The sequence below is a fragment of the Phasianus colchicus genome, chromosome 1, assembly GCF_987193195.1.
Source record: "Phasianus colchicus chromosome 1, bPhaCol1.hap1.1, whole genome shotgun sequence".
In the NCBI taxonomy this organism is placed as follows: domain Eukaryota; kingdom Metazoa; phylum Chordata; class Aves; order Galliformes; family Phasianidae; genus Phasianus; species Phasianus colchicus.
The window spans coordinates 190,117,862-190,242,187 of NC_143436.1; the positions used below are offsets into that span (position 1 = coordinate 190,117,862).

At 43.6% G+C, this 124,326-nt stretch overlaps 1 protein-coding gene across 2 annotated transcripts; it reads left to right on the forward strand.

Moving 5' to 3' along the window:
* Nucleotides 1-727: 727 nt before the first annotated feature.
* ME3 (malic enzyme 3) lies at nucleotides 728-116,770 on the forward strand. Of its 2 annotated transcripts, none has more exons than XM_090134079.1 (14): nucleotides 728-882; nucleotides 1,049-1,246; nucleotides 67,095-67,244; nucleotides 81,258-81,333; nucleotides 86,200-86,361; nucleotides 89,295-89,398; nucleotides 102,491-102,600; nucleotides 111,807-111,904; nucleotides 112,570-112,683; nucleotides 113,234-113,339; nucleotides 113,846-113,988; nucleotides 114,853-115,026; nucleotides 115,635-115,733; nucleotides 116,501-116,770. In XM_090134079.1, the coding sequence occupies exons 1-14, from the start codon at nucleotides 743-745 to the stop codon at nucleotides 116,660-116,662; spliced, it is 1,836 nt and encodes a 611-aa protein (XP_089990205.1). In that variant the 5' UTR covers nucleotides 728-742; the 3' UTR covers nucleotides 116,663-116,770. The 2 variants fall into 2 exon arrangements, with proteins under 2 accessions (XP_089990205.1, XP_031468308.2); XM_031612448.2 differs by lacking the exon at nucleotides 728-882 and adding an exon at nucleotides 65,977-66,110 and having other exon boundaries at nucleotides 953-1,246.
* The last annotated feature ends 7,556 nt before the right edge of the window (nucleotides 116,771-124,326 follow it).

Sequence of the window (124,326 nt, forward strand, 5' to 3'; positions counted from 1 at the left end):
CATTGGCACAGGCTGCCCAAGGAGGTGGAGTCACCATATCTGGAGGTGTTCAAGAACCATGGAGATGTGGCACTGAGGGATGTGGTCAGCAGGCATGGTGGGGATGGGTTGATGGTTGAACCAGATGGTCTTTGTGGTCTTTTCCAATATTAACAGTTCTACGATTCTGTAAACACAAATGGAAAGAGAATATGGAGTGTCCTCCACCTAAAGCCAGCCTGAGATTCCCAATAGGGCCACAAATATGGGAGCAGCATCTACACGAAGACAGGATTGAGCAGTAGTGATTATGAGACTACCATTTTAAAAGATAAAAGAACTCATTTTTGGAAGAGCTGACACAGTTAAGTGTCTGCTTCATTTCTGCCTGTCTTAGCTACTAAGATCCATTTTTATCTTCTGCTTTTTCCTATGTTTTTGATGCTTCTGCCAACACAGTGATGCCTGGGTGTTTCAGGAATGCCCATACAGGAGGTTCTGGGAGCTGAAATAGGTTTGGGTATCTCAGCTCATGGCATAAGATGGGTGATATAAGGGAGCGAGGTCTGTGGGGCCTTCGCATGATGGGTCTGGGTTTTTTCTTATGATGCTCTTTATTAAGACTAATGGAGAATACGCAAACCCAAAAGGAGAGAGAACTTCATTCTTCAGCTTGGTGCGGGCGAGAGGTCTGTGAACTCCTCAGAAAACGCTGTTCTCAAAGGCCTGACTCGCAGGTACATCTGGGGATAACGTCAGAGAAATGAACGTGCGGGACGATGATGTCCTTCCACGCGTGCATTCTTTGGCGCCGGCCGGCCCCTGTTCCTCAGGCAGCCGGTGGAGGCGGGGCCCAGGCGGGCATCCCCGTTCCTCCCCCGCCGCCGGCCGAGCCCTTAACAGGTAACGGAGGAGGGGCGGCCGCCGAGGGGTCGGGCCGGGATCTGCTTCCTGGGTTTCCTTTCGCTTCAGCGGGGGCATCGCTGGGCCGGGCCGGGCCGGGCGTGGGGCCCGCCCTGTGGCCGCGCCCTCCTCCCCGTGCCCGCTGACGCCGCGTCCCCATCCGCAGGTCCGAGCCATGGGGCCGCTGTGCGGCGGGGCGGCGGGGCGGCTGCTGCGGGCGGCCGGGGCCGGCAGGAGGCTGCTGCTGCTCAGCGCCGCACGGAGCGGCGGCAGCCCGGCGGGAGGGAGTCCGGCTGTCCGCCGCGAGGCCTTGGCCGTCAAAAAGCGAGGCTACGACATCACCAGGAACCCCCACCTCAACAAGGTAGGTGCCGCTTCACGCCGCCCTGGATACGCTGGGTGATGGCGGCGGGGTGAGGGAAAGACTGCCGCAGGGCGGTGGGCACGGCGCCGAGCTGCCGGAGCTCGAGGGGTTTTGGACACTCTATCAGATGGAGGGGTGGATTTGGGGTGGTCCCAATCCCCGTCCCCATTGGATGGGCTCAGTGATGCCTGTGGGTCCTTTCCAACTTGAGATACTCCACGCGATGTGCTGGTGGCTATTTGTAGGGATGTCACGGTGGGCTGTGGGCAGAAGGTTTGTGTAGTGGATGCCCTGACCCATCCGTATTTCCATCTGCGTCCATCCCCAACGCCCAGCCCTTGGGAAATGCTCAAGGGAGGTGGGAGGACCTCTCTCTCGCAGCCTGACAAACTGGACAGAGCTCAAGGTGAGTTGCAAGGGGTTGCCTCCTGGTTTGGTGTTGACTTTGTCCTTTGTAGCTGATCGCCCCGCTTCCATCCACCCACTGCTGCTGTGGTGGTGGTTGTAGTGCTGGAAGAGCTTGGGTTGGCCAGAGGTGCCTTCAGTATTTGTTCCAGTCACTCAGTGAACGAAGGGAGAAAGGGTCAGAAGAGAGCACTTCTCCTAAAAACCCAATACCAGCATAGTATATTTCAGTATTTCAAATCTACAGATAGTTGATGGGGCTGTGACTACTGATCTGCCTCCTGTGTCATCCTCTGGGCTGTAGACTGGATTACAACTTCTATTTTGTGTAGTTGGCATCTCCAAGTGCCATTGCAGCATGCCCAGAGGACAGAGGTGCACAATGACACAGGATTTCATTGGATATGGAACTACTTTATAGGCAGTCTGTTTGAATTATTAGACAATAAATGTCTGCAAGGCTGAAGAGAAGAGGAATTGCCAACTGGCTCTTAATGTTGATGAATTATTGTTGCTTACATGGTTTGGAGAGCTTTTTCTTCAGCGTTTGCCTTCATCATACAATGGTAGTTGAGAATAACATAACTAATGTTTCTAGTGGCATTATATGTAACAGCTTGAACTGAAACATTAACACTTTGACTATTTCTCAATATAATAAAATGATAACATGTAACTATGGGGATCTATCACATTTCTTAAATTGATCTGACTTCCAAGGAAGAAAAAAATCTTTCATTTTGTGCCTTTCTAAGCATTCATCCCATCACTGAAAGGCAGTCTTTTTCTTTAACTGGAATTTTGGTCTGTGTGGAAGAAGGAAAGAAAACTACGTCAGTTGGAGGTAAAATAAATTCTGGTGCGCTCTGTTTCTCCCACCTGGACATTTGCTGTTTATGTTATGTTCCTCTGTCAGTACAGGCCAGATAGTCATCAATATGTCATCTTCAGAGCATTCTAGTGAGAAGGGATGTGGCTGACATCTATGGTAAGAGATCCAAGCTTTTCCTTGACTGCTATGTCAAAGCTGCTTTTGTTTAGACGTTGAAGTCACTGCTGCCAGGTCCTCTCTGGTACCCTCAATACCTGTAAAAGGAAGCTGTCTTCTGAGAAGCTCATCTGTTTTCCAAACCTACCTGAGAAGGAAAAAGGAAAAACTGCTGATGGACATAAGTTTGCAGTTATTTTTTTTCTTTGCTCATTGTTTACTCTGTAGTTAATTGGATTTGTGATGTAAGGGATACAAGCACTATAGTAAGCAGAGATAGCAAATGGCTTTCTCCTGTTCTTGGATTGTTTGGCCAATCTGTGCGTTCTGGATAAGATCTTTCATGACTAGGATGCTTTGGGGGAAATTTAGAATACAAAATTGACTTTCAGTTAAGGCATGACTGGGTTCCATCCCTGGGACTTGGTTCAATTATCGGTTATGTCTCAGACTTTCTTTGCAATACTTTGCAAGAAAGTCATGTAGCTTAAATCACGTGGTAGTAGGAAGATTCTGGGAAGACAGAAGCATCTATGCTTCCTCTGTGCTGATAAACATACTGCATGTTTCTGTATAACTCCAATACTGCTCTTCCTCTGTTTTGGACTATTACAGCCCACGTGATCCAAGGGCAGGTCTTGGGAGTTCTCAGTGTTCTTCTCAGGGTGACTGTGGTCCTAAGAGGCAATAGCAGTTGTTCTCAGCTGACAAAACAGCCACAGAAATAACAGAAGGAAGATCTTGTCACAGGTTTTAATCAAGTGTCTCATAAAGTAGTTCCTTTCCTGCCTTTGAACCCTGCAAAATTGGAAATGCTAAACATTTTTTAAAACGTCAGCCACAGAGAACTGGTGGGCCCATGCTGTGGGGATCCAAGTGCATGTTGGTTCCAGAGCATTTGCTGAAAGCTTTGGCTGTATCTATGTAAGAGACCTGCTGCCAGGGCAGCAGTACCCATTGTGACCTATTGGGACACAAGCCTGTCTACAGCATTGAGGAGAGTTAACTTAGCACTCAGATCCTAAGAGGAAAGATGAGACACATCTTATCCACTTTGCATTTTTTTATGCACTGTGCACTGTGAAGGCATCATAATGAATGATCGAAACAGAATTACCAGTCTGCAGCTGTAAGAATGAAACTTTCTGAAGAATTGCTGTGGGTTTCTGCAGCAGAGCTGAAATCTACTGTAGCACATCATTGAGATGCAGAAGGTTGGTTTGTCCTTCAGCTTTGCGAGGATCAGAATTATGCAAATCGAGGGTTCTTTGATGTGGTGTCAGTAATTTGCCATTGCAGCTGAGATGAGATGATACAGCCTTGCACATGGATGAAATCAACCTAAAATTAGCTGGATTAGTGAAATGATTGCAGTTAGACAAAATTAGCAACTGGTACAAGGGCAGCGCATCTGAAATGCCTGTTGGCAAGGTCAAATCAAGGCAGATTCTTCCTTCAAATATTTTCTCTAAACCCAGATAGTTATATTCTTACAACTAAAGTTTCCTGTTGGCTGGCTAGCAGTCTCAGTAGACATTTACCCACTGGATTTCGAGTGGCTGTGTGACTCCTGGCATTTGTCGACTTCCCATCTGCTCATGTTTTACAGTGTAAGAGTGTGAGATGGGCAGAGTTTAGAGACTGTCCTCTTTTTTCAGGAGTCTGTATTTCAGCAAAGTTTAGAGGAGACCAAACATTGATCGCTGTTTTCATTGTGGTCTTCTTATTTGTGGCTGGGTTTCTGTTTGGTTTCTGGGTTTTATTTGCTGTGGGTTCTTAAATACACTGAAGACACACTTGGCCTAGAGAGTCCCCACACAGAAAATAATGAAAGAGGGAGGATGCAGGGGAAGATGTCCTGCTTACCTGTGCTATTTACTCACAGAATCACATGATAGTAGAGGTTGGAAGGGACCTCTGGGTCGGTCTGGCCCAACCCCAGCTCAAGCAGGGGATCTGCAGCACGTTGCTCAGGTTCAATGTGTGGCTTCAAGTGAGTAGATTCAGTTCATTGTCTCATTTCCAGATCTGTCACTGTCCATGCTTACAAAATAGAGATGACATAAAATGTTTCAAGATCTATAGATGAAATATGCTAAGAAAAGGTAAAAGCATTACTGTAATGTAATGAACTTATTTTCCAAGTACTGTCCATCCTAAATAAAATCATAAGAGATGAACTTCTCTGCAAAGTCATTGTCCTGGACCTGACATGGCCCAAAGCTGCTGGAGTTCAAGGAGCATTTGGACAACACTCTTAATAATTTGGATTTTGGGTTGTCCTGTGTAGAGCCAGGAGTTGGACTCAGTAATTCTTGCATGTCCTTTCCAGTTTGGGATTGTGAGATAATAGCCTGGTCATCAAATCAAGCCCAGAGTAAGTCTGTTGGTGCTCCCAGTATTGGCACCAGCATGCAAAAGTCCCTTTGCTTCCCCAGCATGGAGCCCAACCCCTCTTACTATTGCAGCACCAGGCAACCATCTGCCTTCCTGTCCCCCTACATCATCTCCTGCCAACAGTTGCTCTCTTCTTTGGGATCCTGTCAGTGCTTTGAGAGTAGAGCTAACATGGAAAAGCTTGGAAGAGCAGAAGAAGCTTAATGCTGCTGAGTAGAGTGCCTCTGCCTGTTTGTTCATGGAATCACAACCCTGCAAACATCAGTGCTTGTTTTGCCTTTGGTGCCTGTAAATGTCATGAGGGGCTTGGAAGTATCTCTCAGGCAGATTTTATACGTGCTGGGTTTATGCTTGTGGCCACCATAAGATACTAACAGGAATAAAATGTGACTTGGACCGAAGTACTTGTTTGCTGAGCAGCTTATATCATAAAAAATGTCTTTAAAATTGCCTTTAAATTGTGGAATTTTGTGAGTTTGGCAACTGCCTATGCAGCTCCTTCTGTCTTGTGGTTTCTCTAAGAGAAGCCTTAATTCTTAACACCACGTGTGTTTTGATGGAAGGGCAGAGCCAAGGCTGCCCGTAGCTCTTGTTTCATTGGATGGACTGGGCTTTTTTTTGACACTTGGATAAGAATTACATTTAACTAATGAACTCTCCAGTCAATACTATGAAAATTGATATTGGTGCATTTCAAATAGATCCAAAGCTGAATGTTACAGCTCGTTCAGCATTCCCATTTATTACATCCAGTGAAATGCATGGCAAACCTCCAGCTGATTGCTTTGGATACTGAAGGTAAGAGTAAGTTCGTTACGTGTGGGCATGGTCCTGTAAGCATTCCTTACTCCACTGCCTCCAAGCCTTGCCTTGCATGAGTAGCAGGACACTATATGAGTTGGGTTCTAACAGAGATATATCCCAGCATCTTTGTAGTGTGGAGGATTGACCTGGAGCAAATTCAATTTGACTTGATTTTGAATAAATGGAACATAAACTGAATTCATCTTTGGCTTCTCTAATGGCCAACTCCAGAAGTACACTCATCCTGCTGTTACCAGCATTAATTCAGAGCTGAAAAGGAAAGAAGGAAAACACCAACTCAGCATTTTATCAGAATCAAGAAATGCAAACTGGTCAGCAACTTCTTTGCTTTGATTTGAAGCCTGCTGGCATGAGGAGCTGCGTGCCCAGGGTCTGGACTATTGGGTCTCAGTGCTCTTGTCTCTTCTTGTAGGGAGTTGGACTCTGATCTTTATGGGCTCCTTCCAACTCAGGATGTTCTGTGAAGTGTTCCCTAGCAGATGGGACCTAAATACCTGAAAAACCTACAGACCAATGTCACCTTTCTTACAGAGTTCTGCTTTAGTAAGAAGAGCAGTGAATTGTAATTCCTCTATTTTTAGGTATCATGTTGATAGAGTTTTATATAAAAATAACTGTGCTTTGCCTCAGCTTTGTCACTTGAATTGTACTGAAATTGGCAAGGGTCAAAAGTGGCTTTTTTTTAGGCTTGTGGTGAACTTAGATAGGGAAGCTCATTTTATGCATTCACAGAATGATCTGAGTTCCATAGTTTGACCTTTAATCTACTCTGTCTAGTTACATATACTTTGCTTCTGTTCTATTTCATCTGCTGACACAATCAAGCACAGCCCACAATTTCTATAAATGAGCTTGTGTGCAGCATGCCATGGGATGTAAGAATTACAGAAGGTACTGCATATTTTGAAATTTAGAGTGCAATACATGGGATTCAACACAATAAAAATAGTTTTTCATATTAATGCACAGCAGTAATACTTCTGCCATATTCTATTAATCTCTTCACACTCCCCTCCTCACATCCGTAAATAATTCTTAGGTCTCTGCAGAACCTTGAAGTAACCAATTAGTTTCCCCTTTAATAAGAAAATAAACTGGAACATAAGTCATGCTGCCATTCAGTAGGCACACTTGGCTGAGGGTCTGGTGCCCCAGTGCTATTCCACAATTAGGACTTATGCCTGAGAACATTTGGGCTCCATACATCTGTCTGAAAGCCCAGCCTGAGCTCAGTGTGAGTGATGGTAACTAATGAAACCAAGATTTAGTCCATGAACTTGTAACAAACCACTGCTCTCCATTGATGCCCCATTGGCACTGCTTTGTGTTACTTCGCTGGTTTCACTCCACTTCAAGAGAACGAAGAGACAAATGGCTGTTTTAATTGCCGTGGGGGTTTTGAGTCATAGAATCACAGAATCACCGAGGTTGGAAAAGACCTCCAAGATCATCCAGTCCAACTGGCCACCTACCACCACTATTTCCCATTGAACCACATCCTTCAGTGCAACATGAGCTTGCTTTTGATTTTTAACCTCCTCTTTGAGGCCCGGCCACTTGCTATCTCTCTCCCCAGACAACATGACATTTTGATGAATGACTTAGATATTTTCAGCTTAATAATATTTTCTCTTTTATTTTCTAACTGGCAAAGCTTTTTATAGTTCTGCAGCTACCAGACACAAAGCTTGGCTGTAAACTAAGCAGACTTGGTTCTGACAAAGAAAAGAACACCAACACCAAAGTTTTCTGTAAATCAGACCTTTCTGCTTTGCTTCCCTTTGCAGCTCTCGTTTGTACATGTTGAGAAAGAGTCGATGTTCTATGGAACCGACACAGATTTTCAATGAATTTCTGTATTCTGTATAAAAGGTCAGCATTTTTTTTTTTTTTCTGTGTCCAGTTTATTAAGTGATAAGTCTGTTTTGTAATATGTCCGTATGGATTAACTCTGTTCAGCCTCATAAAGCACGCAGTGAGGGTTGTACTGTGTTTTGCAACAGAAGTTGGTTATTTCACATACAGCAGTGTTCTGGACAAGGCATCCTGAACTTTAACTCTTTGGCTTAGCAAATGGATTTGTCATTTCCCCGAGTGGTTACATTCATTACAGAAGCTATTAAGCTCTGTTTAATCTTCATTTCTAGGGTTTGATGTTAAACCTGTAGGTAATTTTAACTATGGTTGGCTGCAAATGAAATGTACAAAATCTTGTCATTTTTGAAAGTGTCTGCTTTATTAGGGCTTCTGTTTTCAGGGTGGTCTAAGCAAGAACAGGGGCTGGAGGGAGGGACATGTTTGTCAGTAGGCCAGCTGATTCAGATGGAGGGGAGAAGAATGTGAGCAAAGGGATTTTGATGTTCATAACCCCTCTTTTAGCAACTCTTATTTTTTTCATATCCCCCAACCAGATCAGATCCGTTGGTTCAACTTAAAGACAAAAAACCTCAACCAAACAAGAAAAAATCCACTTTTTTTTCTGGTGAGCCATTTCCTACCCTAGAGGTAACAAGATGTGTTTATGTTGCCATTTGTGTCTATAGCTAATTGCTGACACAAAACCACAACTTCATATCACAGTTGTTGGAGAGACAAGGGCCCATTCTTTTCCTTTTCATGAAGGTTTCTAAACCTGGCCATAAAATGAGCCAAATGACAACAGTTGCTAGCTACAGAACTAAGTCTGAATCTTGTGAAAAGCTAAATATAATCTAACAGTGTATAAGCTCTTCCCTACAGGTATGAATTCAGCAGAGTTGTAGAACAGTTGCTGGAGAATTGCTTTTGACATTGGAAACGTTGACGTTGGTTGCCTCAGAGCTCGTAAGGAAGATGAGCTTGGACAGATGAAGCAAAGATAAAGAGTATCACAAAGTGAAATCTCCAACTATGAGAAGTACTCATAGTTCCACCAGAATAATTTGGCAGTTTCGGTGGTTTCTGGGTGAGAGGTGGGGTTTTTGCATAAGGACCTGAACATGAATGAAATGATCAGGACATGAAAAAGAATGGAAAATTCTTTGCTCTGCCTGTAGCAGAGAGCTTGGCTTGTTGGGTCAAAGCGATAGGAAGCAATGAATGGGAGATCAACCACGTGTTCCACATAGATGTGTCTACAGAAGTCTTCCAAAGCAGAAGTTAATGCTGATCCCGGTGCTGATGGCTTGCTTTCTGCAGTCTGCTACTTTATACTCACTAGGGATTTTGCTGACATTGGCATCTTACACACTTGTCAAGTACACCATGTTCAAACACAAACTCGGTTGCTCAAAGAATAATAAAAGTGGTGGGAGTATTTTTTGCCTTTAAGTTTGGAGCATTTTCAATGCACGTACCGGTGGGACTTGTTTTTCATTTCACATGTGCAACTCTTAAGTTTGGTACACTGCCTAGGTTGTGATGTGCAGTGGTATTTATTAGAGGGAGATGTGTGAGACATGCCTTTCACTTCGTGTGCTGATGCCAGCAGTTTTTAAAAGCTTATATCCAGGGAAAAAAAATGTTTGGTATGGCACATGGGTCTCCCTGAACGCTGCCGTTTGGCTTTCAAAAGGCAGTGTAGGTTTAACCCATTGAGGGGCTTTCCACTGCTTTGTCAGCTTTGCATTCAGCCTTGCTAAAATTGAGGAATGGGAGATTATTTGGTCACGGAAGGAAGAGATTAAAGATGGTGTGGTGTGAAATTCCGCTTTGTGACACTCTTTATCTTTGCTTCATCTGTCCAAGCTCATCTTCCTTTGAGCTCTGGGACAACCAACATGAAGTGTTTTGTTGACTTTCCTATGCCAAAAGCAATTCTCCAGCTCACAGGCAAGGAATGCTGGACTTCTTCTCAAGAGGTGCTGGACAAAAAACAAGTGCACTAAGTGAGGCACCATGGAGAGCTCGGGTTTGCCCTGCAGAGTCATTGTAGCATCTTCATAAAACTTACCCAAGTGCCTTTGAATTACGACCTTCCAAATGTCCATTGGTCAAGGGTAACTGGAATTCTGAAACCAGAATGAATGCATGGCTGATACTGGAGCTGGGCTGCACGCCCTAAAGGTAAATAGATGTTTTGGGTTTAATGTGTTATAACTTCAAATGCAGTTAACTAAATCGTTTGTCATATAAATAGAAAAGAAGTGATGCAGAGGTGCTGGAAAGGAGCAGCTAGAGTCTGGCTGCTGCTGGGAAATACCTCTGGTGTGTTGGCCACTTATTAAGAGCTAATTGCATTTTAAAGATAAGCCTTAATGGATTTGGCAGCGAGAGTGCAACTGTAATCAGATCTCGTTGTTTTGTACCAGTGCCTTTCAGGTTGCTGTGCAAGGTCAAATGTCCCATTGACTGGCAGCTGTACTGCACTGCTTGTAGGAGAGTAACTGGCATTTGGTGGAGTTGCAAAATGAGTTTCCCACTGAAGCCAAATATAAAAAGTATATGAGAATCCAATAGTTTCACTACCTGCAAAGCTGAAAACCCTCGTAGCATTTATTAGGATTTCCAGCAGGGAAAAAGGGATATTAATCTTGTTTGACTTACAAGACCGTAATATTTGCACTGCAATTTGTAATGCAGAGCAAAATTATTCAAGCAGTGTTTCCTGAAGAATAGCAATTTCAGTAAAGTGGGTGCTTTTAACCTTTTATTTTTGTCAGAGGAGTAAAGCAGTTCACAGGACCCTGATATTCAACAGTGCTGGTGAAGGGAAGAAGAGCAGTGAGTGTGGTTACAAATTGAAGAAGCAAGGAGTAGCTGAAACCTTTCGTGTCTTTCTCAGAGTCTTTGTTTGGCATCATTGTTCTTTAATCTCTGAGCTGTGCCATGGGATCGTGTGTGCTTGTGGGAGGCATAAACCTCAGTCTTGTTGATAAATCAGTCACTTGGTCAGTCCTCTGAAGGTTTTCATTTTCCTAGTATCACCAGACTGCACTGAGATCTGAGCTGATTGTAATGAATGCTGATGTGGGGCCCAAACCTGATCTACCTGAAGTCCTGTAAGCCTCTGCTCTTTCACCTTCTTGGTAATTTTGGGATCTCAGTAATTTCAGCCTAAAGGAAATTCTTCGTGCCTCTTAAATAAGGCTTAAAAATTAGACAGCATAATTTAGATGTTAGGATGAAATTCTTTACTTGGTGGTGAGGCCCAGGCACTGCTGCCCATAGAGCTGTGGTGCCCCATCCCTGGAGGTGCTCAAGGCCAGGTTGGATGGGGCAGCCTAAGCTGGTGGGGGGCAACCAGCCCGCAGCATGGAGTTAGAACTGGGTGGGCTTTAAGGCTCTTTCCAACATAAGCCACTCTATGTTTTCCACAAAAGCCCCCCCCTAACTGACATTCTCTAAAATCCCAGCTCTGCTTCATATCAAATATAAATATGTTTGATTCTGTTTATAGACAAATTATTGCTCTCGAAACTGGTCCTGAAGTTTTTGTTTGCATATTGAAGTGCTGAACTTCCTTGGGTCCAGAATGTACTGCTCTATCAAATACATGCCAAAGTCTCCATGTTTTTCATCCTTCTGAAGATTTGGAATTTGATGCAGGCTTCAGGTCAATGTGTGGTTTGGTTTGATGGCATGTGGATAGTGGTGTTGGCTGCCACAGCTGTTTGCCCAGAATTCAGGCTGTCCCAAGGAGGATCAGGGAACCAGCCTGGGCTCCTCGTAGTTTTTGACTGCAGCAAGGGTGTTTTCTGAAGCTAAGGGATATAAGTTGGACACTGTTTCAAATACCAGTTTATACCATTTGGGGGGGGGATGAATAGAACAAATTGCACCTTCTACAATCTTTGTCTTCTTCAGAGTTGAAATGCTGGATATAGAGATGTGTGTTTCCATGCATGATTATCACCCCTTCACGTGTAATTGATGCTGATGTGTCTTTCATAAATTGGCCCCCATATCCCAAAGATCTGATCAGCTGCACTCTGATTTGTAATAGTACAAACTGTCTCATATTTTTTTTTTTCTCACCTTTCTTTTCTCCTCTCCCTGCTGCATCAGAACTGCAGAGCAGAAGACTAGAGTTACTCAGGCTCCATCAGTGATAAGTAGTAGTTCTTCCATACAATAACTTGCTTACTTTAGCACAGAAGAACTAAAAGTTTGTGGCTGAGAATAACATTTAAATCTCTCTTCTTTTGTTTATGCAGGCTACACACTGAGAGCTCTATCACAGTGACTGAGAGGGAAGGACAGGACTTCATTCTTCAGTGCAAACCAACCCCTCCCCCTCCCTAAAAGGGCTGCAAAGAATTGAAATCGATCTGAAGAAAAGCTATTAATAATTCTTTTCATATAACCTTACCCTGAGGCAGTTGAGCTGCTAAGGCTGATCCTTAAGAATGTCACCATGTAGTGTCACCATCTCAATGCAGGTGATATTAGCACCTACCAGTGCTGGCTTCACATTCAGAGCAAGTTGAAAGATCTCCTATTTGCAATGCCATTCATTTCTGAGAGCACTATGTGTGCACTGTGGTGATAGGTACTGTGCAAACACAAAAGGGAGACGTCAGACACCTTTCTGAGACACTTTTAACTTTACTGTAAAATGTATAATATATGCTGGAAAGCAGTATCTAAAATATTCTGTATACCAAGAGCTTACGTTCTCCTATCAAGAGTTGGTGTTACTTTGCAAGGTTCTTATGTTTGCAAGCAGGGTTTCTCTGAGAGATGAAGTATCCCTTTGGTGAGACCTATGTGCTGAGCCTGTTCTTGGCTTGCTGTACCCTTGCAAGTTTCTGCAGCACACTGCTGCTGCTGCTGGGCTGTGCATGTGAGCAGGGTCTGACTTGAGTAGCTCTTGAGACTAACTTGTATCTGGAAACGATGGAGCTGATTCACGTGTGCACTATGTCCACATCTGGCATTGCCAGGCATCTTGCATCTGCTTTGCATATAATCTGTGCATATGCAGAGTTGCTGATCATCTTCTGGATGCATTGGATTTTACATCCACTCACAGATTAACTCAGCATGAAGTCTGTAGCTCTGAGGCAGTTTTTGGATGTTCATGGGGTAATGGGCAAAGCCCATACATTTTTATCCCCTAGAGAAAGGTCTGGGTGAAAATGATGAATGTGCCTTGAGATGCTGCTATATGGGAGAGTGGATCTGAAATTTCATCCTTTAGAGAGCAAATCTATGTGTTTGGTAATACACAAATGCTAGGTGAAAGAACAAGGTAATAGAATTTTTAAAGATATTATTGCTCCATAAATTAAAAAACATTGCTATTATGTAGAAATATCACTTACATCAATAATTTTCTGCAAGTTAAGCCTGAAGAGGAAATGGTACTTTTTCACTCCAGGTTAATTCCTTCACCATTCATCCTGCAGAGCCAGTTGGCCAGCTGCCATATCATAGCCCTTCTTATCTCTGCCAGCAGTGATCTCAACCATAGCATGTTAAAGCACATGTTACATACCAACTGCTGTGTCCCACACCTCCCATAAAACAGACAACATTTTATAAAATGAAATGCATTTGGTCAAGTATTTCCCAAAAGTGAAATACAAAACAAGCTGCTGGCAAGCAGATGTTCAGCCGAATAAAATTAAAAAATATTCCTAGAACTTGTATATCTTTTCTTTAAAATTAATCCGCTTAGTTAATCACTTATAATTTCTGTCTTTATTCTGGGACAACTTAAAACCTCCAGTCGCATCGTGTATATTACAAACCTGCATACATTTGAGGTAATTACTTTGTCTGCATTACTAATGTAATAATTCAAGGAGAAATAAGGTAAGGTGAATGCTCGTGCTTTAAGCTAGTGGGACAGAGAGCTGAGTGTAGTGTGCTCTCCCTGCTGCTTAGCCATCTTACTGGGCAGATGCTGCAGCCAGTGATTTCTTAGAAATCAAGAGACTATTGGCCTCATTTTCCTCTCATTTTATTTAATGACACCTTCCAGCAATTGTCTAGGACTAGATCCAAAGCAGATTGAATTTGATGGGAAACAAATGAGTAATTGCAGCCCTTTGCTGTAAAGTGTTCAGAGTTGTTGTCTTACTGGCTTCATAACATTTAAGAAAGTGCTTTGCTGAAGTGGGGCATACGTTTTTGATTTAGTATCCCTCTGCTGTAAGACTGTATATTTCAGTGTCTTCTGGCCAAAGTTTATCTGAGAAGTGGCAGTACAAGAGCACAGCTGGGTTGTAAAGTGAAGGTGATGCACTTCTGCTCTGCATTCAGAGAGAAGAGAAAAATGAAACAATGGTAACACTGCTGTATCGTTGAGTACCAGACAGAAGAAAAGCAACTGTAAAAACTAACTAAACTTATAGAATGAGGTTCAGGCAACTTACAGTGTCTCCAGTTGACGTTTGCTTTACTGAATAAATAACTGAAAAAACTTAACTGAAAAAAGACTAAAACCAAATAATAAATAGTCTACAAAGTGACAACGGTCTCTTCATGTGTTAAAGCTTTACGTGCTATAAATTTACTCTCAGCTTTGCAGTGTTGATGTGGATTTTTTTTTTTCATTGATTCACTTTCTTCTTTTAATTCAAAAGCATATTAGATGAAAGAAAAGACATAAGTAAGGCCCGAGATCCTTGTCAATCTCATCCTGCATTCTCTAATGCTAGCATAGGAGTTTGAGCTGTCCTTCCCACCTTTGATGTAACTGAATTTGATTGAAGTATGACTGATGAAAGAGACACGTTGAGGGTGTTTGGAGCTGGGGTCTACCCTAAGAAATGGAACTCAAACCTTTCTCCCTCCTGTAGATGCGCAGTAACCCAGAAATAGAGGTTAGGTTTTGATTCATCTTGTCTTGGTACAAAACTTAATATTTTGATAGTTTACCATTTTGGTTTCTACTTACCTTTGCCCAGCTCCCTTGCTCCTCAGTTTGGGAAGTTGGGGGAACCAATCCAAATGTAGCAGTAAGAAGGAACGTAGTCAGCGTTGTCTGCAAAATATAACAAAAGGAATGTAAACCCTGCAGCTATGGCAGACTCACTCTCTTTTCAAGATGCAAGGCCATTCAAAAGCAGAAAGCCTGTGCAGCCCTTGACAAAAAAATATGTTGAGATCGGCAACATTGTGTGATTGTTTTTTGATCCTTCAGGAATTTAAATGCAGTACTTAGAGTCAGGAACTGGGGTATAGGAAGGTGCATTCCTGACAGTGTGTTCAGAATGACATGCAGGGCCCACGAATTCTTCTGAGATCTGGTGGGAGAATTCACTGGTGAAGAGATCTGTGAACAATATGAATGCAGATGAGCTGGTTTGTGTGTAAATCCTCAGTGGATTTTCTGTGAGGAAAAATAAGCTCAGAATGTTTGCTTCATGCTGGGTCTTATGTTCTTCTAAGACAAATGTAGTTTAGAAACTGGTGGCTTCTGGAGGAAAAAGTAATTTTTAACTCAAGTTATTCAGGTAAACTTGGAATTTGCACAGCTGCTTCCTTCTACTGGGGGAAACACAAGAACCAGGGCAACTTGTATGCAGAATTTGTTATAGAGAACTGCATAAATGGGACAGAGGGGTAACTGATTCTATAATCTTGCATTTAATAGAAAGCTATTTTAAAACCACTTGCACTGGTGCACTGTAACTCATCACAACGTTGTAATCTGCAGTAAGATTTTGAAAAGTACAAATTACATTTCTCCAACGGGATTTGGACAGTTTTAGTATAACTTGGGTACTCATCAAAGTAGAACTTCATGTGATATTTCTCTGAAACTGCTTTGTTTCATAAGCAAGCACATGAGTGTGCCTAGACAGTGATTTCTGGCATATTCTGGCCTCTGTATGCTGAGTCCTAATTCACCCCTGCTGTTCTCTGAAATTAAAACCTTCTGATTCTCTTGCAGGAAGAGGTGTTCCTATTGCCATCTGCAAAACATCAGCATCTTCTGCATCTCGCTAAAATTCTTCTGACCGCTCTCTACTCATGATTTTTCAAGAACATTCAAAGGCAAATTCTTATCTTCCATTAAACCTAGAGGTTAAGAACTAGAATATGTCTTGTCATATAAGCAATCCCTTCAGCAGGCATCGGTTCGTTTATGGTATTTCTTATCAGCCATTAATCCACGTTCTTTTTATGGTATTGTGCTGGAGGAAAAACGATGTTTGTCCATTTGTGTATTAGCCCATCACTTCATGCACCTCTATGTAGAAACATCCCTGTAAAGCAATAGCTCAGCTTTCAAAGGCTGAGTTTCAAACAGTACATTGGATGCGTTTGCACATTTTCTTTTAGCGCTCTCCTTTTACAAATGTTGAATGTAGATCACGAGTGGAAAGGCTTAGGGAAATTCATTCATAGCTTTAAGCCTGAATATACCTTCTGTGTGTAATTTGCAATACTTCTGAGAAATCCAAAATATTTCATGTCATCAGTACAACCTTGTTTTGAATATGAGATGCTTGTCAGAAAAGGATTTGAAGATAACAGTAAGATAAAGAGGTGGGAATTAAAAATCTCTGTCTTCTAATAAAATGAAAAGAGTAATACCAAAAGCAATTTGGTGTAGTGCCTGTTTTTGTACTGTACTTGAGCTGGCTTTAAGCACTCATAGGACCTGGTTCTCTCTGTTCACTTATTCTGGTAAACAGCCCAACTTCAGATTATTCATGAAATTCCAATGTCCTTGAGCAGACCCTTTTGGGGAGAAACACGTTGCCTTGTCTGTAGGCATTAAGTGTGTGTCTATGGGAAAATGGTTGAGAGAAAAGAATCTGAACCTCACAGGGACCTGCTGCTTTACAGCATGTAAGAGTTTAGTGTGAAGCTCTGACTGTATTTGGTAGCTTTCTGCAGTCACAGCAGCCTGATCACCCTGGAAACCCTCCCTATAGGGCTTTAGGAGATAAACCTTTCCTAGGGGCTTTAGGACAGTCAGTAAAGCAAGCCTTGAACCTAGCTTTATGGCAGCACTTAGGAAAGTATTTCAGTTTCTGAAATCTTTATTTCATAACATTTTTATTCCAGTGACTTTACTGCTATACATCTTTAAACCAAATGGAACCTCTCAGAATGATGAAAAGCTACGCTGATGCTTTACATTGGAGATGGGAGTGAACTCTGCCTAGTTTTCAGGTATAAAATACCCTGTGGCTGCAGTGCAGCACGCTTTGTTGGCTCAGAGATGACCCATTTGTTCTGTGTCAATAGCCCTCTGCAGCAAATTCGTCCAGGTATCTTCTGCCAACTTGAAGTCAGGGTGAGGATCACACTCTTACACTTTACTGATATATTGCAGGAGAGCAGGATGAATAGACCTGGACTTGCTTGGGAATCTACTGTTAAAGTAATTGTTTTGTAAGAAATTATTCTTTATGAGTAATACATGAGAATATAATTATTTGGACAAACGCTTGCAAAAATGCATGAAGCTGGCCCACATGAGCCTAATGAGGAACAACAAGGCCAAATGCAAGCTGTTGCACAAGGGCTGGGACAATCCCAAATATGTGTACAGACTGGGAGAAGTACTCAGCGAGAGCAGTCCTGCAGAGAAGGACCTGGGGGTCCTGGTAGAAAAATTCAATGCAAGCTAGCAGTGCTCACTCACAGCCTGGAAGGCCAACAGTATCCTGGACTGCATCAACAGAAGGGTGCAGCAGTGCAAGGGAGGGGATTGTCCCACTCTCCTCTGCCCTCATGAGGTCCCATCTGGAGTACTTCATCCAGATCTGAAGCCCGCAGTACAGGAAGGATGTGAAGCTGTTGGAGAAAGTCCAGAGGAGAGCTTTGAAGATGATCAGAAGGATGGAGCACTTCTTCTGTGAATTAAGATTGAAGGAATTGGGATTGTTTAGATTGGAGAAGGCTCTGGTGATACCTCATTGCAGCTTTCCAATACATAAAGAGATCTTATAAGCAGGAGAGAGAGTGACTTTTTACGTGGTTTTGTGGTGATAGGGTGAAGAGGAATGGTTTTAAACTAAAGGAGAGGAGATTTAGATGGAATGTTAGGAAGAAATTATTTACTTAGAGGGCAGTGAGGCCCTGGCACAGCTGCCCAGAGAAGCTGTGGATGCCCCATCCCTGGAGGTGCTCAAGGCCAGCTTGGATGGGCCCTGGGCAGCCTGAGCTGCTGGGGGGCACCCAGCCCATGGCAGTGGGATTGGAATGAGAAGATCTATAAGAGATCTCCCAACCCAAGCTATTCTATGATCCTATAATATAATTTTCGTCATTTCTTAGGTGTATTTTTTCTCTCTGCCTTCAAATTCCTTGATCATTATCAAAATCTATTAGAAATGAGACGTCTTCACTACACATTCAGTGAGGCTATGCAGTCTGTGGAAGCTGCTGCGCAGCAGGGCCAAAGCCCTAAAAACTAAAATAGGGATATTCTCTATGTATATAAAAATAACAAAGGTTAAATTTTAGGTCATAACTCTTCATGTCTTTAGAAAATATTCTGGAGTCTAGCAAAACCGTGGGCAAATACATAATTACTGAGTGCTGCCCCTTGACATTTTCAAAAAGACAGGACTCCAGACTAATCATGGGATTACTTAAATATTTGGTCACTACATTAATGTGTGGTACCTGATGGATTTAACACAGCTATTTCTTTCATTTCAACATTAAAAAGGAGATTGTCTGCTAATGCTGACAGTGTTCTGGTTTCTATCCTCCTGGTTAAAATTAATTTATCTTGGATTAACGAGTGCTAAAGAATCACTTGAGAATAAATGGGTCTGTTGTTCCATGGGCTCCCTTACACAGATTTGGTTGGGTCCCATAGCAGAAGCTGGTTTGATAATGAACATGAAGAAGTGAAATCACAAATGAGATCCCAGCAGCACTGGCCTCTTCTTGCCCTCTGAGATCTTAAAATGGGGTGGGAATTTACAGTGAAGGTTAAGATTTTAGAGATTTTCCATTCATCTGGCAACCATTTCAGCTAACAAGAGAAGAAGAGGGAAAGAAGAGCTTTTTAATACAGACACTTCTTGCCACAATTCACTGGATCTCAACATAACTGTGATGTAATTATTCACAATTTGCCAAGCCTTCCAACACGTCTAGAAAAACATGAGGAACATGCTTGATTTGAGTTGAGGATTTTCCCTTGGAAATATTTGTTTGTCTTCACTGTGTTTTGTCAGACATCAAGTTTTGGTGGTGTGATGGTGATAGAAGGAGAGTTTGGAACCTTTTGAAAATTATTTAAGATTAATAACATAAAAGCTCTTGGGGAAGTGATGGCCATAAGCCATTTGAAAGTGGTTAGAGCTTTCTGGGTGTAATGCCTACAAGGGTTTTAGGCTTAATCTCTACAATCAAAATCAAATATGATGCATTATTTATCTCAACATGCAGGTTATCTGTCAGGTCTCAACTGTTTGGCTGCTGGCAGCCTTCCTTAGGATATTAATTGACAAACGCATCCCGACGTTCATTTAAAACCACAGCTGATGGACTGTTTTGCTGTGTGAGCTACTCTTGCTGACATAATTAAATGTTTGCATTCATAATCTGGTTACGGTCTCTTAAGCAGACTTTGTAGCAGGAGTTCACTCCTGTCTCATGGTAACACTTCAGTCAACACTTTCTGTGGATGGGGCTACTTGGAATTTTGTGTTGTACTGGTGAGTCTCACCTCCGTGCCTGGGAAGATTATGGAACAGATCCTCCTGGACAATATGCTTGATCACATAAAGAACGAGCACGTGATCCTAGATAGCCAGCATGGCTTCACCAGGGGAAGGTCATGCTTAACTAATCTTGTGGCCTTCTATGATGGAGTGACGGCATTGGTGGACGAAGGGAAGGCAACTGATGTCATTTACCTGGACCTGAGCAAGGCCTTTGACATGGTCCCCCATCACATCCTCATCTCCAAACTGGAGGGAAGTGGATTTGACGGGTGGACAACTAGATGGATAAGCAATTGGTTGAAAGGCCGCAGACAGAGGGTGGTGGTCAATGGCTCTATGTCCAGGTGGAGGCCGGTAACGAGCGGTGTCCCTCAAGGGTCTGTCTTGGGACCGGTGCTCTTTAACATCTTTATTAATGACATCGATGAGGGAATGGAGTGCACCCTCAGCAAGTTTGCTGATGACACCAAGCTGAGTGGTGCAGTCGATACGGTGGAGGGAATGGAGGCCATTCAGAGGGACCTTGACAGGCTGGAAAGCTGGGCTCGGGTGAACCTAATGAGGTTCAATAAGGCAAAGTGCAAGGTTTTGCACTTGGGCCGGAAGAACCCCAGGCACCTGTACAGGCTGGGGGGAGTTGTCCTTGAGAGCAGCTCGGCAGAGAAAGACCTAGGGGTCCTGATAGATGAGAAACTTAACATGAGCCAGCAGTGCGCTCTGGCAGCCCGGAAAGCAAATGGGATCCTGGGCTCCATCAGGAGAGGGGTGGTCAGCAGGGATAGGGAGGTGATTGTCCCTCTCTACTCTGCTCTTGTGAGGCCCCATCTGGAGTACTGTGTTCAGGTGTGGAGCCCTCAGTACAAAAAAGACATGGAGATTTTGGAAAGGGTCCAGAGGAGGGCCACGAAGATGATCAGGGGGCTGGAGCACCTCCCCTATGAGGACAGGCTGAGGGAGTTGGGTTTGTTCAGCCTGGAGAAGAGAAGGTTGCGGGGCGACCTCATTGCAGCCTTTCAATATCTGAAGGGAACTTACTCCCAGGAGGGGAGTAAACTCTTCATAAGGGCTGATAATAGCAGGACACGGGGAAATGGTTTTAAGTTAAAAGAGGGAAGATTTAGGTTGGATGTTAGGGGGAAGTTTTTTACTAGGAGGGTGGTTAGGTCCTGGAACAGGCTGCCCAGGGATGTTGTGGATGCCCCGTCCTTGGAGGTGTTCAAGACCAGGTTGGACGAGGCTCTGGGCAACCTGATCTAGTAAAGGTGTATGTTTGGTGGCCCTGCTAGGCAGGGGGGTTGGAACTACATGATCCTTGAGGTCCCCTCCAACCCAGGTCATTCTGTGATTCTGTGATTCTGTGATTCTGAAACCCAAGTGAAATACACATAAGCAGTATGTGTACTAACAAATCTATCCAAGACCATTCTTTGCCACAAAGCCAGGTAGCACAGTCTGCATCCATACTGCTAAATTCTTACCCTCTAAAGCAGCCTGTTGTAGTTCCCAAGTGGCCAATCCAAATGTCACCAATACAACAAGTGACTGCTGTAAAAGCTTTGGTTGTGTTTTTGGGAGGCATCATGGGTTTTCAATTAAAATGTAATATTGGTAGTTACCATGTTTGATAATCAGCAGCTGTTGTATATGTTTTTAATTATTTCCCTACAGCTGTCTTCAATATAATTTAGTATGAAAACTGCAATTCTACTTTCGATATCAACACAATTTTGTTCTCATTAACAAAGTTCTCTTTAGATCTCAAAATACAGACTGGGGTTTTAATTGTGTGAGTGATTTACCTCTTACCTGTAGTCTTTTGTTTCACATTACTATTTCAGTTTTCAGCCAGGAAACTTCATACTGTCTGTTTTGGTTTTTTACTTAGATGACCCTAGATGCTCATTTCTTCTGTTGGCGTGCTTCTTGGTTAGTGCCTGTTGTATGAATCTCAGCGTGAACTGCTTCAGGATAGAAGTAGAATTTCTTCAGAACCTATATCTAATTCTATTTTTAAAATCCAAAAATGCAAATGCATCTCAAATTGCTTCACTGTCCCTGATAATAATGTTCTGGGTCATGCTGGTATGTCTAATTCTGTTGCTTCGGAATAGGATGTACAAATTAAATTAAATTATTTGCTTCCTCTTTATTTTTTCTGTTATAGTGCCTTGCTGTAGTAAGGCTTACAAAACAGTGGCTGAAAGTTTAGAATATCAAAAAGTGTCGTGATCCATTGGAGTGTCAGTACAACTCTACTTCCCCAAGCCTGTATGTCTGCATCTTTTGTGTGGCCTGTATGACAGCTGCTTGCTGATTTTCACACCAGTCTAAAGCTGAGTCAGACTTGAAAAGCACGCATTCAGCAAATGGGGATTTCCCACTCACAAATTTGTAAGGAAATCTTTAAAAATTATATTTCTTGTGGGCTACCTCAGCACTGGTGAATCATAAGGAATTACAGCCACAAATTGCAGCTTGGTTGAATGGTCTAGAAACAACAAAAATTTCCAGTATTTGAAGAACAATTTGTGACTCTTGAAGCTTATTCATTTTTATTCTGACTGTAATGATTGGCATAGCAAAGCTCTACTGGAATGACTGACACATGGCAGGAGCTTGTAATTCTGATGCTTAGAACAGCAACGCATATGGGTGATGCAGAAATGGGTTAATGTGTTTGCTGAGCCCTTTGGACTGGTGTTTCTCAGCTTTCATAATAACCACTGAGGAGGTAATTGCAGATGACTTTATTCATGTGTATTGATCTTTTTCGTTTTCAAGCTTTATTATTTTAAGTATTTCACAGTATCACAGAATTCCAGGGGTTGGAATGGGCCTCTGGAGATCATCTAGTGTGGACTGGACCTAGTTCTGACCCCTGGGGAACATCACTAACAACAGGAAGAGGTGGAAGACATCCCAAATCCAAGGCAATTAATCTGATGGACCTCCAAAAAGTAGCCCCTTAATAAATTGTTGTTCAACTTCCTTCCAAAAAAAAATCCTTGTCAACGGAAATATCACAGGTTGTGTTCAGAAATAAGGTGATGGGTATCGTGAAGTTAATGACCCAAATTCAGAGGGAATTTGAAAATTAGCTCTATGTTGCTTCAAAACTTTCCCTTCATCAGTGGTTGGACCTTGCTGATTTGGGCTCTGAGTGAACACTGGAGAATTTTTGGCATCTGTGAGTCCTGGTCACTGTTATTTTGTTGAGTGCCATCAAGTCTCTTTTCTATAGGGAAGAAATGTTTCTCTATAAAAAGTGAATAGAAAGTTTTGGGCCATTTCTGGAGACACATCACATTCATTAAACCCCCAAGAAAAGCCAGCTGCCTCTTAGTGCTCAGCAAGACTCAGTTCAGAAGCATTGTCAGGAGTTTGGGGAGAGTTTAGGACGTCTCTGGCATGGGAATGAATGAAGCACACTTTTTCTGTATTTAACTTTAGCACTTCAGAAAGGCATTCAATTCTTAGATGCATTAAGCGTTCTTCAAGAGGTACTGCATTTTAGTTTCTACCTTGTAGGGTTTGTAAGACATCTGTTTTGACTGTTTATATGAGGGAAGCATGCATAAATCCAGTAAATGCTGTTAGCTGGCTGTATGTAAATGCATTGGAGTACCAGGTGTGATGGGTTTTATGCTGTTTTTTCCATAGGGTGCTTGTGCATTGCCAGTCTTCTCAGTGACAGCTCTCAGAGCCCCTTTTTGTAAAATGCTTCTCTGGTTGAAGTTCCCCCACTACCTGAACTTTCAGAGGCATGCTGATACATTTGAGTGTTCTCTGTGTACATCTCCAATAAAGTTCTGGAAGGTGGAGCTGCTGTTTCACCTTGTTTTCTATAGAGTAAAATTTCATTCTGGATAGCCTTGCAATAATAGCAGCATTATACCCAGCAGACTCATACCTCAAACACCCTCTCACCTATTCTATTGCCTTATAGTATTCTCATCTAAAGCCATTCATACATGCATCCCTGTGCTCAGGGATCCCATAGCACTACCTGCACCATGCTTAAGATGATTTCTTTGGCTATCTGTTGTGGCTGGAGCTATGTGCATCTCAGTTACAGAACATGCTCGAGTCAGTGCAGGGAATTTTGGCCAGTAACTGATGCTAGATGTTGCTTGGCTCCATCAGCAGGGCTTGGCTGGTCAAGCTGACTCTGTTATGTTCTCCCTCCACCCACCCTTGGATTTGTTTTCCCCCATTCCACAGCTTGGAAACAAAAAATCCAAAAATGAAGAAATCTCAGAGATTCCACTACTTCATTCCCAGTGCTCTGCCCTTAGGAAGTCCAATCCCCTCTGCATAATGAGCACTTCAGTGCAAAGTTTACTGTAGAGAAAGCGCAAGCTTGTTGGTTTTAGGAATCCATTCCATGATGTGCAGCTGCTTGAGTCATTCCCAATGCTGTTTCAATGCTTTATGAACTACCAGAACATACTTTTGCCTTTTTAGGGGATCTGGTTACAGGCTGCTGTTGGATAGTCACAGAATTCCAGTTACTGCACAAATTTTGTGGTAAGATCTCCTGGCACATGCCTTGGGTCTGCAGTGAATTGTCCTGGGAACATCAGCACCAAAGATGCCTGTGGAGAGCCCCACAGCAAGAAACAATATGAAAGAAACATGAGAAACCTGAACTGAACTGGGGCTTCTTTCTATTCTGCCAGCAAAGTGGCTGTTTGTATCCTGTGTCTCAGGTAGTTGGATATTGTTGCTGCTTGGATATGTCTGTGTTCTGAATTACTTCTAGCATCCTATTCTTACAGTAGCCTACAGCAGCTGCATACAGAAAACTGGGGACAGGCAAGCATGCATTGTTTGCTGTCTCCAGCAGCTCAGGGACCTCCTAGTTGGCATCATTGTACTTAAAAGAAAAAAGATTTCTTCCCCTTCCCTCTTCTTCCCGTCATAAGTTCATAGAATCATAGAATCATTACCATTGGGAAAGACCACATTTAGTCCAACCATCAGCCCATTCCCACCATGCAGACTGACCAGGTCCCTCAGTGCCACATCTACACAGTTCTTGGATACCTCCAAGGATGGTGACTCCACCATCTCCCTGAGCATTACCATTCCTTCTGAGAAGAAATGTTTCCAACCTAAGCCTTGTGCAACTTTAGATCATTCCCTCTTGACCTACTGCTGTTACCTGGGAGAAGAGGCCGACTTCCACCTCACCACAACCTCCTTTCAGGGAGTTACAGAGAGAAAGGATCAATTACTCGGTCTAGCTAAATAGGGTGGCAATCTCTTTTTTATTATCAAGTTTTGTGCTTTCTTCATTATATTAGTAATGCTTAAGCATTCATGATCCTCTGAATGGCAAAACCATTCCTTCCAGTGAGAGAACAATGCAATGAGGAGATGTGGATTCCCTTTGAACCTGATTAATTTTGAGTCACAAAATCACAGAATTGCAGGGGTTAGAGGGTACCTCAAGTCCATATAGTCCAACGTCCCCAGTCAAATTGAGTCAAACTGAAGTTAAAAATCAACAACAGAAAAACAGCTTCTCTTATAGCCACACAGGGTGATCACCTAAAATTAGTGCATCAGTGACTTCTTAAAAGTAATTGATTTTCAACCAGTTGCTCAAATTCTCGTGGTAAATGAATGAGAAGTTTATTAATAGAGAGAATGGAGAATTGATATTAAAAAGTCCTGGTGTGATGAAGTAGAGCTAGAAAATGAGTTTGTAATGTGCTACTCTGTGAAGTCAATTTTCTCACTTCATAAGAAAATAAGAATTCTAAAGTAATGTCTAGAGCACAACTCTGCATTGGAAATTACTTTTATATACCGAAGCTGTAACTTCAAGAGTACCACAATTTCAAAACATATCTAATAATTCGATATGATAGAATTTCCATACAAATAGCAATTTTAAAGAGTAAACAATACCCTGGTGGCAAAGCAGTCAGATAAGCCTTCAGGGTCTTTTCAGTAATCTTTGTACGTTTAAATTAAAAATATATAAATGAATCTGTGTAAGATTTTTTTTTTTTTTCTGAAGGAAACGGTGCATGTCTATTTTCTGTGAGCGTACATTTAATTTAATGTGAATAAATACTATGCAGTCACAGCCTGGGCTTGAAGTTTCCACGTATTTTGAAGGCCTTGCCTGCCCAGCAGGCTCTCAGAGCTCGTTATCAGCTGGTGAGAATGGATGTGAGGACAGCAGGTTCACCTTGCAGCCTCGGCTTATCTCTCCATGTGTTGCTATTACTGCATAGCTGTGGGAGTAAACCCACAGAACCACAGAATGGTTTGGGTTGGAAGGGGCCTTAAAGACCATCCAACTCCAACCCTTCCTGCCATGGGCTGGTTGCCCCCCAGCAGCTCAGGCTGCCCAGGGCCCATCCAAGCTGGCCTTGAGCTCCTCCAGGCATGGGGCAGCACAGCTCTCTGGGCAGCTGTGCCAGGGCCTCACTGCCCTCTGAGTAAAGAATTTCCTCCTAACATCTTATCTAAATTGCCCCTCATTTAGCTTAACATCTGTGTTCCCAGTCCCTGTGCTTAATCTTACTTTGCTGTCTGGCTTTGCTGAGGAGTATCTCTGAGCCCTTCCATACTGACTTTGGTTTTGCAGAGAATGTGAAAGAAAATAAAATGGAAAGCTAGAACCAAGGGGAAAAAAAACTTACTGGCTGGGGAAATACAGGGAAGGAAAGGTCTGTCCCTTCATTGAGCATTGTGAGATTTACACAATGTAAATGGTGGAGATGATATATGAGAGTGACCTGAGTGCTGTAGTGGAGTTGGGTTGGCTATGGCGATGGCTTTCAGCATTTTCCTCATAGTGACAGCATCCATGAAGACACCACTGAGGACCTGTATGACCAGCAGAGCTTGTCTGCAGTCTGGAGAGATGTAGCCCTGGTAAAGTGTCCTCCAGCTTTGACTCTAAAATACTTTTAAGGAATGTTTAGACTTGTTGAGGGACATGGTTTAGTGAGAACTATTTGTAATAGGTCAACAGTTGGACTGGATGAGCTTGTAGGTCTTTTCCAACCTTGATGATTCTATAATTCTATGATTCTACAATTTGTTTCCTCAGTATGTCAAGTTTCACATTCCAGATGACTCAGCAGCCCCCCAGTGTGTGCTTTCCAGCTTCTTCATCCACAAAGCCCCTGGATTGTGAGTGGTTTCATCTGTCTAGGCTGTTTGTCACCATGGTTGGGTCTTCTGGTTTTTTGTCTTCCAGACAGTAGTTGGTGCATGTGTTATGGTTGTCATAATTCACCCCACTCGCAGCCAGAGAACTCAATCTGGAATTCTTTTTGTGGGTCTCTGCTGATTTGTGGCAGAGCACAAGAACACAAGTTTGGCCTGAAACCAGCTGAGAATGTTCATCAGTTTTTCCAGTAGGACAACCCAATGCATTTGTGAATAGAAACAGCTAGAAATACTCCTTCAGTTCCAAGGTGAGAACTGATTCAGGGGTCACACTTATTTATTTTGCTGTTTGAAACATTTTCCTGTAAAACAAATCTCTTTCAAAGATTTTCACTGAGAGGTGTTTTTTTTTTTTTTTTGACTCATTTCTAACTTTTGGTCAAGCTGAAATGTTTGAGCTCCTTCATTTTTGTTTCAATTTCTCATCTTTTTCAGAAAGTTTTGCTCTTAGTCACTAAGTACAATAAAAACTCAGCTACCTGCTGTTTGCTTCTCTCCTTCCTGTTGCCACAGTGCAGGGATTTTTATTTGAATAGCTCAAAATTAACAAGCTAGAATAACGAAAAGGGAGTTTAAAATGTGGCAGAAGGAAGGAACTTACACATTTATATATTTTTAGAAAGAACAAAGTGGAGGGAATAAAGTTTAAATAACAAATCCAACCTCCTCCAAGGGACATATGCGTAATAAACACAAACTCACTGAGCCCAACCAATTGAACTTTTTAGTAATCTGAAGAAAAATGAAACAAAAGGGGAATGTGCAAATGGAGAATTTCTTCCGTAATTATATTGTCTAACAATGTCTAATGCCTAACCCCCCCGACCTGGGGGTCCCATTGTGATAATTATGGTTAATTCACATACAGACACTGTTCTGCTGTCCTCAGCAGCAAGCAAGCAGCAGGAGATAGGAGAGGGAGCATTGGGCGACGCTTGGCTTTGGTTCCTTCAGGCAGCTGAACAAAGATGCAGAGCCGCGAGCAGCGAGGGTCAGTGCAGAGCTTCATCAGGATGAGAGAGGCTGGAGTTCAGGTCACCTTGCAAAGCCTGCCAGGTCTGGGTAACAGTACATGTTTTGTGTTTGGTGTTGGGCATTCTGTTATTTAAACAAAACAAAACAAGTAAAAACAAAGAGCCACAAAACTTGGTTTGAATGATCCTGAGCCAGCTGACCTGCTCTGAGCAGAGGGTAGGTGGCCTCTACAGGACCTCTTCTGCCTAAATTAATCTGTGGCTCCATCAACACTGATACAACTAAGGGTGATTCTGATTCAGTGAATTGCATTGCATTTGGGTCTTTGTCTCACCTGCTGCCCCAGACAGACAGAAGAGTTGATATGACAGAAGGAAGGGATGCCATCCAAAGGGACGTGGACAAGCTTGAAAAGTGGGCCCATATGAACCTAACATATGGAGAAAGAGGGTCAAGTGTAAGGGTGGTGATTGTCCCCTTCTGCTCTGCCTTCATCAGGCACCATCTGCAGCACTGCATCCAGGCCTGGGGCCCCCAGCATAAAAAGGATGTGGAGCAATTGGAGTGGGTTCAGAGGAGGGCCACTAAGATGATCAGAGGGCTGGAGCACCTCTCCTATGAAGAATGGTTGAGAGAGCTGGACTTGTTTAGCTTGGAGAGGAGCAGGTTCAGGGGAGACCTCACTGAGACCTTCCAATACTTGAAGTAAACTTGGGGGGGGGAACTGACTTTTTACACAGTCTAATAGTGACAACACAAGGGGGAATGGCTTTAAACTGAAAAAGGGAAGATTTACATTGGATGTTAGGAGGAAATTCTTCCCTCAGAGGGTGGTGAGGCCCTGGCACAGCTGCCCAGAGAGCTGTGCTGCCCCATGCCTGGAGGTGCTCAAGGCCAGCTTGGATGGGCTCTGGGCAGCCTGAACTGGTGAGGGGCAACCAGCCCATGGCAGGGGTTGGAACAGGGTGGGCTTTAATGTCCCTTCCAATCCAAACTATTCTATGATTCTAAGAGCAAGTCTGTCCTTGTGTTTGAAGGTATGAGCTCAAGGGGTTGAGGACTGATTTCTAGAAGATTGAACTCAAGCTATTTAAAAAGTTTGTTTCTTCTTATTTAGCTGACATTGATACTTTGCTGCTTAAGGGATATAAATGTAGGATTTTAATGTCCTGTGATGTTTATTTTTCAAGTGAGACCAAAATTAAACTACAACTTTTTGGCAGAAGGCATATTTTTTTTATAAATCTGTGCCAAGGAGAATTGTTGATTTGTTTCTCCTTCTGTATTCCTTAAACTCAGAGCTTTCAGAATTAAAAAACCTGTGCACCTAATATGAGAGAGAGAAGCAGAGAGAAGCAAAGTCATCACTCTTACTAGCTAGATCTTCACAGGTGAACAGCAAGAAGTACTTTAACAACTTATTTTCATGCACCAACATCTCTGAATTATTCAAAATTTGAACCAGTGCTTGACCTGCTTTCTACCATATATATTTGGGTCACCAGCTGAGAGTCTATGTGCTTGGTGCAGAGCTACAGGGGTGTTTATGATGAGTTTTGAGAACAGCATCTCCTGGCAGTGCTTTGTTTGTGTGAAAGTCAGGTTGACAGACAGCTCCTGCCATTTCATTTTGCATACACACGGTTAAAATGCTTACAGATTGCAGTTTCACAGCAAACTGAATCCAGATTTTGCAGCAATTTTTCAGAGTTGTTTTTATTCTAAAATGTTTTGTACGTGGGTTACCTGTTTTTTAAAACGTCATCAGGAATTTTAAGTCATCAGTAGTTTGTTGTAGACATAGGAGAGAGCAGAACAGTACTTGGATACCACCTGCCACCTGGAAAGGCTTTAATTCATGGTGTGGTTGTGTCTGGATATGGGTCTGTGGTTGAGCTCACTCAAAAAAACCCAACCATTTTAAAAATCAGCAGGAGTTGCCAGGGATTACAAACAATCTAGATTGAAATTTAATGTTTAAATATGAAAAATATAATGTGGTGCCCCTGTAATTGGCTCCTGTACCAGGACTGTGACAGTGACTGCATATAATGAGATCTCAGAGGAATAAAATACTATTTTTCACTGAAGAATCCAGTTCTCAGCATTCCAGTTGTTTCATGTACTGTCTAACATTTATCCAGAGATTAAATACACAGATACTAACCAGTGATTCTTTCATGCAGCTGCTGATCAAAGTAGTTCACAAAAGAAAATATGGCCCTTGACACGGCATTAAATAATGTGCCAGATCTGGCAGAAAACGTTGAGGCTTTAAGTGTTGCTCAGTACCAGAGGCTACAAGATGTTTCAGATCCAGCAGTGTGCCATTTTATCAAAAGGCACATCTACTACAGTTGTGTCAGCTTTTATAAGATAAACTGTGTGTGTGAGGAAAATTGATTAAAAAAAAGATGTCAAAAAAAACCAAAAAGCTTTTAAAATGATTAAGTTCTTATAGGAATTATGGAGATGTTGAACACTGCTAACACTGGAATCACTAGTATATATCACTGCTTGAGGAGGGCTGGGAAAATGGCCAAAGGCATTAGAAATGGTTAAACAGCAAGGTGAGTTAGGTTGTGAAAAGATGGGGAGAAGCTGAAAGGATGAAAATGGAAATACTCCTAATCTCTTGCAGAACACATAGAAAAATAAAGCAAAAAAAGAAGGAATGAGTAACTGAAGCTTTCAAAGCTAGACCTGAATTGTTCAAACATATCAAGAGTGAAAACTGGCTAGAGGGTCTATAGGGTGTTTGATGATCACAGAAAAAAAAGGAGCTGTTGGAGTTGCCAGGCACTCACTACAGAGACACCAAATTAATTTTTTGCATTGCTGTTCACTACAAAAGAAACAGGTGGGACTGCCATCGGATTTTCTGGGGTAAATTCAGGAAAGAATATGTCCAACACTGAAGATATTGTGGAAGATGTTAAGGTATAGTAGGCAGTGCAATCATTCACCTGTGAGCTGTAGGGGAATTTAGGATTCAGTAAGTGCACTGCTTACACTGAATGAATTGACACTTAAAACTCACTCAGTACCTGAAGACCCCAAGATAGGCAGTGGTTATAAAAAGGTTCCAGGGGAATTTGCATCAATAAATCAGTAGGGGGCTATCTAATCAAGGATGGAATGAGGAGATGCTTGGACAAATAAAATCTGCTGGGAAGAGTCCATATGGCATCTCTAAAGGCTTCCATGAGTCTTGTGGTTTGTAAATCCCCAAAGGGGTCAAAAATACCGTGAGCAGTGTGGTTTGGTTTATGCAATCTAATTGTAATTTTTAGGCTTTTTAGGAGACAGAGCAGCTCTGATAGAGGAGGGAAGATCCTGACATGGGTATGATGGGTATGTCAAAAGGTGAGAAACAAAACCTTGGTGTGAATGGAGGGAAGTAGACAGTGAAGTTATGGAGGGATCTGTGCTGAGACTTGTTCTTTCCTCTGCTTATCATAAATGCCCTGCAAAATGCTCTGTCAGGGAGCTCAGAGAAGGGCAGTAAGAATGATTAAAGGTGCAGAATGGATGGATGTAAGGAATGATTGACTGGATTGGGACTATTCAGTCAATGGGAAGTGGCATGGAAAAGATGGACAAAGATTACTTATGATTTCCCATTATGTATGAAATATATATTCTTGCAGAATATAGACATTCTACAAGTATATATGTATTCAGGGTAGAATGTATATATTCTACGTAATTGTAGAATACAATTCTTGTGGATTGCCTCTTGAAAGAGACCCCCCAATCATTAAATCAGGAAGATAAAATTGCTGTAACATTTATATGACTTTAAATTGAGATGTGCTGTGTTGCTTGGTTTTGTTCTTTTTTGTTTTTATATTTTGTTATTGAAGCCATCACCATCTCTTGAAAAATTATCCAAAAATGAGACACAAAGTTCTTTAAAGCAGGCACTCAAAATGAGGGACAATTTTGAAACTGATCTAAGTGATGCATCGAGGGATTTGTTGTCGCATACAGCAATCTGAACTCAGCACACCGAATCACCACCCCAACACCATCTGTGTGTTTGGGTGTATCACTCTTTTTTGAGTTTGTTTGTTATGCGCATACTGTATCTAAGGAAATTGATCTAGAGAGACTTGAATTCACATATTTGTGCTGTAAAACTGGCCAGAACTAATATAGCACCAATTCAGGAGCCTGTGGCCACGTTAGCCACTGATTAATCAGCCCACTGCTTGCTTTCCAGTGCAGAGCAGATTGGAGTTCATTTAGATTGGAATGTGAGAACAGTAAATCTGTGCTCTTTCATGCATTTTTACATCAACTGGAAAAGGAAAGTACAGGAGGTCGTACTACCCTTCCTCCCCTCCCCCCCAAGTGAGCAATACAGGCAGGCTGGTAACAACAGACAAGGATAAGGCTGAGCTACTCAACAGCTTTTTTGCCTCAGTCTTTACAAGCAACTGCCCCGACCAGAAGGGCGAGGGAGGTGATCCTGCTCTGCTCTGCACTGGTTGAGACCTCACCTGGAGTACTGCATCCAGATGTGGAGTTCTCAGTACAGGAGAAATGTGGACCTGTTGGAGAGCATCCAGAAGAGGGCCACCAATGTGATCCAAGGGATGGAACACCTCTCTTAAAAGGACAGGCTGAGAGAGCTGAGGCTGTTCTGTTTGGAGAAGACAAGACTCCAAGGTGACCTGAGAGCAGCCTGTCAGTGTCTTAAGAGGGGGCTGTAAGACAGAAGGGGATGGACCCTGTAACAGAGTCTGTTGTGATAGGATGAAGGGAAATGGTTTCCAACTAAAGAAAGGGAAAGTTAGATAGGATATACAGAAGGAGTTTTTTACACTAAGTATAGTGAGGCACTGGCACAGGTTGCTTAGAGAGGTGGTGGATGCCCTGTCCCTGGAGACACCCAAGGTCAGGCTGGAATGGGTTCTGAGCACCTGATGGAGCTGCAGGTGTCCCCATTCACTGCAGGGTGGTTGGACTAGATGGCCTTAAAGGTCCCTTTCAACTCAAATTCTATGATTCTGTATGGGTATACGGTACATCTTGCAGATGGTTTGTGCTCTTCTGAAGGATGTCGTAAGTCTGGAAAAGAAGGAAGTGCTTAAGTAGGTAAAGGCATTTTCAAGTTTATCTATATTGAGGGGAAAATAATATTAAAGCAATTTGCATTCACGCGGTAAATAAGAGATGAGGAGATTGCAAGCAGCCAGAAATACTTCAGTGTGCATTCTCTTCAAGTTGACATTATTCTCCCCCTGCATTATACATGTTTTTCATGAATACACATGAGAGTTAGAGCAACCAGGCCAAGCCTGAATCTTCCATAAATAGACACAAAACTTGCAGTGCCTGTGGTTCTCGGGCTGTATGTTCGTATCTCCTGCTTTTACCCTGCTGTTATTAGTGCCAATAGACTTGCTCCAGATGTTGCTGGTAGGTGATATGAAAACCAGACTGTTAATGAGAGCTGGGCACATGGTTTTGAGGAAAAATGTTCCTTTAGCTATCGTAAGAGGAGAGCAGAACTCATTTCCAAATGAGCCCAACTGTTGCTGACATTTATTTGCTATGAGAGTTCCTGCAGAAGTATCAAGGTTTATGCTGATCAGTAAAGGGACTCCCATAAGCCATGCAGTTCAAAGTATTAGTTCTGTTAACTTTTTCTCCACGGATCCCTTAAAAGACTTACTTCATTAAAGGGGAGTGGGCGTTAAATCACTACCTTGAACCAAGATCCTGTTGTGTTCACGTGCAATGCAATTAAAGATAAGGCTCAGCCCACACCGATGCGAATCACTGAACAGGAAATGTTGCTAAGCAAGATCCTGAGCTTAATTAATTAATTTTCATTTATGTATTAAAGTGTTGATGTAGACAATACAGTGATTTGAAGACCACGAAAAATACCAAAAAAACGAAATTTCACAGTCAGAATGTGAAGGTTGGTTGCATTTGGCAAATAAATGTTTGTCTTGTCCCAGGGCAATGCGTCTGTAATTAAATGCTCATAAAGACTCCGAAGGTCTGAAGCACATACTGACTTCTAGACTCAGTCATGCACTACCTCTGTTGCACACACAGTCATAGGAGTACATATTTTTACAACATGCCCTGCAAACAATTTAAATAACAAACCAAAGTTCTGAATGCCCAAACCATCCTTTTTAAACTGTCCTCTTCAAATGACTCATTTCTTCCCAGTGCGTTTGGTTTAACCATATTAATTTCTGAATGATGGAATGAGACAGTGTTTTCAGGGTCAGTAGCTAATTTTACACTCCTGCTTTTTGCCTTCAGGCAGTGGTGTATCACCCACTAAAGAGAGCTGAAGAAGTCTGTCTGTTGTCCCACTGGTCCCTAAAACAGCTGTTTGCAGGAAGGTGTGAAGCTTATCTCCGGTTTTAAAGAGCTAGTTAATTGATGTCTGAGAGTATTTGCTATTTCACTCTGTTTAATGAATTGCTGCTCCCAAAGGTGCCCTGTTACTGTCACATCATTGGGAAATTGCTTTCTTACCTGGCAAAAATAAAGGGGAGAATTGGATTTGGTAAGATTAGATTCCTCATAGAATGATAGAATAGTTTGTGTTGGAAGGAACCTTTGAAGATCATCTCATCCAACCTCCATGCAGGCAGGCAAGGACATCTTTGACTGGAATACATATTATCACTGTAAGATTGTACTACTTTGATATCTACAAAAGATGATCATAAGGAAATGCAGAGAGCAGTGAGCAAATGTTCTTCCTTTTCAGTGCCCATGCCCTGGCTCAAAGCAGCTGACTTTGAGCTGCCAAGAGCTGCCTTCTTTGCAGTACCTGGGGTAGCTGTGGGACCATGCAATCTCTCATGGTGAGACTTGGTCTTCTGTAGATGGAGTGATCCTTTCTGTGTCCCTTAAGGCTTCTTGTTTCAGTCTTTTCCAAATGGATTCTACTTTAGGTAGGTTGAAATATATGTATCTTTTCATCTCTTTGCATCTGGGCTGCGGGAGGGTAGCATTCCTCCATGCTGCTTCTAGACTGGGCTGCTGCAACCCCTGCTGACCTCGTGTAACTTACACAACATGTGTTCCTCCGTTACCCTATCTTTTCTGGCTTTAAGCATATTTTTCCTGTTTACAGCCTCCAGAAGACTCAGGATGTTTAACTGCACTCATATCTCACTGGATTTACCATGCGGAGCTTGCTGCAAACATTTCGTACTTCACACGCAGTACAGTAACATATCCAACAGCTTTGGCATTGAGTCCCACCCTCAGTGACTCCCCCCATCTGCCCACCCTCCCTTTGTATTCCTCTGGGGATTTTGCTGTTACAGCAACCACAGATTGTTTTGTTGCATCTGAGTGTGCTCTCCTCAAGGCACAAGCAGATGATGTTCTGCCAATTTCACAGTTTGTTTCCTTTTGCAGATGAAAATACAGAGGTTTGATATGTGCTGCAAATGTACATTTGTATTATAGTAGCACTCAGCATTGTCCAGAAAGGCAGATCCTACAGGGACCTTAAAATCTAGAAGATTCAGTGTTACTGTAGTGTCTGTACTATCTCGTCTGTGAGTTGCCACTTTAATTTTCATCCACTCTGATAAGAAAATGTAGGGATTTTTCTAATGATAGGACACAGGAAATTTTACTCATTTAACAACAGAAGATCTAGAGGTGATAAATGCCTCACGTCTTCATATTCTGGTTTTCATCTAACGCGTTGACATGTATCTTGCTAAAATACCTGTTACCATTGAGAGATAAATGATTTTTAACCAACATTTTCTTCTAAGACTTGAAGAGTTTTGCAGCTAATACATTTCCTGTTACATCTACTTCAATAGCTGTGCATGTGCCTGCATACACTTATGAAAGAAAAACTACTACTGGTTAGAACCAGAACGAGACATAAACTGTGGCCTCGTGTCAGCATGATTTCAATTCTACTGAAATTAATGGGATGTTAGTGCGTGTTTTTATGCAAACATTTTCTGACTTCGGTGTCATCCTACAGATAAACAGCTACTGCACCTTCTGTGCTGCTAATACAGCCAGTGACACTGAACACGGGGCTGTGGAAGAAGTGATGGGAGGAGAATGAAAAAGAAATCACTGCAGCTTGTCATGAGCATGGACAGCAGTGTTCAGAGACTTGAAATATGCAGTTGTTGTCCCTTTTCATCAACTTTTCCTTGAAACTGTTTACTTAGACTTCAGTTATTGCCAGGAATGCAGTTATGCTATGAGCTCAATAAAGCTCTGGGCCATTCCCACAGTGGGTGAGGGAGCTTTGAGCTGCAGTGCTGTGGCCCACCAAGTTCTGCGGGTATTTAGAAGTCTCTTTGCTTTCAGGTGCTCACTCCCTCTGAAACAATGAGCAGACACTTAAATGTAGCTTTGTTATTTGGTCATAGGATCATAGAATGATTAAGGTTGGAAAAGGTCTTTAAAATCATCCGACTGTCTGCCTATCACCAATACTGTCCACTAAATCACATCCCTAAGTACTACATCTCCATGTCCTTGAACACTCCAGGGACGATGACATCCATCACCTCCCTGTGCAGCCTGGCTCAGTGCCCAACCACGCGTTTGGTTTTTTTATTTCTGAATATCTAACCTTCACGTTTCTGTCATTTGGATGGACTGAATCTCCTAAAAGTACAAAAAATGGACTCCTCCAGATAATCTACTAAAATCAGCTGCAGAGAGAGGGAGAGAAGTTTTGAAGTAAAGGAGAGAGCTGGTGATAGACATGAGAGGCAGATGGGAGAGAGAGCAGATATAAACTCAGCCTCATTTTATGTGTCACGTATCACCGGTGCTTGTGCTCAATCACATTTTCAACACATTATACACTTGTTGTGTGTGAAAATACATCAGATACAGGAAAAAAAAAAGGAAAGAAAGATTTCATACTTGTACAACAAAAGTACTTGCTAGTTCAACCTGGTAAGCTATGGGGATCATAATTCTTTCACTGCTGTATGTGTATGCTTTTTGTATACTTCATCGCCTGTATCCTGAACCTAAACAAACTGACTTAAACTAAACAGCCTCATGAGTGAACTCAAGTCAACCCTCCCACCAGAAAGAAAGGCCCGTCTCATTCGTATCCTTATCAGATGGTGCAACTTCCATTTATCTGCCCTTTTTTCTTTGTACCAGGTCTTTTTTATTATTAGACCTAAAGTTGGAAAAATATCAACAGTTTGGGAGTGAAGGCTACAAACTGAATCAACCTGCTTGGAACTGCCTGGATCCAATTCAGCCCAGCAGCCAACACCAAGCAGGACTGAGCGTGGCACTGCTGCTTACAGGGCTGGATTTGTCCCACCTGGAATTTGAGCAACAAGCTGTTTCTTGTGCTTTCTTCACTCTGCTGCTTATTAAGAATTTGACCTTTTCAAAGGTCAGTGTCTTCGTGCACCCTTGAGTCTTGTAAGTGAGGGGGTATTCCAGCTAAATCTCCAAACACACATCAGCCCTGCAGGTATCCTAAGGAGCAGCATCTCTTCTGCTTCTGGCCGATTTGCTTCTCTGTGGCTGTTTCTGTGAAGGCTTTTTGTTGGGACCCAGCAGCTTGTGGCAGAGTTCAGCAGTCCGGTCCACATTCATTTCAGCTCATGCTGAAATCTTTGTGCTATTTCATCTCACTTCATTCAAGTGTTCTTCTGACAGACATTTATTTTTTCTCAGTGCTCTCTGCTCGGCGAATAAGGATCATCTGCTTACTGTCCGTGACCTTTCTGACCAGGGCAGTACTTTTAAACAAGCACATTTGTTCTTAACAGCCACTCGCAACCTGGTGTCAACGTGAATGATTTAAAAAAGCCTGTTTGGGCTGGAATAGCAGGCTGCCATTCAGGGCTCATGCCTGAACCGATCGCCTGCTGGGGGTCAGGAAGGGAATTCCTCCATCAAGAACAGCACACAAAGAGCTATGAATGTTTCTGAGGAAGGGAAAAGCTGGCATTCCTTCAGAGGGCATCAGCTACCTGCAGCTCTCTGGATAGCATGCTGGACCAGACATGCCAGAAGCTTGTTCAGGGCACCAATTAAACTCTGGCATATGGGTTTGCATCTCTTTGACTCCCCGTTCACCACAGCATTTGTTACACATTCTCCAGGAGGAAACTTGACATCCACCTCATACCTGCTGTAATAAAGCCCCTCCGTTTGCTTTTGGCCTGGGTGAGTCGAGGGCACCGCGGTCTACAGCTCCCCACAGTGGGAGATCTCTGAAAACGCTGGGTAATGCTACAGGCTTTAGAGTTTGCAGGAGAGGGGTGGATGGCTTTTTTTCTGCTTTTTTTTTCTGCTTGTTTTTTTTTTTTCTTTAAAATCGTCTCTGCACTCGGCCTCCTTTGCAGGAGGTAAAATATGTCCCAGGTAATGAGATTTATTTTTCTCACTTTGTCTGCTAAGTTCAAAGCAGCAGAAACACTTGGTAGCTTTTGTCTCCAGTTTGGGAAAGAAAAATGCAACCCTCGAATTCCTGCTGTGCTCCTGGTGAGTGAAATCTGTCCTGAACCACAGCTGTACATCAGTAGGGCAGGCAGAGGAACTTCTCTTACATAGAGTACAAGCACACAGGTATCTGCAAAGCAAATACAATTCATAGGTATAAATGAGGAGGACAGGGATGTAACGGTAAGAATCTGGTTTTATTTGAGCCTCAGATAAGGCTCAACTCAAACAAAGTGGTTCACATTTCTCTCAGGTTCTGGCCTGCTTCTCTGAAGAGAGAGGGGGAAATTCAGGTTGGATGTATGGAAAAATTTCTTCTTTAAAAGAGTGGTAATGCGTTGCTACAGGTTGCCCAGGGAAGTGGTGAAGTCACCATCAGTGGAGGTGTCCAAGAACTGTGGAGGTGTGGCACTGAGGGATGTGTAGTGGGCATGGTGGGGGTGGCTTGGGGTTGGACTGGATGATTGTAGTGGTCTCTTCCAATCTTAATGACTGTGTGATTCTCTGAAGAGCAGTAGGTGCTGATGAGAGTGCCTGGAGAGATGTCTCAGCTCTGAGAGTCCATCCTGGAAAAAAGCTATGCAAATCTGCTTGTGATCCACCTTGTGGCTGCTCATATGGCCATGGGCTTTGTGACCACGCTAAAAAATCAGGGGAAGATGATGGCATTTGTTGTGATGGGAGTTGTGCTTTGGTCAAATCCTTTATCTTTTAGCCAAGAAAGGTCTTGGTAAGGAGATCTTTTCATGGAGAAGCAATGCACTACTTTATAACTGAAACTTTTGAAGTTCACAGGCATAGACTGAAAACACTGTTAGACTATTTTGAGTCAGTTGCAAACTTAGAAATTGTATGCCTCAAGTCATTATTTCATTTATTTTACATGGATCATACAGGTGTATTTTATAACGTCTCCGTAATCAAGGAAGGAGAGCAGTCTGTTGTACAGATACTAGGAATCAACTCATGGTATCTTCCCTTCTAATTCATCCAGGCTTGAAATAGCCTAAACTATTTACTGAGTACATTTAATGGTGTTTAATTCAGCTCCGATTTCAGCCCCGTGTTTTGTTGTTGTTTTTTCTTTTTTTCCAGACAAGTTAGAAATTGAAGGAAACATAAACATGACACATTCTTATCTTTTTTATTACAGAAAATGTATTAAATCAAGCCATAAAAATGTATGGTTTATGACGTATGACGATTTTTGAAAAGCAGACAGTGAAAAGCTCCAGAGGGCTTGAAAAAGTCCTTATCACTGTTTTCCAATGTTGCAAAAGCCAAAAAGCCCTGGAAAGTCAATTTTGCTGTGAACACAGGTTGGTAAGGGCTTTCCCAGGGAATGCTGTTCACACAGCACTGGGCGTCCAACCATTCCTGTTACTCAGTGCCGTAACAGAGGGCTGCAATAACATCGTTGCTGCAAGCAGATTTACACAGATACACCCAAAACAAATATTTCCTGTCATTTTTTTTATCTCCTTTGTTAGATATAAACACAAATGTCTCCAAGGACAATCAAATGAGAACACTTTGAAATGAACCCAAGCAGTAAGCAAGTGCATTAACATGCAGGATCCTATTTTATTTTTCTAATTAAACTCAATTGTGTTCTCTGACCTGCATTTTAAATACTGAACGTTTAGTGAGATTCCTCTATTTCCCCCCTACCCTGCCTCCTTTCAGACTTTGTTCGACATGTGAATAGCTCCATTAGGGAAATGTGAGAGCACTGGACTATGCATTGACTTGCTGTTCTGACATTCCAAAGGGAGATGCTACTAAGCTGTAAATTACAGAATTGGACATCATTGATTTTAATTCAGATTTGGCCTGAAAAGCGAGGTTTAGCTATTTGACCTGCCATGACCTATCTCTGTCTTTTGTTTGGGATGGTACCTGATGTGTTTGCAAATTCTTTCCTGTGCTACTGCATACAGAAATCTGAAGTATTAAGATGTGCTAGCCCGTATCTCTTGCTGATGTAAAAATCATTTTGTTCCCTATCATAAAGGAAGGCTTCCAAACAAATTGTTGGTGCCTTTTCTCTTTGTGACAGGGTCAGAAGTGTAGCTGCAAAACACCACGTTGTTTATAAAACACATGAAACTCCAAACGTGGTTAAGCTAATGTTTAATACAAGAATGAAAGAACTATTTAGAGTTCCCTGAGTTGGGTTTGGAAAGTGGCAGGGTAGTAAAACATGATTCCAGGAAGATGCATAATGCTTGAATCACAGCATAGCACAAAGTTTTGCTTTTGCAGGACAGAGCTGATGCCAGTGCTGATGTGTCTGAGCTGTGCTAAAGGCAGCAGTGACAGCCCTGACATGGAGAAGGAGGTGGAATGAAGCACTGAACTGTGGGGCATCACCCATTTCCTCAAGTGAGAAAGAAGGAGTCAGACACTTTAGTGGGGTCTGTTGTGAAAGGACAAGGAGAAATGGTTTCCAACCAAAAGAATAGAGATTTAAACGGGGTATAAGGAAAGTTTTTTACAATAGAGTAGTGAAGCTCTAGCACAGGTTGTCCAGGGAGGTGGTGGGTGCCCTGTCCCTGGAGACACTGAAGGACAGGCTGGATGGGGCTCTGAGCACCTGATGGAGCTGTAGGTGTCTGTCACTGTAGGGGGGTTGGACCAGATGGCCCTTCTAACTGAAGCAATTTTATGAGTCTGTGCTAACAGCTATGCCTAAGCTTAGAAGAATGGAGGGTCAAGGAGGCAGAGGTGTACTAGACAAAGTACTAGACTAACTGCCTTCTCTTAACTCATGTTTGTTTTGTTTCATGATTCTAGAGATGTTTTTCCACCCATTTTTTATACTTTTTTAATAGTAAAGCAAGCTACTTTTTCCATTTTGCCTTTTCCAGGTCATATTCCTCTCAAGAAGCTCAGCACAGAGGTAACAGCCCTTGAGCTAACTCTCCTGATGGGGACCTGCTGCTATGTCATAGAATCGTAGAAGCATAGAATGGTTCAGGTTGGAAAAGACCTTAAGGATCTCCAGTTCCAACCTCTGCCATGGGCTGGTTGCCCCCCACCAGCTCAGGATGCCCAGGGCCCATCCAATCTGGCCTTGAACACTTCCAAGGATGGAGCAGCACAGCTCTCTGGGCAGCCTGTTCTATTTGAAACATGCAGTTAAGTTTCAGGGTTCCCAACATGTGAAGTGTTCTGATAGTGGCAGCTGCAATACTTATTTTTTGCTGACCTGAACAGCTTGTGCTTTGCACATTTTGGATGTAATACATAGCAATGATACACTAAAATGATTTCATTCATGTGCTGCCTCCCCATTGACATTATTCACCCCTCTCCCCAAGTCTCCACAGGCTGGGGAGAGTTAAGCAATCTGCATTTGTCAGATACTGGTGGATGCTGCTGCTTGAGATGAAACAAATGTTGTTGGCATTGAAGGCAGTGATTCTCTTTCCCAAGTCTACTGAATCATAGAATCATAGAATCATAGAATGGCCAGGGTTGGGAGGGACCTCAAGAATTATGAAGGTCCTACCCCCTGCCACATGCAAGGCCACTAACCTCCACATTTAATACTAGACCAGGCTGCCCAGGACCCCATCCAACCTGGCCTTCAACACCTCCATGGATGGGGCATCTACAACCTCTCTGTGCAGCTGTTCCAGCACCTCACCGCTCTCATAGTAAAGAACTTCCCCCTGACATCCAACCTAAATCTTCCCTCCTTCAAATTAAAACCATTTCCCCTTGTCCTGCTATTATCTACCCTTTCAAAGAGTTGATTCCTCTCCTGTTTGTAGGCTCCCTTAAGGTACTGAAACTGAAAGAACCTTCCATCACACTCCCATGTGCTTTGCCCTGCTCAAAGACAGAAGCTGAGAAATCACTCCCCTAAGCTGGTTGTTAGAAAGGCAGATGCTAGCAGTGGTATTTAGAGAGGTCCTTTTAAATGCTTTCTTAATGTTTTAGGCTCAGAATTAGCAATGATTTTGAAATTTAAGCAACAGAGTTTTGCATTTGCTCATTACACTTGCTGCTGGCAGTGAGTTTTGGAGGGCTTGGGAATGCACCAGAGGGCAGAACTAGAATTCAAGCCAGATTGCTTAATCTGGTGAAATTATGTGAAAAAGCACACATGCAAAGTTGATTTTGTACTAATTAATGGTGTGAGCACAGGAGGAGGGGAGAATCAGAGTTAAAGAGCAGCTCTGCAGGAACGGATCTGGAGAGGTTTTGATGGATCTCAAACCAAACACAGACAACAATGTCATGCTATTGTGAAAAAAACCAGTCCTCATACTGGGGTGTATAGACTGTGGTGTCATTTGCAAGACATGTTTAGTAAACCTCTTGTCTTTGTCCTGTGTGGTTGAGCTGGGGGTCAGTGCCCGTATTGGAACTGAATGGCTTTTAACTGAAAGAGGGGAGATTTAGGTTAGATGTTAGGAAGAAATTTTTTACTGAGAAGGCAATGAGAGGCCCTGGCACTGCTGCCCAGAGAGCTGTGCTGCCCCATCCCTGGAGGTGCTCAAGGCCAGCTTGGATGGGCCCTGGGCAGCCTGAGCTGCTGGGGGGCAACCAGCCCATGGCAGGGGGTTGGAGCTGAATAATCTTCAAGGTCTCTTCAAACTGAAGCCATTCCATGATTCTATATGGGGCACCGTGTTAGCAGAAAGATGTGGTCATTCAATGAAGGAGTAAGGATGACACTGATCTTCATATAAATAAAATGTGATAACATAGTGGGATAAATTGTATTTGGTAGCTATGGGAGCAATGAGTGGAAGCTTCACTGCTATGCTGAATGAAGGGAAAGTCATTCTGGAATGAACCAAGTGGCCAGTATGGAATTTGTAATGTAGGAGAATATTAGGAGTAAACAAAGGTCTGTCCAGAGAGACAGTGTAGTGAATTGAAGAAGAGCCTTTCATGCCCATTCCAGCCCCATTCTACCCTCTTCTGATTTTGTGAGTGAAGGACAGCAATTTTGTATCTGAGTGGACCTTAAACTCCAAGGGTGGCTGAGATATTTTCACAGAAGCATAGAATTGTATGAGTTGGAAGGGACCTTTAAAGGTTATCTAGTCCAGCTCTCCTGCAATGAACAAGGATAGCTTGAGTGGAGGCTTAAGTTAATTGGAAGGAAATGAAACCTCTCCCAAGGTAACGTGATGGGGAATGTGATCTTTTTGGGTAGATCAATAATCCTTCTCCCTGCCTCTGGAGAAGAATTAGTACAGGCAGGCAGAATTAGGTAAAACGTAATCGGCTCATGGTTGGAAAACTGCCCATAGACCTCCCTCCAGTTGTATTTCCAGTTGTATTTTCCTGTGCAGAGATATTATGTAGGCTCTACAAGGAGAGAACAGCTGGATTTGCCCTTTGAAGTATTCAGCTGAGGTGGCTGCAAAGAGAATTCACTTTTCTTAAAGCAGTAAGTTCAGTTGGAAGTGTAGGATTTGCAGAGGCTGCTGCTATCTGTGGTTTTATGCTTACACTAAGAACACAGGCTGAGATCAGAATGATGGAAATGCAGCACTCAGAGGAGCAAATTCCTGCTCAGCGTTCCTGTTAAGTCTGGGCTGTATAAGCAGCTCTGAGCACTTACTTTCTCTGTCCTCCCATGTAACAAACAGCCATATTTTTAACCACGGAGAAAATTGGAATCAGGACACAGTTTACTTTAGCAATTAAAAAACAAAAAAACTTGCTATTTATGCAGAATATGAAGCAATTTTGGCTTTGCACAGCAGGGAGTAAGATGGTAATTTCACAATGTCATTTTTCTCTCGCTCATTTCCAAAAACAAAAGACCAAGGTGATTTGGGTTTTATTTTGGCAGATATGACACCTGTGCTTGCGTCCTGGGATTGAAAGAGAGAAAACAAATTGGCAATTTCAGTCTCAGACAAAAAACAAATGTCCAGGGGAAAAGAAAGTGATGCTAATAATTCCAAAGTGATGCCATCATGGTGCATCTAGGCTTGAACACAGTCCAAGGAGCATTAAACTCCTGAATACTAGTTCAAACATGTTCATATAAAATGGATACTGTGCCTTAACCATGAATAAAAGGGATTGGGGAAGAGTCATGGGGATAATTTTGAGCTACAGTTACTTTCAATGAAGCCCTTCCAAGTTTTGCCCCTAACTTCAGTAAAGTCAAATTTCACCCTATGGAAATGATCTTCCCTAGAACTAGAAATAGGTTGAACATTTTATATAGGTAGATGGAACTTTTCTCTAATTTCTGTGAATTTTCCACGTTAGCTTTGGGAGTTAAGTTATGCAAATAAATTAAAAGAAATGGGAGAAAGTGTGCGTGTGTGCCTGCATGTGGTTTTAAACAGCATGTTGAATATATTAACATTGAATGAGAGTGGAGGGAATTCATAAAACATTTTACATTCTACTAATTCCTGAACTACGCAACAGATGTAAGAGTAAACCAAGTGGCATTGGTGGAAGAAGGTTTTTGCAGAGTTCAGTTGACATCTGGCTACAGTTAAGGCGTGCCTTTTTAATTCAGAATGAATACCCCTTTCAAATATGCAGTCCTATAGGTTGGCAATTGGGAAGGGCCAACATTAGTCAAGGGGGCTGTAAAGAATAATGTTTGCTATTGGGAGAAGTGTTCAATAACTTGCATGTTATGAGCTTTCAAATTGCTTTGGCTATGGATCTAAGAATTGCAGTGATGAGCTGCGCAGGATTCTGAAGGAATCCAAAGAGAAAAAGGGAGAAAGACTCAAACTGCAGAGAATCTCCTCTTGATGGCTGTCTTCTGCTGCCACGTGAGCTGCATTGGACTGCTGGCCCAGCTGATGCCCTTGCTCCAGTCCCTACCAAAGCATCCTGGCTCTGATGCCAAGAGCAGTGTCACCTCATTTGAAGACCAGTGCAGACAGGGCATATTCCTCAACAGGGCTTGTGAAGACAAAGAATTTACCATCAAAGAGTAGAAAAACTCAGAGAAAAAGAGACTAAGCAAGACTGTGTTTCAAGGCTGATATAAGCTTTCGGCATTAAAACATCCAGCCTGGTTCTAAGGGACAATTCTGGCACTTCTGGCATGTTTTCAGTTCCACTGGCTTCATGGCACCATGTCTGTGGTTTTGCTGTGATTTGCCTCCACGTTTCTCCTTATCTCCAATTTGCAGCTGAGCTGTGTTCTAAGGAAAGTCATAAATCCTTCATGTCACAGTTTTTTTGCACACAGCATGGCTCTGACACTAGGAATTGAAAGATAGTTGACCAGATCCTGGCAGTGTGGGAGTTTCTCCATGTTTAATAAAAGTTCAAACATATCATTTATCTGTGCTCTGAATTACTGTGTGATACTTGCTGTGTACTAATGCTAGGAGCAATATTTATAATGAACTCTCCTTAGGGAAAGTTTAAAGTCAGCATTTTTCACACTTTATCTCATTGCCAACCACCTTAAACAAAGTCCATAACATTTTTCTTCTAGAAGTCCTGACATCCTTTGCCTCTATTCTTATTTCTCATACTGCATTTTCACTGGTTGACTTCTTGATAGAAGATCTTATGTTATTTGTTCCTCCTTCCTGATGCTTGACCTTGGATCTTTCTACAGGTTGCACTCCATATGTCTGCATGTCATCAACTGTTTTTTGTATAACATGTCTAATGTGTAGTCATTCTTTTTTAGATGTTTTACCAAGGGACATGGTCTAGTGGGGAAATATTGGTGGTAGATGGATGGTTGGACTGGATGATCTTGGAGGTCTTTTCCAACCTTGGTGAATCTATGGCTTTATTATTCTTATGCTACAATTTTCACACAGCTATCATTTCATGCAGGCTTTTTATCATTCTGCATTTGAATTAACCCAAAGCATTTCAGCTTTCTTTCATGCCTTTCTGAGTGCTGCTATTCTTTCTCCACTTTTCCGTAGTGAATCAAAGCAGTCTTTGCTGTAAGAGTAATTCATAGGTGACCATCATTGCATGGCTCTTTTTATTTATTATCAAGGGGTTGACTTTCAGCTCAGAGCTGCCCGCAACATGAGCCTCAGTTATTCCCTTCTTATATTTTCTGTTTTCACCTCTTGTTACCCCTACATTTGGAAAAACTTTATTTCAGTATGACGAAAGCTGTTATATTTACGACTTAAAAAACTACTTCTAGCCTATTGATACATCAAACTCATTGCTTCTCTTGCAGACACATACTCGTGCTTTCCTGCATGCCTGCACCAGTCATCACCTTTTATGCTTTATAAGCTATTTGGGGCATGCATTTGCTCTGTTGATACCACCTCCAGGACAACTGTCTCCTCACCAGCTGAGACTCCTCAGGAGCTCTTGGAATTCAAGAAGAGAAGGAAATTTGCAGATTATTTATTTGGTAGGCTCTATCTGCGTATCTCTGAGCCCTGTCTTTTGGGAGGTTTTCTTTAACCTTTTGTCCAGCATGGAAACAATGAATTGATTCCTCTCTCATTTTAGGAAAAGTGCTGTAAACCTTTAGCCTCTGACCTCCCTAATGAGCTGTGCTGGCAGAAGCGTGCTCTGTGCGTGCTTCTCAGTCCTTCCTGCAAGGCAGAACTAAACATCCATATCTGGCTGCAGTTCCTCTGCAGTCTGGAAAAAACTTCCCTTTGGTGCTGTAAAATGGAAAACTCATTTTGCACGCTTCAGCCAAAGACCACGAAAATTCAGCTTGTGAACTTTGCACGGCAGCAGCGTTGAAAGGTGAACTATCTTTGTGTTTGCAGTAAAATCTATATGGAAAGAGAGCAACTGGGGGAATTGAGATCATACTGAACTTATTATTTACTGCATGTCAGATTCGTAGGATCATGATGTATTCACAAATTTTGTGAATGAGTATAATAAGACTGAAGTACAACTTCTCTGCAGATGCTGTACTGCTATGAGCTGCCTGTACCCTTTGGTCCAGTGCCATTCCAAAACATCTCCCAGCCAGGATTAAAACTGATGAGGCAATGCTGGTGTGATGGGGTGAGAGACATTAATCCAGACTGAGACCCAGCCACAAGACTAGAGAATATGGGAAAAGTATCTCCCTCTTACAAAAAAAATGCCTTTTTAAATAGAATCATTAAGGTTGGAAAAGACCACTAAGATTATCTAGTCCAACTATCACCAGCATAAAGCTTTATACATGTTATACCAGACAGCAGGAGTCTGAACTTCTTTGAGATCTAGGAAAGATCACCCTATAACAAATGACATAGTGCTGATTTTTTTTTTAACTTTAGAAGTGAAAAGAGATAAAAATAATATCCCTGAGATTCAAATATCTGATTTCTGAGCATACAAATAGACATCACCTGTCTCTTAACACTTTTTTTCAATGTCTTTACTTCAACTGCATGCTAGTAGATAGATCTGTAACTTACGTACTGCTGTAACTAGCTAAGTCTGGTCAGCCAACATATATATATAACAAATGTTAAGCAGAAATGTGCCTATTACAGGTAAATGCCATGAAATTGCTTTCTAGACATGCAACAATGCCTCTAGCAAAGAAAGGCAAGCTCTTCCTAGATCCCCAGTTTCCTACTTAGGGCTTACCCCTGTTTATACCAATTGTGTCATTCTGATTTCAGGAGTCTTAGCATGGAGAATCACTGGCACCACATCGTTGTTAGCATCACACCATTATGCCTTCCTGTTAGATAAACAGCATGAAAAGGAAAAACCTTACTGTGTTATGGTCAGCTCTCCTCTTATTCTGCCCTGCTGGCTTTCAGCCAATTAATTCTGAGGGCTACTGTTGCATATTAGGTAGCTAATGATCAAGTAATTTATGCTGATTACATACATCATGTTGTTGGTACTGCATCCCAATTATGTGAAGCAAAGCAAAAGTTTGGAGCATTTCTTGCGTGGTGCTTCTTGCTTTTAAAAAGAACAACACGCTGTCTTTTCCCCTCTGCTCTACAGATCTATTTGATAGATGCACAGTTCCTCTGAGGAAGCATTCCTTGGCTGTCTGTTAGGCTGTGTGTTGATATTCCTACATTGTTCCCCAACAGGCCCACTTATTGCTAACACTGGCGCTGCGAGCTTCTCTAATTTGCACCACATGCTCAGGTGGGAGTTATGCAGCCCACTGGGAGCAGCCTGATTTTCTCTGCAGACGTTTCAGTAGAGCCACAGGCAATAAATCAGAGCCTTGGAGTGAGGGTGTTTTCTCTGAGTCACTCACAATAAGAATTCAGCTGAACATCCAGTGTTTTAGCTCCGAGATGAATGTCATCCTTGAGGAAAACTACTTGCACAGAAGTATTACTTTAACATAACAAATATTTTGGAGCTGACTTACCAGCTTGGCTGCTGGTGTGCTGAGAATACCACAAGCTTGTGGTGAGGATGAAACTCATTGCACTCATCAATATTGCTCTCTTGTGTCTCCTGCCTCTTGTTACCGCTTGTTTCCTTAGGACAAAACCTGTTGTTGGTTGGTTTGCTTTGATTTCCTTCTTTTACAGGGCTGTGCTGTGTAACAGCATCTACTCTAATATAAATATTTTTGATGGCTCGCTCAAAATCCAGAACAAAACACGGTTATCAAAAAGGAATGTGCTCCCATTTTTCTATGTTGTCCACACCTGACAATCTTCAAGTAGCTGGAGTGCTTCAAGCTCATTAGTTTGTGCTGCTGTTAAGCAGTACTCGTAAGGGCTTCAGTACTAAATGCAGCCAAGCTGTTTCTACAAAGGATGTCTCACCGTTGATGTCTTTCCTGAGGAGAGTTTATGTTGATTAATTACTTAATTAAAATATTAAAAATGCTGTAAACCGTAGTGTTTCTTCCATATTTTCAAAGGTGAGTTCTACTGAGAAATGAATAACACAGTACTACCCAGATTTAGATAATAAATGACAAAGGGAGGTGAGTTAAAAGGCAAGAAAGGAAGCGCAGGACTCATTGTCTAAAGAATTATGTGTATGCTTGACACAGTGTGTCAAATGCAAAAAGCCTCTGTGAGGTCAGGAGGCCTTCATTGCTGGTGTCTGGAAAAGAATGAAGTCAGAGGAGAAGTGTTCTCCACATGCAAGAAAAAAAATGATCATGAAGAAGTCTCAGACTTGCAGTGATAAAAACAATGAAATAAAAACCCATCTATCTCCTCAAGATATAAAAACAAACCAACCAACAAAGAATCAGGATTAGAAATGTAGTTTGAAACAGCAGTAGAGACATGCTATGGGTATGTTGATACCCAGTTCCTTTCAGACATCTCCAATTATGCATTTGTCAAAATGTTTTGCCATAATATTCCTATTCTGTAGAGCTCAACAAGCTTTAAACCAGAACATGTATTCCACGTGTATATTCAGGAGATATATGCATGAGTGGCAATGCATTGACACAGGCTGCCCAGGGTGGAGTTGCCAATCCTGGAGATGCTCAAAAATCATGGAGATGTGGCACTGAGGGACGTGGTTAGTGGGCATGGTGGGGACAGGCTGATGGTTGGACTAGATGATCTTAGAGTTCTTTTCCAACCTTAATGATGCTATGATTTTGCAATGTCTCACAAGTGCTACCAGAGTCCGAACTGGAAACATTCTTCTGCCAGTCAATAGCACAGGGGGAGCTGTGTCCACCACTGTCAAGTTCCAGTGAGATGAATTAACTGTGGCTTTTCTTTTGTTGTGGTGGGTGCACACAGCTCTGCTCTTAGATGGAATGTAGGGAATTCTCCCCACACCTTTCAAGCCCCCTACCACACGTGACAAAATGAATCTGTTGCTCAGAATTCTGGCTATATCTGTGGAGTTCTCTTTCTGCTGGCAATTTCCCCTTTCTGGCAATTTTCTCTCCTTGGAGTAGATTTGATTATCAAGGAGCAGTATGAAAGAGAGTATTCGCATGTCATTTGTCCCTCAGGTGCAGGCATGCCTGGATGAACTGGTTTGATCCAAAGACGACGACGACTCTTTTTATTGAGTGTGAGGGAATTCCTCACCAGCTTGTTCTTGCAGTAGCCAGGCCAACAATGACAAGAATGTGGAAATCAACCAAGCAATTATATTTGCAGTGGTGGTTAACAGTATTCCTTCATCTGAAACAAATCAGTTACAGTCCAGTGAAACCTGCTGTACCTAGTGTGAGTACATAATAGAGTCCTTGTTGGGCATTTCCAGAATGTGCCAGGTCACTTAAACAGGCTCAGTGAGATGCAAGAGAAGAGAAATTTTATGTTTTATTGGCCAGAGACATAGAAACCTGTGTATCATCTTATTTAACTCTCCTTTTACATAGAAAAATCTGCTGTTGTATTCATAAAACTATTGCTCCAGGTGCTGCAAAACGTTGTAGGTATGAAGTCCAGAAATATAACTTTGAATTAACTGTGAATGAGAACAACAATTAGTGGCCATGGTAGGAAAAGTCAGCTAACAGACAAAATGAATGGGAATTACCCTGACCTTGATCACCTCTGAAATGATGCTGCATTGTCTGCACCAATGGTATTCAATCTGTGAACCCAGGGAGCCCAAGTGCCTGTATGCTAAACAGCAAATGATGTGCTTGGCATTTCCAAAAAAAAATCATTTGGAATCACAGAATCATGAAGGTTGGAAAAGACCTTTAAGGTCATCCAGTCTAACCATCGACCCACCCGCACCATTCCCACTGACCACATCCCACAGTGCCACATCTCCATGGCTCTTGAACACCTCCAGGGATGGTGATTCCACCCCTCCTTGGGCAGCCTGTGCCAATGTCTCAGCACTCTTTCTGAGAAGAAATGTTTCCTAATATCCAACCTGAGCCTCCCCTGGTGCAACTTGAGGCCGTTCCCTTTTGTCCTATCGATTTTGGAAGGCATGCTCCCCTGATCTTCAGTTCACATCTAGGACAGAGTTCAGTTCTTCATGTTCCATGACCTTAAGAATTGGCTCCTTCTCTTGGAAATGAAAGGCCTTAATAGTCCTAGGCTGTGCTCTATAGAAAGTCCTTCTTGTTATTGAAATGGGAGGGAAGACACTTCAGTTTTTTCATTGACATAGTAACTGTTTGCAGTTAGGGGAGTATTCTGCAATTAGTTTGGCAGTGTCCATCCAGCAGCCATATAGTTAATGCAGTTAATGTCTGCTATTGCAGAATTTGTTGTTTGAATTATTCTGCAGTCTGTGCAATTCTCTTTAAAGAGAAAACACACTGATCCAGAGCGAATTGAACTACGGGGTCCTAAATGGGAGTGCAATGTACTGTACTACAGTAGCAAATTTTCATGGATTAATGGCCAAATTGTTGTCTCGTGAAAGTCTGATGGCAAAATTCCCATAGGCTACAACAGAGACAGGACTTTAATCTAAGGAAAGATTCCATCTGAAGCATTTGAGTGTCTCCCAAGAGCCAATTATTAAATAAAAAAAAAAAACCATAATAACTGAGCTCAAATTTATTTTAGGACAAGGAGATGCAGCCGGGAGGGCAGTGCATGCTCGTCGTGTGATTTCTATGGTGACTTCGTTACAGAACTCAGCCCCAGCCTGTGTACAGTGCAGACAGTAATTCTGAGATGAGACAAAGCCTGAAAGAACTGCATTGTGACCGCTGAAAAGAAGCTGTTTCCATCAGCCGCCTCATCAGAAAGCTTGGCAGTGTGGAAGCAGAAAGCTCTCTTCTGGTTACTGACCTCCACTGTGCTGCTCCCTTCTTTCAGTGCCATCAGTAGGCTCTACCTGGCTCTGCTCCAGGCTCCAGGAAAGCCCCAGCTAACCAAACAGATGCTGTCAAAACCCACACTCCATAATGTGTCTCTAAGGTGCACCTTAATATCTGTGTTTCTTCTTCCCCTAAACCAAAAAGGTGGCTGATGGCAAAAATACATTCGCAGGGCTCCCTGTGAAGTCGTGTTATGTTTCAGTTGGACTGAGTGGCTCACTGGCGTGAGATGAGCTGACTACATCAACAAGCAGGAAACCTGATTTTATATTTTCTTCTTTGTTTTCCCAGAGGTTTTTTCTCCTTGTCTGGCAGTCTGTATGCTTATCACAGGGTCACCGAATCATAGGGGTTGAAAGGGACCTCTGGAGATCAGGAAGTCCAACCTTCTGCTAAAGCAGGTTCCCTAGAGTAGGTCACACTAGGGAATCTTGTTACCTTTCTGATCAGAGTTGTGAATGTATTTAGCCACTGCAAAATTAAATCTCTGGGATCCGAACCCAATGTGTATTAGAGAACCAATCTACTAATACTTATTTGATAATATCAGTAGATATCTTCCTGCATCTCCTGGAAAATATGGCTCTGTTTTCATCAGATTATAATTTACTTTTCATTTTGAATGAGTAGATTTGATTCTTAATGCTGCTTTTTATTAGAGATTGGAAATGGAAAATAAGTTGGTTTTCCAACTTTGTATGGGTAGCACAAGTAGAGGAAAAGTTCTGTACCTGCTAGCAAAACTCACATCCAAAGACAATAAGGTGAGACGCTTCAGACTGGTAGAAATGGAAGAATTTATGTTTGAAAGAATGTGCTTTGTTGGTATTTATTACATACAGTCTCTAATACCAAACTTTGTCAATCCTGTGTGTATTAAAAAGCCTCAGTTTTCCTTCCAAGAAAAGTAGCTCAGTAATGTAACATTTTTATTGTTAAAGAGGTTATATTTATTTTTAAAACCTCAAGTCTGCAATATGATTAAGCTTTGCTATGTTTTGCTTTCACTTCAACTTTCACTTATCAGAGGTTTAATTTTTAAATAATAATGTGATAATTGTCGTTATTTGCATTTATGTTTTTGTCTAGCAGACAAATCTCAAAAGCTTATCATATCTCATCTGCTTTGAAATCAACAGGAGGTTTGCCATTTCATTTGGTGGAGCTGGTGTTTTCACACTGGAATCCAAATTGACTTAGGCTGGACAGATGGGTTGGGCTGAGAGCTACACCAAACGCTCTGGCTAAGGAACAAAGAAAGCTCAGTCCACTTTGCTTTCCCTTTCAATACATGCAGGACATGGTTTTGCATGGCTGAAATGCCAGCTTCATGATTTCTGCCATAGCTCACTGCTGAAGGAAGGCTTGCATCGATCTCAGAGCAAAACTGCAAGGCTTGGGCAGAAGAGGTGTTTTTCAGAGAATCTCAGAGTTGGCTTTAAAGTTTTCATGTCTGAAATTTATTCCAGGAGAAGGACTGGCTCAGCCTTTTGGGCTGCAGGCCCTCCTTGCTCACCCTCGGGCTGTGCACCACTGACTCTCACCTGGTGCTCAGCTGTGGAGACCTGCCTTCCTTCTTTCAAGAAGTGTGGGCTCCTTGTGGTTAGGTTCTTCTTTATGCTTTGTGTTTGGGAAGGGCCGAGTTGCCAGAGCTCTAGGGATTGAGGGTTATTTTGAACTGTGAAGAGTTGGTTTGTTAAAAGGAAAGGCTTTGGGTCATTTACCAGGCAGTCAGACCCTGGATCCACTTGACTATCTCGAAAGTTTCTTCCAGAGCTAGATGCCCCTGATAGCTTGTATGCAGCTCACAGCTGGCTTACTCTAAGATGTGGTACTGTCTCTGAGGGCCAGACACTGCAGAAGTTCTGAGATCAATATCTCTATCAGAATTCATTCTGTGTAACTGAGGGCTCCATCCATTGATCTCTTTAAAAATAAGAGCAAGACCTAAGATTGAGCATCGCAGCAGAAGCAACCTGAAAAGAAGTGTATACGGTTAAACACAAAGCTCACAACCATCCCAAATGAAGCAGACTTCTACTCTGTGCTAATCAGAGTTATTTTGCTGCCTAGAGCAACAACTGTGTGTTGCCTGCCATGGGGTGTGTGCTTGGAGGATCCCTGTGTGCTCATTGCTGATGTTACCAGTGCACGGAACACCTTTGTGAAAGCAGCCAAGCTGCAAATAGCTGAAAATAAACACATTCTAGTGACAAGTTTTCTTTATTAAGTGGGAAAGTGGTACTAAGGGTCATCCTACAGATTTGGCACTAGTAATATCCATTTCCTTAGGTTCTGACACGCACACATCTAATAACAGCTAGGGGGGAAAAAAAAAACACAACTTTGCTCCAGGAAATGATCAGAGGAAATACAATAACAGCGTGTGACTGCTGCAGCCCATACAAAATGTTCAGTAACATTCTTGGAAGATCCCAGTGATACATCCTGGAAATAGCAACTTCAGCATGAAGCTCTGCCACTTAACTTCTTAGTGCTTTTTTTTTGTGAAAGAGGAGCAGAAGATGTGCGGGATGGAATGAACAATTTTTATTGCACTAAAGCAGTAGGAATCCTTTAATAATGAAAATCTGATGGAACTTGGAAGTGCAGGTGCCTAAGACTTTCCCTGTGAGCTCCCTCAGGCCAAGGAGAAGTACTAGCTTTCAGGGCAGTGCATGGCCATGCCAAGGGGCTGGGATGTTCCCTCCCAGCTGCCGCTGGATATTGTGAGAGATGCACAGTTCAGAACCCACTGACTGCTCGTTTGCTCCTTACCCAGCCTGTGCTGCTTTTTTTGTCACGTTGGTTTTGACAAAAAAGACTAGGAAGTCTGTCAAGCTTGTTTCTTACCCAGTTGGCTGGACTCACTTGGCAATGTTAGTGTGCTGCTTCTGCTGGCACTACAGCCTTTCAGCATGCAGGATTTGACCTTGTGCAATTACTGAGTGTAAGACACGATGGAATTAAAAACTGCAGGAGACCTAAATTTGGGTGCTCCTCTTGCTGCCCTGATTACTTTTGGGTACCACAATATCAGAAGGACATGTTACTGTAACTGAGCATCCAATGGAGGGCTACAAAGATGGAGAAGGGTCTGGAAGGCAAGGTGTGATGAGATTTGTTTTCCCCAGAATTTACATCTAGCTTTTCAGCAGTGCATATCCAGGACCTACCTCTTCAGTTCAGTTACTTCAAACACTAAGCATGTTCCAAATCACTTTACACTTCCTTTACTCTCTTGTTGTTATATGACCATGGTGGCAGACGGAGGAGAATCAAAACCCTGGGCTGAAGCCTGAACTTCAGCGATCTGTTCCCAAAGATGTGCTTGATCTCATCAGCTGGTTTGGAAAAAACAGAACCAGTGACCATCATGTTATACCTGCATACCTGCAAAACCTGCATACAGGTTTTTCACAGCAGATAGTAAATGAAAATCACCGCAGCCTTCCCACACTCTTGTGGGCTCTGCCTCCACCTCCCACACTGTACCAGGATCTGTCACCAAGGCAGAAATTACACAGCTGAAACTCCACCTTGAAAGGCAGACCTGAAGTTTTGATGCATCAAGTGGCGTATCCTGACAAATTCAGGTGCACAGCTAAAACTGATGCTTTAGCGATTGTCTTTTCCCCATTGCCTAGATAGCAGGCAAAGTCATGCTTCATCTCTCCATCATTTAGCCCTATTTTTTCTATTGCTGATTAATAGATGTTCTGCTGGAGGAAGGAAGCTGCTGCGCTGGCCTTAGCCAATATTCATCCAAGCTAGGAGAGGCTGGATGAATTGTGCTGAGGTGGACAGGCAGCAGCCACGCCAAGAACAATATTTTTACATGTGAAGTTATAGCATTTAATGGAATCAAGAAATCAAGAACTGAACCTTGTTGGTTTTTTTTTTGTAAACTCATTTGAAGGTTTGCCAGCAGGATGATGTACAGCTTCCTAGTCACAATGAACAGTTCAGCTGTCTCGATCAACGTGTGGTCACGCATGTTGCAAACTGACATAAATGTTTTATTACATCTTGCTGCAGTTCCTGTTCCATATAAATGTTTGTCAAACAGCTTATGAAATCAAAAGGTTTTTAATCTTTAAATTTCATTTCTAAGTATTTGTACTTTTTTTTTTTTTTTTTTCCCATTCTGGACATGGATAACTGCCCTTGATTAGAAACAGTTGGAAGAGAAGGATGGGAGTTTTCATTTTTGAACTTTTTTGGAAAAATCTCAGGAACTTTGTTTGATTTATAGTCAACAGTCCAGTGCGGCAAGTACTTTTGAAATTGGAAGTGGTTAAACTCAATCTCAAGAAAGTGGAAAAAAAAAATAAAATTAAAGCACGTATGAAATTAGCAGTATTTTGTCACCTGGACTATTTGGACATAGTTCTGCTCACGCCATATGGAAAGAATAGAGCTAAACTTTTGAGGAGCAAAGAAAGTAGGAAATAAAAGGGCTGTATCACTGGAAGAATATTTAAAAGTCCTGGGGGGGAAGTTTGATAGAAAGGATGTATCATTTTCTATTTGTGTTATTGTACAAATTGCAGTCCAGATGCTCCAGAATCAGGGCCAGAAATGTCGAGTGTGTGTTATTTAGAGACAGCTCACATTAGGTTAACAACAGACCGAGATAACAGGCAGAGTGCACGCAAAGGTGATGAGAGCTGTAGACCCGAAAGGTCAGCTCACACGTATATGAGTACTTCATGCATCTTCCCTTTTCCTCTCTGCATTAAAAAGGAAGAAAAAAAAAAGGATGTAAAATATTCAGAGAAGGAGGAGAAGGATGGGTCGGGTCAGAGGTAGTCACGGTAGGCGAGCTACTTTTCTTAGTGATGCCAAAAGCCATTTGGACAGTGGGATGACTGATCTCAGCACTAAAGCAAAACATGTGCTTGGCAAAACAGCAGCCCCTGGGGTCAGCAGGGAGATCATCGCAGGGCCGGATGGAGGCTGGGCCGGAAAAGGGCATGCATTTGTGCTGCATGTCATAGAATCACAGAATTGTTTCAGTTGGAAGGGACCCTTAAAGGCCATCTAGTCCAACTCCCCTACAAAGAACAGGGACACCTACAGCTAGACGAGGTTGCTGAGAGCCCATCCAGCCTGACCTTGAGTGTCACCAGGGATGGAGTATCCACCACCCCTCTAGCCAGCCTGTTCCGATGCTTCACTACCCTGATCATAAAAAAGTTTTTCTTTATATCTAATCTAAATCTTCCCACTTTTAGTTTGAAACCATTGCCTACTGTCCTATTACAGCTGCAAAAAGGCCTCTTCTTGCCTCCCGGGAGGAGCTGTACACAGGAACTTGTTCCAGGAGTGGGGGCTGATTCTGGTCACAGAGCCAGTGTGAGCCTTGTAGGGAGCAGCTGTGATCCCTGACTCTCATTAATCAGGGACAGACAGACACCATGCCCCCAAAAAAGTCCAACATGGTGTTACCGTGTCTCTTTATTATAGGCCATACAAGAGTAGAGTGCTGTAGATCTGCCTCTTCATTGGTGCATTGCCGTGCCATTGGGCACATGTGCCTTGGGCCTTGTGGGGGATTGGTGGTTGGACTAGATGGTCTTAGTGGTCTTTTCCAATCTTTACGACTCTTTGGGCCTCCCACACATCATGATGGCAGCCATTTCTCTCTGCCGAGCCCAGTGTTAGTTGCTGGTGTTGAAGTCCAGCAGAAAGCTCATGGTGAGATGGACTGCAGAAGCGATGAGGGGAAAACAAGAGGCCTGCAGCCTCAAGGAAGACATGGAGGCTCATGAAGGCTCTTCCAGTAGCAGTTATATAATTGGAGGAGATCTTAATGCTGATTTGACAGCAGGACAAGGGGAAATGGTTTTAAGTTGAGGGAAGGGAGATTGAGGTTGGACGTCAGGGGGAAGTTCTTTACAGAGAGAGTGGTGAGGTACTGGAACAGCTGCCCAGAGAGGTTGTGGATGCCCCATCCCTGGAGGTGTTCAAGGCCAGATTGGATGGGGCCCTGGGCAGCCTGGTCTAGCATTAGGTGGGATGGTTGGTGGCCCTGCATGTGGCAGGGGGGTTGGAGATTCATGATCCTTGAGGTCCCTTCCAACCCTGGCAATTCTGTGATTCTGTGATTTTTCCAGTGTATTTGTTTCAGTGAGGTGACAGTTTTCTAACTTAGGACCCTTCCTCATCTCTCACATTCCTAATTTTTACAGGAAAACATTGTCTTCCTCAAGAATCTTTCATCTGAGGGTGTATCTGAACATTTTGTCCCACAGTGCTCTGAGACAGATGTATATAGCATATTAAACAGCTATCAAAGCTGTGGTTGGATGGGAATGAGCAGAGAGCATGTGGTACTGCTCAGGAAACCACTGCTGACTGTCCCTTTCTACACAGCTTCAGCAGAAGCAGCATATGAGGATACAGTGGAAAATTGGTACATTTTGTACAGTGGAGAAATGGTACATACGCTGATACAGTGGAGAAATAAACTCTGATAAAAGTCAGCAACAAAATTACTGTTGGCTTAACTCAGGCTCAGCTTCCACCCAAGTGATCTTCTGAAACAGCCAGCTATATGGCTTAGGCAGTGCATGCCAGTGGTGTTCAACCAAATACAGCCATCAACAATCATCCACAAATGGCAGTCACACTCCAACCTACCTCTGGAGCAACCTCAAGTTTGGGAGGAACTCATCCTGGAGGTGTAACAGCAAAGGAGATTAAGTTGTAGAGAGATTCCCATCCTCCAAAATGACAGCACAAAGCAGTTTGCGTGTGAGCAGTAAGCACGCCAGTCTCATTTTGTGTAATTTGCTGCAACCTCAAAAAGGAAGTTGGTCCTTACTGTAGCACTGAACCCAAATTATACACAACCACAATTCACATGACCAGCTGTGTGTATGCATGATGGGAGAAGTTTCCAGACATTGTAAAACTGGCTTTTAAAACTGTATTCTTTCAGTATTTTGGATCACATTTCAACCTTCAAATTGCCTTGATCTTTGTTCTCAGACATATTTGCTTGTCCAAGTTGAGGATAAGGGCTGTTTTTCATAGACTTAGGAATGCAAGTGTTTTTATGCAGAATTCTTCCTGTCTAGGGAAAACATTGTAATTGAGAGAAATGTGTGTCTGCAGCATCACAGGAACGGCCATATTCTGACAGAAATACTGTAGTTTGTGCTTGGTGGGGCTCCTACAGAATCTGATATTACCCTGCTCGCTCTTTGCAGGCAGTGAAAGAACAGCATCTCCCACAGCTGAAACAGAAATGAGAAGCCCCTAAGCCACAAAACTCTCCTGGGCTAGCTTGTTGCACTCAGTGACTGACATTAAAAAGGTGTGACAGTGGTATGTGTGAAACAGATGAGGAATTGCACAGGGAGGCTGGGAATCGTGTAGTTGTTACAAGGATGTTTTCCTTTTCTTGAGAGTTGAGAAAGTCAATCCACTGGGATCTGGGTGCCGAAGTCACATGGGGTACTTTAATAGGAGGCTGAGAATTTGGGCTTTGCCTCAGGAATCTGCCCTGTGCTTGTCTGTAGCACAAAACTTAACATCACTACTACTTGCTCCATCAGCACTCCTTTCTCTATCAAGAATTCGATATAAAGGAAGGGGCAGCCTGTGGGCACTTCAGGTTTTACACTCATCCATACAGCAACACTTGTACTCTGCTACCTGTGTGTGTGCAGGTACCGTGTATCACCCCTAAAATCAAGTCCTTCAGTAGCATGGTGGTCCTATCTATCCTCCATGCACTGACTTTACTCTTCTCCCTTATCAGTGCACTTCATACTTGTAAAGACGTGTTCAGAGTGAGTAATAAGAGAAAAAAAGAAGTCATCCTAATCTATTTCTTACTTATGGCAAAGAAGTATTCCCATTAACTCATACAGAAGACTGTGAGGTCTTGATTTTTCTCTTGTGGAAAGAAAACAAGGTGTTGAGTTTAGCCCCAAATTTGAGTTTCTTATTAAAAAAATACAACTGTATCATGTCAAGTCTTACTTGGTATTAACTGGCTATCTCCACCTTTCCTCATAAGAAGAAAACAAGGCTGTTTTTAACTACCTGTGAAGTTACAGAGCCTTAACAAAACCACTCAGCCAAACCAGCTGCTCTTTGGGGAAGTCTGCCTAGCTCAGTTTGAAAAATCTTTCACTCAGAGCAACAGCTTCTTGTTTGCAGACAAAACACACATAATTTCTAGCATATGGATTTTTTTGTTTGTTTTGTTTTCTGTGGAGGAAAAATTAGTGCCCTGGAGGCTGGCAAACTGTGGGAAGAGTAATGAGTTCTCTGCTAAATTCAGTCTAGAGCTGTACCCCTGCTGTCTGAAAACATGGCAAGGGACTTCGTGCTGACATTGCTCCTATGAATTAATGAATAAAGCCCTGAAGACATTCAGGTTATGAGATTTACTTACTGAGATAAACTTCCAGTAACATGTGGGAAGGCTATGGCTCTGCTGCTTCTTGCCTGTGAGCCTGCCACATGCCCATTGCAGACATTAGGTCCCTGTACAGTGAGGGGTTTGGCACATGGACTTTGGTATACAATCACAGAATTGTTTGAAATGGAATGGATCCTTAAAGGCCATCTAGTCCAACTCCCCTGCAATGAACAGGGACATCTACAGCTCCATCAGGTGCTCAGAACCCCATCAGCCTGACCTTGAGTGTCTCCAGGCATCCGCCATATCTCTGGGCAAACCATTTTTTGTTCTGGTCACTCTTACAAGAGTCACTGTTGCAGGATGAGATAAAGATGGGAACGAGAATGAAAATATAGTGCCCTAATCCACTGAGAGGAAGCAAAACATATACTGGTGAAACCTCTCTAATAGTAGGGACAGCTTCCATTGGTAGTGGAGCGCACTGAAGGTGGTTCCCCAGGAACTGAAACAAACATGGAATTCAGTTGCTTAATTATCTCTGTCTTGACGGGTTTTTTTAGCATTCTCCAGCTCTGTGGGAGAGGAGGGAACAAGGATATGAAAGGATTAGAAATCCATGATCGTATCACTTTGTAACAAAGGAGATGGCCAAGAGCGTGGGATTTTTCAGCTTGTGACTTTGAACCCGTTAAGAAGGATTGGCACTATATGAAGACTTTGTAAATCATGGTCAACAAAAGATTTGCACAGCAATAACAGCAGAGAAGGTGCAGGGAGAAATCTTTCCATGTTTCAGATAAGACATGGTGATGTCTTCCATGTACCCCAAAGCACTGTGGGTTTGGTTCTTTTCCAAGTATAAGAGCACACACACCTGCAAATTAAAGGTAGTAAGAAGCTACAAGACATTTAAAATGAGAAGATAAAGGTTCACCCTTCCGCTGTGCCTCCTTCCCTTCCTTTTTATGCACATGTTTTCAATACAGCTTTTCCAAAGTGGAAACACTACATAGGACAAGACTAAAAAAGAAGCATGAAGACCTCCTGGCTCTGCCACACTCCTCCAGAATCTCTGAGTTCCCTGAGCCCCCACCACCTCAACTACAGTTTCCATATCTGCTAGTAACTATGATTTTGTACCTTTGTTCCCACTGATGGAAGTACGATCTACAATGAGTAAATGATAAAGCTAAGCCAGGCTTGCATCCCTCCTGCTTGTTTTCATCTGAGTGAATCAACCCCTTTCACTGCTGGAGAGGGCAAATGGTGATAATGTTAATTGTTGTTTGAGAATTGGCTCCACCTTCAGGTTCTGAAATAAGTGGCTTTTAACAGACTTGAGCTGCAAAGAAACAGCTGCCACCTATGGGCTTGGTGCTGTCAGAGATAAGAAACCAGAAGCATCTGAGGTTCTTTTTCAGCACAAAACCCCTTACTCAGCCTCCACAGAGCATGAAGCCTGGTGGGCAGCAGATATTTTGGCCTTTGTTGTTGGGCAGTGACATAGCATCTGCCCTCTCCATGACAACTCATTCCCCACACATTTATAAATGAACTGCAGCACCTGGTTTTATCTCTGCAGGGCAGTGACTCACCTTCTAATCATTAGACCTTTCAAGACTAGAAAAAGAGTGGTACAATATGGCTTTCAGGCAGCCTTAAAAAAAAAAGAAAGAAAGAAAATCCAACCCCCAAAAGCTTTAATCTTAAACATAGTGAGAGGTCCATGAATTCCAGCTTTTGATCTGAGGCAGAGTGTGTTTCCAAATTCATTTCACGCTGTGCTGTTCCAATGAATGTTAGGCTTCAGCCAGGGTCCTGCTCCTGGACCTGCAGAGCTCTGCTCCCAGCCATGGAGCTGCTCTGCAATGGACCAACTCTGTATGTAAAAGCATTTCAGAGATGTCAGTGGTTGGGAAGGCAGCAGCTTCCTCATCGCACACAGCTGCAGTTGCCCCAGTATGAGAGAACTTCTACTGGCGCTGCTCATTTGGGTGCAGTGAGTGCAGAAGTGCAGTGAGGTGGTGATGTCAGATGTCAGACTGATCAGGGATGCTAACGCCGTGCTCCCTTTTGAACCTACTGAATGATCTGAATTATGATTTTCATTCCCAATACCACTTCAGGAAGTGACCAAGCATGCTGCTGCACACTTTTCAGCCCTTCTGTCTCTAGAGGAATGCAACGAGTCAGGGCACCCAGATCTGGAACTGGAGCAGCATGCTGGTGAGTGCCTCAAAGAAGGAGAAAACAGCCCGCAGGTCTGAAGGGCACATGCCCAAATACAGGCACTCCACCTTCATGACACCTGCACACTGAGGGCAGCTCTCACATTTACCCCTGGATAAGGAGAGCTGGATGCTCCTTGCTGCACAGCCTTGGAGGGGGTGTTCAGACAGAGCCCAAGCAATTGTGAAACATACAATACATTTTTACAAAGGGCACTGGTAGGCATGCAGACTGCTGCTTCTGTAAGGCATCGTAGCATTATTTTGAATAGGGATGTGCTGGGATTAACTGGGAAGAAAACTTCTTGTATTAAGTGTGTGAACATCTGATGAAATATTGAAACTTTTCACTATTTTAATGGGTGGAAAATAACTGAAAGGCCTTTTTATACATAATGAAAAAATGCTACAAGATGAGTTTTAGTGGCTGGGGACAGAAATATCTAGGATGCTGTGTTTCTACCTTTTTTATCCCTTTTTCCCTTGGAAGAGTGAGCAGCACAGCTTTGCTGAGCTTCACTGCTGCTGCAGGGTCAGGCTGTGGCCAGGTCTGCTGTGATGTGACTCTCGGCAAGCAAGTGGAGCATCAGTGCCAAATATTTCTGTCTCCCCTTATCTATCCTCCAGGTTCAAAGGTTGCAGGAAGTAAATGGTTTAAAATTGTGATTATCTTTTTTTTTTTTCCTATTCATTGCAGATAAACTTTGACATTCACAGAAGCTGTGTTTTCCCTGCTGCTGTACAGTAGCGTCAGCTCAAAACCAAGCAGTGCCTTAGAGCTGATGTCCAGTGTTGATCTTGGTCTGGTATTTCAGCAATCTCTGATCTGGAGAATAGAAATGAATGCAAATTTTCTGATGTTTTTCTTTGAAGTAAAAAAAAAAAGAAAAAAGAAAAAAAAGATGACTCATAAAAATTCAAGCTTTATCTTGTGGGAACATACTAGATCTGCTGGGAAACTCTTCAGGGGAAAGGCTTCTCAGGTCCAGGAAGGAAATTTGCATCAGAAATGTCAGACACTGCAGCAAAACCAGCCATGTCCTGGTGCAGCATCCATCTACCAGCACAGGGCTCGTGGAGCTGCCCCTGGGTTTGGCAGGGAAATCCTGAGTGCTGCCTCCACACATCTGCTGACTGCTGCTCAGCCAATGGGAATGATTCCTCTTGGTCATGGTCCTGCATCAAAGATTTGGGAAGTGCTTTGTTCTGGCCTGATACAGAGCAGAAAAATTAAGAAAAGGCTTGTGGCATAGGGAACATTTCTTCTTAGATGTCCCAGAGGCTGAAAATCCTTTCCCCCTATACTTAGCCCTGGTGAGCCTGCACCTTGAGTGCTGTGTTCGGTTTTGGGCTACAAGAAAGTCATCAAGGCTCTGAAGTGTGTCCAGAGAAGGGCAATGGAGCTGTGAGGGATCTGGAGTGGCTGAGGGAACTGGGATTGTTTGGTCTGGAGAAGAGGAGGCTCAGGGGAGACCTTATCGCTCTCTCCAGCTCCCTGAAAGGAGGCTATAGTGAGGTGGGGTTGGCCTCTTCTCCCAGGTAACAGTGATAGAATGAGAGGGAATGGCCTCAAGTTGCACCTAGGGAGGTTCAGTTTGGATATCAGGAAAAATTCTACTCATAAAGAGTGATGAGGCACTGGAAAGGCTGCCCAGGGGGGTGGAGGAATCACCGTCCCTGGGGGTGTTTAAGGAAAGGGCAGATGTAGTACTGATGCATGTGGGAAATACTGGTGGTAGGTGAATGGTTGGACTGGGTGATCTTAGTGGTCTTTTCCTACCTTAATGATTCTATGATTCTAGTCCATAAAAACTTTTCTTCACTTGTGCTACCACACCGTTTAGCAATAGAAGTGTCACACTACGTCCAAGCCATGGATCTGGCAAATCGGAGAATCGCTTCTGGCCCTTCCCTCCATCACGTGTAGAGTCTGTGCCAGGTTGCTGTGTCCCTGCTGATGGCCTGGCACACGTTCTCAGCAGCAGCCATGCCATGGACAAGTGCACGGCTCTCACAGCAGCCCATTCCCACGACTGACTGTGTGTGTCAGCCCGGGGTGCTGCTCACAGCTCAATGACCTGGTTATTTTTAATCCCGCTCCTTCCTCTCCCTCATTAACCATGTAACCCCACAAATGCTTGTGCTGGCACACGCGTTGGGGTGGCACGGGGACAGGAACAAGCAACAGGAGGTGGTGGAAGGCTGCCAGAAACAACTTCATCCAGATATATCCTCGGATTGTCTTGCGCAGCACTAATAACTGCTATTTGCCTTAGATTAACACCAGAGCCCTGAGGAAAACAGCAGTTTAACAGCTATTTACTCAGAAAGCTGCTCATTAGGATTTTTTTCAAGCGTTTCTCTGTTTGCTTGAGTAGACGTACCAATAATTACTGATTTTGAATAATTTCCTGCCAGCTCTTCATCAAGATACAACTTGGTTGGTTAGTTATGAGTGAGGTTTTCATTAGGATTAACGCTCTTCAGACTTCTGAAAATGTTTCCTTCTGTCCTGCTGTCTAATTTGGTATAAGAATAGCAGAAATCCTATTAATTAAAGACTAGGAGCTTTTATAATCTTCTTCCCAGACTGCAGGATGCATTTGCCACTGCTGCTCAGCAGACTGAGCCTGCTGCAGGATGCTGCTCCTCCTCTGAACACACACGTGGGAGTGGAATACACTCAGGCTTCTGCTTAAGAAAGGTCAAATTGTCTCTTAAAAGCAAGGACTTCCCATGCAATCTAGAGTTTGGTCTTCAGCTGTGAGCAGGATGAGCATCTTTTTAGGATGTATGGCAACCCTGTGTGTTCCTTCAAAAAGTGAGCCGGTGGACAATGAGATTGGCACTAAGAAAGCATCCTACACACCAGGTCTGTCTTCCATGCTCCTAATAGGCCACTAATACATGCTGTGACATGGAAATGCATGGCTGATGGAAACACAGAAACTATGTGAAGCAGATGAGTTTGGTAAGAGTATTCAGTGTCTAAATCTAAGCATATTTATAAAAGATAAATTGCAGTAGCGGAGTTTTCAGGTCATTGAAACGAGTAGGTATGAGCTAATCATAGAATGGTGGAATGGTTTGGGTTGGGAAAGACCTTAAAGCCCACTCAGTTCCAACCCCTGCCATGGGCTGGTTGCCCCCCAGCAGCTCAGGCTGCCCAGGGCCCATCCAAGCTGGCCTTGAACACCTCCAGGCATGGGGCAGCACAGCTCTCTGGGCAGCTGTGCCAAGGCCTCACTGCCCTCTGAGCAAAGAATTTCCTCCTAATATCTAACCTAAACCTCCTCCATTGCTTTGAAGCAATTCCTCCTTGTCCTTTCACTATCTGCCCATGTAAAAAGTTGATTTCCCTCCTGCTTATAAACTCCTTTTAAGCACTAGGAAGACACAATGTGGTCTCCCTGAAGACTGCAAGTGTCCTGGTGCTTCAGGAGCTGTGGTATTTCTGAGGAGTGAACATTCCTAGGGGACATACCTGCACCTGTATGGTGCTGTCTGCCATCATAGAGGGGAATCACTGTCTGGGACTGGGCATTTTGATAGTAAGAGGACACGTTCTGTGGATCCCTTCTGCTTTTTCTAATTGGGGTGCATCTGCCAGTGTCTATTTGCTGACTGATCCTGCCTTCCCTTTTTTTCTTCCCAGGGAATGGCTTTCACACTTAAAGAGAGGCTGCAGCTGGGAATTCATGGCCTCCTGCCTCCCTGCTTCTTGAGCCAAGATGTTCAGGTTCTCCGTGTCATGAAAAACTACGAGAACAAAACGAATGATCTAGACAAGTATGTCAAAAACATCTCATTTCCTCCTTCCTTCCCCTTTAAGTCATGGTTCTTTAAAGTCCTTTGGAAGACTTGAGGACCCTGTTTGAAAGCAGTGGGGTTTCCTTCAGAGTCACTCTTTTTCCACCCATCAGTAGTGTTTAATGTTTATTCCGGCCTGTCTGCTGTCAGTTGCATGCCATTCCTGTCCCAGAATAGCACTGCTATTATTGCTTTCTTCTACTAGCATATTGCTGGAGAGCTGTGGCATTAACCTGGCGGATCGCTTTCCTTTGTGCTCAAATGCCCAACAAAAAGGCAACCCAGAGCTCTCATATTTTATGCATATCTGCATGCTCATTAGGATATTCTCTAAAATAATGGAGGGAAAAGCAGAAAGAACCAACCAACTTGTAGGAAAAAAAAAAAAAAAAGAAAAGCAACATCTAGAATAACAAAACCAGAAGTAATTACATGCATTGACAGCATTGATATATTAGTGTTAGTTCTTTTTGGAATGCTGGATGTAGCTATCATCCTATGTTTTGTGACTGAGGGAGTGGTATAACGGAGAGAGGTTTTGCAGAAATACTTTCAGTAAGATGGTGCTCTGAAATATGCATGTTTACATTTGGCTATGGGGATATACAGCCATACAGATTGCATAGTAGATTTTGATGAACAAGATTATGTCCCACTCTATTTCCATTGCACGTTTTTTTCTAATGCAGAAAAAGTCTGCTGGTGTGCATAGGTCTGATTTCCAGCTCTGTTGACCCTATAAACTGTAAGTAGAGCTGGTCAGGTCCTCTGGGAAATTCTGCCTGAAGTGCCTGCTCATGATCACAGAATCATAGGATGCTGTAGCGCTGTTCATGCTGTAGCACTTAGGAGGGTTGGGGCTTTGCAGAACTGAGTACATGCAGAGGGAGCCAACTGTTTCTCTTTATAAAACTGCCAACATCCACGAGTGCTGATATATATCTATTTTACTTTCCTTTCAAGGTATATTGTTCTTATGACATTACAAGACAGGAATGAGAAGCTGTTTTACCGAGTGCTCACCTCTGACATCGAGAGGTTCATGCCCATCGTTTACACCCCCACGGTTGGCCTGGCGTGTCAGCAGTACGGGTTGGCTTTCAGGAGACCACGGTGAGTGTGTCTTGCCCCTCCTTTCACGTGAATATTGCTTTTGTGCCAACAGCCCATCTTGATGTGGGTGGCCCGAAATATCTAAAACTTCATCCCTAATCAAAAGATGGGCTATCAAGCAGCTTCATGTGTATGCTTGATGATGAGCTGGGGAGTTGAGAATAGCTCTGCCTTCTTCTTGTAAACAGTGAACAGAGTGGTTTTGTTCTCCAACAGTACTGCACGGTCTTGTAGCCCAGCTTCAAATGTCTCTGTATTTATGGTTGCACCCATTCCCCTGCTGCAGTCTTGGGAGCACAGAGCTCCTTCTGCCATGCTGGCTTTTGAGTAATTGCTGCATTTGGGATACACTGTGCTGATTTTTATTTTCTCTATGTGCTTCCCACAAACCACTCCAAAAAAATCGTTTTCAAAGGAGATTCTGCTCCGCATCAGTGCCTTCCTCCCTGCTCCAAACAGTTCCTGAGTAATTGATGCAACATTAAACGCTTTGCATGGCGTTGGAGGGCCTTCTCTGCATAATTGCTCTTAACGATTATTATTTAGATTAGCCTCTCATTAGCATTCTGAAATACGTTATAGTCTATCCTGAAAATTCAGCAGGAAGTTTCAGTTTTCTTTGCAAGCTCTTTTTTTTTTTTTCATCCTTGAAATGTACCAGTTGGCAGATAAACACTTTTGCTTGAGATGTGGAAATATACATAGTAAAGGAACGGAGCAGTACTATTTTAAAAGCCTTTCACAAGCATGGGATTTAACTGTGGTTTCAGCTGAAAGTAGTGGGATATATGGGGAATCTGAGGCGTGTTCTACTGAATGACTCGGGGTCACAGTGGGGACCATGAGGCAGATGTTGGAGATGTGAAGGCTGTGTAAACAGGTGATGAATAACATAATATGGATAAGATGTCCAACCAAGACACATAGCAGCCAATTTCTGAATCCCAGTTCCATGCACAGCCATTTTAATTCAGAGAAGGATAGAACCATAGAACCACAAGGGTTGGAAGGGACCTCGAGAGATCACTGAGTCATCATTTCTGCAACCAGTTTGCCTTTATCTTGCAAAAAATACTAATATTTGGAGCTTTTGGAGCCCCAGTACAAGAAAGACAGGGAGCTGTTGGAGAGGGTCCAGAGGAGGGCCACAAAGATGATCAGGGGACTGGAGCACCTCCCTTATGAAGACAGGCTGAGGGAGCTGGGCTTGTTCAGCCTGGAGAAAAGAAGGCTGTGGGGTGACCTCATTGCAGCATTTCAGTACCTAAAGGGAGCCTACAGACAGGAGGGGAATCAACTCTTTGAAAGGGTAGACAACTGCAGGACAAGGGGAAATTTTTTTAAGTCAAGAGAGGAAAGATTTAGGTTGGATGTCAGGGGGAAATTCTTTCCTATGAGAGTGGTGAGGTGCTGGAACAGCTGCCCAGAAAGGCTGTGGATGCCCCATCCCTGGAGGTGTTCAAGGTCTGGTTGGATGGAGCCCTGGGCAGCCTGGTCTGGTTTTAAATGTGGAGGTTGGTGGCCCTGCAATGTGGCAGGGGGGTTGGAGATTCATGATCCTTGAGGTCCCTTCCAACCCTGGCCATTCTGTGATTCTATGATTCTGTGATTTTGCTTCTTTTCCATCCAAGCCATGCTGTTATCCTGAAGAAAAGTCTTTGTATGCTCAACTCCTTCTGCATTCATTGCTATTGGAGAATTCCCCTTTCTCTCACTCACTTTTTTTATCATGTTTTCAACCCACGTTATTTCACCAGTGCGGTAAGAACATCTGTTCTCACAGTTTGAGAGTTTTACTGCTGAATTTGGGCTTGGAGCTGCTCTGGATTGCAGCCGTGTCTTCTGCAGTAAAGGGCAAACTATCACACCCTTAGCACACTGAATTTCCTATGGCAAGGAGTTCCTGCTGCGAGTCAATTTCAGCCTAGCGTCAGGTTTGGTTTTAATCAAACATATTTTTTTGTTAGCAAACTAGAGGTTTGGTTCCAAAAAGCAAAGAGCTATTATATCGTGCAAAGGGATGAGATTAAAACGAGAAGCATTCGTGCGTGCTTATTTTGTAGCTGTGTCTTATTGTCTTACAGCAAATATCTTTTCTCCTGGAGTGCATTATGTACATCAGGAGCTTGCCTGCAAGAAGCTTAGCTTGGGGTAGCATGCCAACACCTCTTGCTGAAATCATTGGGACCTGCAGATTTGTGGAGCTCAGGAATTATTAAGAGAAGTTTGAATTTCTAGCTCTTTGCATGTTAGTTCCCCTATGCTGCACTGATTGCCAGTGAAGGCAATTCTCACCCAATCTTATTTGCACCAGAAGGTTTTTAAAAGAAAACGATCGCCACACAAACCTTACATCCTGATGTTTCTCACAGTTGTTTTAGGAAGTGCACAACGAAGAATCATAGGGTCATAGAATCCTTAGAGTTGGAAGGGACCTCTGAAGACCATCTAGTCCAACTCCCCTGCAATGAACAGGACCGCAGCTCAATCAGGTTGCCTAGGTCCTGATCCAGCCTTGCTTTCAAAGTCTCCAGGGATGGGGCATCAACCATATCTCTGGGCAACCTGACCCAGTGCCTCACCACCCTCACGGTAGACTTTTTCCTTATATCTAATCTAAATCTACCCTCTTGGAGCCAGAACTGGGGAGAATTTCCAAGCTGCTCAGTTTTGCCCTGCTGCCACAGGAAACCTCCTCATAATCCTGTTCATTAGCTGATTACACTTTATTTTAAATCTGCAATAAAGCATTTCTACATAAACCATTCCAGTATTTAGCTCTCATACGAGTAGACAGTATTTTTCCCATAATATCTGACCTAAATGATGTCTGCAGATGCAATCCTCTCTATGATAACCTTTTCACAGCAGAAACTGGAACAGTGTTCAGCCTGGTAGCTTTCCTGCTTGGGACTGTTACTGCCCTGCCCAGGTCACCTCCCCTTTGGCTCTGTGTCTCCTGAAGCACACACTATGAATCCTTTCTTTGGTACAATTACTCCACCAGATTTATGCAGCTTTATAATTGTGCATTTCTCCTTTCTCTGTGTCCTGCTGGGAACCTTGTCTTGTTGGTTTTGGATCACCTCTTCAGTGATTCAAAATCTCACTAAACCTCCCAGCTCAACTCTTTGGAAATTAGGAATGTTTGCTGCAGCAATTACCTTTTCATCCAAACCATCACATTTAATGCTCTTGATCAGGCAGGGGAGATGAGAGATATCTCAGCTTAAAATATCCCACGGTGCACCAGCATAGCTTGACTTGTATATAGCAAGCTTATGGGGGGGAGGGAAGTCTGCAGAATATCATGCAGTCTGTTTGCAGCCTCAGCAGCAGAAATTAGTGACCCGTGAATGCAATAAGCCTCTTCCCTGTGTTGAGATCTCTGTTAGTCCCATTAGTGCTTGATTTTATATTTCAAGGCTGAACGTGGTAACATTAAAGCGTAAGAAACTTGCTTACAAGGTAAATTTTGTACAAGAGCATCTCAAGTTATTCCTACAAGGTCCAGCAGGGCTTCTCCCATTAGAATGTGTTTATCAGTGTTGGCACAGCTGCAGATTTTGTTTACTGCATGTTGCTGTCATAACTTAATGCCTCTTTTATCTTTCCTGATCTCTGTGTACCAGCTTTTTCACCTGTGCATGGATGGGGCTGGTGTTTGGAGCTCTCCTCCCACACCAGCACTCAGCATCCTGTGCAGGTATCAGCAGATCACCTGCTCCACATGGCATCTGGCACCTGCTGTTCCTTCCTTTTGAAAAGCCATTGAGCCAACAGTCTGAAAACACAGATTTGCTCTGTTTAGCAGTAGAAAAGAGAAGGTGTGGCTACCCCTTCCTGATGGAGATGTTCAAGGACAGGTTGGATGAGGCTCTGTGTAGCCTGAGATGGTGCCTGATTTAGTGGTTGGCAGCCCTGCCCATGGCAGGGGATTGAAACTATGTGATCTTTGGAGTCCCTTCCAACCCAAGCCATTCTGTAGTTATAAGCTAGTGTTGCAGGGTCTTGGGGTTGTAGCTATATTAGGAAAATCTGCAGTCACATTAGTCTCTGCAAGTTCTGGAAAGACTGTGAGGGGATGCAGATGCATTCAGATTGTGAAGGCCATTGTCAAGGCCCCCACACAGGGTGCCGGTCACCAACGTGCCAGCCCATCACAGGACCTGAAGGAAGCAACGCCACACATCCATCCCTGGTTATTCACTCAAGAGTTGTGCTGGCAAGGGAAAAAGAGATGTGCAGAAGCTGGAACAAGCTGCTGAAGGCTCACGGAGGGCAGGTTTGCTAATGTTCAGCAGCTGTGATGCCCTTCTGGATGGAACGGAGATGCTATGTTATGTAGTAAGGAACATGGGCCTTGGAAGTGTTTGCTTTTCAAAGCCTGAGGTTCCTTTGTCCTCATCAAAAATCTGGTAGGGGAGAGAATGAAATGTAATGGAGCAGAGCTTGCAACCTTCTGAGACTCTAAACAAGTAAGAGGAGGAGGAGTTCCAGTTAGTTGATCCCCTTAACACAGTCACTGTTGTCCTAGGAAAGGCTTCTACCAGACTAAAAGCTTTAAGACCATGGTTTGTGACTTTAGAATGAAAAAAGTGCATAGTAATACCATGATCTTTTCCTCTTCTGCTTTTTCATTCTTTTTCAATGTAAAATGTGCACAGTGAGTGCTGTGGGTGCCCTTATGCAGCACAGATCTGAACACGTGCATTGCAGTTAAAAAGACATTTTTTCAGCTTGGAGGATCTTTTTTTAATCGTGACAGTATCTCTAAGAAGAGACCCCATAGTTTTTCACAAAGAGAAAGCAGAGAAGGGAACTTAGAGCATGGAATCAGTTTTAGTTCTTGTGTAAGAACTAAATCTGTCCTAGAATCATAGAATCCTAGAATGGCTTGGCTTGGAAGGGACCCCAGAGATCATCAAGTTCCAACCCCCCTGCCACATGGAGGGTCACCAACCTCCCCATTTAATACTAGACCAGGCTGCCCAGGGCCCCATCCAATCCACCAACCTCCAGATCTGGTACTAGACCAGGTTACTCAGGGCCAGATCCAACCTGGTCTTGAATACCTCTAGGGATGGGAGATCCACAGCCTCTCTGGGCATAATAATAACCTAAATAGTGAGGAACAGCTAATTATAATGGCATAAACCCACAGCCTCTCAAGACACTGGATTCTTCCTGAGCATTCTGGTATTTGAAAATATATGGTTGTCAGCTGCCCTGCAAAAGCTTTTGGCATCGTGAGAGCAGGACTGAAAGATGTTCGTGCATCACCACCAGAGAAAAGCCATGGGCACAGACAACACTTGCTTAGGTTCATTCTCCTCTTGGAGATTTGAATATCCTCAAGGACTGGTTGCAGAACAATGCAAGACGTGTTGAGATGAAGTGGAACCCAGAGAATGAAAGCTAACAGGATGCAGATGGTGTTAAAATTAAGCCTGACAGAATAACGATCTTTGTCCTGATGAAAAATGAGCAAGTGAAACATCAGTCAGTCTGCAGAACTGTCTTGTCAACAGATCTGGCTCTGCTCAGGGCTTTTTCCTTTTTTGTGTGTGTGTTGTGCAATCAGGGTGACAGGAAAGAAAGTTACCTTCCATTTCTAGACATATTTCAGAAGGACATTTTTCACTGAGAGCAGAGGTGAGGCCCTGGCACAGCTGCCCAGAGAGCTGTGGTGCCCCATCCCTGGAGGTGCTCACGGCCAGGTTGGATGGGCCCTGGGCAGCCTGAGCTGCTGGGGGGCAACCAGCCCATGGCAGGGGTTGGAACTGGATGGGCTTAAAGATCCCTTCCAATTCAAACCATTCTACCCTTCTATGAAATGTGGAATTTAGAACATCCCATAGACTTGCCACTGCCCACTGAATTGTCTGCACTCTATCTTCTGTAAACCAGTGAAGACCAAAAGCAAGTGAGAAGATTGGGTTTTGTCTGGAAGCTTGTGCTTTGAAATCCTTTTAGGTGATCTCTAATTCCTGTAAAAACATCAAGTATCATAACATCTCTTCTTGCCAGCAGCAAGGCTCAGCCTTCTGCCAGGAGCCGCTGGAAGCAGTGTAGAAGCTGGATGTTTTATAATCCCTGTGTATGTAACATCATTGTGAGCAGCCTGGTCTTGTATTAGGTTTAAGAAAGGGATCTGTGAAAGGGGTCATGGGGACAGCATGTAGGGAGCCCTGAGAGGCTGGAAGAGCTTGCAGCTGAGAGGCACTCCTAAGTATGGGGCCAAAGTGTGAAGCAGAAAGAGCATCATGGCTAGAGGAGGTAAGGAGAAACCAGCTGGCAGAGAGGGAGAACAGGGCTGCTGAGGGCAGTTCAGCCTGTCTAGATACCTCTGCTGTCAGAGGTGCTTTGAGTCTGTTGAAATTCTGATTTAGCTCAAAGGGAGAGGTGGAGTTGGCCAGAAGAAGAGGGGGACTTGGAGAAGGAAATTCAAGAGGATATGTTCATGTTTAATCTGGTATAAATCTGTGTGGCTGCCACAAGGAACAACCGCACCTTAAACAAAAAATGTCCCAGACAGGGAGGAGGGAGAAGAATTATTTAGAATAATGAATACCAGGATGTAAATTGGAAGGGAAATAACACCAGCCAGCATGAAAACCACAGACAGCAATGTTTACTGGGCTATGGAGAAGCCTCCCATAGAGTGAGGCGAAACACTTCTTCACCTCGTTAGTTTATGGAGTATTTATATATAAAAATGATACATTTTTCTGACAATTTTTTATTGAGTTTTTATTTTATACGATACCACAAAGCAGCTGTAAGACATCTGGCATGTTGCTGTATCATGGCCATGCCAGAGGTAGCACCATCATCTCCTTGCAGCAGGGCGTCTGAAAGAGAAGAGAAATCAAGAAGAGCAGTTCTGCATCTGCCTAGGACTTCCCCAACAGGTCTGCAGAGAGTGTGGGGTTCTGTGCTTTGATGCTGTCATTCTTACCCTTCTTGGTTGTTGGGTTTTTTCTGTGTTTTCAGAACTGCCTTTCTGCTTACAGCAAAGAGAAAATTCTGTGTGAAAACACACATTCTGACAGCAGGCAACTCACAGTCTGTGGCTGTGGAAGACTTACTGTAAAAGCTGCTGATAGGTTCTATATTCATTAAGACAGAACGTGCTAGGTTACATTTAATTTTATCTAAAGGCTGATTGATGTGATATTGTCAAAATAATACCTTTTTTCTTTTGTCAAACTTTGTCCTCACGTTGTGTTCAATCTTGGGGTTCCCTGCAGTGTACTCTAAAAGCCAAAGTGTGGGTCTTGGAAGAATTTTCACAGCACAGGAAGGAAATGTTATGAGAGTAGGATTTAATTTAGCTTCCCAGGGAGTTTTGTTCCCACCTTAACCTCGGGACTATAAAGTAGAACAGAATACATTATATTATGTGTTTAGCAGTTAAAACAGATAAGAGCTCCTTGGTCAACATCTCTGGGCAAGTGCACTGACTGCTCATCTCAACATGGTTCTCTTTGCAACCCAGTACTCTTTCAAGTACTAACATACTGCCAGGATCCAACACACAGGCTAGCTTAGAACTCACCCTACAAAAAGACAGAAAAAGGTCAGGGCTGAGTCAGATTTTCCTATATTTCAAGCTGTGCTTCAGCTGGGTCTCAAGACACTTGAGCATGATGAGCTTAAATGGAGTGAAGGATGCTGTGTTTGAGACATGCCCACATTGCTGGTGGCTGGGATCCCTGGATGGTGGGATTTTCTCTCTCACCTCAAATCCTGGTCTTTACCCATGTCTGTACATTTACACATGCATGGCAGAGTAGTTAACGAACATCCTAGCATCTCCCTCTCTCTCCTGCAGGTCAGCAAGAAGGGAGTAAGAATAAGCCTGCACACTGCAGAGCTGGTTAGCTCACCCAGCCTTGGCTCCAGGGGCTGAATCCTTACACAGAGCTTGTCTCAAATACCAGTGCTTTTGAAAATGGCATGGAAATAATTGTTCTCTTGAAGTTTTGAAATACAAACAGGACTTAATTCTGAGTTACACTATGACATGACAATCCTCTGCTTAAACCCTTTTGTTCTGAGAATCCAGAAGGAATGAGCAGTTTGAGATAAACCAGAAGCAGTCTGAGTCTGCTCACCTCCTCAGCCCTGGATTATGAATAGGACTGCATGCCAACCTTCTGCATTCTCATACTGCTGCACAGTGGCCACTACCAGTAATTTCTTTCCTGATCTTTCTCAATCAGAGTTCCATGGAGTGAAAGAGAGAACTATTTATTCTCCAGGCTGTTTCCAAGCAAAACCAGTGAATCTAGAATTCTTCTCAACGTCTGTCCGCTGTCCCCTTACACCATGTGCAGTACCTTCTGTTCCTTTTCACATCCCCTTCATCCCTTCTCCATATCCACCTGTGCTCTACTGTAGATACCCACACCAGCTCATGTTTCTCCCCTTCTCTCACCAGTTTTCCAGGGACTCTTTCCTTTTCTTTCCCAATCAATGCATTTTTGACCCTCAGACCCCTGTATCCATCCTCTTTTTCATTTTCTTTCCCCTGTAGGAAACTTTTTCTTCCTCTTTGCCAGGGCTGGGCTAGAGAGGGCTCAGCAGGAATGAGGTGTGAAGCAACACACGTTGTATCTGGCTGCTATCTCTGTGGCAAGCTGTCAGAATGACTGTCAGAGGAAGGGCTGTGTTCCCCTCCCCAGAGAAGTGGGGGATACAAACCTCATTATCTTTTTCCTTTAGATCAACAGCAATTTCCATAAATGGTGTTAGAACAAACATCTCTGAGACCTGATACTCGGCAGTTTCCTACAGGTTAAACTGCTTGCCATCCCTTGGGATCATGGAAGTTTCCCTGTGTGGGTTTAGGGGGCTGTTATGGGTAGTGATCCTTTCACTACTGTACCTTGGAGCCTGCATCTTCTGGCTCCCACTCTGAATTTTGGTTTTCCTGCCTAAAATGCCTTTAGGAACATTTGTAACACTGATGCAACCATTCACCTCACAGATCATGATTATTCTAAATTAAATCTACTCAAATTATAGGATTTTGCCTTATAAATCTCTGTGTAGATTACATTAATAGTTGATTGTGCTTTGTTTCTCTTACATTTTCATCAGAACCTCGTTGTACTGTTCAGTGTCCTACAATTTGCAAAGAAAATTATCTTAAAACAACAAAAAGTTTCTGGCTTTTGTTACAAACAAATCTGTAAGAATAACTGATGAATCACCACGTAGATTTTGTCCAATGTGATGATTAATTGTACTGCATTTAGACAAAACAGTGCATGCTAACACATAGTTTCTCCAAAGCCTGCAGCCCACAGGCAGGTATAATCTCAAGCTCCCTAAAAGAGCCGAGCAGTTTCAAAGTTTGTTATTCCTGAAGGCCCTTCTCCAGTTCTGACAGAGACCTGAGCCAAAAAACCAGCAGTAGGGTGCAGGTGGTGGGAGTATCTCTAGAAGCTCACGTTGCTCAAGCTGTCAATTATGTCTTGAAAGCGTAAATAAATATATCCAAACGTAGGGCTTTAATAGAACCACATTTTTACTACATCTTTAGCACAGACGGGCCTTGAATCCACAGAGCTGTTCCTCTAACGTGTTCTTCTGGCAGAGAGGGGCAATTTTCTCTGCTTGGCATGCAACAAAAGCCAAGGCCATCAACTGCTCCCTGCCTCCTGTCTGTCCCCACTGCAGTAGTGGGCACCCAAAATACCTAGCAGTCATCTGGGATTGAGGCATAACGCAACCAAATCCAAGAGTATGCCTGTCAAGGATGAGCTTTAGGTGATCCTCACAGGTCTCTTCCAAACCAAAGCCCTTTACAACATGTGGTATTCTCACAACTTCTACATTGTTGTTCAGCAGTAGTGTCGTGCAGAGTTAGCAGAGATCTAATTTGTGATTCTATGATTCCACCGTAACTAAAGGAGATAGAGAGCAGCTGAATGCTTGCAGAATGGTGAGTTGCTGTACAGGTGATATACAGGTGAATGGCAGGTGATTTTTCTGGGTCAGAAAACTAGGCTGTGCGTGTGCCTCACGCGGTGCCCATCCTACGGAACCTGATTGAAACCTCTTATATTTTTAGCATTTTATTTTAATCAGACTGCTCTTATTGAGTCCCAAGTGTGCTCACGTAAAGCAGCCTCGCTGTCTCTATGTTCTCTGAAGCAATTTATCAAATGCCATCCCAAGAGAGATGGAGAAGGCCTGGTGATAAAGGCAGAATTTGTTGCTTACGTTGCATTCTTTTTTCAGAATGCTTAGCCTGCATCTTTTCCTCAGAAAAAGATCAAGTTAATTGATTTTTCTGCCACTTGGATGTTTCTTATTTACTGCTGGCCTGTATTTCTCACTATTCAGAGCTCTACCTGCTGTCCTTCAAAGTATAAATAAGCTTTTACCTCTCCTGCAAGCTGTCTGCCCTTGAAAGAAACTTGGCTGTTAATCTTTCCTGTTCAGTCAACAGCAAACCTTTTGCTGAGTTCAATTTGCAGAGCTCATGTTTTCCTTCTGCCTGGCTTGTAGAAAGGATTTTATGAAAGATTTACCCTCAGCCAATTTTAAGCATCTTATTTCAATGGGTAATGTTGGCCAGGTCATCTCTACGGGTAGCCACTGCTGCCAGCTGGGAAAGCACGACCTTCATGGGGACCTCTCTGAATGGAGACTGACCTGGGACTCCTAAGTGCAGCAAGTCACTTACTTTTTAGCTTTTGGCTAAAGTCTGACACCTTCTGAATGCCTGAACACCTCATGGAGTCCAGAGTGCCTGGATCAGGTTCAGGTCCAGCTGGGTGCCTCGAGGCATTGGAAACTTTTGTGTTTTATTGAAATTGGGCCCTTGGCTTTCTGATTCAGCGCTGAAGGAATAAGAAGCCTGATTAAGTACGTGCCCAGTTCCCCACGTGGCTGTGTCAGAGAGAGACGTCACCTTACCCACATGCACAGCCCTTTTTGCTCCTGGAGGTTTCCCTTTCAAAGCCATTAATTCCTTGCCTAAATTAAGCTATCCATTTTAGTTTGGAGTAAAATATTGAGCAGTTTTTCATCTGAATTGCTCCCTGCGTGTGACTGCAGGGAAAAGCAGCTAGAACTAGAAACATGGTGCACTGTCATAGCCTGGATGCAGAGTCAATCTATGCCATGGACATTTTGTTTCCAGAAAAGGATCCGTGGAACCCATCATGGAAGGTCCTGCTTAACCATATTGTTGAGAAAGGGAATGCAAATTCTGAGAGAGATCCCTCTCCCTGCCTGGTTCTCAGACACCAGCCCCACTACTGATGCCAAGCCAGCCCTTCCTCAGGCAGAAATGCCATGGTAATAGCACTGAGGGCACAACTCCCAGGCAGTGCTTTGAGAGCAGTCATGGATTTCAGAAGACCCAGACTCTCTTCTCCCAGATCTGGAGAGACTGGAAACCATCCCACTGCCCTCTGCATCCCACCAGCAGCAGGACTGGTGGTGGGTGGGCAGTTGGGTTTCAGGTTCTACTGCAAGCAGTGAGTGTTTTTCTAAGATTAAATAGCTGGTGGACTCCCTTCAGCACCAATGGGATTTGAATTTATGAGGCACACAACTAGACAATGAAAGAATAGGTGACTTTATTATTTATGGAAAATGCTGCATTGAAACAATGCCATTCTTTTTACAAGCAAGTCTTAACTTGGAGTATCTGCAGTGATGTTACTAATTAGTGCTTTCAAGTCTTGGTTGATAACTCCTTTCTAAATGTGGATGGCAGCAATACAGCACCCCTTTTTATGAAGATTAACATCTGTGAATAATGCTTTTGAGATAGGCCATGTGTATGTGATTAGCTCATTGGTTACTGGGCACCAATTTAAAGAATTACGCTGAATAAACGAACCATTAGTTTCCTTTTTATTTTTTTTATTTTTTCGCATTTCTGATCTTTTTGTGTGATTGCATCTTGATCAGCGTTGAAGTCAGCACTTTTATTTTTCCTGTCTTCAAAGTAATCCTTCTCTTCATTAGGATTCCCACAGTACACTGTGGGAAGATATCTGCCCTCCCAAAAGAGTTGTATGAGAGAAGTCCTTGCCAGACAGAGCAGCCCAATTATGTTTGTTTATTCATCACTCATGTGGATGTACAATGGAAGTTGTTTCCAGTCTCCTCTAAAAATACGACTTTTTCTAGCTAATATTTCACCAACCCCAAACTGTGACCTGATCTGAACTTTCAGGGGCTGAGCAATAGTAGGGACATGTAAGCAGCAATAATGTATTTCTCCATTGTTCCAGATGCGATGCCAATCAGTAGTACAAGTCTTGCTTTTGTGAGCAGATAACAAGGCAAAGAAAATATGTGCTTCAGCCTGCCAAGAGGAGTCATCAAGTTAGAGCCCCTGATTTGTGCTGATGAGAGGATGCTATGAGCAGCATAAGCAATTTGCCCCAAGACATACTGAGGAGACTGCTGTTCTGGGGTTAGAGATGTTAAAAAGGAGCATCAAAAAATCTCAAAATATCTGAGCAGAGATCAGTCAATGTGAATATTGTTTTTGGTAACATCAAAGAGGAGAAAAATAAACCACAAGTCTAAAAATATGTTCCTAGAATGCTGTCTTCCAGTTCCTAATTTTATTCAAAAGAAGACATTTTCATTTAGACAGTGGTGAACTTTATGTGGAGATGTGTTTAGTCTTAGTGCAATGAGGCATGCAATTGTCAGTGCAGATACTTCATACTAAGATTTCATCCCAACATGTAACTTTCTGTTTTGTTTCTCGTAATTTTGGATGTTTTTCTTTTGTTTTGCATTTGTTGAATACAGGTGTCAAAAATCAGTGTCAGATATTCAGGAAAAATAAGGCAGTGTAAGGCTAAGTGACTTGTCAAGGTAATCACCATGGCAAATACTGACCAGTGTGTTCACATTACACAGATTCATTGTGACCACTGATTTTACAGTGACAGCTGAGGAACAGCAGTGAGTTACAGAGTGAAGCTGTATGTGCATATCAAGCCCATGTTTTAGACAGCCAGAATTTCCACTTCTTAAATATGATCCCTTTTTAAAGGTATTGGCAGATGTAGCCTTAAGGCCAGAGCTATGTACAAGCTCAGGCTAGATGAGCAGAGCAAGCCAAGCTTCCCTTGCCATGTTTACAGTCCCTTGAGACATAGGGCAAAAGGGGATACTGCTGCTGGGAGCAAAACAGACTTCTCTGAGATCACCTGGCATCATGTGGCGTGGGTTGATGAGAACCCCAGACCCAGAGAGGTGCCTTTTGCTTTAGGCTGCATCTAACTGTAGTTGTTTACAGCAGAGCTGTTAATACCAAAAGACATTGTTTGGCCTCCTGATGTAGCCTGCTGATACAAGCATTTCTGGAAAACAATTCAGCTCCATCCTGGATCCGTCTCTCATATAGGTCAGGTGATCAAACTCCTGAAGAGTTCACATGTTTTTAGGGTTCCACTGACCAGAAAGGGGACCCAAAATATGTAGCTCTGCATGAACCATCAAGATTGTTGTCCGGCAGGAGTTGGACTCAGTGATGCTCATGTGTCTCTCCCAACTTGGGGTATTCTATGATTCTACAACTGTTGACATTGGTAGCTGGATGAGAAGGATCACACTTTTCACCTCTTTTCACCTCTTCATCAAAGAACACGTAACAAGGCTTGGGGTAAAACTGTCAGCATCCTTTGCAGTTACCAAAACTATTTTAACAAGAAAGCACTCATGGATTAAGGCAGAATTTACTCCCCAAAACAAAGACATTCCACAAGCAACACTAGTGGCTGTTGAGTGAACTTGCATTAACGATCTTGAGCCTTAGGTTTTTGGAATGAGGATGGAACTTGATACAAGTAATCCCTTGAAGTCTCATTTCCATGCAAGTGAATACCTTGTTTTGTGCTCAGTCACTCATTTCTTTGCATTTTTGAGTTTCACCTGTTGTGTTTTGTTTTGTTTTGTTTTGTTTTGTTTTGTTTTTTTCTTGGAGTAACTAATTTTAATACAAATCTTTTTCTTTCCTAGGGGGTTGTTTATCACCATCCATGATAAGGGCCATATTGCAACAATGCTAAACTCTTGGCCTGAGGAAAACATTAAGGTACGTGTCATGTCTTCTTTGGACTGGGAAATTAAAAGCAGTTGGATGTAACATGGGATGTTGAATAATTTGGAATAATTACATAATTGCCTGTTTTAAAAGACAATTAAGAAGTATTCCCAGTCTCAGAAAATTTCCAGGCTAGTGGTTGAACCTGAGATAATCTGTCATGCACGTATGCAGTCAAGAACATCTTTATTAAAGCCAGCAGGACCTTGGTCTATAAAAAGAGCCTGCATGATAATAAATTCATACAGAAAGGTATTAGTGAAGATGTAACATTTGAGTGTTGAAGTATGCTGTGACTCATTCACAACTTGTTAGATGTACCAAAACTCTTCAGGATATCTCTGTAACTGAATTGCTTGCAGGACTCCTTCCCTATCCCAGTGAGTCATGCACCATTCAGCACTGCCAACTTTGCAAGTAACATTTGATATCCAGCAGCTGAAGAAATTACAGACACCCCACCCAGAAAGTAATCTTTTGAAGCATTTTTCAGTAGGGTTCAGGGCTGGGCAAGTCCCTGGCATAAAATACAGTCAACGTTTAAGACAAGTCATGTCGATCACCTTCTTCCATCAGTTTGAAAGTATACATGCCTGAGAATTTCCCTGACTATTGACAGAGGTTCCGTTCCCTATCACTCAGCTTTTTCTTTCAGGAACAGAGATTGGGGAGCTGTGAAAAGCTTGCAAACATGTTCCTTTTTTTTTTTTTTTTTAAAAAGGGGGGGGGGGGGATTTAAAATGCTTCCAGAAAATATAACCCTATTCCTTGTCTTTGCAACCACAATGAACAAATGTAAACTAGATATTTTGTCCAGATTCTGTCCAAAAATGTCAACATTTCCATTTGTTTCTGATCAGGATTGTGAGCAGAACTCATTCTGGCCAATAGGTATGCTTTTGCAGATGGGGAAACCAGCATGGAGAGATTAGACTCTTGTTGAAATATCCCTCTCTGGCACCCAAAACAGACCATAGGAAGAGCAGTGGTCCATGAAGGAGATTCAGACACTCTGCTTTCTGGATTTGTCTGACCAGCATCAGTCTTGGACTGCAGGGTTGCTTATGTGTTTGTACACAGACTTTGCCACGGCTGACCTGGTAGGCATCTACACACCTGAGATTTTGAGATAAGTAGGGAAGTACCTGAACTGCACCTAAGACCCTGGAGGGACCCATTTGCTTGAACAGGCTCAGACCACACTGATCACTAACAACACTAAGCCCTTTTTGGTGAAGAAACATCTGGAGATGCTATCCCACTTTGTACTTTGTGCCTTCTTAGAGCTTTAAGGCAACAGCATTTACTGTGGCAATGGAAAATGTTAAATTGTGTGCCTGGAACCTGTACAGTTCTCAGAGTAAAGGCTAACAGAGTAAGGGCTGGAAGAGCATTCCACTGAGTTTAGCAAAGCCTCAGCCAAGCTCTAAAGTATGCGTCCCACCTCCAGCTCTCCTGCTGAAGCTGGGCTGCTCTGAAGGAACCAAAGTGCCAGAAGCAGAATAAGCAAGAAGTCATTTCAGAGCACATTCATGCAGGAGCGTGGCATTTTTGTGTCTCTTCCAGGTTTGCTAATGAATCTATCCATGAGGAAGCACTGGGTAAAATATGGGCAGCCCTTTGTTAGTTTTCTCTGTTTCCTTAACCTTGTACTCTTTTCTGCACAATGGTCCAACTAGAGCAAGAGGAACACAGAGAATTGTACAGGATGCTGTTGTGGTAGGGTGTTACAACAGCTATGGGCTGAAACTAACTTTGATGGTTGGACTAGATGATCTTAATGGTCTTTTTACCTGAAGCTGAGCATAACACAGAAACTTCCTTTTCCCAGACAAGCTTGCAGCCTGCAAGCTACTTGACCAACCTTATTGTCTTCCTTCCTTCCCTCTTGTCTCTCCTTCCATAGGGTGCTTCCCCTGGGAAGTGCACTCAACACTGCTTCTAGCCAAAGACACGACCAGAGTCATCAGGCAGACATGTAGTACAGCTGGAAGTAGAAAGCAAGTTCCTCATCGTTCTCATTGTTAAACCTGTGGTTCAGTTAGAGGGATCTCCCCTGCTCAGTCAGAGATTACTGTCCTCTTTGTTGAGTCTTTGTGGAGCTTTGATCAGATGGATGTAAGCAATTAAAACACTACTTTTGTATGCCTGTGTATCGGGTATCCACTAAAGCTTGCTTATAGTTTGTTTAGGTTTTTTTTAATCCAAAGATCCACAAATAAACATGAAGCTGGTTTCCCTTCATGGGTGATACGAGCAGCACTGAAAGTGTTCTGTGCTGTATTTTCTGTTCTCCTCTATTTTTCAGTGTTACTTTGGAGATTTTTGGTGCAGCACATCTAACGCAGAAGAAATGTTCTCTGTTTCACAAGCATATAAGTGCAGCGGAGATGTTTTTAGGCATTTCTGCATAGTCAGAATTTTCACAATCTTTAATGTAATTTGCATCAGCTTCTGGATGAACCTGTAGCAGTGCATGTGTTTGCTGCTCTTCCTATTCCCAATACAGCCCTCTGGTCCCAATTGCATCCAGGGTGTGGTGAAGGAGTGAACGCACACCCAGAAACAGATGGAGCCCACCCAAAAAGAGTCTTTCCCATCACTAACACTTCACGTTGACTCAGAAGGAAAAACAAATAGGAAAATGTCCCAAAAATGGGGTAAATGTCCAAATCGTTGTTATGATCGTGAATTTCCCATGGCAGGGTTTGTTCAGCCTTTGGCCCAGCAGTTTTTTGGTCATTCTAGTTTTAATGGCCTTTTCACTGAATTTTCAATTACTTGTAGGAATTCTAAGTCCTATTGACAATGGACTGGCAACAAGACAACAACAAACATTCTGCATGTAGGATTTCAAAACAATCCTTATTACATAGAGGTTGTCACTATTCCTGTGTGCATTACAACCCTGGAATTTGTCATGCACAGTACCACCCTGTAACTGAGTGGCTTTTCTTGCTAAAGGGCAAAATAGATGTAAAAAGCAGAATAGATGTTTCCTGTGTATTTTTAGTTTATCCTCAGGCTTATTCCTGAACTACATAATGTAGTGTAATTCTGGTCTGTTACAAACCTTGGTTTAGGTTGAGGGAGAAAATAGCCTTGGGAGGTGCACATAGTTTACGTTGAATAAGAGTGTGATTGTTCATTGTGAATCCCTTGTGCACAACTTTAAGTCCTTCCATGGCTTCTCCCTTTAATCATCTGAAATATGCAGGGCAAGGACACTGAAAGAAATCAGTATGCATCTTCCTGAAATAGAAAAGTGCAGCAAAAGTTTTATTCCATTCCTAAACAAGGAAACGCTTCGCCGTCCCAGCATTAAAGCAACACATCTGTATTATCCCCACCCAGAAAATGAAGTCCATTTGTTGAGGCAGCAGTTAATGCCACATTTTCCTATTTCTTAACACAGCACACGTATGTGTCTTCAGTTTAACTTTGCAGATCTTCAATTAAAAACTTCTTTGCAGTCTTCTCCTTTGAAATCCATGCTAAACTTGAGCTGCCCGCAGTCAATTTGATGTGAGCACTCTGAAGTGCTGGGACAGTGGTGGAAGTGGAATCTGTTGGGGTATTTGCAGCTTTTATCCACCATGGAACTGGACTGCAGTGTCATCCCGTTCTGGCTGTGTTTCAGAACTGCCCACTGAAGTGCCAGAGCCTGGGGACTAAACCGACTAATAGAGTAGTTAGCCTGAAATTTATAAAGCTTGGTGAAATTTGCTTGGCCCTTTACATCCTAAGGTACAAGGCAGGTTAAATAGGTCAGCTTTGGGCTTCTAATTTGGACCTTGGTAAGCATGCTTTTATTTTTATTTTTATTATTTTATCTCTTTCTTATCACAAAGAAGTGATAGAGTAATGAGAAAAACAGGAAGATATGGAATAGAGAGGTAGCACATTGCACTATTGCTGAAATGCAAGAAATTGGCTGCATGAAGAGTTAAAGGGCAATCCCAGCTGGGTGGCAAAAATATCTGGTGTTAAATAGGTAGTGTGAGGGATCCCCTCAGCCCATGCTGCTTGCCCATGCTGATGGCTTGTGTCTTGGAGTTTGGTGTACCAGAGACAAAGGGACCAGATGTAATGTGTTTTGCATTAGTTTTCTTGTGCTGGCTACTTCACTGTAGATCTTCAAGAGTGGGCAGGCATGAACTTGTTACTTCACAGGGGCATTTCAGAAGCACAAGCACTTCTGTGCAGAGCTCTGTTTCGAGGCGAAAAAGAAAAAGTCAAAGCCAGATCTCTTTTGTGCAGCTGCTGGTTGTGCAGGCAGGGACACGTGAAGAGCCATGCCTGTTGGGTTCTGCTGTGTGAGAGCTGAAGTGCTGGCAAGCAGAGCTGCTGTTCTCCTACACTGAGAGCAGTTACCCATCAGCCACATTATCTCCATCCCAAAATGAGCAGCCCTGTATCACTAACAGCTAAGAAAGAATCATAGAATCATGAAGGTTGGAACAGGCTTCTAAGATCATCTAGTTCAACCCCAGCCCACCCTTACCATGCCTACTAACCATGTTCCTCAGTGCCACATCTCCACAGTTCTTGAGCACCTCCAGGGATGGTGACTCTACTATTTCCCTGGGCAGCCTGGGCCAATGCCTCACCACTCCTTCTGATAAGAAATATTTCCTACTATCCAACCTAGACCTCCCCAGGCACAACTTAAGACCATTACTTCTCATCCTATAGACCATTACCTTTTGTCATGTATATAATGTGGTGTTATGTAGAAGGAACAAATATCCGTTGCACCATACAACTGCAAAAGGGCATTGATGTGAAAACCATGGTGCTGGTTTTGTTGCTCGAGCCTTGACAAGTCCATTCAGCAGCGTCTTTTGGTCCTCCTAGGCTATCGTGGTGACAGACGGAGAGAGGATTCTCGGTTTAGGAGACCTAGGAAGTTATGGTATGGGTATCCCAGTGGGGAAGCTGGCTTTGTACACCGCTTGTGGAGGAGTTCACCCACAGCAGTGTCTCCCTGTCCTGCTGGATGTTGGCACAGACAACGAGGTAAGACCTAGAGATTTTCATACACCTGCTGGGGGGAGAAGGAATTGAGGTTAATGCTCAGCTGAGGCCAGTTCCCTAAATGTGTGGAAGCAAAGCCAGAGACATCCACGATGAGATGATGGCTAGACCAGCACTGCAGGGAAGCGACCAGGTTGCATTGCTGTTTGATGCTCATGAAACTTTTGCTTTTATTGGAAACTGAAATGAACACTGAACAGCCTCATGGTCCCCTGGAGAGAAGAGCATTGCCATTTGGAGCTGAAGGATCAGCTCCACCTTTCAGCATGGCCATGTGAGTTAAAAGACTTCAGACAGGAAGATTTAGATTTATCCTTCTTGTGGTAATTGTGAGAAAACAGATACCCACGTCTGCACAGAGATGATGGTATTTGAGAAAACAGGGAATCCCTGCTGGGTGGTTTGGGAATGATTAATTGCAGAGTTTTGTCAGTGTGCACACTTGGCTACACGTGATAGCCTGACAGGAGGACTGCATCTGTTTGCAGATTTTTTGCCTTCTGACTCTGGCTCAGAAAGTGCAACATTTTAGCGATGCCAGGAAGGACAGTGAGGTTAACTTTTTTAAAAGGAATATACTGTCATTATATGTGATGGCCAGGCTTTGTTCACTGATGTAAATTGTACTTGTGCCTCAATGACCCTGTGGAAACCAAACACATGTTTCTTGAAAGAAATAGAAATTTGGGGTGTAAAAGCTTTAAGCTTGTTATGAAGACAGATACTACCATGATGCTAGTGTGAGTGCCTGATATTTTCAGAAGTGCTTGCTGGGATTTGAACAGAAAGACAGCAGATGACCACAGATGACATCTAAGTTGAAACTGACAGTTTGCTTTTTGATCTCAGTCTCAGGGCTGTTTTATCCCTCTGGCATAGTGATCTATCACAGACTTAGGGTGCATCCCATCTCAGCCTGATCCACAATCTTTCCTGAAAATTGGGATCTCTGAGTTTGGACCTTCTGAGTTTGGACTCCTCTCACTTTTTGGAATCCCACTCCATAAAGGAGTGCACTTCAGCTTGATTCTTTCATCTCTTCTTCTTCCTCCTCCTCCCTCCTGCTTTGCACTCCACCAAGTGCTGCATGCTCTGAGCTCCCCTCCAAAGGCACATGAGTGGAAGTGCTTCCTTACCCATGGGAAGCTTCTGAACATACATGTCAATCTGGTTCACTCTTAGCATCCTCTGAGGGACACTAAAATTCTAAATGACACCACTGATTTCTTAGGCTACTCCAGAAGTCAGCTGGTGTCAGAGAAAGGGACTGCCTGAATCGCTCTCTTGGGCACTTTTATTCTGCCTAAGATCAAGTTTAGCTTGTATGTCCTGAATATTCTCTGTGGAAGCAGTTTTCACAGCTGAGATTAAAATATAGAAGTTACTGCTTTCCAGCAATATAATCAATGTATTTACTTGCAATAAAAGCAATTGAATTATTTCACAGCTTTCTTATAAACCCAGCCCAACCCAACTCTAACTATATTCTAGTAACATCCTGCCCCACAAGTAAACTCATTTACCAGTATAGAGATAGCCACCTCCTGTAGGCATTCATCCTGTTCTTCTCTGCCTATTGCTATATGGTAAGCCTGGGGCACCTCAGGTAGAACAGAGTAAGTACATCAGTTCCCAGCTCATCTTTCTGACAGTCCATAATATTTTGTAGACTGTCAGCAAATCAGTCTTTTCAAAGCTTGGCCTTTCTCAGCTTGCTATTGAGGGAATGCTATACTCCATAAACAGTCCCACAGTCCTAAAAGAACAATCAGCAAAACAGTGCAAATGGGTCTGGTCTGCTTTGTGACCCCAAAGAGTTAAGTATCAACCTCAGAGGAAAACCTCTCTCATCTTTCCTTCTAAGGAAACATCTGTGGCTGTTAAAGCAGATCTAATTTTAGCCCACCTGCCAATATTTGGGGCCATATGGCTGCAGGACAATAGGTCTGCAATGGCTTGTCCCCTTCTCATATTAATGATTCAGTTCCTGAAATCAGAAGGGAAGTTGGGTTGTTTTGCAAGTGACTCACTGAGGTGTTGGCCCACCTGTGTCCTGCCACTGTTTGCCCCATGATTTTCCCCAAAATATCTGTTATTCCCATGCTGAGTCAGTTCTTTTTAGATGGCTTGACAATCCTCATTTACGACCTGGTGGATTGGTTTGGAGGAGCAGCCTGCTCTTGTATTCACAACAAGCATCGAAAATGAATCTGTTGTGAAAATCCCATCTGCCTTGACAACTGCAGACAGCTGGAGTGGAGTGCTAGCTAGGTGAGGAGCTTGGGCACACCTCAGCATGCCATCACAGGTTCTGGTGTGCTCTGGGCTAACAAGCAAAAGCTCAAATTACCTTTGCCATGGAATCTTAGAATCCTTAGAGATGGAACGGACCTTTAAAGGTCATCCAGTCCAACTCCCCTGCAATGAACAGGAACATCTACAGCTTGATCTGTTTGCCCAGAGCCTTGTCATTTGGGGTCAGTCATCACTTCAGATGACTTTCATTGCTCAAACTACTGTTTATGGTCACAACGTCTTTCCCAGCAACCTCCAGTGCAAAATCAAGTGCTAACTGAACAGTAAACACTCCTCTCACAAAGTCAGCTTTATTCACTGGGAATGAGATACCTCAGCAAGGAGTCACGGTGGAGCTGCGAGGGGGATGCAGAGCTCCATTGCCCACTGCAGTTAAGAAGCATCACAGCTCTCTGGCTTTATTCCCACAAAAAGTCAGCTGGTAGCACAGCTGACTTCTTACACTTTCTGCTCACAAAAAGCTACGTGATCTGGTCTTCACTGCCGAGTGAGTAACAGTAATTTGCCCACAACAGGAAGACTTCCTTGGGTAGGCTGGGCCATAAATCTTCACCCAGCCGTGGATGAGATGCTGTCAACAGGATTGCTTTGTGTCCTAGGCTCTCCTGAGTGATCCACTCTATATTGGACTGAAACACAAGAGGGTCCGTGGGAAACAATACGACGAACTGATTGATGAGTTTATGCAGGCGGTTACCAACAAGTAAGTGGTGTTACATACATGGCTCCTCTGAGCTGCTTCCATTTAAGAACAAATGTTGCAACTCTTGAAATAAACATTAGCGTAATGGATGATTGCAGGCAAAGAAGGGTCATTTAAATGCAGGTCTCCTGGGTGGCCTACAAATGACTCTTTGTGCTTGAGCACTCTGCGTCAAAATTATTTATGTCTTCAGAGAGCTGAAATGGGACTGACTATTTATAACCATTTCCTGTCCATATAGGCCAGAGGTGTCAAACATATGCCCCATGGGCTGTATCTGGTCTCCATCATGCATTTATGAGACTCATTCAGCATAGACAGAATCTAAACTTTGCTTTGTTTATGCTTTATACAGGAAGTTTCTAGCTCTCACCATTATGGGGGAGATCTAATTGGAAATGGCGTGCTGCTGAATGTGATGGTGTCTGTGAGAGTTGCAAGCAGCCTATCTGTCACTTAGCAAAAACAGCAGCTTCCCTGATGGCGTGATGAAGCCATGTTTTTTGAGCATTGCCTTTCTCATGGTGGGACAGACTGCATGCATGTTTCCATTCCTATCGTACTGCAGGGATGTGGGGTCTCTGCTGTACCAGGGAGTCTGATGTGAAAGGAGCAGAGCCACTTCTCAGTGCTGTGTGTGAACCTCTGCACTGCACTGATTCCCCCCTTCTGGAAAACACATTTAAAATCTGCATGACTTTGTGGAGGGGTTACCGTAAGGAAGAAAGTGAGAACTGCTCTTTAAGAAGAAAATAATAACTGGGAAGCCCCAGGTTCCCAAGCAGCTTCTCTCCTTCCTAAAGCAGCAGAGGACACTGGCAGAGAGCTGTATCTGTGCCTGATTCATGGGCTGCTGCTCATCTGTGTGTTGTAGGTGTGCTGTAGTGTCTTTCCTTCACAGCCAAAGGAGTGATGTTTGATCTTCCCTCGTTCTGTCTTTCCAGCTGGCAGCATGTCTGTATTCCTGCATAAATGCAAGGGAGTGGGTGGTACATGTGTCATCAGCACTCAGGTCATCAAATCTCCCTTGAGGTAGGAGGCAGAATGCCCAGTGTCTAATGACAGCCCCTTCCCATCCATTGAGAAGCACATCTTCACGTACAATCTGACCACCCATCTGGAAGGATGTAGGGAACAGGGGCTGCAGTGCTGAGAACCATCAGCCACAGCTGAGGAACCGAATTTTGAGAGATGAGTGCTTCATGGAGAATTTTGGCATTGTGATGTCGTCGCTCCATGCAGCATTGTGCTGCACACTGGGCACTAGGATGGGAGAATCTGTGATCTCTGCTGCTCAGCAGCATGATGCAGACACACCCCATATGACAGCAGGCCAGTACATCACCCCTCCCAGCTGCAGGTGCCCACAAGCTGTGCAAAATTGCTTCTCCTCAGCCTGCACTATAGCTGTGCATGTAAACACAGCCATACAGCCCTGCCTGCTGCATTCAGGATACCTGAGGATGATTGCAACAAAGAGTCTGTTGTGCCTGTATCACACATCAGTGATACCACACGCAAGTTCAGTTGTTTGGGGATCCAGTTATATCTTTCCTCCTTCTCTTTCGGATTGCCACAAACCTCTTGCAATCTGGAAATCTCTTTTGCAGCTTGGTGTTCGTGAAGAAATTCTGTTTCCTCAGGGTACTTCTTCCCACAGAAACCATTTGTCAGTTCGTTTTCAGGAGCGCCGCCCACACCGCCAAATCACTGCTGGCTCAAGGGACGTTTGTCACTGACATGGAATGTGTCCAAGCCCACAACAAAGCCAGGGGATTGAAGATATACTGTCCTAATGGAATAATAATATTAAGCAGATGTCAAATTTCTAGAACTGGAGACCACTGCAGTCAGCAGAAAGAGCTCCTGGTCTCATTACAGCCACTTTATAATGAAACCAGGAGTGTGTCAGAGGCTTCACAATTAGCACTTGCAGTATATTGAAATAAAGTTTGGCTTCTGAGTAATTTTAGAAAGAAAAGCCCTTTCTCAAATACCTGGATAAATTTCTGCATGGTGCCTAAATCTCCATTACTGTTTCACTTAGAATACATAAAATGACAGAGCTCTCTAATAACAGCTCCAAATTGTGCCTTTCGACCCTCTTGGGACGCAAGCACAAGAAAACTTTGCCCATTGAGCCTGCCCTCTGACTGAACGAAACAGCGTGGCAAGTTGCTGATCTCTCACAATGACTAATAGGCTTTGTAGGAGAATATACACTACTTCTGTTTTCTGATTCTCAGTTACCATAGTAAAGGGTAAGTCAGTCTCATTCTTGAACCGGCACATTTTTGTAGGATGCAGTAACTGTTCACCCTTAGTGTCCAAGGATTACATCAGAGTAACCCGAAGTATTTCTGAGGCCGACATATTTGAGGTTCAACAAATCCAAGTGCAAGGTCTTGCACCTGAGTTGCAGCAACCCCCAGTTCAGTACAAACTAGGGGTTGTACGGATGGAGCACAGCCCTGCCAAAAATGCCTTGGAAGTACTGGTGGATAGGAAGCTGGACATGAGCCAGCACTGTGCCCCCACAGTCCAGAAAGCCAACTGCATCCTGGGCTGCATCAAAAGCAGTGTGGCCAGCAGGGCGAGGGAGGTGAAGTTTTTTACAGTAAGTATGGTGAGGCACTGGCACAGGTTGCCCAGGGAAGTGGTGGATGCCCCATCCCTGGAGACTCAAGGTCATGGGGTTGGATGGGGTTCTGAGCACCTGATGGAGCTGCAGGTGTCCCTGTTCATTGCAGGGGGTTGGACTGGATGGCCTTTAAGGTCCCTTCCAACTCAAACAATACTATGATTCTATGATAAGTAATTTAAGGTTGAAATCAATACTCTATGGGAGATACTGCTGTGCTGGGGCTTATTCCAGTCACTCCTGTGGTTCTGTCATACATGAGCAGTGTAGCTTGGTGGCTCCAAGTGGCAGGAGGTGGTGATGGACGTCCTGTCCCCAGCTCCTGGCTCCATTTTGGATGCTGGCTTCCTGATGGATGCTGAGCACGTAGCCTGAGGCTGAGGCACCACACTCCAGAAGCCTCATTAAGCTGTCTTAACTTCACTCCTGTTTCCTTTTCCATCAGTGCTCATTAACAGGGTGACTGGCAAGATAGAAGCTTTCTCTTTTATCAGCCTCTGCCATATGGCCAGCACAGAAGACATCAGGAGATCAGGTGCTCAGCTTCTCAAAATGGGAGGAGAGTGAAAATAGCTCTGCTGAGTTAGTTTTTCTTTGGTTTTGTTTTTGTTTTTTATACCTGATTCTTTTTGTCCAGTAGCTTTCCTCACAAACACACTCTCAGGTCACTTGTGCTCTCCAACAGGCAGAGTGTGCTCCACAACAGACCACCTCTGTTTGAGCAGTTCTCCAGTACCCTGCATCACAAATTCACCAGCACCTTTCAGAAACAAAATCACCTGTTCCCTTATGTTATTTATTCAGGTGCTGCAGTTAACTTGATTAACTGATCCTGAAAGACTGAAGTCTGTAGGCACCAGTAGCCTTCACAAAGCCCTTGTGTAAAGCTGCCTGCACCTATCTGCCAGGAGACCCTCACACTGTCCCCAGTGCCCTGGCAGAGCTGATGGCACAGACCAACTCCAGTCCTCATGGAGAAGACAATGGATATACTCCTTCTCCACCTGCCCCAGTTGCCACAGCCAAAGGGACTCTGACACGATCCAGAAGTGATGGTGATGGGAAGAGCCACCCCTGCTGTCCCACTCTGGTGTGGATGAACACATCAGCCCTCTCCTGTTATTTGCTTTTAGCTACGGGATGATATTTAATGTTAAAGAAAAATATTTCGATTTTATTAGCTTGATATGCCATTATTGAGCAACTATTGAGCTCCAGACGTGCTGCTAAGAAATCCCTGCTATAACAAACTTTATACTTTGCCTGCAAATCCTTTGGGATAATGCAGTTGTGGGTGTTGGAAAGCCTTCTGCCTTAGTCTTTCTGTCATTTTTCACCTCAGCCAGATTCACCACAGCTGGCTTATAAGGATGTAACTAGAGAAGATCTCTTTGGGCTCCATTCTTTGTTGTCCCCTGGACACCATTGCTTCCCAGCAGACACCCTGTCCCTAGGAAGCCTTGTGCCTCCAGCTGCAGTCTTTTTGCAGGCCTGGTGCAAGGACCACAAAGTAGTTTTACATAAAAGTACAGGAGTGGCATGGCATCCTTAGTGCTGCTCTTAGTGCTTGGAAGCTGTAAGACATGCTCTATAAAAGGTGGGTTGGTTTGGGGTGGGTTTGTTTTTTGTTTGTTTTTTGTTTGTTTGTTTGTTTGTTGCATTAAGGACTATAATGAATGTTAGCTTTGATTTTTCAAGAGTTTTTTTCCAAGAGCTTTGTGATTGAGCTTGCCACAGCCTTGCTCCATATTCTACATCTAACAGTAGCTGATAGCAGGTGCCCAGGGATACAGCTAAGAGCAGGCATGCATGCAATGGTACATCCTTGGCATGCTCCCCAGCTTCCAGTAATCTGAGATTCAGAACATTCAGGGATTTCCTGTTATCTTCATGCTCCAAGGGTCGCTTCCATTGATTTAGCACTCAAATGCACAGCAGGCTGTGTGCCTCAGGGCGTGCTGGCTGTCTTTACGTTGGTGGAAAAACCTAGTGAGACTCCTACCTAATGTTAGAAATGTTATACAGCCTAAGAAGATAGTTCCTGTTGGGTTTGTGATGCAGCTCCCCGGAGCAGAATTTCTAAACTCAAGACTTAAAGCTCTAAACATTATACTGCCTGCAATTGGCCTAATTTTGCCAAATTGCCATCTGTTGGCTCATGTTCTAGCATAAAATCAACCACATTTTTGTTTCACAGTGATAACTGTCGTTACTGCTTCATCTGCTGTAACAATCATGGCTTCATAATGTGGATCCAGCTTAATGACCTCTTAATGTGGTCCAGCTTTCACTGTGCTGTAATTAACCTGGCAGTCTACAAACTGACTCATGTTGTTTCCATTTCAAAGTAAAATAGCAGATAAGATTGTGTTTTCTAACTTATCTCTTCATCTCTATTTGAATGATATAACTTGTGCTGTAAAATAACATCACAATATTGGCTGAGATTTTCAGAAACAAAAGGTCAACTTTTATTTTAATTCACCAAAATTTTAGTTTTCATTTTAATGTTTTAAACGGAAAAACTTCGTCTCAGCTATGTGGAAATCTTAGAAGTGAAAGGCTTTTTTTTTTAATGTTAAATGTACTATCTATGGTTTGCAGACCACAGGCAGACAAGCTCTGCCTGAATCAGCAGCACGCTGCCTGGCCCTCTGCCTCCAAGTAGTAAACCTATCTCTCTGTTGTCTCTTTACCTATCTGGGTTTCCTCTTCCCAGCCAGAAACAGATGCAGATATGCAAACACTACAGTCCTGAAGTGATGTTTCCCAGACATGAATGACAGTAGAAAAGGCTGAGCCTTCTGGGACATGTTTATAGTTTTGTCTACGCTGTCTATTACAAAGAACCCACAGCACTGCTGCCACTAGAAGACTCGGAGTGAAGGAATAGCAAGAATCATCATGGTCTTTGCACCATTTTACATGGGATGAATAATACTTTTTCCTTCTTAGCCTCTTAGCTTGTCACCAGTGTTTGTTTATAGAGGACTATTGTTGCAATCTCTTATTCTAATGTAGGTAAATGCATATCTGGTTCTGTCAAGGTCAACCATGGAATTATATGGGATAGAAGTCTAGTTTTCTACCATTCTGTTCATGAAAACTTATTTTCCAAAGACCTTATGGAAATGACTTGCCTTTCCTCTCTCTGGATGCCCCCATTTCTACCCATCTGGGCATGCTCATGGTAACACTGCAGAGGTGCAGCAGTGCTTCTTATTAACCCACAAGGACAATCACAGAATCATAGAATCACTAAGGTTGGAAAGACGTCTAAGATCGTTTAGTCCAACCTTCCACCTACCATCAGTATTGCCCATCTGGAGTGCCCAGGGAGCTGGTGGAGTCACCATCTCTGGAGATTCTCAAGGAAACGTGGCACTGAGAGACATGGATTAATGGGCATGATGGTAACAGCTCAGTGGTTGGACTAGGTGACCTTAGTGGTCTTTCCAGCCTTCATGATTCTGTGATTTTATGATTACTTCCCAAGCATGATTTTCTTATGATGATGGGCTCTTTTACAGACAATTTGAGTTTTCTTGGAAATCAGAGCTTTGGTTGCTGGTATATCAAGCAGCAGTAATACAGTGTCAAAGACAAGGGCAAAGATACTTCAAGCTCACTTCTGCCTAGTTTTATATAAGATTGTGAGTAGCAGTTGTATTGCATCAAAGCTTTACATCATGAGTGAGTGAAAGCAGTGCTATAAAATCATAAGTTCAGGCACGGGATGGAACATCCTTCCTTGTGATTCTTCTTAGAAATGACTTTATATGTGTATATACATATACGTATTGGAATGCCTTATACCTCCTGTTCACAATGAACAAAAATGCCCTTTTCATACTGGTTGGCAAAGGTGCTGCACAGGTCGTCGGGCCACCCTTGAAGTTCTGTCTTGAGCAAGTCAGTCAAATGCTTCTCAAACTGCAACTGGTGCAGCCTCACAATTTTTTTCTTGTGTCCTCATGGCTTAGACTGAGGCTGGATGAACTCGAAGAGGTACATGCACACAGGGATGAAAGAAACAAGTTGCATAATGAGATTGTTCAGGCAATCCCTTGAATAATGAAGCTAAAAGTAAGCTAAAAGTAAGGTCTTCAGGAAAACATCTGCCTCCCACCTCTGGGATTCACGTTTTCTTGTTTCCATGCTTTGTGTTCATCCAGGAGAGATGTGTGTCATCCACTACAGGGGATACAGATTTTACTAACAGAATCTTTTGAGTTAGCATAGCTCAGAGATTCAGCAAGTGGATCATAGCAGTACCCGAACAGTGCAGTGATAAACAATAGCGTGAATCCTGTGCTTGTGTTCCAGGAAATAGAATAATTTCCTGATACACAGTTTCAGATGGTAATTTTTACAATAAACTTGTACCACTGAATGTGCTTAGCTCCTAGATTCATCCTTTGTGAGGGTGACAATCTCTTACCATAGTTTTGATCAATAGTGTACTATTACATCAAAAATCCAGTTTTGTGCAAGATCTACTTGGCGAGGTCTGGAGATCCAACAGAAATTAATGTGTGGGGCCATTCTATAAACCATTTCTCAGTGAGGCTGTTTTCACAGGAAGGTTTTTGCAAGGTGTGTGTGAGGAAGTCTGAATTTCGATCACAGTCATTTATGGCACAAAACCCAAAAAGATGCAAACTAATGAGACAGCAACATAATCTTTATTGTGAAAGACTCATGATGATGATGACTATTATTATTATTATTATTTTAACGAGGAAGAACTGATGAAGTACATCTTCTTTCCAGTTCTAAAACATAGCTAAATGAATTCCAGGGAGGGCAGAGAACAGGTCCATACATGGTGCTCTGGCAGCCAACAGTGAAGCAGGAGACACAGTAAATGAAATAAATAATGACCTTGTAATGTCACCAGATTCATTATTGACACTATTGTGGCTGTGACAGAGTGAGGACAGAAGTGAGGAACTGTTTTTAGACAGGAATTAGACTGAGTGCTTTATCTGAGAGAGTTGTAACTCCTAAGGTCTCATTTTTGCTGAAAAATGCATGGGAAAAGGGGCTTAAGACATCAACTTGGATAATATGTAGTGTCCATAAAACACTTTGTTGTTATAGTATCTCTTGATTTATCCCCAGTATGTCTTAATTCCTTCATGTCAGAGAGGTGCAGAAATTAACTGGCCTTGCTTCCCTTTCCACAGTTTGAAAAGATAAGGGTTACTCCTGCTATGTGGAGTGCTTCAGTTCCAGAAGGAAATGGAGGACTGCAGAGATCCCAAGGGATCTGCATGCAGGAACAGATTTGAATCCACAATCAGGAGGTCAAAAACCAAAGCTTTGCTTTTTTTGAAAACGGGGAAAAAGAGCTGGGAGATGGAAGAAAGAGTATTGGAGAGGGCACTTGTTGTATTCCAATGTACTTGTCAGTCTGATAACCTGGTACTGGAGCTTTTCTTTCACATAAAGGGTGTTTGAATACTAATGTCCAGGATGCCAAGACAAAGTGATGCTGTAGAGGGGATGAGTCACTGGGAGTCAGGACTTGGAGGGAGCCAACCTTAGCTGGAAAGCATTCAGCCCTGATGTGACCTGCTGCTTTTGGCTTCAGACTCTCCAGGCTCTGAACTGGAAGTTAGGAGATGAGTCACTGGTGTTGGTAGAAGTGTGGGAGAACCTATGAGAGCTGGCAACAAACTGAACAGTTTGACCTCAGGAGCCTCTTCCTGATAGAGAAGTTTGCAAGATCTTTCTGCAGAACCACTCCCAGCTATGGCTACAAATTTAAGAATCCTTACATGTGGAAAATGATCTTCAGAAATCCCTGTTCAAACATTCACTTTGCAATCACTTTTTCTATGGAGAAGCATCCTGTGCACATGGACAGTGAGCACGTTATAAATGCACAGATGTGTCCAAAGTGGGGCTGCCTTCAGATCAGAACACACAAGTTAAACAGCAGAACTTCTTCGCTGGTTAAACAGAAGCATACCTCTCTAAAAATGATTCCTCCATGTAGAAATTATTAATTTGGTTTTCTTAATGGAAATGACAATTTTTCAAGTGAAACACAATAATTTGACAAAGGTTCACCAGTTTCTATTTTAAAAATGTAACAGCAGGTCACATACTGGCTGATGTACTTCATTCCACCCCAAAGTGCTTCCATGTACCCTGACAGGGCACCATGTGGATATCCATACACATAAGATACAGCAGGGCAATTTCTTTAGAGATAAAGAAAGTAATGACAGGCTGTGAAGGAAACCAAAGCATTGCAGTACAAAGAGTGATAAGGCAATGACCTAAGTTTTATGGTCTTTCAAGCCAGCAGTGGTGATTAGATAACGTGGTGAGGGTTATATCTCCTAATGTAGGTGTTTAATAAAGTTAGACATCTAAATGTAAGGTGGTCATTTTAGAATGTATTCACACAGACTGTGGAAAAAGAAGCATTCCAGAATTGTTATCAGCTTCTACAACTTGCTACTGGATGTGCCTCTTTCTCTCCTTTGAGACGTTATCTAACTGAGCATTACTCAGCCAGCTTTTAGCTATGTAAAGGTAATGAAGAAAATCCCACTCTGTACTGCTTTTTCTTGGCTGAATTCCTGTACAAGCAGCAGCTCTCTGACCACCCTTTCCCTTCATAGTAACAATTATTCTCCACGTTATCTCCCAAGCTGGATGTTTTTATAGCATCAGTGCCTATTAAAGCACTTCTGTCCCTCATTCCTAAATTGGCTGTGATTTACTTTTGGATGCTACTCAGATACTACTGGTAGAGTGCTCTAAATTCCTGTGGGATGAGGCAGGTTACACAAGTCTTGAGTTGCTGTGCCATGAAGAGCAGACAATAGAACTGACTCACCGTGTTGCTACTTGAGAGAATATTATTGCAAATGGTCCAGCAGTTGTTTTGTTCATGCTCCTTGCTAAATTTGTCTTTAGGCTGAACAGGTCATCCTAGAAAGGAGTATTGCACACAGCCACCCAAGTGCTGTTAGGAAAGAGCAGTAAGAATGAACCAGTTGGTTTTGAAGACAAAACTCAGTAACTTCATGTTTAACTTCAGTGACCCAGAGCAGCACAATTTCTTTAAAATCCTCTCAGAACCCAAGGAAGATGAGTAGTCCCTGAGGACCTGAATTTGAACATGATCCCAAGGTTTTCATCCATGATTTAACTGGGATCATTTCATATAAAGTATCAAGTCTTGGGGTCTTGCCATGACCAACTTGTAATTTTTATCAACGAAAACTTGAGTTCTCACTTTACAAAACAAGCCTCAGAAATGTGGTTTGCACTTTAAGAAGTTCAGTGGCAGAGAAAAAGAAAATAATCTTCAAAAAATACCTTTCCATCACAAGTCCCATCATACTGAGAGGCAAGAATAGAAATGTTTATGGGTCACCATGCTTTCCTGGTGTTCTGCTTGATCAAAACGATGAAAGACAAAATAGATTTCAGAGTATTGCCTCATGCTGCTGCAGAGCAGGTATAGGAAGTAAGGAGTGCATTCTCTACTCAAAACTGAAAGTAATATTGAGATTAATACTCTTATAAAAATGACTCTAGTCAAGGCAACGCACCCACCTCCCCTTGGGCTCCTTGGAAAGCTGCTCACATGCACATTCATGCTGGCTGAGGTCACTGATTTTATTCACCAAGTCCAATTTTTAATATTTCCTCGATGTAATAAGACATTAGAGAAGTAGTTTCTGTAGCAACAGAAGTTGCTTAAAGATTTGCTAATGCTTTGCTGTGAGATGGCTGCAGATGTTCTAAATGGTGTGCCTCTTCACTGTTACCATCCACTAGAAAACTGATTTTTTGAGGGCCTTTTTGTACTGTTTCTTTGCACAAAATCCTTGGATATTCAAAGCGTCCATTTTGAGTTCCAAGACTTTATGGAGAGAAAGAGACTTGGGAATCTTCACGCATTGCTCTTCAGAGTGTTGCTTAGTATTTCAGAAGAAATTTTGCTACTGGATGACTCCTTGATAGCTTCCTGAATCTGCAGTGAGGAGGCTTAAAGTGCATAAGCAGTCTGTTCCTCAGATGTTCTCAGTGTAACTGGTAGTTAGCAAGAGACTGTGGGCAATTAAAGAGTATCTTATGAGAATTTTCAATAGGCACCATTTGATGTTTCTCCTTCCAGGTAACGGCAGTAGGACAAGAGGGGATGGCCTTAAGTTGCACCAGGGAAGGTTCAGGTTGGATAGTAGGAAAAATCTCAGAGTGGTGAAGCATTGGCACAGGCTGCCCTGGGAGTGGTCACCATCCCTGGGGGTGTTCAAGAACCATGAAGATGTGGCACTGTTAATGGGCATGGTGGGATGGGCTGACAGTTGGACTAGAGGATTTGAGATTTTCCAAACCTCAGTGATTCCATGACTCTGTGATTTTGAGCTGTAACACAGCCTGTCATAGGATGCAGGAAAGAATTTGTCCTGTTCAGAGTCATAAAACCAATTGGAGCTGTTGAGCAGATCCTTTGCAAAATGGCACAAAGCCTAAGATTTTTCCATCTTAACATATGGCAAGTTGGAATTTCCCCATCTTAGTGTCTAGATCCTGCTGATTTACAAACTTTGTTGGTGCCCTGGAAAATCTAAGCTTAAATCTATGTATCTAGGGTGGGAGGAGGGGTGTAACCACAACAGGGACATTGCACAGGGCTCTCTCTTGCTCATTCCAGCAAGACAAGAAGTTGCTGTCTTGCTGGCCAGTATGACTAGTCGTGTTTGTCCATCTGCCCAGAAAAGTTTCACTGCACTCTGACATTGCAGAGTGTGGACTAAATGTACCTCCAAAAGTAAGAGCTCACAATAATCACAGACCCATCTCAAAAGCAATTTTTAACCCCTCTGTGATGTATTTCTTTCAGAAGAGGCGAGACCTCATACTGAGCATGGCAGCCCATCTCTGGTGGTACCCAGGTGCTAGGATGGTCCCCAGACTGCACAAGAGATAAGTTGAAGTTAGCCTTGGTCATGGTATTTCACGTTAACTGGGAAGAAAAGCACCTGCTCTGGCATAATCATAGAATGACCTGGGTTGAAAAGGACCACAATGATCATCCAGTTTCAACCCCCTGCTATGTCAGGGTCACCAACCACCAGACCAGGCTGTCCAGAGCCACATCCAGCCTGGCCTTGAATGCCTCCAGGGATGGGGCATCCACAACCTCCTTGGGCAACCTGTTCCAGTGCATCACCACCCTCTGTGTGAAAAAACTTCCCCCTAATATCTAACCTAAATGATCTCCCTTGTGGGAGAACTAACTAGAGTGAGGTGTTGAGTTTGAATGGGAGGGATGTAAGGTGATGCTGCCTCTGCACTGCTGTCAGTCCCAGAGAGGCTCAGGGCCCCAGTAGGGATTTTATTAGCAAATCCCAGTTGGATTTTATTAGCAAAGCTTTCATGCAACCTATTGTCATGCAAGTGCTGGAAGTATGTAGGTAAGGAGCAGTCTGAGTATTTCCCAGTCTTTAGAGACTACACGTTTGCTCTGCCATCACTGGATAATTGCTGGTTTGCAATTATTTCCTGCCTTTGGTCTATATGGGTCACTAGCTCTCATTGCATGCTGGTTTGCAGTGAAGGGAAGTGTGTTTCCAAAGCACAAAAACATGACTATGAAATCACACAACAAAGTGCTCAGTTCCATGTAATCTTACAAGCAAGTTTTCTCATCTTTTCATCATCTGCAGTTTAAGTGGGCACTTGGCTGTTTTTGCAGTGAAATTTGCTCTATTGCAGCATGGCAAAAGAGCATCTCCTATACTTTGAGATGATCACTGCTAAATATACCAAAAGTATTGTTAATAATACCAAAATATAATAAAAGAGAGCCATATAAGAAAGAAGGAGACAAACTCTTTAGCAGAGTCTGTTGTGGTAGGACAAGGGAAAATGATTTCAAACTTGAAGAGGAGAGATTTAGATTGGAAGAAGTCTTTTACAGTGAAGGTGGTGAGGTCACAGGTTGCACAGAGAGGTGGTGAATGCCCATCAAGGTCAGGTTGGATGGTGCTGTGAGCAACTGATAGAACTGTAGGTATCCCTGTTCATTGCAGGGGGTTGGACTAGACAGCCTTTAATGGTCTCTTCCAACTCAACTGATTCTATGATTCTATGATACCACTGAAAATTTGTTATAACAATAGTCCAAAAATGCACATATGTACACATATACAAACATATGGATATATTAAGAAGCCCCTTGTGTCCCTCGAGTAGGCAAATTATGAATACGACCCACTTGTATTTAGAGAGTCTGTATTTCTGAGTGTGGGCAAGTTGGAAAGGATGTGATCCTGTCTGATGTTACCATGGTACATTTCTATTGTTATACTTTCATCTCAGCACTGGAGTCTCTACTAGTTGCATTATCCTAGTAAAAGGTATATATATTATTCTAGGTTGTGGAAATATCTTATTAATTACCCCTTATCTTGCAGGTACGGTATGAATTGCCTAATCCAGTTTGAAGACTTTGCCAATGCTAACGCATTTCGCCTCCTCAACAAATACCGTAACAGATACTGTACGTTCAATGATGATATTCAGGGTGAGTACAGTAGAAAAATGCAAACTTCACCTTCTCATGAGGAAAGTGATGAAGATCACACGAGTGTTTGTTACACAGTACTCAGATGCGTGATAAGTTTTAGCGTTTACACACAAGCATTAAAAAAAAAAAAAGACAAAAGCACAGCTGTCCAAGTTGAAAAATGAGTCTCCGTTGCTTTTGGTAATTTAGTTGTTCTCTGCAGCAATGTTGTTCTATGGGGAAAATGGATCATGTGCTTCAGGTTGTTAGGATAACTTAGAGAGTCCCATTAATTTGCTTATAATCTATCTAAAACAATACTGACATTCTAGCAGTTACACAAGCCTTCCAGTTCCCAGGTGGTCATTAGCTGATCCTGGCAACGTTCCTCTATTGTTATCCTCCCCATTACGTGCAGAAATGATAAGGTAAAACCAGTTTCTTTCCTGACTGTGGATGCTAATGCCAGGGTAATCTGAGAACATCCCTAGAGTGGTTAACACTGCTCTTCCAGCACCAAAGAGCAATGACACCATCACAGCTGGGGTTAGAAGCAGCATCTCTCCCAGGCCATGGGAGGCTCAGCTGTCAGCAGAATTGCTGAAGTGTGCAGAGACATGCAGGTGGTACGTTGGTGGCATTCCTGCCTGGTGCTCAATTTGGATTCAAACCACTGGAAGTTGTGTTTGCCCATCCTGCAGAGACAGGATCTTCCCAAGTGACTAAAAATAACCAGTTCTTCTGGGAGTGAGACTTGGATTGTGGGAATATGGTGTGGTGGGGTGCGTGGTCCCGTTCAAAAACACTTTCATGAAGAGGGTTTAGAAGCAGAGTTTAAGCATTTCATAGATGATGAGGCACATATTCTTGTACAAGCAGACTTGCTAGTTGTTCTTGGTACCCAGGCTTTCAGTGGAGAGAGAAGCACTGAGAAACAGAATACAGGGGATACATTTTTGAATAGAAGTTTTGAATGGAAGAACTCAAACTTTCTAGGAGATGAACAGAGGAACCCCAGAATATGAAGCAGACAGTGCAAAAGCTTATTTTGCATTAGTCACAAGGGAACTCATCAGTTAAAAGAGGCCAGGTGATGTGGCAGATCACATGGGGGCTGGATGTAGGTTTCCTGAAGGAACAGTAGGCTTTTACATCTTACTAAAGCCCCTTGTGTTCTCAGATAAATCATCTAGCTGGCACTGGTTTCACAGTAGTAGGTATGGAAAGAAATCCTCCTGATCCTTTGAGCTGACAAACGATGAGTCAGGGGAAGCAAGTCACTGCTTCAGGCTTTTTTATGGAGCTGTCAGAAAGAAAATGGAACACTGAGGCACAATCAGGAATGAGCTTTGGGGGACCTTTAGGAAGGTGATACAACTTGGATCTGCTCAGTTAACTCTGCCTTGGAGTGACATCAGACATTAATGGACTTGAATTTGGGATGAGTCGTCTGTTTCACCCACACCAATATACCCCTCTGTATCCTCAGCTGATAAGAGAAAGGCAGCCAGTGCCTTCTCTCTCTTACACCCTCCTGTTCTTTGTTTTTCCTTCAGGCTCTCTCTTTTCTAACATGCTGGTGTTTCATGACCTGCCAACTGAAAAAAAAAAAAAAAGTGGGAGACTTCAATGCAAACTGTGCTTTAAATGATTAATGAGAATTATGCAAAGCCTTGCATTTATTTTGCTCAAGTCAGACAGGAGCAGACCTCCTGAAGCCTGAATAATCCCAGCTTCTGAGCTGGAACTGTATATTTTGACTTAAAAACATCTCTTAGGCACAAGCAGTGCAAGGTAAATCAGGCCTGAGCTGTACTAATTGAAGTCCTCGTCCATTGGTTTGTGGGACTCTGAATATAGAGTGCCAACACCCACCCACAGAGGCAAGATGTGGGAAGAAAAGATAAATTACTCCACTTCATCTCCCTTAGGCCTCCCTCTTGCTGTCCCAGGGCCTTACACAAACAGAAAGCAGTTTAAAATATTAAAGCCTACTATTTTTTATGTTTGGTCACACAAATGACCGAATTACCAAATCTATCAAACCCAGCAGAGTCAAAATGATTCAGACCCTTCCCAGCCAACCCAAGCCTGCTGATGCTGATGGGACACCTGCCAGGTACCACAAATAGGGACAAGGTGATTGCTGTCATTTTGAAAGCTATTAGCCTGAGAGCTGGCAGGAGCTGGCCTGCAGTGCCTGCACACAAGGGCTCCCCATTAAGGAAGAGGTTTTCCTTCCTCTGTGGGGTGATGACATCAGTCCTTTCCCAGCTCTGCCTGGGTTCATGCAAGGGACAACAGCTTCAATTTCAGTTATGTGGGAGAAAATTGATTGTCCCTTCTCCCTGATTCCCAGTGAAGTACCAGGGCAGGCAATGTAGCACGTGTGAAATTGGAGGGACATGAGACTGCCTTGAATCCTCCTCTTTGTGCTCCTTTTGTAACTTTGCTCTGCTAAACTGTGCCAGCTCTAAACAGAAGGTAGGCAACTGAAAACTGCTACAGAAGTGCCAAGCCCTGTGTACCCCTGAGGCATCCTCTGCTTTTCTGCTTCATACAAGAAGTTAATAAAACCAGTTAACAGTTCAATTTGGATTGCACTTCTTGACATCATCCAGTCCAACCCCTCAAAGTTAGATCCAACTTTGACTTTAGGTCAGGTTCACCCAGTCTGATGAGTTCCAGTATCTCCATGGATGGAGATTTGAGATTCCTGAACTATTCTATTCTACTCTACTCTACTCTACTCTACTCTACTCTACTCTACTCTATTCTATTCTATTCTATTCTATTCTATTCTATTCTATTCTATTCTATTCTATTCTATTCTATTCTATTCTGCTCTGCTCTGCTCTGCTCTACTATACTCTACTCTGTTCTATTCTGTTCTATTCTGTTCTATTTTCTATTCTGGTCTGGTCTGGTCTGTTCTATTCCATTCCATTCCACTCCATTCTTTTTGAGCTACCTATTCCAAAGTTTATGTATCTTCATTGTGCATTTTTCCCCTAAAATCTAACTGTAGTTTCCCTAGGTGCAAACTGTGTTCATTGCTCCTCATCCTCTTGCTGTGCATTTCTGAGAAGAATCTGACCCCACCTTCTCTACATCCTCCCAGGAGGTCAATTTAGACAGAAATCAGATGCCCTCTTTTACTCTCTTCCATCTTAATAAAACATGGTCACGTTGATGGCCCTCCTCTGGACAGGGCTGATTGAGTAGCGCAAGCAAGCATAAACTCTGTCAGGGAAGGTTCAGGTTAGATTTTAGAAAAAGTTTATTTTCAGAGTGGTGAGGCATTGGCACGGGCTGCCCAGGTGGTGGAGTCACCATCCCTGGAGGTGTTCAAGAACCGTGGAGATGTGGCACTGAGGGACATAGTGAGCGGGCATGGTGTGCATGGGTTGATGGTTGGACCAGATGATTTTAGAGGTCTTTTCCAACCTTAATGTCCCTCCACAACTAGAGGGATATATAAGCTGTGCACAGCAGTGACTTATTCCCAGAGAACTTCTCAATCTTTTCCCATTTGTAGGAGCAATGGTTCCCCTTTGTTGTTGGAACACAGAATAATGGAATGGCTTGGGTTGGAAGGGACCTCAAAGATCATCCACTTCCAACCCTTCTGCTGCAGGCAGGGCTGCCAACCACCAGATCAGGCACTGGATCAGATTGCCCACCTAACCTGGTTTTGAATGTATGACTCCAAATATCTCTTAACCCACTAAGCACCCCATAGCATCAGCCTTCCAGGAGCCTTCAGGCAGCAGTGCCTCAGCCTGGAGGAACATTGCTCACTACCGTAGCTGAGGTTGAGAACAGGCCGACTCCAGCACTGCAAATCTGAGCAACTTCAAAGATTTGAGCCCATTTCCTTGTGTTTTGAGAAGCAGGGCTAGTTTTTGGCAAGGCAGTGACAAATTTCAGCAGATTAAAATGTCGCAGTATCTTACTTTGTTGTTTCAGCTGGCATGGAAAATGCATCAGTAATTATCACAGGAAACTATGGAGGGGGGGAGCACAATAGGAAGGGAGCATTGGATGAAGTTTTGATGCAGAACAAAGCAGGCTGTGTCCTGCCAGGCAGCTCCAGAGCAGCACGCTCCCCCTATGGGGTTCACCCAGGCTGAAGATAGACATGAAGATGTTCTCAGTCCTCTGGGGGCTCACCATTGCCAAAGGCCTTTTGGACCTGCTGTGCTCTGCAGCAGAAGAGGCTCCTGTATCTTCTCTTGCTGCTACTACATTAACTATTCAAGTGCCAGCTCCAAGACTTGTGTCTGAATAACAAAACCATAGAATCATAGAATCACAAAGGTCGGAAAAGACCACTTAGATAATCTCATACAACCATCAGCTCATCACCACCATGCCCACTAACCACATCCCTCAGTGCCACATCTCCACAGTTCACAAATGCCTCCACAGTTGGTGACTCCACCACCTAACTGGACAGCCTGTTTCAGTGCCTCACCACTCCTTCTCAGAAGAAAAGTTTCCTACTATCCAACCCAAACCTCTCCTGGCACAACTTAAGGCCCTGACCTTTCGTCTTAAGGCCATTATCTCTCATCCCAAATCACTCATTTTCTGCAAAACAAGCCAGATCAGAACAGTCCAAACTCCTGGGTAGGAATGGACTTCAGTGCCTTGGGCTTTGTAGTGCAGGGCCCTAAAGATCTGGCCCTTATGTTACATTATTTTGGGGATTATGACTTTTCACCCTTACCACCCCCTCCAGAGATGTGGATCAACAGTATCCTAGATCTGTTCATGGAGGATGTGAATTATTTCCCTGAGCGCTGATGCTTTGCATTTCCCTGCTGTTCTCAATGACTTGCTCCATGCCATTTCTAGGTTTATTTCCTTAATGTCTTACAGAGACCCTGTGGGAGAAGGATAACAATAGCCAGCAGACATGAGGGCGAAGCATTGAGCTGCAAATGCTTCAACAGCTTTTTGCTTCAGCTTTGTTGTCTTTGACTTTTTATTATGCATTTGGAGTGCATCTGGACAATCTCTGCTCTGCCTTCCAAAAACAAGCTGAATGTTCATGTGAACCAGGATTTGGAAAAGCTCTGTGCTTCCTCTGCATCCATAAATTTAAATGTATTTTCTTGGCTGCCCTTCACCAGAGCTGTTGAATGGGTGTTTGCTGTTGCCTGGGCCCTAACATTTGGCATGGTTTTAATGGCAGAAACATAAGCAGGCAGAGCAAGAGTATAAATGGGAAGATAGATGGGACTGAATTTGGCCATCCTTTCCATCACTGTAATGCCAGTTGCCAGAAGGAGAAATGGGCAGCAGTGTGGCTGCTGCTTGCTGCTATCACTTAGGGATATGCTTTAGTGCTATGGTGATGGGTTGATAGTTGACTACATAGAATCTATTACATTACCTTAGTGGTCTTTTCCAACCGTAATGATTCTATGATCACTTCTTCTGTTAGAATGCCTGGGTTCAACCCTGATGCCTTGGCATCAGCACTTGGCAGCACTTTTCTCATTGCACCTGTGCCACTTCAGTATGCTGCCCCTGCTCTGGAGGCAGGATAACATCACCAGGTGCTTCTGCCTTTTCCATCTCTGCTAAGCTGCGGAGCAAATCCTTTCCCTCCAATTTGCTCCAGTGCAGCTCCACTGACATCTATAGGGCTAGTTCTGCCTTACACTAGAACAAGCAGAAAATCAGCCTCAGCAGAGGGGCTCTTTAATGTTTACAATATTCTCAGCATGCCTGAGTGTCAGAGATAAATTCCCACTGTGAAAGCCATTTTCCTGAATGCACTACAGTTTCAGATGCTCTTTCCTTTGCTGGCCCTGTTTGTCTGGAGTCCCCAGAAAGATTCCTGAGGTCTGCTTGCTAGTCTGTGATACAATGCAGATCACCCACTGAGCCTCACACAGACGGGATGCTTTGTGAGCATTTTCCTCTGTGTGCCCTTCTCTATCTCACATCACATACAGACCAGCCAAACTGGCTCTTGCTAATTACATGAGGAAGCAGTTTTCTGCAATAGCAGCATTCAATTTTTTTGGAAAACAGATCGACTGATGTGTTGAAGGGTACTTGGTTTTCTCTTGCCACAACTTGTAGTGATGGAGGGGTTTTTTTCCACATCTCGCTTTGTGGTCTATTTGGAATTGAAGCACTGTGATTGCTTGGATATTAGGAAACATTTCTTCTCAGAAAGAGTGGTAAGGCATTGGCACAGGCTGCCTGGGGAGGTGGTGGAGCTCCTGGAGAGGTTTAAGATATGTGGAGATGTGGGCACAGTGGGGATGGGCTGATAGTTGGACTACATGATCTTAGAGGTCTTTTCCAACCTTAATGATTCAGTGATTCTATGATTAGCCAACTCCTTATGCAAACCAGCTGTGCACTCTCCTGCATAGAGATGCTTCTATTGTTACATACTCAGAAATTGTAATTATCAAAGACAAATATTGAGCTGAGGCCAAGGTACTTTGTTACTTAAGTAATGGGACTGAGATGCAGTTTGGAAGATGTGGAAGGACTGGAAGCACAATGTGGGGAGAGAGAGGGAGGATTAGGAAGAGCAGAGCTGAGGAGAGCCCTGCTGTTGGTCTCTCTGCAGTGTATGCATAGGGGACAAGCAAAGGCACACCCTGTCCCACCAGGTTCTGCTCTGCAAAGCACACAGCTGAAGCAGTGTCTTTGCTTCTCAAATCCCTGCACGTAGCACCTTTACAAGGACACTTTACTGTGAGGGTGGTGAGGCACTGGAACAGGTTGCCCAGTGAGTTGTGGATGCCTCCTCCCTGGAAGCATTCAAGGCCAGGCTGGATGGGGCTGTGAGCATCCTGGTCTAGAGGGGGGTGTCCCTGCCTATAGCAGGGAGTTGGAACTACATGATCTTAAAGATCCCTTCCAACCCAAAGCATTCTGTGATTGTTTGACACAGAGCACCTTTCCTGGAAGTTCCACCAACATTTTCCTGCTGTTTAAATGGTTTTGCCAATACCATAAGTCCCTTCTCAGCAATCACAGATTAGAAAGCAATTTTCCCTGTTTCAGAACCAAGAGAAACAAAATATTTCTCCAGTTATGCTTCTTTCTTTTAAATGCTTTCCAGGCATCTGTTGCTGTTCATGCTTTGACCTGACACATTGCTGCATTCTGATTGTTCCACTCTTGGACTTTTTCCTCTGATCACCCACACGGCAATTTGGGGATTTCTGTTCAAAGTGAGCCCGGGACATAGTGTATGAGCATGCATGAGTGTGTGCATAGGTGTTCACATCCTCATAGATATCTCAAGCTTGATATTGCTAAGAACTGTAGGACCCTGATGTCTCCCCTCTTCTTTGCTGTTCAGCCTGCCAGAGTGGGTTATCTTGTCTCTGAAAACAGTGGGGACGCAGACACTGCTGGGATGCACTTAGTGAAGCATTGGCACAGGTTGCCCAAAGAGGTGGTGGATGCACCATCCTTGGAGACAGCCAAGGTCAGGCTGGATGGGGCTCTGAGCGCCTGATGGAGCTGTAGGTGTCCCTGTTCATTGCAGGGGGTTGGACTATATGACCTTTAAGGGTCCCTTCCAACCCAAATGATTCTGAGACTTCATCAGACTTCAGGTCTGCTTTAGCATGGGTCCTGTTTCTCCAAGGAGCCCCACCCCTAGCAGTGGCACGGCAGAAGCTGAGCATTTCTGCTGATGGCAGACCCTCCAAAATCTGGAGAATGAGCATGGAGACACCCAGAAAAAAAGCAAAATCTAAGAACTATGCCATTATCTGTTGTTCCTATCAATTCCTTGGCTGCTCACTGTTTTCTCCTGCAATCTTTCTACTCAGATGGCACGGCATTTTGCCAGGCGGATATGTCACTGTACATATGGCTTAATGAGGCAGGGAAAGCAAGAGGAAATTCCTCGTGTACATCCTTCAGTTGTCTGAGTTGGCAATCGTTAATACTGAAGCAGCAGAACACTCTGTGACAGCTTCCCTCCCCATCATCTCCTTTTTTTTTAAGTGGACCCAGCTGGTCTAAGCCTGGAAACAAACTGTTTTCTGAGCTAATGAAAGGACCTCATCCTTAGTGCTGAAGCAAGTTTCAGTGAAAGAGGTTTAAGAAACCACAATCTGTAACATTAAACCACCAGATTAGTCCATTGTATGTCTGAGGCATGGATGCTTGCAATGCCCTCACAAATGAGATACAATGCTGCTGCCATTCTGCACCTGGGTGCCTGTGTGTGGCACCATGGTGCCATCGTTTGCTACAAGGATGTGGCCACTGCCACCTCTACTAAAGCAGAGTCACTGTTAGGTAGCAGCGATGCTCCTTTTTGGAGAACTGAACTCATCTGAGCTATAAAAGCAAAACTTTGGTGAGATGATGGTACCGACAAAAACTTCTAGATTTTCTGCGCAGCTTAATGCAAAGTTACTCGTGTCCATAGAAATTACTCCTCCTCCAGAATAACTGTGCTCCCACTAGGTTTTGTGTTTACATGGAGATAATGAGAGAGAATAGCATTCCCCACTGCCTGACATAGCAGTAGGTTTGCTGCTGCAGCTGTGGCACTAAAGAAAAGGAGCAGGTAGAGCTCGTTTTCTCGAATCTCAACAGATGCAGCAGCACCATCTGCTGGTTTCACTGCTCACGGTCTTGCTTTGCTCCTGAGCTGCTCTCCTTTTGCTCCCAGGCTGCTGGCTGGTTAAAAACCTGATTAAATGGCCAGGATAATAGGAAAGGAAACGCTGGAAGACTGGTGAAAGCAGGTTTTGTAGCCTAAAAGGCACCAGCAGTGCCTGAAGTCTCACTAGTTTGTGCCTTACTTGAATTCTTGTTGTGCCTTCACCTGGGATAGGACATTAGACACGTGAACACTACTTGGAAATACTAATTCTCAGAAGACATCTGCAAGGCAGGAGAATACTGGTTTCCCAGAGTCAAAGAGATGCTGAGTCTCAGATAGAAAATAATGCCAAACACCCAAAGATTTAAGAGCACAGTTCCTTCCACAAGGTTTCTAACAGCTAACAGTATCATCTTGGAGGTGTTCAAAGCCAGGCTGGATGGGGCCCTGGGCAGCCTGGACTGGTATTAAATGTGGAGGTTGGTGGCCCTGCCTGATTGATGTTGGAGCTTGATGATCCTTGAGGTCCCTTCCAACTCAAGCCATTCTATGATTCTATCAGTAGGATGGGGAATCCCTTTGTCAAGATGACCCTCACAGTGTTTTCTCTTTTCAGGCACTGCTTCTGTTGCAGTCGCTGGCCTCTTTGCAGCTTTAAGGATCACAAAGAATAAGCTCTCTGACCACAAGTTTGTCTTCCAGGGAGCTGGAGAGGTTAGTATGTTCCTGAGTTTGTTCCTAAATACCATCTAAATTAAAATTAAGTGAGAAATAAAGTCAACCAGGGAACATCCTACAAGGTTTGGCTTCCCAAAGACAAAGCACAAAAGCAGGATTTTTGTCACTGGTCAGAAGTGGGCCCACAGGTGGACTTTGCTGCTGCACAGAAGTTGTCAGCATTCAAGTGGCATGGATGCTCCAAGGCTGCCCATGTGTCAATAGGACTTCAAGTACCCCAAAGGAAATCCCTTATGAGGCAACATGAGGCTGGCTTGATCTCTCAGGGTTTGTATTTAAGGTAAACCAGACCCTCTTGAATGACATAGTCAAAAGGAGTTAGACTTAAAGAACTATGAGAACATGACCTCAATTTATGCAGTCAGTTGCATTGCCTCCAGGGCATAAGTCAGAGTGTCTGTCTGGTGCTTTGCACAAAGAGAGAGGAGGAAGAAAAACCTAAAGCTTGGACTGTGCACTTGGTTCAGGTCCTGGCTTGTTTCCCACCTGCAGGCCCGTGGGCAATACGTGCCACTGTACACAGAGCAGAAATTCTCCCTGCTCTAAGCAGTGCTGGGGGATGACCCAACACATCTTTTATTTAAAATCTTCCCCCATAAGATGCTGATACCCCAATGAAATGATTATTTACTGTATTCCAGGCTGCAATGGGCATAGCTCACCTCATCCTCATGGCCATGGAAAAGGAAGGAATTTCACGAGCAGATGCCATCAAAAAAATATGGATGGTGGACTCCAAGGGACTGATAGTCAAGGTAAATTCATCTCCAAAGCTATTCTCCACTTCCTCAGCACCTCCTGCAAGCTAAAGAGAGGCCAGAGCAGGCAGACGCCTTGAATCCTGCTCAGCCCTGGCACAAAAGCTGTGCTTTCACTGGTGTCAGCAGAGCTACTCCTGCTAAGAGAGCTGGTAACAGCACAAGACTGGCTGTCCCAAAGGCAGCACTTTGGTATGGACCCCTGAAGTTGTAAGATGATGTCTCAGTAGCATTGATCACAAGTAACACTGGAAGTTGTGCATGTCACTTATATGGGACATCACAACAGCTTGGTGATCCAGCCTGGACCAGCCCTGCTCTGCCCTCCCTGGCTCCTCATAGAATCATTAAGGTTGGAAAAGACCACTAAGATCATACTGTCCAACCATCAACCCATCACTACCATACCCACTAACCCACGTCCTTGGGGCACCTGCCCCCATCCATGCTTAGAAGGGCAGGAAGGTGAAATGAACTGGTGAGTTACTCCATTATCTTTCTACCTATTGCCAGTGCCCTAAAGTTCAATTCCTTTTTTCTCTCGCAGGGCAGGAGCCACCTGAACCATGAGAAAGAAATGTTTGCCCAGGACCATCCCAGTGTGAACACACTAGAAGAGGTTGTGCAGAAAGTGAAGCCGACAGCAATTATAGGTGGAGTTCCCTTAACACAACCTTTTCGTGTCCATTCAATTTTTAGGAGAGTTCCTGTCTTTCTTCCAGGGCCTCCTTTTGTTCTCAGAGTCAAAATGCAATGAGTTTCTTTTGCCCATTACTGAATTCTCTACATCATTCCCTTCAGCCAAGGATGGAGCCCTCCCAGATGGGCTGCAAATGGAAGTGCCACTGCATCAGAATCTGGGGCCCAGGCAAGCAGGGCAGGACGAGGACAGCAGGCAGCTCAGGCAGGACTTTGTGAGGCAAAGCACTGAGCCCAAGCACTGACCCCACCTCCCTACCTGGAGGAGCAAAGGGGCTTCAGTTTGAGACAGGTTTTTAATTTCTTGAGAACATAACAAAGAAACATTTGCACCTGCATCTCTAGAAATGGATCCTGGCTCTCTCCCATGGTTCATTTAGTGACAAGAGGCATTCAAGAGGGATCAGTCCAATGCTCTGATGTCAGAAAGCACCAGCTCACTCTGCTGCTGTTGTTTTAGGTGTCGCAGCCATTGCAGGAGCTTTCACTGAGAAGATTTTGAAGGACATGGCAGCTTTCAACGAGAGGCCCATCGTGTTTGCCCTGAGCAACCCCACGAGTAAAGCAGAGTGCACAGCAGAGCAGTGCTATCACCTCACTGAGGTACCAGGTCTCAGCACAGGGAGGATGGGTTGCTCCAGGCATGCTGCTGATATGGCCGTAGCAAGGAGACCATAGGGGGCATGGTGGGAGGACAAGTGGCAGAAGGTATAAGGGGAACAAAGAGAGTTCAAGCTGGTCATAAAGAAAAATGTTCACATTGTGAGGAGGAGGAGCAAGGGGCAGAGAATTCATGTAGTCTTTGTCCTTGCAGATTTTCAAGTCCAGACTGGATAAAGCCCTGAGAACTGTTCCAACCTCACAGCTGACCCTGCCATGAGTTTGGACTATAGATATCCTTAGTGTCCCTACCAGCCTGAATTACATTGTGAGCCTATACATCGTGAGCTGTCTGAGATGCCCTCGTCCCCCAGACTACTGTCCCCTGCACTTTGCCACCTTATCTGTTTGTATAACAGCTCGTTCAGCCAACTCATGCTCAGTAGCACTGAAGAACTGTCACAAGAATTGATTTTGGGTGAGAGAGAAGGCCTCGTCTCATTCTCCCTTATGCCCCCACTGCCACGTGCTGCTTCTTTGTCTCAGTGATGCTGGCTGGAGTAGTTACACACCCCCCAGATCTTCACCCCATACATAAGTCCCTTTACTCCATAGATGGTTGATAGCAATAGGAACAAAGATGCTTTCTCAGCACTTTCTCAGCAACTGCAGAGCACTTGCAGTTGGGCAGTGCTCAGTGCTCAGTGGCCTTGTTCATGACTTTATGTGTGACCAAACCTTCCTAAGTATCAACGGCAGGGGATGGTTTTCCTAGAGATTTATCTACCTGATATACACCATGAAGAGCAGCAGAAATATAAAATGGCTCTTCTGAATTTTCATGCCTCTCTCTCTCTGTTTGTTCAGGGCCGGGGTATATTTGCCAGTGGGAGTCCATTCTCAAAGGTTACCCTGCCTAATGGTCAGACCTTCTTCCCTGGCCAAGGAAACAACGCCTACGTCTTCCCAGGAGTGGCGCTGGGAGTCATAGCCTGTGGAGTCCGGCACATCTCTGATGACATCTTCCTCATCACAGCACAGGTTTCCAACGGGCTAATGATCACTTTTTAAAAAAGCTATAGGGGGCACATGCACCTACTTGAAGCAGTTTGAGAAATTGGCTTGGGGAAATTGCACAGCATCAGAAAAGCCATGGCTGTTCCTAGTTGCAAAAAAAGTTCATGCTTCCTTGTGTCTTGCATCTACAGGAGTGACAATAAGATACCCCTCATTCCATCATCCACACGCCATCCCCACAGCTGCTCCCCTTTTTAGGAGCTTTACCCAGGGAATCTCCTCTTTGAAGATCTCCAGAAGCCACTGGGACACAGTCCTGGCCAGTCTGCCCTGGGTATCCCTGCTGGAGCAGGGGTTGGAGCAGATGTCCTCCACAGACCCCTTTTCTGATCTCAATCATTCTGTGATTCTGTTTATTACCTGCCCAGGCACAGCATTTCCACCATCCTGAGCTCCAGTTTTAAGTCTACACCGAAGTGCATAAACACATATTTTGAATAGTTTTGCAGGTTGTGTTAAGAACTAACCCCAGCTCCTTTGCTGCTTAGGTTTCAACCACGTATCGTACAATCCTAGCAAAAGTGGCACATGCTTGAGACCATCTCTATAAACTGCCTTCCTCTTGTTTCTAGTCTATTGCTGCTGAGGTGACAGAGCAGAATCTTGCAGAGGGAAGACTCTATCCCCCCTTGAACAGCATCAGAGAGGTATCTTTCAAAATCGCTGTCAAAGTAAGTGCTCGTTTATTTTCACTATGATAAGGAGGGCAGGACCAGCCCTGGCATTGTTCTTGTTTTGTGTTTCTTAAATCCATCTTATTGTGTAACCTAAAGCAATGTTTCTCGGGAATTCTTCCAGACAGAATTACTGCTTTGATCTCTTCTTTCATTAAAGCCCACATTTGAAAATTAACTCTTGATTCTGGATGCCTCACAGCTCTCAAATATCTCCTTCTTTGCTTGGAGCTGTGAGACTTCTCAGCACATGAAAAATCAGGTTTAGGATTGACGTCAAACATGAAGCAAATTGCCTGAAGATTCTGGCAACTCCTTTTGAATCTGATAGAGACCTAAGCACCTAAATATTATTTCAGATCTAGGCTTGTTATCTAATGATGGGATTTATGCTCTGTGTACATCAAATTTATAACTCTCATTCAGGGGACACCCACTGAGAATCACATTGGCCTGCTAAGAGTTGCTAAGAGTTGCTAAGAGTTATAATATGCATATTATAACTTGGGAGCTTAAGAGTACAAGTGGAGGTGGTTAAAGAGTTGCTCACCTTCCTCAATTGCACAACACAGGAGCTGCAAGCAGCTTGCATTCCCAAGGGATGAAGTACAGCCAGCTTGGGGGTCAGAAAAATAATAAGCAAAACGGGATATGATTTTGAAGGGGGAAAAAAAATAAAGTTGGATGATAATGTGTCAGTGTTATTTCATCTTCATAATGTGTCAGTGTTATTTCATCAGCTCACGTTGCTTGTCTTTTTGCAGATTGTTAACTGGGCCTACAAGCATGGTCTTGCTTCTTGGTACCCTGAGCCAGCAGACAAAGAAGCCTTTGTGAAACAGCTTGTTTATAGTCCTGATTACGATTCCTTCGTTATGGATGATTACATGTGGCCTGCTGCAGCCATGCAGACACAAGATGTATAAGTTGTTGTGAGAACTGCTTCCTCATTTTTTCCATTGGTTCCCATGGTCCAGATCATTGATGATATAAATGAATATTAGGCTTGCGGAATTATAAAAATAATTGAATCAAAGTACTTTTTTTTTTTTTTAATTATTATTTGCCACTGCTTTTTCTTTGTGGGAGCATATCAAGAGGGGGCAAAATAGAGTCCACACTGGGAAGTCAGTAACCTGAGGAGAGAGAGAGGCTATGCTTCCAGTCCATCCCAGTCTGCACTGCAGCTTTTGCCATCATTTAAGCCCCACAGACACCATGAATATTGGTGTTCTCTCTCCAGATTTGTAAATCTGTAGTCATGTGGCTCATTTCCTAAACAAGAGATGCTCGATGACTTCTTATCAAGAAGAAGGATCTCATAGAGCACTGCTGTATCTTCCAGAACTTTGGTCAGCCAGGAACGATGTCACCATCTGTGGTCAGTCAACCCCAGCAGATGATCCACACAACTGCTCACCTACTCCCTTGCAGTGGAGTGGGTGAGAGAATCAGATGGGTAACAGTGAGAAAAGTTGCAGGTTGATAAGGCAATTCTATAGGTACAGCAACAGCTGTGTGTACAGGCACAGCCAGGAGCCAGCTCTTGTGTGTTCCTTGTTCTCTCATTGCCTTCCTCTATCCCTGCTGCTCCCATCTTCTCCATACTGTACCCAGAGTGTCTGAGGGACCCTTCCCCTCCGGCTCCTCCAAGTGCCAGCCAGGCAGCCAGGGGCTGCAGCACCAAACCTGTGTCCTTGGGAAAGATGACACAGCCAGAAATACTCTGTGAGAAGGTATTTTTCTGCCAGTTGTGGCTGAATCCATGGTCCTTGGCCTCTGCAAGAGGGCAGCCCTGGGTGAGAGCATGGCCAGGACGGGATTCTCTTGCCAGCAAAGGCAACAAGTTGTTGGGCTGCCCAGGCAGAAAACTTCCCACTGGTAGAGCTTGCTGGCCTTAGCATTAACCCATCCTTAGAAGCAGCAGAAGCTGCTCAGTGAGCACCTTCACCTGGTAAATCCCTGCCTAATCTGAAAAAATGATTCTCTGAAGCCTCTTCAACCACTGCCCGAAGCAATCTGCGGGCTCAGGTGCCCTGGGAACAGTAAGGATTCTGTCCAAACTCCAGGCCTAAGCCATCCCCTCAAGGAGCCTCCTGCTATCCCACCTCATTTGGACATTACAGCTGCCCAAATTCTTAGCAAGTGTCTGAGCCCTGGGGCCAGAGACCTGTCCCCAGAGGCCACATGCCTGACTGCCAGAGCCACGAGCAGAGGGGTGATCATGGAAAAGAAAACCCTTCTTGGTCCAGCAGAAGTCCATAACTACCAGCATAGGCAGACCCAATTTTGTCTCCTGCTGGCAGAAGGCACTGTTTCCCTGTGCCCTGCTAGGCCCCATCCTGTCAGAGAATCAAAGAACCATAGGAGTGGTTTGGGTTGGAAGGAACCTTAAAGCTCCATCCCCGTGCTGTGGGCTGGTTGCCACCCACCAGATCAGGTTGGCCAGGACCCATCCAACCTGGTCTTCCCTTCTCTAGGCTGAAGAAGCCCAGCTCCATCAATCTTTTCTCACAGGAGAGGTTCTCCAGCCCTCTGGATTTGATGATCTCTGGAGGTCCCTTCCAACCCCAACAATTCTGTGATTCTGGACCTGCTGTGACAGCAGGTTTATGCCTAAGGGATTGCATGTACACAGTCAATCTAAGATGTGATCTTAGCAAAGCTAACAAGATTTACAATCAGTCTAAGATGTGATCTCTGTGAATTAGTCACTCATTGAGGATCTGTATCAGCAAGGCATCATGGCATTAAGGTTTAAGCATCTCTGCACAGGTGCAACCTCAAGAGGCATCCCTGCTCATGGGGAAATGCTATCATGCAACTCACTGCCAGCTCAGGGGCCTCCTGGGCTGCTCATTGTTTATAGGATAAGGTAACTGACTCATAGTCATACTTGGTTTTTAGGTGAGTGCTCAGTTGGTTCCCAGCTGTTGAAACAGGTGTCTGCTGAGTTCTTTCAGCTCCCCAGTCTGAGGCAGATTTGTGGCTGTGATCTGTCTTTGTGAGAGCATTATCAGTACTGTTGCTGTGTCTCGGTGCATGGTGTGCAAGGCCAGGCCACAGGAGGGAGTTGGGGGCATAAGGTGGGGGAGGGCACACCATCAAAGCTCCTGACATGTGTCCCATCAGCTGCCATTGCCATACATTCCCATTGCTCTCCTGCCCCTCCAGCCAGTGCACAGGCAGGTCTGAAATGCTGCAGAAGCTCACAGCAGGCAGCCACGGATGTTTTGTGGTTCTCTGCAGCTGCAATAGAGCCACCTCTTCTGGTCTGAGAAGAGCAGGGCTCAGAGCAACATCAGTTCTGAGACCAGAGTGGGTTACACCAAGGCAGAGCTCAGGGCTGTGTCCATCAGCTCCTCAAAACCTCTAAGGACAGAGACCCCATGCTCTCTGTAGGCACTCAGTCACAGTTCTGGCCTGTCCTCAGGGCAGAAAAGCTTTCCTGACAGCAGATCTGAACCTCCTCTGTGCCTGTCCTCTGTTGTCCATCCACTGTGCACCGTGGCACACCTGGCTCAGTCATTAAGCATCTTCTTAGAAACAGGGGGGTGTTGCTATAGAGTCCCCTCTCATCTTTGCATCTCTGTATGACACGGTCTCTTTTCATAAAAGTATTTGTGCATGTTTGCTACAAACCAGTTTTACTATGTGGTGGCACGGTAACAGGTGGAAAATGGGGCCAAATGAGTACTGCAAATGAGAAAAGTGAATAGCTGTGGTTTGACCACTTGCAGTGGATCGCTGGGTGTGCAGGGCTCACAGGGAACCGCTGGAGGGCTGTAGAGGACTTCTAACAGCAATGTTTTTCTCGTTGAGATGGACTGGCAGCAGTACATCACGTTCTGTCTCGGATTTAAGCGGTGGCATTGAGTTCTCCTTCCTGGATAAGAAAAAACTGCTGTAGAGTGACTCTCCTTCAAAATCTGAACTTGCTGTGTGGCTGCTCCATGGGATGCATTAATTGGTACAGCAGATCCGATCAGTCAGAGAAAAACACAAGCTGAATACCATGGGACTTGAAGCTGCTGGCTGTTTGTGTTCTGTGCTCTACTTTAAAGCAAGGATATTTGTAGCAGATCACTTTGGATTTCTCTGTTCCCCCTTTTTCTAACAGCAACAGAACAAATCCTCTATCCCTCAGTTCTTCCTTTTCTCTTTCTTTGAAAAATAATGCGCAGACTTGAAACCAGTGATAAAAATGACACAAACACAGCAAGGTGGCAATGCTGATAACTATTTCAAGGATTGCTGCAGCATCCTAACGTGATGCTAAGCCTAGCAATTGATTGCTATCCAAAGGACCACTGCCAGGAAAAACCCTTCAGTTCCCTTTGTTCCCTCACTCCTGCTCAACAACATTGCATCCACTGGCCTGGATTAGTCAAGTAGTTTGCCCCATAAGATGACATACTCTTCCTTCCAGTACAGTGGCCATCCATCAGCCAAGCCAGCACGCAGCTCACAGCCAGCAGCAGCTGCTCCCCAGCACCCAGGAGCCAGCCCACCACTCAGCCAAGCAAAGGGTCCCTGAACAATGCAGCACAAATAAATTACATCAAGGTCAGAGCCATGCTCCTTTGGTGCTCCTTTTACTTCAGACCTTGTGCCTGGTGTTTGTCAGCTGGCTCCATGCCCATGGGGCTAATCTAACCTTTAAAGAAATGTGGACTGAAGTATTTTAAGATGAAATTCAAGCTCCGTAGCCATCACGTTGGTGCTTGGCATGTTCCTAAGCTGTCGCCCCAAATTAAATCTGTGTTCTTACAGTCATTTTATGAGGCTTCTTCCTCACAAGCCTTGACTTCATGTGTAAATCAGAGACATTTGCTTTGCTAGCACTTAAAGGGTGTGCTGACCTTTCAGTCCTGAGAGGAAAATCTTGATAAAATCACTAATTAATGACTGACTTTGAATCACTTGTCCCAGATAGGAGGATAAACAAAGAAGCTGAAGGTCTGGCTATTAGACAAGAAAGAAAGGTTTTTCTTTGTAGAGCAGGCTTGGCTGTTAAAATACCTAAAATGGTGGTAATTGATTTATATTCAATTATTTGAGTGCACAGAAGCAATTATGGCTAATCCTTAAAGCCTAGTTGTACTGTGAAGCGTTACTATGCTAAAAAAGATTCCATGTTAGTTACCTGCTGATGAGAAATGGTGGCAGGAGGATGGAATTTCACTTTTATTCATAATTGACACCAAATTTTGCCTACCTTTGCTTTTTATACATTGAGAACAAAAGCGATGTTTACTCCAGAGCTAATGAATTTAGCTGATGAACCAATGACAGGGAACTGGATCTGAAAGAAGGGAGATTTGACCACACTCTTCCAACACCGACTGGTAATATTCAAACAAGATTTGCCCTGCTCAACTCACAGTCATCCAGGCTGTTTGTATAACCAGAGGGAAAGGATCTGCACCAGAGGGTGGTGGGCATGGAACAGCCTGCCCAGGGCAGTGGGCACGGCCCTGAGCTGCTGGAGCTCAGGGAGCATTGAGACACTGCTCTCAGACATTGGGTTTGGGATTGGAATGGTTCTGTGTGGAGCCAGGAGTTGGACTCAGTGATCCGTGAGATATTCTATGATTTAAGTATTTGAAGAAAAGAACATCCAGATCACTTATGAGTTGAACACATAAAAGAGACATGGGAGGAGAAGGAGTTGTCCCAGTGGATGCCATACCAAGGGAGGTTCCAGGACTCAAGGCCAACTTGAAGCATTATCTCAGCTACATTAGAGACTAGAACACGTCCAGCACAGGCTCAAGTTCTTCACCATCAGGTCTGGATGTCTGCTTGCAGAAAGGATCATGTCTGCTAAATATCAATATTGCAGGGATCAAGAGGATCAGTTCATACAAACCCGTTCTTTACCTTGTAACAGCACATTAAGGTCACACTTAAGGAAATGTGGAAGACAACACAACCTGGGCCACTGGCTTCTGTGCTGCCACCCTTGGTCCAGACCGCTTCAGAAAAGATTCTTTACATTTGAAGAGTATCTTGGCAACATCAAATCAAAGATTAATTTAGCTGCTGTGGCACACATCTGTGGCTTAATAAATGGTCCTGTAACTTTTATAAAGTGAGCAAAATTATGCTTCTCTTCTACTCAAAAAAACCAGGAGTATTCCCTAGCTAAAGCTAATTGTTAAGTATTCTCTTGTTGTCATCCTGTAACTCAGTCCCAGCCCACAAACCAATGTGCTTGGCTGAGTTTTGGCTGGCAGCGCTGAGCCGAATGACCTCCAGCTCACTTCAAACATTTCTGTGAAGATGGATGTGGGCAACGACCACAGGCAGGAGCCCACAGAGGTGCAGTTCTCCTCAGTGCACACCGCTAAGGGATGGCACCTATGGCAAGAGGCAGCATGGCAAATGGGGACAGTCACCTCTTCATCTGCCACAGCAGCATGTGCCAGAATTTGTTCAGCCGAGCCCACAGACTGAATAACAATTAGCTAAGACTAAAGCAGTCTTAAACAGCCAACAAGAGACATCCTGGCACATGAAACATGCACTAAAGGAGCACCAGAGCCCATTGGTACAAAGTTGGAATCCTGCCCTCCAGTGCAGTGACATTCTCAGCCCCTACTTCAGACAATCAGACTTGTAGGCATTAACAATTCCTGTATCCACTTTTGTTGCTTGCACATCAATACAGAGCTGCTACTTCTCTCTTGCTGCCAATAACTGCAGAATGACCTTCGGTTTTTGCACCACTGACAAATGCAGTTTACTGACAAAGGCAGAAAGCAAGCAGACTTTACAATACACTTATTATGTTCTTCACTAACCTTGTTTGACAACTACATCAGCTCATCAAAGATGAGCATGTCCAGAGAAGAGGAGCAAAGCTGTGAGGAGTCTGGAGCACGAATCTTATGGGGAGCAGCTGAGGGAACTGGGTTCAGGGCAGAAGTGATAGTTCTCTACGATGTCCTGAAAGGAGGTTGTGGTGAGTTGGGTGTTGACCTCTGCTATCAGGTAGCAGTGATAGGACAAGAGGGAATGGCCTTAAGTTGTGCCAGGGGAGGTTCAGGTTGGATATTAGGTAACATTTCTTCTCAGACAGAGTGGTGAGGCATTGGCACAGGTTGTCCAGAGGGGTGGTGGAGTCACCGTCCCTGGAGGTGTTCAAGAAATGTGGAGATGTGGCACTGAGGGATGTGGTCAGTGGGGATGAGCTGATAGTTGGACTAGCTGATCTTAGTGGTCTTTTCCAACCTTAATGATTCTATGACTTGTTATCATCAAGGATCATAATGTATTAGAGCAATCCTAAACTCAGGTCGTTCAAAGTTAGCGAGCCCATCCAAAAACAATGAGAGAATCCTGTTTTCTTGAAGGTGCTCTGAACAAGATGCAAGCTGTTTAAGTAACAAAATACTGAGCTGCAGCAGTAGCTATTCATTGTGAACCCTTTGTCACTGATCAATAAAACACCATTAAAGACAGGTAAGCTTCCTTATTAAAAAGAGAACAAGGGGCTGGGATGTGAGGTGCACAGAGCAGAGGGCAATGCTTCTCCGTGCTGGCAGAGTCCTCTGTTTGGCCTCAGCTGCGGGCAAAGCACTGGGAGCAGCCCGGCTATTGCTAGCTCCATCCCAGGCATTCCTCAGTGCATCCTCTGGCAGAAATGCAGCAGTGCTTCAAGGGACACTGACACTATTTTTTTCCCAGCATAAGGTTTGATAATCTAAAAATCCCCATTTAAGAACTGTTATGAATCCTGGAGCTGCAACTTCTCATAAGTCCACAAAGAGGAACCCCTCTGAGTGATTCTAAGCTGGCCCAGCCCCACTGACAGCCTTCTCCCACTCCTTTGAGACAAGATCTGGCCCAAGAAGGATGATGCTCTCTTTCAGAGCACCCCAGGTCACTGGACTATCAGCAGAGCACCTGAAAGCGAGAAGCACCTTCAGGTCAAATCTCTCCTTCATAGAATCATTTGAGCTGGAAGAGACCTCCCAAAGCCATCTAGCCCAACTCCCCTGCAACAAGCAGGGACACCTACAGCTCCACCTGTTTGCTACTTAAAATAAAAGAGTGAGACCTGTGGGGAACTGAACCATTCAGGTTTGCAGGCTTCACGTGGTAGATCCCCAAGGCTGCTCCTGAAGACCTCCATTAGATATTTTTTGAGCAATATTCCACTGAAATCTGCAAGGCAGCTGACAGACAAGGATGGTCACAAGGTCTTCAGGATGAGATCCCTGATAAATACACATCGCCCAGCTCAGGTGATAGAGCTGGGCACTGAGGTCTGTTAGCACAACACCATCAAGCTCACACGCTCCCAGCAGCGCCCATCCATGCTCCAAATTCACGTGCTTGAAGCAGTGACTGCACAACAACAAAACCTCTCCAACATAAACCACCCCACAGCTGCCCTTGCATGGCTGAAGCACTGTTATCCATAAGCTGTGCTTCAACTACATGCAGACTCACACAACCTCCCAAGGCAGCTGTGCCAAAGCAAGGGCAGCAGCACAGAGCTTGCAGGGCAGGATGCTGCCCAGCACCCAAAGCAGCAGCCAGGCAGGATTAGTTTGATTTGTAGCCACCTTGGTTGGACTGG

Coding starts and splice junctions, on each gene's coding strand:
- ME3 (XM_090134079.1), top strand. CDS start 743: ATGAACGTGCGGGACGATGATGTCCTTCCACGCGTGCATTCTTTGGCG. Junction 112,684..113,233: donor CCAAGGGACTGATAGTCAAG/GTAAATTCATCT, acceptor TTTCTCTCGCAG/GGCAGGAGCCACCTGAACCA. Junction 113,989..114,852: donor AGTGCTATCACCTCACTGAG/GTACCAGGTCTC, acceptor CTGTTTGTTCAG/GGCCGGGGTATATTTGCCAG.